We start from the raw sequence: 144,179 nt of genomic DNA on the forward strand, positions 1-144,179 counted from the left end.
AGAGTTTGCTTAACAGAAAAACTGGGTCTGTATTCTTTAAGTTTTAATTTGTAGTTCTACCATCCGTGACCAAGAGTCTCTTTTCCTAAGATGAAAGGCACACTAACAGAACAGCCACCAAAACTTACAGAGAAAATAGATGCTTTTTGCAGACCTTTTGTACCATTCTTTCTTCTTTTTAAGATCTCTCATTCCTCTTTCCAGACCTATGTTTCAGTTGTTTCCAGGCAGCCTCTTTCATCTCATTGGAACCGCCTTGGTTTACCATCACAGCTTCCAATTCTCCTCCTCACATTAGACCCACCCTAGGACCATTGGTGCATATGGAACTACAAAATAGCAGATTTCTGAGGAAAATCTGGGATTTCCAAGGCAAAGCTGGAAACTATACCCAGCATCTAATCCATGAGCTGGCTTCCATTGAATTCTATTGAAACCAAACAAATGTTTCTTATTACACATTATACATTCATATTGCATTCACACTTCCTGGTTTCTTTGAGAGTGATAATGTTTACAAAAATTAAATTAGAGTGATCTGAAAATGTCTATAATTGATAGAGGAGTAGAAAAATCAGAACATAAACAGAGAGGAAACAAGAGCAGGCATGTAAGTTAAAGAAAGGCTAAAACTGTATCTTGTGGACACCAACTGAAAATAATAGTTTACCATAGTGCAAGATCTCTGTTAGAAATACAGTCCACTGTTAAAACCAGAAACCATGGTATTTCCTGTGACAACTAGAATGCCAAACAGCTTATAATAATTTAAATTTAACTGCTGGGTATAATAAACACACAGTTTGAATACATATGTAATATTCCCACCACGGTATCACAGTTTCTCCAAAATATCTTGGTAAATAGCAATTGATGTTCTTAGGTAACTGCTGTTCTGTTTCTTCACCAGTTGAAAATTATATACTTTATTATTTATGTCACATTCTTAGCTTTAAAAATTGTAAAAACAAAAAATAATCAGCCTGTCATCTTTCACATTTTAAATATTCAACAGTTTATTAGAACCATGATGCTCTGAAAAAAAATGTAAATTTTAAACATATAATTTTAAATTTTAAAAAATAAATTTTAAACATAGAAATCAAGGGAGGTAGCAGCACTCATGACTTTACTGTTTGTTGTTGGTGTGATACCAAGAAACAGAACTTGCTGCCACTTCTTAAATGGAGGGTTCTGAAGAGCCTTAAATCTACTTTGACATTGCAATGTGACATTTTTCTCTTGAAACAGATTGAGAGAAGAGAAGGACTTTTGTGATCCCAAAAACATGGCAATTTGCATCTCATCCTACACTGGAAGAGAACTCCTACACTGTCCTGCTTGTTGAAGCCTTGCAAAAAAGACAAGTTGACTGCTCAGTGAACTGAGATCTGGAAAGTCATAGCCACTGCTTTTGATTCCTTACAAGTCTAACTTCACACTTTTATTTATAGCAACTAGCCTTATAGCAACTTGCTCTCTTCAGGCCTTATTTACTAAAGCATTATTTTAAAAACTTTTATTTCTCCAGCTCCTCTATATCCCCTTCCCACTGTCGTCAAACATATAGACAGCCCTTCAACTTGGCCTGTCAACTGCCAGCACCTCCAATCTCTCCCAGGAAAGAGCAGCTTCTTACAAATTCTATTACTGCCTCCCTTCTCACATCCCCTTTGCTTCTTGAAATTCACTCCCTCGTCTGTTTTCTCAGACTTTCCTCCTTCATTCTAAAGACTGTCAAACAAGATTTCTGATTTTTCTACAGATTCCCAATGATCAAGTTGTATTTTGCATCTCCACAGCAGTCACCAACACCTATGATTCAACACACACTTCTCTGTTTCCTGCCAAGTGTAAAAAACTGCCTAAAAAGGTCCCAGATTTATGGAGTGCAATTTGCATTAAACAGTTTTAAAAAAACTTGATCATATAACTACAGTTTTATTTTTGTTTCCTTGAGATGAAGTATTGCCTTAAAAATTTATAAACTTTATTGCTGATAATTTTATATACCTTTTAAATTTTTGTTAAATGTTTCTGACTGCCATTTTCAAACCAAATTGTTTTGTGTTGGTTTGTTTGTTTGTTTAGCAAATACTCCTATTTGCTGTTAGGACAATCACTCAGTAAAGAATCTCCTATATTGTGTAAGATTTCAATTAAATGTCTTTTGCATCCAAAGGCTGTATTTCCTTTATATCTGCCTAGAATTGTTATTTTTAAATTACGTGACTGAGCAAATATAAACATTTCAAAATACTTCCAATACTGTATGTATTTCTTTGTGTTCTGTCAGTCATCACTGCATCATGGGACTCTAATGAGGAGATTTAAAGTAGTTTTTTTCCTACACTGCCTATATTTGTCTTGTCTGTAATTTGGAGACCAGTGGTCAGTTGCTGACCCTAAACTGTTGTGGGATTTTAAATTTCCTACAGACCATAAGATCAGCTCTGATGTCTCTCAGAGTATTCCATTCTTGGCCCAGTACTGCTCCTAATCTACATGCTGACACTTAAAAGACAAAGTAGTAAGCAGTGTTTATGTGCCCCTGCATGGATGCTGATACTCCACTTATCTTTCTTTAACACTTTCTTCCCTCAGGCATTTTTATTGTTCTTAGATAATTTGTCTGATCTCCACTACCGATATGTTGTAACATTTTCCATCTAAATTCAACCAAAAAAATAAAAGCAGATTATTCTTACTGGCAAAGGTTGGTAAGATGATATTTTTCTCTTTAGTACCTAACTAATCCTGTATCAAACATTCAGACCAAATATGAAAAAGAGAAGAGAGCTGCTAGTCTGGTGATTGATATTTAAAGCTTATGTCCATTCTGTTAACTAATCTTTATTTCAGCCAAGAAAGACAGACTGCACTTTAATTATCTTGATATTGATATCTTGGGCTATGCTTTTATTTGTTACAGTAAGATAGCTGTGAACCTGCCCATATTTCCAAATCTACTTTTTGACAAATTGGAGCTTATTAAAAAAAAATGTTGCCTGTGTCTTCTCCGGAACTTTTAAAACTATTTATATTCAACAGTACAGTTAATCTCTGGTTGTACAGAGGAGACCTGAAAAACATATCTGCACCCCTATCTTTTAAAACAGAGTACAGAATAGACCACAAGTTCCAGAAGAGATTGACAGAAGGAAAACTTGAAGCTAGGTCTACTAAAAACATATGGCTTACTCTTATCACATATGATAAGTTAAAATCAGGTACTCTTGCTATAGCACTGGTTGTACAGCTGGGGAAACCATATGCAGCAAAGAGTTTAGTTCACACATTGATCCCTTTTGGTGTTTTGACTATAAATACACATGATATTTTTCTTGCAATGTAGCAATAAGAACTGCTACATCTACCCTTTTTTAGTGCTTATTTTTGCAAAGATTTTTCACTAAGTGTTGGGTCAGCAGGTTCTGTTGCAGGTGACTAAATGTGCTACCTAACACTAATAAAAAGATTTGTGAGGCTCACTTCAGTTACCCTTCTTCAGGATAAAAAGCTCTCTGATAATGAATATATGGAGTGAAGAGTACCACAGGTATTAGCAGTATCACAAAGACTGATGAGTTAAAACATGTTTTGTCTACAGCATTCTTCCATTGCTATCTGTGGCCTGAAAATGAATGAGGCCACGCTGGAAAACTGAAGAAAAGAAACAAAGAGATGCAAGGACAGCACTGGAGCAAAAAGCTAAAGAGCTGTTTGAAAGCAATGTGGAGACCAACAATCAATGTTCTTGCAGAATAGAATTACAAAAACCCAAGTCTTCTCGAGCAAGGGTTCCTATTCTTCTGGATTACTCCAAAATGGAGAAACACCAGCATTGTGAATACCACAGAAGAGCTTATATTCTGTTGTGAATAAACATTGCATTTTAAGATGCTTTAACAAACAGAACCTGCCAACTATCACTAGCACAAACATTAGTTTGACTTGTTTAACAACAGATGGTGATAAAATCCTTCTCACAATGTGGAGGGGAGGAAAAAAGGTTTAAACCGAAATAAAAATCCTGGCATTTTGGTAGGTTTTCTGCCTTTTTAGATATATGTTCAAATATGCATTTCTGCATACTTAACAGTTCGTTAAATATGTGAAAAGCTCTTTGTGCTTTCCATAAGCTGACAAGAAATGAATAGAGAGTTCTCAAGGAAATTTCTGCAGTATTATTGGTGCTATCCTTTTCTATGACAGCATATGGATGCAGAACAGTGCCATTCTCAGACTTTTACCTCTGCCTCAGCTATTGCATTCAGCTGTGACCAGAAAAAGAATGTCTTTGTCTAATTGCTTAAAATGTATTGAAAAAATTAATCAGGGAAAAAAACAAAACACATTAGCTTTTACATGGGCTAGATTTTATAAGATTAGATTAGATTTTATAAGGGCTAGCATGGCCCTTAGAATTATAAAAACAGTGCCAATTTTCCATTTTTATATCAGTGCAGCACATTAAAAATTATAAATAGCATCAACACAAGAATGTAACTATATTTTCAAAGATGCGACAATCTTTTTTATCATTCGTACATGTGAATACACATTTTTCATGTTCATGATTTTCATCCTAGAAGCCAGAAAACATAGCCAAATCCAACAATGTCACAAATTGCAGTGTCATCACCATCATGAAAGTTCAAGCACAGAAACTTCTACTGTAGAGAAGTATATTCATCTATGTCCATGCTGTTTTAAAGCATCTCATAACTGTTGATGATGATTGCAGCAGCCTGTCAGTGACTGGCTTCAGCAAAAGCCATCTGGATGGGACATGGCACAATAATTTCTTCCATTTCAAAACATACTTGCAGCTGAGCTCTTCCTCTTTTCAAGACAAGAAAGTAGTTGAATGCTTCTAACATAATATATTGTCAATGTCCAATTTATTTATTCCAGACAGTATCCGAACATATTGCATACCACATAAGCTCCACAGTTTACATTTACCGACAGATGTTTTTCTTTCTGGAGCAGATGGTATATTGAGTGTACTGTGATATAATTCACATTTGCATTATCAGTGATGAATGCTAATGCATTCCATAAATTGACTTTTGTGGTTTGATATTTTTAATAACCATACCATCTTTGTAAAAATCAGTTAGTTTGATAATACAATCAGGGAGCCAAATTTCTTTTCTCAGTTGCACAGAAGGGTAAGATTTTTCTTATATAAAGGTAAGATTTCTTAAAAAAACCCCACAAATAAAGTTGCAAGAGAGGTTAACAGTTTGTTATTATCCTTGTTTGGTCTGTGCATACTTACTCTGGGTTTGGTCGCTAAATATTAAACTTCAAAGATGGAACTACTTTTGTAAGAATTCCTAATTTTCTAAGATATGAGCTAATTTTGAGTAATACATTCTCATCAAGAAAACTAGATAAACTTACTTTATGAAGTCCTCACAGGCATTAATAAAGTGAAATAATTGCAAGTTGAAAAATATGTTGCTAGATAATATTAGTAACTTCACTATTCTTAGGCATGGTGATATTTTTAATTTAGTATTCTGCTAAATTTAAAAAAATCCAAATTGTTTTGGATTTTATTCTCAACATAAATTATTTTTTCCGTTATTTTAGGATTCTGGAATCTAGAATGTCACTAAGAAGCATCTGGAATACCCTGTTAAGTAACTTCCTGAAAGGGATTGATCAAATTGTGCAGGTCCCAACAGTATTCTGTTTTTACAGTATCCAAGGTATCTCAGATTCACATAAATGAACTCTCTATTTGGTTACTTTCTATTTTCCTTGAGTCAAACAAACTTCCTATTGTCAGATTACTTTTTCATCCCACATAGCCATTGCAAGCATAAAACAGTTCTTTTACTGGCATAAATGAGCCCAGTCTCCTTTAAAGGCAATAACTTTTCATCAGTTTAAAATCAGCACAATGTAAGCCGAAACAGGTCTCCTGATCCAGAAGCCTAAAGCCCGGTTTGTGCTGGGTGAGAGCAAATATCTCTTAATAGATGTAGGTCAGATGTTGCCCAATACTGTGGTGCTGTTAGGTATCTTATATTTGGGGTTACACAGTTTGCTTGGTTTTGTACAGAAATAACTAATATGTCATAAGGGACTAAGGCAGTATTACAGAAATTGTGAAAAAAACCCCACAGATTAAAGAAAGGACACAGCAGTGAAAGGACCACTGGTTGGATGTGGCATGGCAATTCCTAAAAATACTTTCTTGATCAGCTTTGTATGAAGATCAAAAGATAAAAAATAACTTTTGCATTTTACAATCAGAAATCCATACAACAGCAAGAATATGAATCACACATATAAAAAGCTAAGAATTTTAGGCTTAAAATTCTTACAGAACCCAGTGGCATACTATGATTGGTATATCAGCATAATCATTTGAGATTGCTGTCTTTTTCTGCTTTTAGATAAATTATTTGCAGTGAAATTCAACTAGTACTCAACATCATATGGCTGTTTGTGTGATCTTTTTGAAGAGCTAAAAAGGGAAAATGAACAGTTGTCCTGTTGCAATAAAAATAACTGTCAATCCTATTTGCTGCTTTTAAAAAGAATTGCTGAGATTATAGATTCTGGAAGTTGGATACTTTTGAAGATACTATTCCCCTTTCCTAACAGCAAGAAATTGTTACTCGTAATAATGGGTTTTCACAACTAGGCTATATGATGTTTTCCATACTAAGAGTCATTTGTTTTTCTTAAACTGTATTCATTCACTGTAATATACTTCAGCTCTCAGGTGAACCTCCATTATTGTTTTACAAATATTACAACCTTATCTTAAAATTTGTAACTCATAAGAGCTCATTATTGCTAATTTTTGTTATTCTTTCCCATTTGTCTGTGGTTAATTTGTCCTACCTTGTACATTGAAGTTTGTTTTTCAGGGATTTAGTCTGTACCCACATTATTTGGCATGAAAAATATTTGCTTCTAGGGCGATTTATTACACCTCATTGAGGTTCTTATTTTGATTTTTCAAGGACTGGAATAATTGTAATACTAAGTTCATCACTAATGGCTCTGATAATCTTCATACCTGTTCACCTCTCCCTTGCATCAGAATAATGTTTATTCTCTGTTCAGCCTTTCTCGTTTTTAAAAGCTTGCAACTCTTGATTTGCTACTAATTTTGTATGATCATTAAACTTCAGTTCAAATGTTTCTTGGAGGCATTTTTTGTGTGGTTTGCAAGCTTTAATGAAAAGTCATTTGTCATCCAGTGTAGACTGTCTTAGAAGCCATCTGTCACAAAATTTCATAGTGGAGGGTCCCACTGATCCACAGTTTCTTTCTCACTTGAGTGCTTTTGAAAACCTTTCCCTGTGTACACACAGGTACCAGTGAGGCTTGCAGCACATTTTTTTAAATATTTACTAGGCCCCTTTATTTGCAACTGACAGAAATTTGCTTAAAGATGTTCAGTATCCCCACTTCTGGTCATATGTGGCCAAAGGGAATGGCTGGTGAACAGGCAAAGAAAGGGGTTGTGAGTCCTCCAACAGGGAGGAGGAGAGCACTTGTTCTGAGATTTACAGTGGAGTTCTTCAGATACATGTCCTCTTCCCCTCATAAAGTCAGATCTAATGGGGGGCAAGAGGTGAGACTTAATGGGAGAAAAATATACATATTCCTTCTGTAATTATGATGTCTTGCCCGAAAAGATACTGACACTTGTGGTATTTGGCATCTTTTTTAGTGCTAGTATCATGAAGGATTCAAATTAAATCATCCATCATTTGTCAAGAGCCCTGCAACAGCTACAGCCCTGCAACTTGTCTGTAAGGGTTTCCAAAACAACCACTTCCCACTCACATAACGCCAACACAAAATATACTTTCTAGCAGATTTTAACACATTTAAAAGCATACTGCAAAAGGCCAAAAGGCAGAAAATTATGTCTCTGATACCTTAGTTTAGTTTAAAACATTGAACCCAAATTCATATATCATAAAATAATTTAAAGCAGAACCAAAGGACTTCAGGATCACTGGAAGCAGTAGATCCTAGCTATCCTCTCAACATTGCCTCTTTGATCTTTTGAGTGTCAGGGGAGTGCAAAAGCAAAATTTCCTAGCCACTGTATGCTAAAGTATGGGATTCATAGAGTACAGTTATGAAAGCCACAGGCCCAAATGGTCTTTCAACCTTTCCTTAGGCTACTGAAAATTGAACACTTTCAGACTTGTATCATCAGCAATAGTTTCCAACTGCAGAAACACTCCTACCTAGTCACACAATTAAATAACCTCATCAAGCTCCATATTTGAAGCTATATGTACCCAGTTACGAAGACAATTTCAAATTATCTCTCTTTTAGTGTTTAGAAATATACAAAGATTACGATTTTATTTTCAAAGTGCTGGGATAAGGTTTTTATTATTTACTATTTTTTCCCCCCAGTGTTGCAACCACCAACTTCTGGAATGTAAACTATACAACCCCAGCAGAAAAATCACTTATTCTTTAAAAATTGAGACCTTTCTTTCTATTTTCTATTATATCTTAATGCACAGCTTTCTGAGAGGAAAAAGACACTGAAGCTAACAGAAAACTTAGGATAATTTGGACATACTATGTTTATGTACATAAACAAATACATGAAACAATGCTAACCCTGTTAGAAAAGATTTCTTTATTAAATAAAAATGCTTCTGAGTTGGTTTCAATGCAAATGTTGTTACCTTATAACTTCAAATTGTGACAAAGGATCTGGGAAGATTTGTCATTTCCAAAAATCCCTTTGAATTAGCATTTTGATTTTGGAGAGAATGAAACACAAAAAGAAATATACCACGTAGCATTATTTTTTGCTGCACAGTCACAAAGGAACTAGAATCAAATGCCTTCAACAATAGTAATAAAAAGAAGTAGCTTGTTTTTTAAACAAGTGTGTTTACTTACTAAAACACAGCAAACTAGGAGCCTTTGTACTTACCCTTCCCATGATCTCTCTCCCCACGGTCAGCCACTAGCTGCAGGTATGATTGATTCTCATCAGCCAAGTGATATAACAAGGCACCTGAGCTTGTGGGATATGTAGTTCAGTATCCCCCACCAATGCAACTCATACGGATTGTCTGTATTATCAATAGTATTTGAGAATGCTATTTGTTTGGAGGCATTAGCTGAAAAATAGGTTGGATTTTATGGGTTGCCTATAATACACATTTATTGAAGAAGTCATTAAATACATATTTTTAATTAAGTATTCTGAAGGGGTCTGAACAGCATTCATGGAGCCTTTTCCAGTTATCATTTGACATTGTGTGAACCGATACTTCTGATTGGCTTTAGCAGAGGATCTTAGGTCAGAGTGGCACAACATACAATTTCACCACATTCCACGTAACCTTCAAACAAGGAAATGTGTTGTGGTTTAACCCCAGCCAGCAGCCAAGCCCCACACGGCCACTCACTCATCTCCCCACCAGCAGGAGCAGGGAGAGAAACGGAAGGGTAAAAGCTGGAAAACTCATGGTTTGAGATAAAGAGAGTTTAATAGAAAAGCAAAAGCCATACACAGAGGCAAAGCAAAGCAAGGGATTAATTTCACTGCTTCCCATGGGCAGACAGGTGTTCAACCATCTCCAGGAGAGCAGGGCCCGACCATGTGTAATGGTGACTTGAGAACACAAACACCATCAGTCCAAATGTCATCCCTTCCTCCTTCTTCCCCCCACTTTATATTCTGAGCATGATGCCATGTGCTCTAGAATATCCTTTTGGTCAGTTGGGGTCATCTGTCTCAGCTGTGTCTCCTCTCAACCTCCCACGCACCTCCAACCTCCTCATCGACGTGGCAGCACGAAAAGGCCTCAGCTCTGTGTGTGCCCTGCTCAGCAATAGCAAAACCTCCATATTATCAGTGCTGTGTTCAGCACAAATCCACACAGCCCCATAACAGCCACTGTGAAGAAAACTTACTCCACCCCAGTCCAAACCAGCACATCATGCAAACCAAAAAATGCAAAGACCAGGGAGATGAGGGTCAAACAGAAGTTGACAAATAGTTTGTGAGGTTTATGTTTTTAATGTTTAATGCTCAGGCTGACATTCTAGGTGAAAATCTCTGTAATGTCAAATACAGGAAAGAAGAGCTGAAATGGTGGAGTGAAATGGAAATGTGAAATAAATGATAGATGTAGACTAATTTGGGAATCTAAATATCAAGAGCAGGCACTTCTAGAGCAATCCTCTTGTAGACGCCTAAGCATGATGTGAGGCAAAACATGTACAGTAAAATTATGGCAGAGATATAGTACACCTGAAGATACTTCATTTCCTCATTCAAAGATCTAAATTTTTAGTTAAAAATAAATGGACCAAATCCGAAGCTAGAATTTGACAGACCTAATGTATAATACCACAAATCATACAAAAGAAGCTTTAAACAAGCACCAGACTATTCATCCTAAATAAATTAATTACTAAAAAGGGAACTCCAACCATGTGTGTCAATAGACCGTTTTTCCTAAGGAGTGTCATCAGCTAAACCAAGTTACATCTGATGCATCCTGATTAAAATAAAAGACACTTAGTGCACCCACACAGCAGGGGTAAAGAGAGCTTGGTTCTTCTCTTAAGGAGGAAGGTTTTCAGAGCTCTGTGTCTCCATTTGTTTATGTGGCTTCAATTAACCTTTCAGACCAAGAACTTGGTTATTTTAACCGCAGTTTCCAAAGAGAACTGTATAATAGAAAGAAATAGTTGTTCAAAAAGTGAAAGAATGCATTTCATATTAAGGAAAAAAAATGGTCTCACCTAAGAAAGCCAAATAATTCTGCCCATAAACTATAGAAAACATATTTCATTTAGGGATTACGAGGCATACAGATCTTTGGGCTTGGTGGGTTTTTTTTAACATTCTGGAGCTTGTTTATGTATAGTAGCAACAGTTCTCAGATTTCCAGTACTTTGCAGAAAGTCCATGTGGCTTCAGCAGTACTGAGTACTTAGGTTGCTTGGATTTCCAATTTTGTAAAGCTGTGTAGATAGAATTAGCTCTTCCTTCAGTATATTAGTCCTTTAGACATTAACTTTATTACTACCCACCAATCTAAATATATCTTATTGCTTTTGCCTTAAGAGATTATTTGACAAATTATAAATTACCATAAACCATGAACAACAAAAAGAAACAACGGTGGCTTTCTTTTTAACTTTTACCTTTTTTCCCAGAGATGGAGTTACTGAAAGTTTTTAGAGTGTTAGTCTGTAGATGCTTATAAAACCAATGATCCTTCTCCACTTGCCTTGCCAAATTGCCTTGGCATAAAGCAGGGGAGGAGGGACAGACAGTTTAAAAAAACAGCCTCCAGGGACTTTATAACTGAATTAGTTTGATATGATTTGTTTCTGATTAACAAGTTACCAATAACCTATCACTTTATTTTCCCCTAGGTGCTTTAAAAATATAGTCTATTAATCATCCTAGCAATTTAGGAGATATTAAGTGCACTGAACTAAAGTTCTCTCTTCCCTTCCTCCTATTACAAATACTGGTCTGTTCTTGTTACAAGTGTTTGCCCTTTTTCAGGCCCTGAGGCCTCACCTGTCCTTCATGAGTTCAGAAGTATTGTTACCATTGACTCCAACAGTTCCATCACACTGTAGGGAGTTTTCACTAGCTGATGGATTCAGATATGCTCAGCTGACAAAGGTTTTATTTCCTTTAACCTGTTTCATCCCAGCTCTCCTATATGACTTTTATCTTTCTTAATTACAGTCTCAGCTGACTAGAACCATCAAGAACCACTGAAATGATTACAGGGCTGAGACTGTTCAGAACTGCAGGACTAGATTTAATTGATGCAAGAAGCATCATGTTATGATTCAGAGTTTATTCACTAAAAATGGAGTTTCTGCTTTTCTGGTTCTGCCAGTCCATGCATGATGAGTTTGGCTGGTGCTATCAAGGATGATCCTGCATATGGTACCTATAATACTGACCAGCTGGGGTACCAGCTTCTTCAGTGAAGGTGTTCAGAACAGAAACTATCTTCTTCATGGTCAAACCATCCTGGTCATTTACTCTGTTCTTCTGTTTAACCCAACCCCTCATTTAACAGTTTCATAGAATTCTTTAATAGTTAATTCAGTGAGTAAGCTGCAAGATGTATTCTAACTAAAGCTCAGAAAAATTGAGGGAAATAAAAGAATAAAGGGATACACTGTTTTCTTTCAATCTTGAAGGAGCTGCCATAAGTTGTGTTGGTATCTTCTCCCTTATACATCGCATAATTTTAAGTGATGTAATAGGCAGACAACATGTGGAATTTATGTGGAATTCAGAATGTTTCATATTTCCTCTGTGGCTTGAAGTATGCAGAAACAGTACAACCGGAATGTATAATTTCTGATAAATGTTGGCCAAATAGAAAGAATATTCAGATAAGGCTTTTGTTCTCTTGCACTAGGACTAAAAAAGGCCACTGCCACTTAAGTGTCAGCACCCTGATGCAAAACACAGAGAAGATACTTCACACATCAGCACCATAATGCAGGAAGCAATGCCAGTGCTTTACAGTTAGAGCAATTTAGAAAGTAGTATTGTATTTTCAGCTCAGTTAGCAAAACTGCACTTAAATAGAATGGTTTTATTGACACAGGCAAAAAGAAAATTCCTGCCATTATCACATTTTTCTACATCCCTGTCTGAGGTTTTAGAATAGTTTATGATGCAGTCTTCTAAAATTCCATTCCCCAGTTGAAAGGAATGAGTAAACAAATTCAGTATACTTTTTCTGAGTATCAAATATTGTTTGAATACGGGAAGCCTTTACTCTAAGCAATAATTGTTGTGCACAGCCCTGTCACTGCTGTTCTTTCCCCATCATTTCAAGAGGTGTAGTCAGCCTCAACTGAGGAAAAAAAAGTTCAGACTTTCAAGAAAGAAAATAATTTGACCATTTTTGGTGTTTTTAATCACCTTTATTCTACAAATGACAAATGACTGGTCAGTGAACAGCTTCATGTCCTAAAGCAGTAAATGCTAACTGTATTACAAATTCTTCATTATCATTACAGTCACAAAAGCTACCTGGACATTTTCTGAAACCAAAATACCTCATAAGATTATTTTTATTTCACATCCCAGGTGAACTTCTGACTAAAAAGAGGGTATACCTTTCTAGAGCAGCCAATAGCCAACAGCTCAGGTAAACTTCCATTCCAATGCATATATATCTACTAATAAATAAATTTCCAGCTATCTAAATTGAGCACAGACAATGAAAAGCTTTCATCTTTGAGGATCACCAGCCTGACAGTTGAAACAGTTGTTTTCATGCAGGTTATGATTCAAATTCCTGATTGAGGACCATTACACCACATAACCTGAATCATCTTTAGTCCAGATCAGTAGTCCAAATTTATAGTATTTTTCTGCACAATTGAAGCTTACTACTGAGTACTTTTCCTTTCAAAATCCCTTTCTTCGTAATGTTTTTTTAACTGTCACTGAATTATCAACTTGTTTACAGCCTTATGTGGAAAAATATTACAGCTGAAGCCTCAAGTTGCTGAGACTGTAAAGTAGGTCCTGCCTAGGTCATTAAGCCTTATATACTGTAGCAGTTTTATATATGGATTCAGTAAAATACTTAAGAAATTCAGTTAATGATAAGCATACCTTTCAGTAATTTCTTGACTCAGCTCAAATGTTTTGAATTATTTAGGTATTGTCACAGCTGACTATTTAAAAAGCAAGTATTGTTCACAGGAATGTTAAATTCCTGTTAGAAGCAAAAATCTCACTAGTTCCAAATTTTCCCCCAAAACAAGCTCTATCTTATCATTTCCACATCGAAACTTCAAAAACTAACACAGGAAAGACTGGAAAAGATTCTGAAAAGCTCGAGCTCTTCTAGGAACATTAGCATGTGCAAATGACTTGTAATATATTTAAATTTTTTAGTTATCATAGAAACACATATTGTATTATATATTGAAATTACACTGAGACGTGGGCAGAAAGACCATTGCTGTCAATTGATGAATGTACTGTGGCAAATCATTTTAAGCATTCCTTTCCCATGGTTCAACATAATCCAAGCCAAGATGTGCAAAGATTTCTTCCTCACTTCCAGCTTTGAGAAAGATCCGCTGTGAAAAAAATTAAAAAGGAAGTCAATAAGGGTGTTAGACAGAAATTTCAATTGATGTTTTTTGCTGTTGAAAAGGAGTTAATTTTTGACAGCTCTACCCATTGTATTCTCTGCAGAATACAGTCTTCATCAGTGTGCTGACCCTGAAATGTGAAAGCAAGTTAAAAAAGAATTTTAATGCTGCTTGATGTTTTCAGTTATAATGACTAGTTTAGAACTTTGTTTTGATTTAGTTTTTCAAGACTCTGTGAACAAGTATCAGGACTAGAACTCAAATCCAACCTTCATTTCCCTTCCATGAGAGTAAATAGATTGACTTTCTTCATAAAATCATTAATGTTTTTTTAAATTAATATAGTAATGTTCTCTATAAGTGCATTCAAGCTGATTTGATGGTTACACTAAATACGTATAGCCAAGCATTAAAAGCATAATTTTTTTTTTACACAAACACTCCTAATGAATGTTTTACAGGAAAATCCAGTTTTGGTTTTTTGTATCTGTACTTCTGATAACACAGGATAGTATTTTTACACAGGAACAATCACAAGCCTACCTTCCCTACAATGACTGGTATAGTAAATTACACAGCCTTATGCCTTCCTTTCATCACTAAAGTACAATAATAATTAAAACATCTGCTAAGATAGGTGAATAGTAAAACAGTGGAACCTCACAATTTAGAGGAGTTTTGAAGCAAGAAAGAATTCATTTCTATTGAAACAGAATACTTAATATTAAGTCTCAACCAGTGTTCAGCTCTGAACAATCTCAAACTCCAGTGTCATAAAAACTTCAGGGTTAAGCTTCATAATATTCTAGATTTGCTTTCTACTGTGAAAGAGGATATGCTGTCTAGAGAACCCACTAAAAAAAACTTTTGAGTCAGGAAAATCTCTGACTGCTGTAAAGTATAGGAACACATGTTCCAGCACCTCTGCTTTCTCTGCTGCCAAGCAGTGCCTCCAGGAGGGCTATGCTGTCCAGCACACCCATGGGAATAGGTCAGGAAAAGGAGTCAAAAACTAGATCAGAGCAGGCCCATAGAAGTGGAACAACTTCTGGCACCAGAGATCCACAACTGTGAAGTGCAGATCAATGTTGTGTCTGCAATAGCAAAGATTGCTTATAAATCATAGACAAATGATATTCATTTTTCCTAAGAAGTTTTTCACATGTCAGATTCTGGAATAAAAGGAACCTACAAATAGCACTGACCAGGAGAAAACTGATACATTTTCCATATAGTAAAGAGCAGAAAAAATGACAGAAAATAAGATATTGAACAGAATAAAATAAAAGGAGAGAAGACATTGATAACTGCCAGTTGGATAACAGTACTGGGGATATTTTGTTCCTCAAATATCTCCTGGGAGGACAGGATTTTAGGGATTTTTTTTCTTTCTCTTTTGTTACAACTAAGAACAAGAGGACAATCATACAGCTACAGTACTGAAAAAAAAAAAGTAAAACAACAAAAAAAAATCTTACACTCATAGATAGATGTTATAGACACTCTAATGAAAGCTCCTCATATCTGTGGGACCCCAAATTGTATTCCATTTCTTTTGTTCTATCCCTTTATGTTTTCCTCCAAGCTAAACTCATTTCATTTACTTGACAGGGAAAATTTTTAATACAAAGTATCTGATGCTCAATACCATTCTCAGTAGCTACAAGCCGTGTTTCTAAGTGAATCTCTAGCTGATATCTGCAAACTGCTTTAGTGATGTGTTATTAACGTTAATCAAAACCTATGATTTTCCTTCTATGTCAATCTATGCAGAGCTTATAATAATGGCCCATCTTCGCGAACGAAGATTTGGGGAAAGGTCTTTTACCTTTCCAGCCTGCGCAATGGATTTTTTAGGTGAGGCACAGCCTGCGCTGAACTGAGCCCACCCTTTAATCCTAAGGTTCATCTGCCGGGGCCAAGCAAGCTTGGACAATGGCAGTGAGGTCCTCAGGACGTAGGTTTGTTTAGAGTGTCCTTCTCATAGATGGATGGCCACACAGGGCTAACGACCTCCATCAGGCCAGGAGACCGGGATTTGAACCCGTGGTCGCAGCAGTGAAAGTCCTGCACGCTAACCACTAGGCCACCAGGGGTCTCGCAGAGCTTATACAGTGATGCAAATATGATTATTGCATTCACTACTGTTCTTTCTTGATTTTTCTTTTCTTTTTGCTCAAGAAAAGTAATGAACTGCTTGCCTAGTTGTGATTCTTTTTCATCTTCTTACTAATATTCTCCAGATCCAAAACATGCCCCATCAACATCAATCAAATTTACAAAAAGCAATGCTCTGGAGCAGCTGGTATCACTCTTCTCTTATCCCATTTAATCAATTCTGTTATTTCAATGGATGTAAATATTACATTTGTGGTTGCAAACATGACCATTAACTACACCTAATGTAGAACAGCTGCCATCCAAATGTTTTCTTATATGAATTGCTACCTCTTATTTTTCATTTTGGCATTAACGATCAATAATACTTTTGATGAAAGGGAAGCAGAGAGTGAGACACAGAAGACACCAGTTTATGATGTCCTAACTCTCATGGCCAAAGTTCAAACAGCTATTATACTGCTATTGTCACTTGGTTTCGTATCACATTTTAATACGATGAAGCCAGCAAAACAAAACCATTACTTAATAAAGTAGAATTCTAGTTTTAGTTATATAAATCAGCAATGGCCAACAGCACAGCCTTCTTGAAAAGCACACATTTAACTGAATTACAAGTAGACTGATATCCTACTGTTTATTACCAAATGACTTGGTAATAACAGTATGTTGCAAATACCAAACTAAGTAATCTATTTTACTTGAATAATACTATAAATAACTTCCAGCCTGTCACTGTAGCATTTCATTACTATTTGTCCCACCTTGAGATGAACTTAAAAAATTGGTTTGAATGCAAATACCTCAAAATAAAAGCTACTACCATACAGTATCCTTGATGAAATGGGATTTGATGGTTCTGAACCAGCAGAATCTGCTGGAGAGTGAAGTACTCCAGGTTGGTATGTACAATGTGTGCATATGTGCAATCCATTGTTCTGAAGATGAGATATGTGGTGGAAATTTGACTAAGTTCTTTCTCTAAATCCTTATAATCCTTGGTATTAGCTGAGAAACAATAATTAAGTATGAAGTTTCCTTACGGATTACTGACAAAGTTCTGCTTTATACACTATTTGAACATTTGTTCTTTAATAAGTCACAGCCAAATTGTGCCCTTTTAAAGACCAAATCATTTCTTTTCATACCCCCTCTTTTCCTACTCTTTTCTTAGTTCAGATTTTTACTTGCTTTACAGCTGTAATTCAGAAAGAATGCAGTCATACTTTAGTGGATTTCATTATCCTTTGGAAAACTATGACATTGTGTAGGAGGCACACCCCCTCCTTTTGCAAAAGACCCTGAAGGGCCATAATCATTAAGGACTGTCTGGACTCCTTCTGACATACTATTACATCAAATAAATTGGGGGAGGGAGGTGGGGAGGGCACAAAGAATATTGCCAACAGTATCTTGTTAACAATTTACAAAAACCTTTGATACAACTTTGCTTCTAGACAAGCATCTGGGATGTCATTAACATACACATTTATTCTAACATTGTCTTTGTTTCCAGGATTATGTCGCATACTTTAAAATGGCAAATTCTTACACAGGGTGTTTAGGGATTTTATAATTTAATTTTTTTGCCTTCTCTTACTGATTTTTATGTTGTTTCACATGTGACACCTATTCACATCAGTTTAATTACCTTAATATTTCCTTTTCTTTTTAAAATCATTAAAATGAAGATATAATGGCAATATGATCATATTTAACTTTGTAGTTCTTCCAGTATACTGAATGACAAATACCAAGCAGTCTAAACCCCCATTACTTTACATGTTTGAAATTATTACAGAGGCTGTAAGCATGACAATGATAAATGAGCAACAGAAAAGAAGAGGACAGACTGTCATTTGCAAGCTTGGAACTTAACTGTCCATTGTGCTTGGACAAAGTCCATTCTAAAAATAAGTTTTGTGGGTAAAGTGAGTTGTAGATGAGTGATGATAATTACAGGACTTGCTTAATCAGCCATGGTAAAAAATACTACAGTGCACCTTAAATTTCTTACACATGTATTTGTCACTTTAGTGACATATTCACCAGTCATCACTTATGCCAAGTCAATTGAAGATTTTTAATTAAAGGTAATTGGGACTAATGAAGAGATGCTGCTGCTTAGATTCCTTGCAATAGCTTACAAGATGCAAAAGCCCTTCTTTAGATATGAAAGGCCATGGCATTCAGTGAAGCAGTGCACCATAACACCAGACCCACAACTGATAGAATGCAGTATGATGGCTTATTAGATTGAAAGTACCATGATGGTTTATTAGATTAATAGTACAAAGCTATTAAATTGTGCACACTCCCTTTTTCTCTAATCCCACTTGCCCAAATAGCATTTGTATCCTTGAAAAAATATCTGTTAATTAAATTAATAAAATGAGATTACAGAAAGAATTGTGAAGGCAGAAACATAAGTAATCCATCAAATAACAAGTATTTTCCATATGATTAGCAACAGGAATGTTCCTGTATGTTTACCTGATCCGAGTGTTATCCTCTCTGGTCTCTGTCCCTGGGCCACTTTTGCTAGAACAAGTGTTGATACACCACCATGGCACACAGGTCACACCAGTACTGCAGAAACTTTTAGGAAGCTGCTATGTTTACTAAAGCAACCTTTTGTAATGTATACCTTGCAATGTAGGTATATGTTTCATTATTTTGTGACTTTCAGTTTATATTGACCTAAACTCCTGCATAACATGCCAAAAGTATTCAACTCTTGAGATTGTCTGATCATTGCATCAAAAATGTCTGCATAATCACACATCCACAAAACAATACACTGAAGTCTTGTTGTTGTAACATTTCCTGCAATCCTTAAATTGACTGCAGCTATCTTCTGTACTCAATGGTCATATTTTATTGAGTCCAGTGCAAGATTCTGACAATAAATGGGTATGGCATTAAATTAATTCTCATCTGTGAAAATGTTAGAAATAACCATATACAGAAATAAAACCAACGAGTTAGAATAGGTGCAAACAACCACCACTTTTATGGGAGAATTTCTATGAATGCTATAACAACCATTGTTGAAATTTTTCTAAACAAGTAGCTGTAGTACATAAAATTGTTTCCTAATATATGGTTATTAAATGTAATATGTGACAATAGCCCTAAGCAACTTCTTCTAACCCACAAAATACTGAGGCAAAAAGAAATAAACAGACATTTGAAAGCTTAAAGTAGTCACATTTTCATTTACTGTATGATCAAATTTGCAAGAAAAATTGAAAATTTGGGGCTTGTACTATGAAATTCTTTAAAAACAGAAATGAGATCTGCCTGAAAGGTAAGAAAAGAAAGAAAGAACAAAGAGATCAGAAAGCAAAAAATATGTTGTTACATCAACTGTTCAAATTTTGAAAAGCTAAAAGTGTGTAGGCACTCACCAGTGGTTTATACCTATACAATTTCAGTTGCTTCCTATTTTTGAGCGTTAAAAGTTCCTGTGACTGACAGCACACAAATTCAGTGAGGAGAAAAGTAAGGTCTCAGTGCAAAATTAAAGATTCCCAATGCTACAGGCTTTTTCATTTGACTACTTTGAGCTGCATGAATTTCTGGTGAACCTTAGCAAACAAGCCTTATGATATCATGCAAATTCACTGCTGCTTTCCACCTGGGAAGCCTGTTCTGCCTCACTAGCCTGAATATCTCCATTAGGTCACAATCAAAAGAAAACTTGAAAACACTGAGGTCACAAAAAAAGTCAACCTCTGGCAAGGAAAGCATAGTTTTCAAACAAAAACTGGAGTTCCAAGGCCAACCACGGAATGTGCTGAATGCAGATGTCTAGGAATCCTTGGATGTGACAAGTACAAGGACCATTGTCAAAGCCCAAGAGAAGACAATACAGACAGGGAGAACATATGTTCTGTTTCAGAAATCTTACATCTTCTCTCAGAAAGGTCAATCATAAGAGAAGCAATCAGATTATACAGACTGATGGATGAAAAATTATCCAAATTCACTCCATGGCACAACTAATTGAAGATTCTATTTATTGACAATTAAGTTATTACAAGCTCTAAAATAAACACTTTGAGTTGTATATATCCTTGATGCCCATCAAATTCAATTAGGTCTATTGTGGACTCATACATATGGACATGCTAGTAATGTTTGCTAAAAATAAGTAAAAAAAAAAAAAAAAGGAGGAGAGAGGACAAAATGGAGAATGGCAGTAACAGCTAGAAAAAGACTAAAACCAAACCAGCATGGAGGAGTTACTGAATTATTAACTTGACATGACCTTCTAATGGTGCCTCCTATGCGAATACTTCTTACAATACTGAACATGCTGATGAGCTTCTGCAGTTCAGCACTTTCACTGGGAGAATAAATGCAACACATATGACAAGATAGGGAGGTAAAACTAAAGAAAATACAGTGAAATTTTCAGTGGAATTTTAGTTCAGAGATTTCTGAATTGATTTTTTTTTCAGGTAGATGTAAATTCAGACTCAAATCTCTAATATAATGAGTCAGAACATTTTACTCAAGCCAAAATTTACAGAACCACACAAATTTACTCCAGCCACCAGCCAACCAAAAAGCAAAAAAGGAAGGGCACCTAGAATAGAAAGCAGTGAAAAGAGAAGGTGGGGGAAAAGCAATAGCCTAGACAAATTTATCTGGGTCTTAATAAAAACCTGCAGCAGATTGAGTGAAAAGCATGAAACTGTTTTTTAGCTTTTGTTTAGTCTGCAAAGTGATACAGCAAAAAAGAACAGCTACAAGGGAGGGTGAAGAAGGATGTTGCAAACTTAAAGTGTTTCAATCACTTCCTGTTCAAAAATTGCTTATTTGCAAAATATTCCCACCTTCCTCATTATCAAAAGAAATCACTTTCTGGAGTGATTTCTTGCAGAAAGATCTTATGGATTAACTGGTGCAGCTACTAGCTCTAAACTGTATAAGCCACAAGGTCTGAAGAAACCTATGAGAAAAATGCACGATAACTCCCCATAACAGTAGTGAGGAATCGATTTCAAAGAAAAGCAGCATCTTTCTGAGATCATTTTTATGTCATTTTGTCTATATTTGAGTTTACTAACCTAAAGACAGGCATCATTACTTGGTTAGTATGATTTATAATAATACAAGAGGTGTGAGTGAAAGGCTAGCCTCTGCCAAGCATATTTCTTTAAAATCTTCCCTAAACACCTAGCTCCATGCTATTTTCTATGCTTACCATGTAGAACTTCAGTCACTGAGCATCACCCTAAATAAGAGTGTGCTGTGATTTATATGCTGCATGTCAAAAAGGAATATGCACAGTAATACATAGAGATTTTTACTAAAATAACTAAGAGGAGCTTAGTTAAGGAGCTAAATCTTGCTGCCGGCAAGACTTAAAAATTACTGACATTAGTAACAGAATTTGGTGACATCAATGTTAAGCCACAGGGACCATGTTTCTCTTTCTTTTCAACAGATGGATTTGCACCACCTCCATCCATCTATAAATGGGTGCAGCCCATGCACCAGGATTTCCATCTGTCATTCAGGTCTGTCATGCTGTGCCTTGCAGCCTATATTCAACATTGCAACCAGCTCCATTCCTTCTTTATTGACTTGTAATGACCAAGATGAAAATATGTTATGGAAACACTGATCAGGAAGCCATGTACTTTCTCTTCCTCCTCCTCTATGCTGCTGTTAACTTCACAAGAATGAATGTTGTACATCTTTGATGGAAAACATAAATCTGCCTCTGAGCTTCAGTGTATCAAATAGCTTTGCAATTTTACACCCATTACAGAACCAGAATTTTGTAAAGCAGCTGTAGAGAAAGCCTTATGGAAGACCCATAAATTCCTGCAGTGCAGTGAGTGATACGAGGTTGAGTGCCTTCAATCTCCAATGAAAGTGTGGGAATACAACATAACACCAATCCATAAAATAGTGGCTACTTCTCTGAAATCTCTAGCTGAACTCATTAGGGTAGACGAAGTGCTAACAAGAATCACTGTAATCAGTAACTTTCACAGTGAGCAAAAATTGTTTTATGGGGAAGGAGGGGAGGGAAGAGAGGTGATAAAAAAGGCTAATTAAAGCAATTTCCAGATAATTATATAAGAGCTTTCAAATAATTGTATTCAGTTATTTTCTTGGGTAGTATGAATGCTGCCAGAAAGTAATATGGAAAAATGAAACTCCTCCATGGTCCTCCATATTCATACTGCTATCCAGCCTGAGAGGGACAGCACCTCATTGTTATCACTATTCAGTCACATAACATTCTCAGCACGAGACATTGCTTGATGAAAAAACCATGACAGAAACAAGCCCTAAGGAACTGTGTAGTAATTACTCATCAGTATTTAATTTCATTATGGTCAACACACATTTTTTACATTTTGTGGATTGCTATAATAACCGGACATCTGTCTTCTAGTACTTTCCTAAACAATATCACTAACAACTTTCAGGTGTTCTTCCTTCCTTGTTTTTCCCAATCTTTTTCATTTGGGTTTTTTTGAGAGGTTTGGTTTTAAGACTGGCTGATGGTGATTTTTGCTTTGCTTGTAATTAGACATTTTACTAAATATTTATGCTATGTTTATGAATGAGACTATCAACAGCACAAACAATTTTATTATAAGAATAATTATAGAACATGAATGCTGAAGTACTAATTGCACTAGAAATGTGAAGTATGTCATCAAGTTCAATAATAATATTCCACAACACTATGTAGATGCTATGCATTTTCCATTTGATAGTATCATAACAATTTTCAGTAGCAAATAACCTGAAGTCCCTCTGACAATACATTATCTCCAAATTTTTCTCTTTAACTGGTATTTTCTGTAGTAATATTCACATCACCATGACTGCTTTAAAATAAAAACTAATATGTTCCTAATCCAGCTACAAATAAGATGATAAAAAAATCAAGAGAGAAAAAATTACTCTTTGAAATGACATTATAACAAACCATGATTGAAAAAGCAGTATTACAAGCATTATCCATTGACTCGATACCCTCCGGCAAAATCATGTGTAATGGTAGTGATGCAAAATAATGCAGTGGAATTTATTCTAATAATTCTGGGCATGAATAATTTTTGAAGGTAATAGAAGCCAGAATCATAAATTCTCATTTCATTTTACCACTGGACATGTCCTGTGCTTTTAATCAGAAATACCAGACTGGAATGTTTATCTTAAACTTGTCTCTAACTCTAGTTATAGGTTTATTGATATCAAATTTCTGAACAGTAAATAATAAATTAATAAAGTAAAATTAAAAAATCAGGCTAATACTAGGATATTCTAGGCACTTATCCTATTAACTATTTCATAACATGGCATAACAAAATATCTTCACATTTTCTTCATGCAATCTACTTATTCCAAGTAGTTTTGATGAAGGAGAAAGAAAAAGACCAGTGCTGAAGCACTAGCACTTAAAAAAATTAAATATTAAAAGACATTATCTGTTGACTTAACAGATAATGATTTAACATTACAAGTTATGTAATTAATTACTTAACATTACAAGCACTTTTGCTACTTGTTAAAATTTACTTTGTAAACAAGACCATGCTGTACATAAAAAGGAACTATTCTCTGTTTAAAATGACAGATATATGGTTACTTTCTTACAAAACACTACATTGTTATGCATCCAAGCTCCAATTACAATTTTAATAATTAAAAACATTCCATAGTAAATAAAGAGTATAATACATTCCCATCCAAACTACAATAACACGTTTTCAGTTAGGGGCACATAAAGTGAAAAGAAACTTGGAACTTCCTATCTGACAACCCAGGGAAAAATTTTAACATATTAAATAGCACACTGTTGTAAACAAAACCAGAACAAAAACTTATTGCCCCCTGCAGTTCTCTGACAATCTCTGCACTATCACAAAGTCCTCAAAAATATTCACAGGGATTATTTCCTTTTTCACAGTAGCTATATTCATGTTTTCCTCTATGCTATTTACAGTATCTTTAGCTTGTCAAATACTGTTAAGTTGGTTTGTTGTATTTTGCTTTATAAAGCTTCACATGACTGAATAAAACAAGAAAAATGCAGAATCCTGGTTTTTATGAAACTCAGTTGAGAATAATTCATAAAGGATTATTATAAACAAACCAGTCCAGAAGAACATTACTGAGATTGCAAAATCAAAGACATGCAATCTAAGAAATCCCAGAATGTGGTTGATTGAATTTTAACCTTAATTCAATTTTCCTATGTATATGCATAGACTTCTTTTTCTTCAAAGAAAAACTGCTTATTTCAAATCCTGTAAGATTCTTAAGTTTTGTTCACTAGGCAGGAAATATATTGTGCTACAGGGCTAACAAATATTTGCTGACAGCACTGACACAATCCTGAGTTGCAGGCCAATGTGGGATCAATCAGTCTTAGGAAAATGAGCTTTTATAATCTGTATCTGTTCTAGCTCCCTGTCTTCACTACTTCCCTATACAAAGTTGTTGATCTCTCCCCTCTGATTTCTAATGTTAACTCCAGGCTCTACTCATGCCATATTCAGAGTTAACTCAGTTATTTGGGGCAATTGAAAGTTTACCCATTTCTTGTTGCCAGCTTAGAGCATTAGCCTGATGAATTTAATTTATTTTTCAGTCCATCAAACTTCCATTTATATCTCTTTCCTGTAATTCTTTTTTCATGCCCCTTTTCAGTTTCTTCAACCAACCCAGATGCCTTTCCACAATGCAGCTGCTAATTAAATATATCCTTTCCATTCCTCATAGCTTTTTCCAGCCACTCTGCATTTCCTTGTCAAATCTGTACATCCACCACAGACTTCCCATTCTGACTCCCACTCCATGTGCCTTTTTCCTCTCCGGCCCTTGGCTCTTTCCTTTTCCAGTTTCCTCTCTACCTAGCCTCTTCTCAATTAACTTCATTTTTCTTTTAACAGAAAATATGAGATTATGTTACCTACCCCACATTTGATACCTTACCCCCTGCACACTGATTGAATAATTGAATTAAAACAATTGAAAATTATTGGGTCCGTACTGCTCTAGAGATTAAAATTAATAAAAAAGTATAGTCGAAATATTCAGGATCTACATCTACTTATGCATTTTGAGAGAGCTCTTTTCATTAGTAATAAAGGTTTCATTGAACTGCTCAAAAAACACACCAAACAAAGGAAACAACAATTAGGTATATTTATCTTTGTGTTAGATGTACAGCTTGCTATTACAAAGATATTAAAGGTAGTTAAATATATATATAAAAAAATATATATATGAATTACATCCACATTTTGTAAAAGCAAACAATCATAAGCTGTATGTGAAACATTTAAAATGCTAAGAGAACACTGAGGAGAAGCACGGTTTTGAAGAAAATGCATAATAATTTTTTAATTTAATTTAATAATTTTATAATTTTTTAATTTAAGGAATAGAGTAGATTATTTTGATTCTTAATTTTTAAAAATAGACCAGGTGCTAAAAGAACAAATCACCCAAATCACATATGCAATTTCCACTTTCCTGAGAGAGAGAAGAATTGGAACATGAATGAAGGTATGTGCAACTGTTTACAGTGACTCAGTGTTTAATTATAGTAATCACAGAACCAATTAGGTTGGAAAACACCTATGAGATCACTGAGTCAAAACTATGACCAAACATCACCATGTCAACTAGACCATGGCAGCAAGTGCCATGTTCAGTCTTTTCTTAAACACCTCCAGGGGTGGTAACTCCACCATCACCTTGGGTAGCCCAGTCCAATATCTAACTGCACTTTTGGTGAAGAATTTCTTCCTAATGTCCAACCTAAACTTCCCCAGAGCAGCTTAAGACTGTGTCTTCTCAACCTATCGCTATTTGCCTGGGAGAAGAGGCCAACCCTCACCTTGCTATAACACACTCTCAGGTAGTTGTAGAGAACACACTGGAAATCAATATTATAAACTTTGGATCTTTATGTTTACTGTACCTTTAATCCAGTCATTGTTGCAGACATCTAAAGCAAACTCTGCAGCTGCAGAATGTTTAATTCATCAAGATGTTCCCAAGGCTGACTATATCACCATTATAACTTTATAATTTTAGAGCAGCATCTGACAAAATAAGACTATAACATCCAAGTTTTAAAGAATCATAAAAAATGTTTCTTTAACTGTGCAAGTACTTTTGCAAGCATCTTTTTTCAATGAAAGATAGTGTGGAGTAAATGTGCTTGGATGACACAAACCAACTTAAAAAGAGTAACTATTGAATACACGGTTAAACACGTGAATATTACACAACTTTATGTAATAAAATGAGGTTATAGAACAATAGACAGCTCTTCTTCCTGGTGATACGTGTTTTTGAGAATTATCGTATTGGGTAGTGAAAGAAAAGAATCCCTGCTTGGAAAACAAAGCTGGCTTTTTATCTGGAAAGTTCTGGAAAGTCCGGATAACTGCCCAGCCATCTGCAATCAGTCTGGCTTCCTCAGAGCTGTTTCCATCCTCTAAGCCAAGTCACCACATGGACGTATGAACATAACTTTTCGCACCAACATGGTCACTGTCAGGTAAGCCATGTTTCACAATAAAAGCCACTGGCTTGTAACTGTAGAAGCCACAACACGGACTTAGACTAAGCCAGAGAAAAAATTGAATATCATGAGGGATGCTAGAAGATCGAGTATGTTGCCAGGCATGACTGGATGGGCTACCTCCTGCAAACACTGTGGTTGTCTGTGAAGCAGCTATTCTGGCAAAAGATGGGCAGTAGCAGAACTCAGCATCCTTACAGACACTCTGAAGCCAGCTCACCAGAGCACTACAGCCATAAAATACTAATTTACTGAGACTGTAATCACCACTGTAATTTGGCTTTAGAGATATATGCAAAGGGAGACAGGGTAAGCCCTGTCTGAAAAGTTAGTTAGGTTTTTCCTAAATAGGAATTCATTCTTCAGGCAACTGGTAAAAACTGTGCAATAGTGATGATGACTATTGAATGCATGTAAGCTTCACAGTGTGGAAGAAATCCAAAGATAAATTACCCCTTTCATGCTTATAATGGTTTCAGGAAGAAAAGTAAATATTCTCAAGAAAAAAGTAAATATTCTCTTAAAAAAGTTGGGATCACAGAATTTTACTATATTCAGTGTAACTGCACAGCAGTTAATAGCTTGCAAAGCTGGGTCCCATTACAAAGTTTTTGGTGCCCCTTGTGAGTTTGTTATTCAGAGCAGTTATATAAACCACCTCTCCTGTTATTCAACAACTAAATAACATTTAATGACATTCAAATTCACACAAGGTTTTTTAAATACAAAATTGTCATCAATCATCAATCAGTCATCTGTATAATGTCATATTTTTTCCAATATTTCTCTAGTAGAAAACATTAAGGGAGCTATTTTCCATCTTAAATTTACATAGGACATAAAATTAATAACTGCTTTCTGCTCCAATGACTCTTCAAAATAACACTGAGCTCATGACCCTTCTCTTACAAAAAAACATCAACCTACAATGTCAGTGCAAGAACATTCATATGCTAATAATTCAATTAATCTATTATACCCTAGGAAACCCACCTATTCTTTTGCAAAAAAGCAATGTTAATTATTTACATCATTTCATTTTGCTGCCACAAACTGCATAAAATAATAATTGGACTTAAAGGTGATTTTCTGGAATATTGTGGAAATATATGGGTTTATGTAAGATAAAAATCAGAATTTACAAGACAAACTCAATCCTCAGAACCCACAACAAGTTTGAGGATCTCCAAGGTGAGGGAGAGAGATACTTTCTACATGGCCATGATCTAGCCATGAAGCTGTCCCACATGCCAACCCTAGAAATCTCCTGCCACGAAACAGAAATTGAGAAAAGTACCTGAAGCAATTTAATGCATCCAGCCCCCCCACCCCATGACTCATTCAGCTTAACTTGCATGCTCAAAAGATAACAATTTAAGGAAATATATCACTCAGAACTTCTGGAAAAATTGAAATAGTTCCTGATTTATGCAAAGCTGGCTCTTAGTAACTGCTGAACAGTAAATGGCATCAAGAAAAATAAATATACTCTGAATGAAAGGAAAGAGCAATTGGGAATCCCACTGCACCTGAAACTCTATGAAGTGAGGAAGTTTTAAACCACTTCCTTTACTCTGAGGAATAGTTTCTAAATAGTTACCAAAATGTAAAAACAACAACAAAAACAGAAGCTTATTTTCATAGAGGTTCTGAAGTATTTGGAAATGGTACTAATTTTTAATTAATTCAGATAGAGAGTTCAGTTAGGAAGCAGTAGTAAAAAAGGTTGATAAATCCTGCATTTTAAAAAGTCAAATTTATCCAGGGTGTGAGTGGTAGGGCTGGGTTTTGCATCAAACAGTAGATCTTTCAGAAGCATCTTCTGTAGTTAAGTTTGGGGCATCCTCACAGCAAGCTGTACTGAGAAACATGATATATGGATTTTGCTGGCTGAGAACCACTAGAATGCAACTTCCCAGGATTGCCAGAGAAAAACAGTTGTAGGAAACAGTATTTCTACTTAATACATGTATAGTCACACAAGCATAATATCCTATTCCCTTTTGAACAGATCTAATCAGGACAACACTAATGAATTTCAGTTTGTTGGAATTTTCCTACTCACCTAAACCTGGGCGTGCCATAAAAATGATGTAATTATAAAACTATTGCCCTGAAAAAAATTCCACAATCCAATAGCATCTAGTTTACCAAGCACTTGAAAAAATCTAAGCGTATTTGAACTCTTGCCAGCTTGCATATCTTCTCAATAACTTACTTGACAGGCTACTGGGAGCCTGAGTTCAAATAAGTCATTTTAAATACTTCAGAGCCAGGATCCCCAGAGTTTATTGGCTTCATGAGCCTGGATCAGCCAGCCAAGTGAGCACCTCAGAGCTTGCAGCCCCAAGAGCTGTCTAATCTTTGGATGTTTGCAACAGTCTGATCTTTGGATTGTTTCCAAAGCTGAGATTTAGAAAGCAAATCCTTTTGCAGAAAGCGCCAACATTTTGACTTTCCCTCTGATTAAGAGAACAAGCAAATTTTCAAAAATTGAAATTCTTCATTAAACATTTGTTCTTTCTCCAAGTTATAGGGAGAGGTAAAATGCTGAGTGATCAGAATCTTTCATCAGGTTGAACTAGTTTATGCTGCAATGGTCAACTACTTATTCTTACTGCCTCTTTCCATCTTGGGAATCAAGTTTTACTGTCAGGAAATGAGATCAAGGAAGGCTAAACGATCTGCTTAAAACTACAGAGAAAATTTGGCTACACTGTGACAAAGTTGCAAGCTAGTAGTCAAACTTCTGAACCATCCTTGTTCCTTAGGCCATATCACAACAATATGTACGCTCTCTTAAGCTCACACAGTCATCACTTCATGCCAAATGTCAAAATCCCTTCTCGTGTTGCCTTTTGACAAGCCAAATTAGGATTAAAAGAGGGATCAGAAATCATTCAGAGAACAGAGAACATGAAAGCCTGAAAGTTGTTTGAATATGCCCTCTGATGTCACACATCTGAACTGGTACGTGATCCTTTGATTGACTGTAATCTTGTCAGTTTACCAGCCTGACACAACACCCAGTTACAAAGTGGTTCAAGAAAAGACAACCTTTCCCTTAAGCACTAACAGTTATCTAGGCTGTGTTTCCTCAGTGGGAGTGGAAGTTTGTGGGATAGCTGTTTCCACAATCATCAGTGTAAACATTCAGGTTCCAGTGACAGGCAGAGTATCCTTATAACCATGTATGTCAGGTTTTTTGGAAGCTGAAGAGTAACATTTTGTACCAGTGACTACACACAGACAACCAGAGGGAGCAGAAAGAGCTTCCAGCAGCCAAACTGCAGCAAATCTACAGCTGTTTATAACAAAGATTTGGTATTTGAATTGTATCTTCAAATGAATTAGCCATGAGGATTAAGAGGATCACAACGATCTGGTGTTTACGAAATGCAAGCTGCAACCTTAGACAACATCCAGGGATATGGAGTCAGAAAGAAAAAAAATCCAACATATTCATATTCCTGTGGAATTTTAAGAGCAACAAGCAATAGAACTGTTTTGCAGCAATGTCAAAGAGAAGCTAACAAATTTCAGAATAGCAAAAGTTAAAACAAAATCTGCTTAAATTAACAACACAGCTTCTCTTGGTGATGAAATTTTTGGAATATGAGTTTCAATGTATCACTTAGTCTGGAATCTAAACTACATTTAAAACTTAAATTTCAAATTCAGCAAAAAGACATAGCTTATGCCTTTCACAGCTATAGAACCTCTCTAGGTCACTCAGAATAGCTGACTGGGTCCTTTCAATACTGAGATAAGGAAGCAACTTCTCAAACTGACATTTTACACCACTAAGATGTAGCCCCCCTTTTTTTACAGACACGCCCTGGGTTTTGAAGTGGTATTCATACTACCTAGGAGGAAGTAGGCAACAGCATTCGAGTTTCAAAACTGAATGAAATAATGTCAAATTAAGAAGAAATGAAGACTTGGATGAGATTAATCATACAGATGAAGTAAAGGCACGAGGAATACAGACAGATAATAAGATGTTATATTTCTGATGCAGCAAACTTCAAAATTAAAGATGATGCTAAATTTAAAAGCTAACTGGACTGTAGCATTTCATATGCTGGTGAAGAAGGAAGTTTTTCCTTAAGTAATATTCTTATTGAAGAAAAGCACACACCTCAGTCTGAGAGCCATTTCACGGGAGAACAGTAATTTCACATTAAATCTTACCCATCCCCTTGACAAACAGTGCAAAAATCCAGTATCATAGAGTCCAGCTTCAGATACTCCCTTCTGTGTGACAAAGATACTCTGCTCTAGCTAACAGCACCAGAGTTGGTAAAGGAGCAACCAACAACCTTTGTGGTTCCTGAATCTTATTCCGGGTTGCTGATACTGTGAGAGGGGAGATGCACTCATAATTCAAGGACAGCTCCTTTAAGAATAGAAAGTCTGTGGTTTGCCAGCCACTTTAAAAATCACTTTAAAGATAATAAAACATTTAGTGAACGTAAATCACACATTTCTTGCATTTTCTTGTAAACAGATGATAGTTACTCAGATTAAAGACAGATATTTAAAAATAAAACAGTGTTAAGAGCTGTTATCTTCTTTAGTTAGATCCACTAGATCTCTCACCTCTCAAGATTTCACCCAGTTTAAAAGTTGTCAAGATATTGTCAAAACTTGCTAATGACTTCCCTAAACACCACAAACTTTTAATCATTTAAAGAATCGTGTAAAGAAAATGCCCTTCAAATCTCAGTATGTGGCAAACTGTATGTATGCACACACACTGAAAACTGCAGTTCAGACAGGGTACTGATGGACACATTACATAAAAAAATGAGATCAGCATTTGCACTCTTATTAGCTCCTGATTAGGTCTAGACACAATGCACATTGTAAGCAAAAATTCTTTATAGTGGGTTAAGGGATAATTGACCCTCAAGCCAACATGGAGGACTGTCAAAACAACCAGTGATCCCATAGTTTCCAGGTTAAGGACCTTAATTTTTCTGAGGAAGAAGCTACAGTTCAGCTGACTTGAATTATGGTTTACATAGAAAAATTAAATTCCTTTTTCCAAAAGCACTTCTACTTGACTTAGAGAGCATATTGTTCATTCATGAACCAGGAAAGTTTTACAATGAGAATTTTATTGGCATGTTCATAAAAGTGTCATGCCACTTGTAACAGCAATAATATTATAAGACATTGGGAACACACAATTTCTCTTTCTTCTTCATGACTGACCAACAAACTCCATTCTATAAGAGTGGGGATCATAGTAAGGTTTGACCCCCAGTTGATGTAAATCACAGAAACTACATACTTCAGGTTGGTATATACAAGCGCTGATTTCCACAGCTTTAGTACACACTTCTAAAGAGACACTGATTTGGACATCCACTCATCTTTTTATGTAAGAGAGGCTGACAGATAATTGGTAGCAAATTTTCAATTTTTTTGCCATAATTTTCCTACCAAAGAAAGATCTACAAAATGCCCTTTTTACTACAGAACTGAAAAAATCATTAGTTTGATAATTGCACACTGTCTTCCAAAACCAACAAATATATAAAAACAGTCACACTAGAAAGAAAAAAATAAATCAAGGCCGAGGAATAATTTCACAGTGTAACTTTGTAATGAGTCCCAGGAGAAAATATCTGTTCCTTTTGTTCCCCTCTGCAAAGCTACGTAATTGATTCCTAACCGTTGTGTTAATGCTCCCTATTCCTGTCAGAATCCCTTTGGAAATACATTAAAGTAACCAGGACTCTCTCCTGATGCAAGTCCCTTTGAATGCTGGAATCTGGGATTCTCTGACACACATCACATTTCAGGCAGTGGGCCAGTGTAAGCTTCAGTGCCAAAGGGCTGATAAATATTAATATAGAAGCATAAAGTATACTGAATTATATATTGGAATGTAGAACAAATCAGGAAACTGTTTTCTTTTATAATGAATGACATTCTTTTACAAGCACTGTTACATTCCGTCCAAAAAAACCCCAACAAAGTATATTTGCTATAGCATGGTTTATTATCTTCTTACACCAGCTTGCGAAATTTTAAACGATGACAGGCAAGTATTTTCAAGGAAAGGATTTGGTCTTCATCAGGATCAAGAATTAGTTTGACTCTCCCTGACCTTTCTATCCCTTTTGCTGTACACACACACAGACTAATAAAAGAAAAATGAAGCAGAAAGGATTTGGCCCAGCTCCCGAATTATAACCCAGTCAATAGCCCAGTGACAGTTAGAGAGTTGTGTGTGAAAGTTTGTCTGCCTGGACAGAGCAGGTGATATAATGTAACCTCCCTTCAGCAAACAAGGAGAGGAATATGGAAAAGATGTGATTCAGTTTTTACCTATGGTGCCTAATTAACCTTAATTAAGATTGTGTTGAGGGATCTTGAGCAGCTTGCACAAGGGATATCTGCTTCCTGATTGTTTTTAGCTTTGAGAAAAGAAGATTTCCTGCCACAAAGAGAAATGTTCTTATGAAAGACATATGCTCATGTTCCAGTCAAATTTTAAAAGATGGTACAGATAAAACATCCATGGTTTTAGTATTTTAATTTTTAAAGAAAAGCACTAGAATTACCATAAAGTAGATTCTCTACTCTTCATGATTAACTATTGAAAAAAACCAAAACCAACCCTAAACATTTCATGATTTGGGCATATGTTCCCTTGTGTAAAATTGCTAATTATTTTTATCCCTTATTTTAAGCTTACTAACCTGCTGATGCTAAAAATGAATCAACCTTGGCAGCCACACAACTTACCGCAAACTTTTCCTCTTCCACTCTGCATCATCATCTCAAATTCCACAGTTATAGACATCATAGCTGTATTCTGCACATTTCTGACTACATTACACACCAAATGGCAGTGGGGAAGGCTTTTTTATTCAAAATGTCATTTCTGGGAATAACTTAATACAAAATTGGAAAGTTTAAAATAATTTTTAAAACTTTTTTAATTTAACACATTAGATTATAAATATTAGAATACTTGCTGGGAAGTTGTCTCCCTGCTTCTTGTTAGAATGACACTACTTGATAAAAGACCCCATGTTAAGGAGATTATAACTTCAAGTGCTGCCTGATCGGAAATTTTGCATATTGCATATGTGGAACTTTCTTTGTGGAAAATTTCAGCTAATGTAATTTAGCTATTTCTGAGACTGCAGCAGAAACAAGAACAGCATTCTGCTGTGTCAACAGATTAACTTGACTTCTTGTTTCAAAATCTGTAGTACATCTGTGGTTTACAGCAAAAAAATAAAATGTGGAAGTAAACTGGCTGCATATGGGATTAAAGGAGAAATGGTAGACTTAGATATTGTGTGTGTGCATGATGACAGATGGACATTCAAAATCAGAGTCCCTCCCAGAAAGGGACAACTGAGCTATTCAAGTACTTCATTTGATATATGGAAATCCTAGATTAAGGATTTTATGGTCAAGATACTTGACGTTTGCCCTGAAGGTTTAGTCTGTTTTTTGTGGGTTTGATTTAGTTTGAGTTTTGGGGTTTTGTTTGTGGGGTTTTTTTTCCTTGCCCTTGTCAAGAACCCCTGTGTTATAATAAGGAATAAGGAAAATCTTTTAAGTTGCAGCGCATTGAGGAAGTGTAAGCTGAGACTCAGACATGTAGAAGGTGTGGAGACTGAGTTACAGCTAGAGCTGATGGTTTTGGGAAAAATGACACGGATACACATATTTCTTTGTATTTTTCAAAGTCACAAGACAGATACTACACAGGAGAAATTTCAGGTCAGGCACTGCAAACAGAGGGCCCTTGAAATCAGTGAATTTTTTGGGCCTTAAATCTTTCTCTGCCTCAGCTCTTTACAAGAAAATTTGGGAAGACAAGAGCATCTTTCTTCCCAGAGGACAATGTGAAGATAAACTCATCATTTGTCTGTGAAACATCCTGGCTAGTCCAGTGAAATACACATGGAAACTCAAATTTTCTTTCCCAGAAGGATTTGAATGGTATCACAGATAGAAAGCCATGATTTATGCTGTTAATGAATGAACGATGTCCATTTTGCATCTCTGAATGCCTCAGGTAAAAGCAGCGCATATGATACATACTCATACACCAAGCAGGAAAATTTTGCTGCACACAAAAAAATAAAACTGGCATTTCTTAAAATTCTCTGGTTTTCCCTAGTGCAGTTATCTGTTACACCCCAAAAGCTACTTAACAGAGCACATAATAACTTGCAGATAATAAATCTGCCATAATATCAAGACAGAGTTTATGTTTTGAATGCTTTCAAAATATATAAGACAGGCACAAATAAACCGACATCATTCTTGAGTTCATGAAGAAACATTCCCCTTGGACATTTGATAGCATATTTATCAATTATGTGATTTTATGTTTTCTTCTGAAGCATCTAGTATTGACAGTTGTTGGAGACAGGATACCTGACTAAATGGATAATTAGCCTGATAATTTCCCCAGATTTCTACATGAAATGAGGATGCCATAGCATTTGAACCTGAAGGCACGTATGGAGACAACTGAAATGGAGTGAGGGTTTAGATCACCACAAACAAGCAATGAGACAATACTGCATGTAAGCAGGGATGCTAAAAGCAGTCTCCATTGTATAAGGAATATATAGGAAAGATTAATGCAAAATCTTGACATGGTACTTTTGCCTTCCTCTATAATGACATCAATAAACATCTTCAATATTGATTTTTGCTTATTATTTAAATGGCCTGACACAGACACTAATACAAGTACAGACATTAAGCCAGATAAAAGCCAGATCAGTATTACTGCAGCCAAGAGCATTAATACCAGAAATTATATCAAATACTACCCAGACTGGCAAGCCTGACTAAACAGAATTCTACAGAGACTTCTGGATGCAGGGCTTTAAAAGCAGGATGATTCCTGATCTCTGCTTAGTGTTATACCCCGCAAAAACTTCCTCAAGACTTCCGGCTCAGCCTGTACCCATCAATATCCCCTCTTCCCTTGAAATATTAGCACAATACTGGTTGAAATTGTTCCTGAGGCACAGGAATGTTTCCTTCTGAAATGGGACAGTAAAGTATTTTTTAAAATACTTATAGATTAACTATCCTCAGTTTTGTGAAGGCTGCATAGTTCTTTCCAATCACCATTGTCTAATGTATGTTTCTTGTTAAATTTCAGAAATTACTTCATCAATGCCAAAAAAAGGCTTCCAGACTTACTTGTTCAGATTTAATCAGGTTCTGTCAGTGCAACTAAATCTTGTGAAGGTGGGACTGTTTTACCACAAAATAGATAATCAAGCTAAAAATATTCTATATACTTGAATATCAAAAATAAACAGGAAATGCAGGCTCAGAAATAAAAATACAACAGCTTTATTTCTGAGAATAAGCAGTACCTTTCTCCTGTCATATAACCCATGGTTATCCAATATCATCTTCCTTTCGTGACTAGCATATCTCCGCAAATCACGTCCAAATTCCTGGGAAAGATACAGCAAATATCAGCCATTCTGACAAACCAAAATCGTTATCCTTTGTATAAGAGTCCTAACACCAAACCATATAATAAATGAACATGTAAAAATTACCTCTATTAAAGGACTGCAGACTGATAAAACTCATCACCTGGAAGGACAATGTTTTGATACAGTCCATCACTTCAGTTGGTTAGTTGGGTACACTATGAGAAAGTAAGCCTGTGATGGGCTCCCACAGACTGTAGGTGAATTAGCTCAACAGGGAGTAGAAGATCAGTGAGGCAGAGAAAGATGAAGTCATCGCCCACTCAACCAAAGGGCCTCACACTGTGCATTTTTAGTATAGACACCCATCTACAGAGTTGAGAAAACGGCTGTTAAGTAGCCAAACACTTCCAGGATAAGAAAGGATCCCAAAGTCTGCAGAACTTAATCCAAGGTCCAAATAAACACATTTTGTTATCTCAGAAAGAAAAGTGACTGAAGTAACTCATAAGCTCAGTAGGAGAACACATCAATTTCAACATTTTGCCTGGTCTAAACCCTCCTGCTTCCAATTAACCTGGGTAGAACAGAGTGGCAATGCACCTGTACTGCTTCCAGCACATCAAAAAGATCATTCAGAGCAGGCTCACGAGCTCTCCACTGTACCATGTAATCACTCCCTAAGAAAATGAACATCAGAAGGCAAGCGTGTAGAACAGATTAAAAAAATAATTCTGTCTGGAGAGAGATTAATCATTTGAGGTTTGAGTTTGCATTTAGATAGAATTTTTTATTTTGAAAATAGTGTACTATTTTATATTATGCCAACTGACTACAGTGCCTATTGTGAAAATAGCTGTCATTTCAAGTTTTCTTAACTTATTAAAACATAAATCAAAATATTCTAGTTCAAAACTAATGTGTAAATTTAAAATTTTTCCAGTGTTTACAATTTAAAACAGTCAAATAAAATGCAACTGAAACAAAACATTTTATCTAATCCGAAAAGAAGGATGTCAAATTGCTTTCAATTTCCTACAAACCAAATTAAGTTCCAACTCAGAACATCTATTCCTCAAATGTTTAATTTCCTGTAAAACTCTATGACACTTTCCAAATCATCTCTCTGCTCGGTAACCATTTAAATTGCTTGTTAACAGAAGTATGATGCAAAAAGACAACACGACTGACTAAAAATCTAGCCCTCCAGTCCATGAACCTAAACACTAAGCTTCAAGGAAAATAAATGTTAACTCCCTTAGAGAGACATCCATAAATGTCAGTGATGAATTCATCAGCTCCCAACCTATGACCAGGGGTTGATGACAACATAAAATGTGATGTTTGGAGATCAGGAACATTTTTTAAAAATCCATGAACTCTGAATGGTCCTGCAACAACAAAAATAGGTTATCAATGCTAGGAAAACTTAGGCTGTTGTGATTACTTACCCTGGAGCCTGTCCAACCTAACAGAGCATATGCATATTGCTCAAAGGGGGTTATGACCAGATCCACACGGATTGCTTTCCAGTCTTTGACTTCTGCCATATCCGATTTTTTTGACATGTTGTAACTGCTGTTGTCAACTCCTGGTTGATATAATTTTAAAATTGTAAAACACTTCTGAAAATTATCCATGGCATCAACTTTTCTGCTTGGTAGTTGTTCTTCTACAAATGTTGATTCAATGATATCACAATATAGGAGTAAGCCCTAAAGAGAAGACATTGCTCACATTGAATTGCTGGACTGGTTTTACCATCATTCCAGAGTTTTTAGACAGTTGTCTCAAAAATTCATGCAAAATGTAATTTCAGTAAACAGAGAACTGTGCCATGCCAAATCTGGGCTAAGCAGAGGCATGAAACAGCAGCAGCTTCTGAAAAAATATTAGCAGATCATTTGAGGGAAATCTGCACTGGGAGACATCTGACAGTAGTGATACCCTACCCTGTACTAAGGAGACAGTATTTGCAATTCTTCCCCCCAACCCTTTTGTCCTATGCCTTTTGTAGTTATGTCAACAGAAATTTCTGAGTAAGGATCAATGTATTCCCACATGGCAGACATCTGGAAAAGCCAATTAGTCCAGAGCACAGTCTTTTTGACAGATTCCAAACTGAGCATTTGGACTGTATTTGTTGCATGAGGTTTCCTTGTGACAAGGTCTGGAGTCTCTAGAGAGATGCAAGGGCCCTGACCATGTCTGTTCCTTGAAGGGAGTGCACATCTCTTTGGGTCCTTAGATCATTTTTTTTGCTTCTGCTTTAAAATTCCTCAAATGTTTACATATTCTCCCTTCTCCAGACTAGAAATTCTTATATTAGTCTCACCATCAAAAAACACGGTCAAGAATGCCTCCTGACTGTTAATTAACACATCCCTTAATATGTAGTAAAGAATCATATTAGTTTTGTGTGTTTTTTTTTAATTGCAACATTGAACTGAGATTGTATAGAAGTGGTTGTATTTGATGGCTGTTGGTGGTTAATTACAGTGGTCTTCAGATCAGACCTTTTATGATCACAAGTAACAATGAACTGATTTTTTGGAAAAATAACTCCATATTAAACACCAGATTTTGATTATTTCTTTTATATAGTGCAAGTGTGGTAACTTTACAGGATAATATGTTAAATGCCTTAGAGAATACTTTACAGCAGTAAAATTACTTTCATCGCTCAGAGCTATAATTCCGACCAAAAAAAAAGCATAACAAAAACACTTAACAAGATATGATTTCCATGAAGAGACACTGATAGGTATTATTACATTTTCAGCCTCCAGGTTTTTGTTGATGATAGTTTCAAATTAACAATCCCATTATTTTACTGGAAATCTGTTACAGGCTGTTTTGTGGGTCACTGGGCTACCTTTTTAGTGATGACTATTTGATTTGAATTGACATTCTTTCACTTTGGGATTTTTCCTGGTTATGAAGATTTATTATAAATCGATATGAGAAAACTCTTTATGTAGCTCCTTCTCTTGGATTACTAGTTTCCAAGTCTGCTGAGTTGAAAATGCTTAATTTTAGCAGGTGCTTGCTCACATCCATCTTTAAAACAGCAATTTTTTCTTAATTTTACCCCAATGTCACAAGGCACTGATGCTTGCAATTTCCAAATATAGGCTCAAAACAGCTGTTGAATGTTAATGCTTATTATCTCATTCTTTTTTGATGAAACTATGCCTGCCTTCAGATTAATTTTGTTGCTTTTAATGCTAACAGAAATTATTTCAATCTCATTGATCACCAGCCATTAATTGATGATTTCAAACTTTGATTAAGCACTGACATTCTTCCCATTCTCTATAAAAATCTTTTACCTACTTAATCAGTACTTTCTTGACTTTTGCTTCATTTTTCTTTTTGCTCTTTGAGATTTGGGGCATTACCTAATATATCCCAGAATGAATCTAAATAATTTATTTCCCTAGACAGAAGCTTAACTAGATTGAGTTTTGGCAAAGTCTTATTTCATAGTTCCAAATACCTACATTTCAAGTACCTGTATGGGGTTTGTAGACTGTGTGCTCAGATTTATACCAGTTTTATACACTTGCCACAGCCTGTATCAGTCTTTGTGTACTCTGTTTACATGAAGTTGAAATCTCCTCAATTCTGGTGCAAGAAATCAGGAATTAAAGCTCATCTTTAGATGGACTACAAAAGGAATGGAATTCCTACTGTAGGTGGGAAGCCTTAGTAGGATTTTTCTGATCACTTGGGAAATCCATCAAGATATTACTGCGTGCAGTGGTATCTCTCTTCATGGACAAGCATGAAAGCACCTAGGGAGTTTTTTTGTCTCAGTGAGATCTGGGGACAGTCACACATGGCCACCAGTACCCCATACTTGGACTTTTAGCCTGCAAGCTCTTGAGGAAATAGTATTGTGTATTACCTTGGCATAAAACAATCAGGCTTTTTAAGACATTCATGTTTAACTTTTACTTATATATTATATCCTCTGCTTCATCAGTATCTTAATTCTATCACTTAGCTATATTATCATGTTATAGACAATGTCTTCTAAGCTTTTTCAGAGTAATTTTTTCCAGCTTTCAACTCATTACAGGAATATGTAGTTGTAAATGAAAACAGGGTAAATTTGACATGTAAGTCTTTGCTATATTGCCCACACCATAAATGAAGGAATTTCCTTTATCTAAAGCCATCCTGGATAGCACACTCACTAAAGATCCTTCCTTTGAGATCTCTCACCTGCTTGAAGAGTACAAATTCTGCTTGTTAAACCAGTGTTTAAAGATGGGTGTCTTCTATATATCTTTTTTTGTTTCTCATCCTATTTTCATATTTAGGAATTTAAAGGCAACACTCCTTGTGGTCCATGAGATTTTACATCAAGCAATCATGAAGACATTACAACAATTCAGAATCAGAACCTTCCTACTGCTGTTTCCCTTTGCTGACCATGTTTTCTACTTGAACATATTTTAAGTATTTGCAGGTGGCCATGGTTGACAAGTGTGACTATAAAGATATTTTATGACTACCTCTCTCTGGATTACACTGTACTGTTTTTTCATAGTTTGTTGTCTGGGCAATTTCTAAAGCTGATAGGAAGAGCAAGAGAGTAATATCTCTCTGTAAATATCTACCTCGACTTAAAACAAATGGTATGAGGCAACAATTACACAAGTGCTGAATTCAACAGGCAATTGAAACCTGACTCAAAGTCAGAGTATCACCTTTAAATAGGAGCCAAAGCCTAGGTCATATCCATTGGGATACTGTTTCAAATTAACCTAATTTGATTAGGCTCCAAACGTCACCATCACTCCAAATTATGCTGAAATGGCACTTCTGTACATTTTGAAAAAGCATTGCCCGAAGGGGCAGTCAGCTATGAAGAGTGTGTGAAGTTCTGGCCACTGCAAGCTGCAGAAAGGGAGCCTTCTCTTTATTCTGTGTCTGGGAATCTGCAGTTCTTTGCAAATATTGGCTTGATCTATACACCATAAAGCGCTGTAGACCTTGTTTACACAATCTAGTTTTAAAATGTGGGCATCTTAATTTCTCAAATTTACGACGCCATAAAAACCAAATGTGTTTTTTTTTTAGGACAATTATGTTAATACTCACAACAATTTTCCATTTTTAGAATGATTATGCACTTTTACTTAAATATGCTGAGTGCTGGCACATCAATAGCATTGATATGGGAGTAAATCCATGATCAAGCTGAGGAAAAGTATGACTTTTTTAGAAAAATATTAAATCAATTGCTGAAAAATCAATCCACATAAAGTCACTAGAATTCTCTGTAATTTTTAGTTAAATGAAATCCTCTTCCACTTTTAAAGTTACATGCTGTCATTGCTCATAATTGTTGGTAAGTGGGATCATTTTACATCATCTGAAAGTGTAATCCAGTATGTTCTTGCAAAATGTATATATGTTCTTGCTCTAAATTTCTTTCTGAGATGGTTTAATGAAGTGAAAATGGGTTTCTTTTTTTTCAGTGAAATGCCTATATCTAATCCAAAATAGAATGTAGCATGTTAATTCAGAAAAATCTCTACCTAGGTGAGGAATTCTATAAAGTGGAACAGCTCAAGAACTGATGTCTGGGAGCAATCTGGCCTGTTAGGGTGAGGATTCACTAGAAAATGCATGAAAGGCTTGATCAGCAATACAAAATTTTGCAGTTGCTGCATAACCACGCAGCTGCCTTGGTCCCTTTTCCATTTTGAAGTTCTCTGTGCATCAGAGTGGTCTATTTCTGAGCATGTCCAGAGCAGTCTGGTTATGAGAGCAATGGACAGATCAGCACTGGAGTCCATGAGTGAACATGTTCACCTCTCTATGCCATAAGCATTTGCACTGGTGAGCAAGAAAGAGACAGACAGACAGATGGGGACTTATACATACTCACCCATACAATACAATACACCCTAGAAAGATCACAGTTCTTAAGAACACCACTATTACTCAGATCTTCACTTAGATCACAGTAGGAAATGGAATGCTTCTGACTACTTTATGCAATAACCTCAAAAGCAGGATATTCAGATTCAGCCCTATACTCCACGTAAAGCAATTTAAGCAAAGTTCTCTCATGTCCAGGGCTCTAACCACCTTGCAATAGTCTATTTTAGATAAGTATTTCCTCAGCTTCTGCTGAAGCTGAGCCAGAACAAAATAAAAAAATTCCTAATGCATCAAGAAGGAAGGTGAAACAATATGTGTTCACATAGAAGCTCTGCATCCTTTTGAATCCTTTTATCTGAAACAAAAAGTTCTTTGCTCTGGCTTCTTAACAATTTCTGTGTCTTGCCTTAGAAACAGGTTTTGCTGCTGCTCAAATCCAGTTGTCACTCAATAATGAATGTGCCGCTGTTCTGTGAAGACTGTTTCCAAAAATCTGTTTCCAGCAATAGAAAAAAATGAGACTCATTACTTGCTCCTTACCATTCTCTTTAAAGGGACATCAAGCCTTCCCCTTCCTGATCACGTCTATTCTAGAGGTCAATTCTAGAGTTTAAATTGGATCACTAATATACTAAGTAAGCATAGGCAGGCATTTACATTCCTCATTTTCCTAAAAGCCAAAAGAAGAATGCAACATTATACTTACATGAATACAAGGGGAAAAACTGAGAGCAGGAATGCCTGTAGTAACAGTATCTCTTCCTTTGTTGAAAGTATGTACATAATAAGAAGAACAGTGCTAAATATAGTTATATGTTTTCAGCAAAAAATTAAAATATTTTTTCACAGTATGTGAATGAAGCTACATCGACACAGATGGCTCAGCCTGCTTGCCCACAGACTTTCAAGCTCTAACCCACAGAGGTAATTTCCTACTTTCTTTATGACACTTTTTGGAACCATTAAAACCATAACCTGTGTACTGCATCACAGCTTTTCCATTTTGCTGCTCTGCTTTGAAGACTTTGTCCTCTCTGTTCCTCAGCCCATTTATTTGTGGTGATGCTGCATCAAAGACCATGATGGTGTTGATTTAGCCACTTTGTTTTCAGCAGCTTTCAATGGAAGGATCCTGTTACATTAAATTTTTCAGCTAAGAAAAAGGCCCTTTAAACTATTTAAATAGGCTGAGGTCCATAATTTAGAAGTTAAACATTATGGAATCCTTCACTAAGAGCTGCCAAAAGCAAGTCAACATCGTGACCTCGGTGATGTACTTTGATGAATTTAGGCTTTGAAGCAGTAGTATGAAAGTAGAAAGCTGTGAAGCAGACAACTGCAAAAAGTATAAAAGTACTTTAGTTTTGGGGGTTTTTTTGTGTCTTCCTCTCCCCCTTAGAAATCAAAGGTAATAAAAAAGGCAAGAGGTGTATAATTCCCCTTTCTTTTTTTGCATTTTAATTTTGCTGGAAGGTTATTTTTTAGTAGAGCCAGTAAAAGCCTGTATATTACAAGTGCCACAGTACAGAGGCAGTAGAGCTAGCAGTATAAACCATAAAAAGTCTGGAGGACAAACAGAACACAGGAAGTATTTGTCCACAGCTTTAAACTATTCCCAGCTTGTTTGGGTTTTGTTTCTATGGCCATTGTGCATCTCTGCTTCTGACATGTTCTTCATCCTGGGATTTCTAGAGGAATCCTAATATTTTTATCAAACTCTTGGCCACCCTTGATGTCCCATACTCTGCCTGCACTCCCTTCTGCCAAATTGTATCCTTAACAAGAAAATGAGAAAGAATTATTCATTTTCTATTTCTTTCCTTTCAATTCCATTTAATGAAAGCAGCTCAGAGTGAACTGAAAGCTTCAGTAGTGGTCAGAATTCTCAGATTTGCTGATCTGAGAATTACTCTTCTCCATATAAGTGGAGAAGAAAGTATGAAAGGCTACACTCAGGGCAGGCTCTAGCCTTGGTCTGTCGTCACGTTCCTTTCCACTGTATTATAATAAACATGATTTCTGGAGGACGCACATATGGCTTCCTAGAGATTCAAGTGTGCTTAATAAGGTAAAAAGACCCCTTCCAAGAAGAAAGGCAACTTTTCTCAGAGTAAAGAGAGTAGAATGACTGCAAAAGAACCTGTACATAAATACTGAAATGATAAAAATAGAGTATCTGCTCAGCATTCATTAATCGCTGTAGCTTCATTGCTTTTATTTGGAGTACTCTAAATTGTACCTGCTAGCAATCTACTACAACACATACACTTTCCATACAGACTTAGGATAGAAATGAGAGAAATATAAAAAATCAATAATAGTCCGTTAACATTTCAAAGACCAAAAATCAACTGGAGGAAGAGGAATTCAGATAATGTATTTTATCAGGAAAAAACAAGTTTGAAGCCCTTCCATTAAAGCCAGCTGAAAGATTTTGACCATCTTGAAACAAAAAAGTTATAAAGTCAGATAAGCTTTTGTCTAGTTGGATGTTTTTAATGTCTTTCATGTGTTAACCTATTATACATTAATTAAAGTACACAGCTCAAAATCAATTCAAAAGCATTCTCTCCAGGCTATCTGCACTGAAAACTGACTTGACTTAGCAGTGAGGCATTTGATGATTCACCTCAAAGTGGTGGCCTTTTACTTGTTGCAGTGTACTCCATTCCTTTGAAAAGGACCAGTAGCAAATGTTGAAAAATATCTTAGCTGGCTAGAAAGGTAAAAGAAAAAACAAAAGTTTATTATTCTCAACATAATATATTTTTCTGACTTGGGAATATTTTTAGCTACCTTCAGCTACTATAATTCAGACATTTCCAACTTTAAAGTTGCTTAAAACTGAAGAGAGCTGAATAGAAAAAATAAATAAATAAAACCAACAACAATCAACTAACCAACCAACAACAACAAAATAAAAAAGCCCCACAGCCTTAGATGAACAATTCCTCTATGAAATCATAGAATCATAAAATCATTTGGGTTCGAAGGGACCTCAAAGATATGTGCACTCTTCCAAACACAAATATCTAGGAAAACTATGTCAATTTTCCAATGCAGGTCAGGAAAATTGCTAATTTATGGTTTGAAAGGAAGCCAGAATTCCAGGGCTTGGTACCCAAGCTTTCAGACTTACTCACTTCACACCACTACACTTAAAACTGCATCTCCATGAAGTAGCTTCCCTTGGGAGAGCCTGTTCCCATCACAAGGAGAAATTAAACAAATACAGTTTTGTTTAAAAGTATAAGAATAGTGTTTCTGTGTCACTCAAAATTCTGCGTAGCTTGATTTCTTACCTCTGACCAATTGTTTATTCTTAGGGTAAGATATAATAGAATGTGTGTAGGGCACTTCTGATATAACCTTCAACTCTAGCATACAGAGCTGGAGGATGCACCTAGATCATCATGATTAATAACCAAATAGAACAATAACTAATTTCAAAATATTGCAGTCAACTGTAAAAAGGACTGTAACGTTCTTTAAGCAGTGTGTAGGCTTAATTCAGTGGAGTTTAAAACATCTCTCCTTGGCCGAATATTCTTTAGTTCATACCTGCTTTTTCCATAAGTCAACAACTTTATGCAGAAGTTCATCATCTTCTCTTGGTCCTGGGTTGGTGATCAAAAAATCAATGTCATGTCCCATCTTCTTACCCCTAGAAGTAATAAATAACAAGAGACTAAAAGAGTTAAGTTCCTGTTGAATTTCACACTGCTTTCAAAGAGAATATTTTTGCTGCATTATAAAAAAAGTTTGCAGAAAAAAAGTGATAGCAGTGCTACTTGGAACATAATCAAAATGGAATCTTCTATTTCTATTATGGGGTCTATCAGTGTTCTTTTTTAAATAATAACTTAAGCTTTTTGATGTATTTCCTCTCTTTTTCAACTACATACTACAGATCCATTTGCAGATGTTAAATCTCTATCTTCCCCTTAAGTCTCAGAAAAGAAGGTTTTAGTCATCTCTGGATAAAAAAAAAGCATAATCAAAATACCATGTTACGTATTATGAATCCAGTGCAGTAACAGTAGATAAATTTGCCAGTCTGACTACCACAGGCTTAAACATTTTTCTTTGCTTTTGATGGACACTTTAATGTACAAAACTGTGATTATGAATAATTTTATTGTTTCTTTTAACAGCAGATATAAATCCTCTGAGTATTTTGCATTTTTTCTCTTTTAAAATATAACAATGCTTTTTGCAGAGACTGAGACTGGTAGGGGGTTTTTTGAGAAAAGTTCATCCTTAATATGAGTAAAGCTTGTTTATTACACAATTAAATCCATGTGCACAAAGTTTAATTGCAAATGTCTTAATGAAAAATTATGTCATGACCTTTTGTTTTTCTCTACTTAAGTCTAAGCATTCAGATTGCCTTTCATCCACTTACCAAATGTTTTAAACTAAATTAAGATGTAGCTATCATTTGAAAACAGGTCAAAAGCATGTTATTGGAATGTTACCCTTCAGAATTATAAAATATTATTATAAAAAATTTATCTTACAGTGCAGTTCATCTGAGGATTGTAGAAGGTTTTCATTTTGGTCTAAATTGTACAACAAGAACTGCATACACATCGATTTATTGACTGTAATCAGGCCAGCCTTGTGAGAAAGGAGCAAAGGAGGTATTTCTGCTACTAGGTGCATTATGGAGGTGGTGGAGTAAGCACACGAAATCTGGAGTAGTATCACCTAAGTGTAGTGCATCTCCAAATGTTTCTCATGTGTTTATGGGAAAATCTGCTCTTGCTGATGTTCACAAGGGTACATGATGTTATAGCTCAGATGTCTTTCAGTCAACACTATGTCAAGTATTCAGAGAACTTGTGAACTGCTATACAAGCAATGAAAACAAAAACTCTGCAAAATAAAAGATTTGCTTTTCTTTTTTTCATGAAATAACTTATTCTCTTAAAATAGCGCCTGAAACTAAACCTGATTTCCTAAACTTGGAAATTTGTAGGAACAGAACTGATAGGCAGACTTGTCAACTGCCATTTGTGTGACAGGAAATCTTCAAACTGATGGAGAGTTGAACGGCATCAGCGGAAAGATGTAAGGAGATGAAAGTCCAGGTTTTGCATTTGACAAGCAGTCTAACTCACTATAATGCAACTATTGTGCCACGTCTGCAGCAAAGTCAAAATTGCTTAAACAGGTGAAAAAGATTTCAAAAGAAGTTTCAAACAAAACATCAGTCTAGGCTTAGAAACTGAACAGCAATTCAAAGTCAAGGAATCAGAAAACATTTAGCATTCCATGTAACACTTCCTAAGTTGTTTTGTAGGATGCCATTCATTATCTCTCAAATTACAATAATAATGCACAGCTCTTACAAAGCACTTTTTACTTGGATGTCTCAAAATGGTTTTTTTTTCAAAAGGAAGGAATTTACTGTTCTTATCTTAGAGATACAGAGTGGCATAGGAAAATTTGCCTAAAATTATCAAAAAGAAAAACAACAAAAAACCCCGAAGAAATTAGAAGATGGTAGAATTGAGAGCTGATTCCCAATGCTTCCTCAACATATACATATTTTAGGTTACCCACATCTAAAAAATCCTGCATCAATCCAGCCATAAAACCTTAGGAAACCCAAGGTATTTCACTGGCCATCTCTTTTCCAAGACAGAGAGCATTTATTTAAATCGTTGTTTTTTGTGAAGGTTGAGAGTTTAAATCTCAAATAAAAGCACACACTATAAAATATTTATTATTGTCAGAGTTATATTTCAGGTTCTTGTTGAACTAATACATATTGGATTAATTTTTGACTGAATCTGTAAGGCTGGAACATTTAGTTACTGGAACATTTAGCCTAATTTCCACTATTATTCTTTAACAAATAAGGTATTTCATCCTAAAAGGATGTATTACTTTCCCTAAAATAGAAAAAATAATGTAGTAAATTAAAAACCTGTATAATATATGGTGCTCACAGCTTGCAAATCATGCAAAAAGGTGCAGTAAAGTGTACATAGATTCAGACCATCCTTCTATTGAAGCTGAAGGGAAGGTGGCCATAAATTTCAGCAGAGTAGGGTTTTTCACACACACACACATATATGTACGTATGCATTTTTGTGTGTAAACATACAAACATGAGTATTTATAAAAATACATAAAGGGCACATAGAAAGGGATAGTACCAAGGTGCTCTGTCCCCAGCTCAGAAAGTATGTAAACACATGTATTTCTAGCTAACTATATACCTAAATATTAGATATGACACAGGACTTGATTATATTCTAGTTAAACACCATGGTCCCAGATATATGGTCTTCAAATGGGTTATGAAATTCCAGAATGGATCTAATGGAGTGCCTCAGAGATGAAACCTCAAGCTTTTGTTCATTCCTGAAGCTCGCCAAGAGAACTCTGGAGGCTGTAGTCTTTTTCAAATCCCCACCACATTCAAAAGAGCAGGCTCCTTGCACAGGGCTACAGACAGGCTCTATCATGATCTAGAGACTGAAGGGACTTAAGTAAGCATCATTTATTTAAAACAAAAACAAACACTTCCTTTGAAAAATAAACACCAAATTGATACTATCACTGCCTGGTTTTGTCTTGCATTTGGTAGCCCAGTATTTAGTACAGGGATTCCTCATCTTTTTATTGCCTTATTTTTCTCAGTTAGGAATATTGGCATTGGTCCTACTTCACAGGAGGCATCTCCCTCAGTCTCTTCTCCTTCTGCCTTGTTCTGGGGTACAGTTCCAGGACCAGAGTTCAGAGATAGCATTTGGGTCCATGCCAGCGTCCACAGGTTATTTACTTGTTATTAGCTATTGAACTAGACCCACTCAGCCAGGAAGGAGAACACCATTTGATGTTTACACAGCCAAGTTATTTGTCATTCACTGGCTGTTAAACACAAAACACCGAGCCAGTGCTTGGTACAGGAAGCAGAGTCTTAAGAGTTTTCCTCTCTAAATAGGCATCCTAGTCAGTACATGACATTGCACACTCTCTTTCAGGATCTACAAAGCTCCCATTTTTCTCTTCAGGGTGGCATAAATCCATTAATGAATTGTGGGAGATGTAGGGATTTGATTCTGGCACACCACTTTTTACATGCTCTAATCACAAGGATTTTATATAAAATTTGAGTAGTATTTTAAAAATAAAAAGAGCTGCAATGGCATTTTAGTAAAAATAATACACACCCTCTTAATGTGCATGAGAATTGCTCAGACTGTGTCTACTTTCTAGGCCTCCTGTGAGATGACAGTGATGATCTGTCCAGTTGCTACATTCTACCTGGTTATAAGCAGGATCTGAGAAATGACTTGCTTATTCCTGGAAATGCTGGGGTTCTGCTGAAACAGGAGCGTAGATGCCCCCAGGAGCAGAGCAATCAGGGACAGGACTGGGCATTTCAGGTTTCTTAGGCTCTGAACCAGAAAAGACACAATCGAGTTTTGGATTTTCTATTCAGATCCACTTACATCATCTTTTTCTTTTCTTTAAATCCAAACCTAAATCCTTGCTAGAGCTATAAGAAAACCAGCACCTTGCAGAACTGAAATTGCAGCTTAGCTTTTGTCCTAATCATTTATTCAAGCTTGAAGAGTATAAAAGACAGTGCACTGTTAATTAACTATGTTCAATTCTTGGCTGACTAGACTTGCATAAAGCTGGTATATGCTTCTCAGTAGTCAATTAATTATCTTTAGGGTTGTCGGAATTTTCTTTTTTTTTGTTGTTATTAGATTCCAAGTCATCAAACATTACAATTAAAACCTAAACATTTGAATGTGTGGCAAAGAATAATCGTATTGTCTGAATCTACAATGACAACATCTGCATGATTAGAGATTTAAGACATTTGCGGCCCAGTGACTGGTGCAGTGATTCCTCATCTTTTTATTGCCTATAAACATTTAAGAGTAGTGTGTGTGTGTGGAGTATTTTGAAATACCAAGATAGTACGTAATGGTTAAGCCGTCCAATGACAATTCTGATAAACTGACTTCAGCTAAGGAAAGATGGACTGACATTTCTCAACTACTCATAAAACTTCACCAATGGAGGAGCTTAAACCAATTTTTGCAGCAATGAGTTATGTGTCAAAACCCTGAAAAACCACTTACTAATCTTTTTGCTTACACAGGGTTCAAGTGGATACAGAAGATGATACTGTATTCCATGTGTGTTTGCATCAGGTAAAACTGTAAGCTGTTCTTAACCTTGCAAATCCTTGAAGTGTGTAAAATACAAAGTAAACATCAACAGCTTATAAGAGTAACTGCATCTCCTGCTCAGGCACATTTCTAGGAAATATAATCATCAAAGTAAAGTCATAGACAGTACAATAACTTTGGATGGCTCTGTCAAAAATGATTTGTTATTACCTTTACTATTGACATTGTATTGTACATAGAAATATTACCCACTTCTCAGTGTTGCCAAAACATGCTGGACTTTGCCTGCTAACCAACGAAAGCTGTTTCTCCTTTTAAAAGTTGCAGTCTAAGTCCTAGATTTGTTCAGCACCGTCTTCCCTACTAGCTCCCTTCAATTGTGAGGGCCTCCAAGAGCAGCCCCTTTCTGCAACTATAGCCAGATGTATCCAAGTCTGCCACTCTTCACAGTACATACACTCCTGAGTGTTTTCACGCTAAGCTTGCTGTACTGTAGTTTTCCTTCTCTGGTTTCCTCTATTTCCAGTTTTCTGTCAGGTCTTTATAATTTTGCCCTACAGCATGATCCCTCCCTTTCTTCACAATATAGATAACTTATTTTTTAAAATATTTTATGCTCTACTACAGTGACATTGTCAGTCTTGTCTGCTTAGCATTTAGAGACCATGGGAATAGTAAGAAGGAAAGCACAGATCTCAAAATTTTTTTATTTCCCTGGCATTCTTTCCTAGCTTGATTTTACAGGCTCTGTATTAGACATTTTTTTCTTCTTGTGCACACCTCACTTTTTCTTTTTCATTGACAGCTCTTTAAAATGTACCTACTAGTTTTCAAGTTCCTAGAATTATATTCCAATGCACATAAAAGCCTTCTCTTATTAGACAATCCAACTGTTACCCTGCTGTGGAATAAACCAGAATGAATAGGATATTTCCTGGATAAAATTCTTCTGTGAAGTCCCTCAAACCATTGAAGTGATTAACTGAAGGGCCTACCTGCAGTACTAGATGATCAGAAAAATGACTTTTGACTTTAAAACCTTAAACACTGTACTAGATTTGTCTTTAGTTTACTTAGGCTATTTGGTAATGGGTCACTGTGATGTTTTGCTTTACAGACTGTATTTTCCTGTTTTTCAGAGGTTCACACTTCATTCAAAGTAGAGATTATAATAGTTTTTACAAATCCTTCTCAAGCAAAACTCTGACTTCGCTTGCGCATGAAAACAGTTTTCAGGTTATACAATTTACCTCAGATCCCTCCTTGTTGGCTAAATAACAAATGGTTTGCCTGACTTCTGATTAAAAATGTAAAGGGAACTTTGCTGTTGGCTAGAAATTTTGGACCAGGGATCCAATTTAGTACCACACTTTCCAGGGCAGTCTAAAGTAATGTTTCTTCACAGCTGCCATACTGTGTAGTTCAACTGATTCTCAGAATCATCTTAGGAAGGGCACGTGAACATTCTTTTTGTGGAAGATAGCACCTAATATTCAGAAGAAGAAAAATATTTTTAATAGCTGCTCTGAAAGATCATCAGAGATGACGGTGGCCCACTGGTCCTGCAGTCTCAGAGTCTGGACAGGACAAGCTGAACAACCTGTATTTCTGTCTCTCAAAAAACACAGATAGAAAATTTCCAAATAATTTGGGGAGGGTTTTTTTGTGTTGTAACCATTGCAGCATAGCCATGACTACATTTATTCAGCAAATACTAACTATTCCATATTCAGAGAAAATTCTTGTTGGCATAAAAGTGTTGAATGAGGTTCCACGTGTGTTAAACCCTTCAGTATTTACACACGTGCATTCTGAACTTTACACATGAGAACACTGCCACTGACACCAGAGCCATTAATCATTTGCATGAAGTCAAGCATATATATTTAAGAACCTGGAAGAATGACAACTAGCAGGTGCTCATTTCCAACGTCTGATCAACCATAAAAAATAATAAAGAAACATAAATTTATGTGGGGTTCCTGGGATTAAGCAAATTATTTGTATATAATTAATTACATAATAAATCTTTAAATAATTCATTTGACTACACAGAATAAAGCACAGTGAAGCAGGGGCAAATAATAGTTAACAGAAACAGATCTGGCATAGATATTCCAAGCTTCTTTTATGTGACTGAACCTTTTATTCCTGTTAAAATTGTGGAAAAATATTAATTGTGGAGGAAGGCATATGAATTCTCAAGCACTGAACACTGGCTAATGTTCTGAATTGGTCTGTTTGATGAAACTGGATTGTATTTACTGAAACAGCACATTTATGATAATATTCAGATGTTAATCAATGTTTTACCCATAACATTTGCAGCCTTTACACTGAATAACAAAAGCTCCGTAACTCAAATAGCTTCCTGAGAATGATTGCTATGAGGAAAGACAGCGAAAAAAATCAGTCCATCAGGAATTGCTATGCAACCAATATTTCCATAAAACTGGAAAGATTTTTTAACTATCACTTGCCCGACCATTTTATTGTATAGTTGTATTTTGATACAGAAAGTTAGGAAAATCAGTAAAAGTAATATCATACCAATACTACATGGAGTTGGCCTTAGCATGTGGAGAGTCTGAACAAAATATCAGAGGATATAGCTCCCTTCCTCCCAAAGAGCTCAGATTAAAATCAATCCAGCTGAAATTCATTTGTATAGCAAGCTGGATACTAGCTAAGATGCTGGAACCTGACATAAAAAAAATGAAAAGTCCTTTATTTGTTGAAAATTCATTATATATTAAATTAAGCATCATCTTCTCTGCATTCTTCTTTTGGGAAATGCAGGGAGGACAGCTTCTAGACAGACATCCCCAAGTGATCTGAAAATATGTGAGGCTATATGAATATTTCCTTGAATATAGATGAGCAATATGCATAAACATCTAAGAAGAACAAACGCAATTGCTGAAGTGACAATTGTGTGGCTATGGAAAAGGAATTAAATGTTGCAGAAGATTACACATAGCTGAAGAAATGGAAAAATTGTGATATATCACAAAGATCTTTTGTTTGAGCAGCAAAGAGAAAGCTTGGATAAGTAGCAGAATCACTTCTTTCAGACATAGCAAACAAATAATTTATAAGTACCATAAATGCATGTTCCTGAGGGAAAACCGTAGTGGCCTCAGTGTGCATTCATAGTCAAACATGCAATTACAGCTCTAATGGAACATGCACACACATGCATACACAGTGCAAACACTTCTTTCTGTCTGTTCTGATATCAATGCCACATTTTTACTCTAGGGAGGTATCCCCTGTGCTGGGTCTGATTTAACTCCCACTGTACCAGCAATGTAGAACTATTATTTGACATCAGTTCAGCATGGTAATTCTGTCTCTAATAACTGCAGTCCTGATTAAGTTACTTCTACTACCTGCCCCCAATCAGCATGTGTTTTCTGAGAGGAAGAGAAACATAAATTTTTATTCCAAATCCCAGGTATTCTTCATGCTTGTGGATTTGCTTACTAAGCAGTCTTTGCTGAGACCTCAAACAAGGGATAGACAATTTCTTACAGCCAGATATTAAAATAATTCTGAGTTACTGTCACTCAAACTATGAAGAACTACACTTTTTTTTTATTATTAACCCCATATAAAGAGAAAAAAAATCTTTAAGCTTGAAGTACTGGAATGTGACAGTGCTACAACTCTTACACTGAAGGTAAAATCCAGGACTGTTTTAACAGACTAGGAAGAAAAAGGCTACGAATAGCAAAGTAGACCCAGATTTCACTCAGCCAAGAATAATTCTTCACTGTGATACTACAGACTTTCAAAACATTGTTCCATCATGTTCCATCTTTGGGTATAAGCTACTAGTGGTTTAATAAAATAGAAATGTGAAATAGACTAATAAGTACAATTCTCAGAATAATTTGCCTAAAGAGAATTTACTGAATTCAGAGTTTCATCAGAAATTAATTATTCCAGCACATTTTTTTCCTGACCTTCTCTCAGGTCTGAAATCTGGACCTAGAGTAAGTGGCTTTATTGACTCCGAAGGACATTGACCTTTGTCAGCTACATGATTAGTACACCGACAGGAAATGAGCAGTCATATCTGTGCTAGAGTTCCTGCAACAGTTATTTCATGTTGAAGGACTTTGTTGAATGAAAGAATTTATGATGTTTGCAACATGGTTGTTTCATTTGCAATAGGAACGGAGTAATAGCTAAAAAAAAAGTTAGAAAATTATATTGTGACAGAAAGTGTCTTCCAAATTACAAAACAATGTTATAACATTTATTTTATTTCCTCAGAAACTCTCAATTACATATTGTGACAAATACTGTAAAGAGTATTAACAGCCTAAGTAGTAGCATAACACTGTACCAACCCATTGCTATCATAAATGACCAGCTAAACCCTGTGCAACACATAAGCTGTTCTTCAAATCACTTTTAGCTTTAGCTCAGGAGTTTTTCTTAATATTCAAGTCAGCTCTGCATTTTCAAAACAACATTTAGATTCACATACATACAGAGTAGGTAGCAAGAAAATAAATGCTCACTGCAGTGCAAAAGCAGCTCAACCAAAGTTAACAATCCAAAAACACTGACACAGAGAAAGCAGAGACAGTAGAATGCAAAATGCAATTGTTCACAAGCCTGACTTGCACTGTGCAGCAACTACTTTGTCAGCAGAGGGAGAGGGGAATAGGGAACATTCAGTCACAATAAACTAGAGGCTCTCAAGCTTGCCAAACTCTACCATCAGCTTCATTTGTTCTCTCTGTGCGTGATCTTTATACCTCCACCTTAAACATGACAAAGACATAAGACTAATAAGGATGCCAGAGGCAAGCTGCCATTTTATACTTCATGAAATTAGATAGAAAGCTCATCTATACAATTTGTCACAAGAAGACATACTAAGCTTCCCAAAGATCACGCTGATTCCAGAACTGAAACTCAGGAAAGCCTTCAATTGCAGGACTGGGGTGGTAAATAGGAAGACAGAGCTGTAGCGATTATCAGTCCTTATGCAAGGACTAATTACAAGTCCTAGATGATAATTTTGACCATGGTTATTAAAAAATAACAACCAAGAAGGATCCTCCCCATCTTAACATCACAAGTATCTATGACAGTTATTCTTCGTGGTATCGCCCAGAATGAGTGAATGCCAACAGAGTCAGTCCCCATGTTTCAAGATAAAGTAATACGTCTGAAGTCATGAGGAAAACAACAAACCCAGATCTGATCAGCGATCTGTAGAAGATAGATACAGGTATGGGAAGAGCTGGCTTCTTGGGATAGTTTCTGCTCTCCTGATTGTTACTTGAATTTGCCTTTGAAGGCAGTTTGACACTACCAGTTCCCAGCCAGTGTCAAAATTAATTCTCCTTTCTTTCTAATGCCACATAACTGGTAACGTATGATAAAATCCCTTCCAAGATGAAAATGTCAGTGTGGGAAGATACTTATACAAACATTTTGTAACTGGACTCTTATTAAGTCACCCTACTGCATTTGGTTTGCACCACCTGATAAAAACTGAGAGTTGAATATTTCTGGAAATCTAAACCCAGACTGACTAAGAGCCTGCATTCCATACCAAAGGAAATTCTGGAATTCCTGTCACTTGAGGACTAATGCTTCCCCAATAGTGCTCTTCTTTAATATCTGTGAGATGGTTTAATAGGATGCTGATTAATGTCTGAAATAGCAGTAATCTAATTAAATTAACTGAAATAAATTCTGCCACCAGCAAAGACAATTAAAATTAAAACTGAAATAATGATATATTTAACTGAACAGATACCATTCAGTTATGAGAGATATTCTGACTCATTTTGAGGCAATTTTTGGGTAAAAAAATTGCCGCTGGAGCTTTGTCTGCAGAATTTAAGAATAAAATAATTTAGGTTACACTGTCTCTGAAATGAAAACATAGTGAAAACTAAGCCAGTGTTCCCCTGGGCAGCTATAAATCAGGCTTCTACAAAGGTTTGAATTGCCTAAGATAGCATAGAGCAGCTTCTTCACCCAACCAAGTAATTCAACATAAACCCAGCTTAACTATGTAAGTATTTGGCAAAGATTCACTCGTGTCTTCTCTGGAAAAGGTGCTTAAGGGTGGATACTTCATTAAAATGTTATTTTTCTTGCCCAGTGTAACAGTAATTCTAATTCACTGGAGGCAGAACCCATTTTCCATGGCTGTGGAAGCTATTTATTTTATTTTTGAAGCTAATCCAAGTCTGCAAGGAAGCAGCATTGGGAAAAATCCCTTTCCCTTTAGGAGTAGAAACTTTGTTTAGATGGCATAAGGGAATGTAACTTTAATACTAGGTACACAAAACAAGCACTTTTGGTTTTTCATTTATTCAGGAGGACACCACTGCTATCGCACATCAGTAGCTGCTGTTCAAGGAGACTTTGAGGGAAACACCTAACAATGCAGAGAATGAATTACTTAAAAGATCTTGTATCAAGTCAGGATAAAGAAGCAGAAGGGACCACGTATCTGGTTATTTCTACATGTTTTGTTCTGAGGGTGAAAATCGCTGAAGTGAAGAGAACCAGTGCAAAACCTGTGCAATACTACTTACATTTACTTGAAACATAATTTCACCCTCAGTGACTACATTGCCTCAAAAAAGTATAGTAATGCATGGTACTCATCGAGTCTCATTAAATGCACCTTCAGAGACCAAGTATGTCATGTTACGCTTGACTGTGTGTGTCTTTTATGACTCAAAAGGAACCCAGACAGTTTCTCAGAGTACAAGACACCTGAGCAGTCCTCTTCTTGTCATGATAATGGGGTTTCTTTAAGCTTTGCTTTAACAGATATTGAATTTAATGCAATAAGAAGAAAACATAAATGAGAAAACAGTTATTCAACTGAAGAACTTAAATGACCAGCAGTACAGCTAAACTTACACTTATTCACTGATCTTAGAAAGCTCTATTAGATTATCTGCATTAAAATTATTTAATGGGTTAAAAATACTATAATGGAAAACCTTGAAAATATTCCCCTGCCTTGTAAAAGCAATGAATGGTGAATGGTGTGTTTATATATTGGCTTCTGTGTACCTTCAGCCAAATGGTTATTTCAAAGCATATTTGGTTTAAAATAGATCTGTGTGAGGATTCTTTTATACACAGACATCTAAGAAAAACATTATATTGTGGAACGTTATGGTAATTTTAAGAGAGGTCAAAATTTGAAGAACAGATGGAAAAAAAATTGATCACAAACAAAAACATTAAAAACAAACTGGTTCACTACTTTTGTACATATTATCTTGAGGAGGACCACTTTTATATTGGAGCTGACATCATATAGTATGGAATATCGCTTTGGTCAGTTTGGGTCAGCTTTGGCCTACTTGGGTCCCCTCCCAGGACCTCGCCCTCGATTGAGGAAGGAATGTTACAGTGTTGATGCTGTGCTCAGCAGTAGCCAAAACACCGGTGTGTTATCAACATCCTTCCAGCTGCCAAGGCAAAGCATGAAGCAGAGCACTGTGAGGGCTTCTATGGGGAAACAAACTCCAGCTCAGCCAGACTCAATATACCCACACAGTAAATAAGTTATTTCACTATAAGAAGAACATATTTGTCTTCTTTCCATGACATAGATGCCTGAATGTGGCTGTCACCAATTATACCCTGATGTTGATAATTTATCCCTTCTTGGCTTGCACAGAAGATGACTTCTTGCTGCTAATAGTTCTAGCCTCTCTGAATCCTCCAGCTGAAGTAAATACACTATTCATCAACCAAAACAAAACTATGCTTAAGCTCTGAATCACTGCAAGCGCTGTCTCAATTTCATATAAATAACGGAACTGTACCTGGAAGCTCTCCATATAATTTCAAGCCTTTAAAGCTTATGAAATGTACCACGCCAATCTGTCACAGTTTTATTTAAAGTCATGAAATACATTGCTGAAGTTTTGCTTTTGCTGTCTCGGCAAATCCTTTAAATTACACTTCATTTCAATCAAACATTTCAAATGACATCATTTAAACTTCCCGCATACACAAATTTTGCATAGTGCCAATCAATGACAAAACAAAACCTCTTTCAACACTGTTTGAAAAAGATATACACTCCAATAAGTACTGATATGGATTTGGGATCTCATATATTCAGCTGAAATGTGAGGTATGCAGACTAATTTAGTCTTAAAACATTTATCTAGTTTTGCATACGTAAACTCCACCGTCAGCATATTCTATGATAGCACGGAACAAGCTTTCTAACTTTCAAAAAACAGTCTGTAAGACAGTAGTACAGCATCTTTGGTTACTAGAAATTGTAAAATTTTAATTATTCTGAAACCTGCAGGAAAAAAGAACATATTCCAATGTGTAGAAAGTACTGAAAAATCAGGCTTGACTGGATAGAAGGTACATTTTTATTATTTATAAGAGCAGCCATCTCAGACTAGACCTGCTCAGACATCCCAAAATACCTAGTCTCTTTTGGCCTAATTAAAAGCCTTAATGAAGATTTTAGAACTATGCAAACTGGGAGACAAGGAAATTCAACTACCTCTAATTATGAGAGACTAAGAGATCAGTGTACTCAAAGATGCCGGATGTTTTAGTGAACATTCAGAGAATATTATGTATTTTGGAAGAACAAACAAACCCAAACAAACAAACAAAACCACAAAGAAATTAAGGTAAGGAAAACTACCTCTCCCTCTATCAAACAATCAATATGAAATGATGAAAGAGAAGATTAAGATTTTTAGGACTGCTGTCTGACTTCTTTGGAGATGGTTGGTGACTGGCACTTTTCAGGACAGACTACCACAAACTGGGAAAGAGCTGGACCCTTCTAGATCTGGATTATTCATTATATATAGATATTGCTTTGTTTCAAGACAAATTCAGGTGCAGTGTCCACATTCTGCTGGTGTTCTGCCAGGGAAGGAAGTTGGCCAGAGTTGGCTGTAGATTAAACATGTATTCCAAATGCCTAAACGTAGAACAGAATGGTTGAAATGCGTTGACATTCTGGATTTATAAGTCAGAAAGCTTTCCAGTTTTTTGTTTCCATCTCAGCTGGTGCATAATCTGCTCAGGTGCTACATTTCAAACAGCAGTAGTTGCAAACCGAAACCTCAGCTAAGCGAGATATATATTGCTAGAACAATAACTTAGTGATCTCTTCAACATCATTAATAATGCAGCAGAGAAAACAGAAAGGTCAGCTAAATTCAAATTATTTACTGAAATAAGTAGACGAAAGTCTGCATTTCTAATTTTGAAAGACGTATATTAAAAAAATGCTACTAGTAATACTTTTTTTTTAACTAGAAAAAAAAGATTTTGTCACTAAGGCAGTTTCCATTTACTAGTTTAGATTTCTTTTTTCCCAAGAGAAAATTGCTTGGTTCAGAATCACATTTCTATTTTACTTACTGAGAATCTGATAAATATATATAAGCTAATATTTAAGATATTTTAAAGAATAAGGGAAAAGGTATTTTTCTATACAGATACTATAAAAAAATTAACAAATAGATTTATAGGATCCATTTTTGATGTATTGAACCTTTCTGGCAGTAGATTGAAAATGTGCACTGAATCCCAGTCCATTTTAATTCACTCTAGCTAATTCTCTCGAGAGTTTCAAAGGGATTTTGTCAGAGAAACTTCCATCAAAAAGTTCTTTTTCATGTATGTCTACTTCGGCATTTCCAAAAATCAAAACATTCACTTTAAACAATTTAAAAGACAATACTAATGTTCATGTGAGGAGGGAAACATGCTTTTTCAAAATGTCTGCACAATATTAAATGTTCAGCCTGGGTTTCACTTACTTGGCAGTGATGGAACAATCTGTAGAATCAACCTACCATAAAAATAAAGGTTTCTATTTGCTTCCTGCTCAGCTGTACTGGAAGTTATATAAACATGACAGTTTTTCTATTAAAATTCCTTGAACTGAGAAATAGATTGCTTGCATCCACTGGGAAAAAAAAAAAAAAGACAACCAAAAAAAGACATCCCCCAGAAATTCTAACATAAAATATGATCAACACTTCTGTTTGAGCTGGTGGTGTGATGGCTGAAGAGTGTAGGTAATTGTTCACACATTTTGGTTAGTGACAAAGACATGAGAAGTCAATTTATGAAGTTGAACTTACTGGCATTTTGTGGCAATAGATGTAATTCTACTATAATTGTGATTACTTTAAGCTATTTTATTAATCTATTCTATCTAATGGTATATAATACACTAATTTCAATTTAAACATTTGCGTGGTTGCTAGCATACAGCTGCAGGATGGCAAGTTTGAGTCTAGCCTTTCTACCGAGATGCGAAAGTTTTACTCAAGTACTTCTGAAAAAAATATGCACAGTTTAAACTTCAGGCATGTGTACAATCTGTTTAGTTATAAGAACATTGCCCTCTCACTTGAATTTTTAGAGTGAACTGCTAAATCTTTCCAGGACTGGGCTGACATACAGATTTTCCATACACTTGCATACCCCTACTGCAAGTAAGGTGGGTAGGAATTTTATAGAAGCATAATCCTAGATTTTGTAATATACTAATTTTGTCTAAGGGAAGAGGACTTTACTCTTAATCTATGGGATACACTGAGAACACTAGATTTTTACAGAGAAAATAACATTTACTAATAAAATGAACAGATTTTACACCACAGTTATGGCATAGAACAACTATGATCAGTTTTCAAACACAAACTGAAATTCAAAACTTGCCTACTTGGTCTACATCAGTGGTTTGCCAAGATAGCTGTATTGTGTGAACACACACACTGTTAGCCAGCAATTCCCTGAAGCTGAAATAGTTACACCCTTTGGTCTAAAACAGGTTATTCCATTTGAGAAAACAACTTAAACTATGCTATCAAAGGAACACTGCATCTCCACAGAGAAAGGCTTCCAATATATTCTACAAATATAAGCACACCAGAAAAGCCTTTTAAAGTATGGACAAGCCCGTCATTAAATCTAACTTCTAACTTAAGTAAATCTCTTCATTGTGAAATCTTGTTACCCTCCTTTACAAAATTCCCTTGCTCTGCTTCAAGATGTGATCCTCCATCAGTCTAAGGAGCTCATGAAGTTGACTTAGTTTATTTAATTCTAAATTGAAAACTTCTCTGATTATTACTAACCAACTTCCTTAATTCCCAAACCATGGCAAGGAAATACTGTTTGAGATTGTAACTTTTTAGAGTTCTCTCTGTGCCCTTTTTCCTATATATATAAAATATTTAGCCATATATTTTCAGAGAGTCTCTCAGAGAACCAGTCATGTTATGTTTCTCTTAACTCTTGTACTGACTTCTTTCTGAATATAATCCTGACTTTTCCAACCTGTACTGTTTTGTGACCTCAAGTAATGGGACATTTGAAGGGCATCTTCAATATGGGTACATAATTTTTTCAGGTGAAACTGTGAAGATACGTTCCCTGGGTCACCATTTCTTGCCAGTTCAATTTCTCAAACCATCAGTTGAAATTGTCCTCCTATTTTGTCATGATTCAGCTGAAATAATAGTCAAAGCTCTCACTAACCTTTTAGTTAGAATGTACCAATACACTGTTCACATTTCATTTATGATATTAGAATGGTGGAGGTATGACCTACATTGACTAAGTCTGGATGTAGTACTATTTATAGCAGCGATACAAATGAGTACTCTAACAACATCAAGATATTTCAAAAGCAACAATGAAATGAGGATATTATATCCAATGAAGATATTATTACTAATGTAAACAAATTAGGTGCAACTGGATACAGAAACCACTGCAACGGGATCAAATAACCAGGAATGTTTGTTGTGTTTACCCACTAGAACTGTGTCTAGGTGTAAGATATTCCAAGATAAAAGGAAAATATTCTGCCTTCATTGATCATTAGCATAACATACAGAGTGTAAGGCTATTAGTTTGTGATTTAGCATGAGTTTATAAAGAAAAAGCAATCCATCCATAAGGCTTTAATGGGTTTGGGGTTTTTTTTGTTGTCCAAGATAGGTCCTAGTAGTATCCTAGAACAGCTATCATAGCTGATGGTTATAAACAAGTCTATCTTATCAGGTTTTGCTGTTCTCTATTTAATGCTGAATTTCCATTCTTCAAAAAGATAGCTCGAAACATTTCTATCCACCTCTCCCACAGTATAGCAACAACTCATAATATATTCCACCATTCCCAAACTGAAAGAAACTACAAATACTATTTCTAACTATATTTTTTAATTTAATAAATATATGATTTATTGTAAACCTTTTTAGGCTTTTCCTTGTTATCCAACATGTAGAAAATTTCCTGTCTGACTCATATTATAACCAAAAAAAAAAAAAAATCAACCAGCAGTTACCTCCTGGTTATCAAGTCCCCACACCACTAGCATGATCATGTCACACTTAATTAAAATGTTATGGCTACATTTGCTCACAGGGATCTGCAAAATGTATCCCCTGGTTGCAAGGTCACTGATGTTTGCAGCTTTTCTCATTATTATCTGCCAGGAAAACATCATTCTTAGCTTGCACTGTCAACCATCCTTACAGCAACTAAGTAGCCTATAATAAACTTTGACTTCTGCTAAAGAATATATCGAAATAAGTAAACTGTGCTATAAATGTCCTGCTTTCAAGCCAGGTTTCCAGAAATAAAGCCATGGAAAAAATTATGCAGTACATTACATAGTATAATCAGAACTGATTTTTGATCTCTTGACTCTAAACAACAGGCATTTGATATTGCGAACCCTGAACTACCTGGTGTCTGAGCCTGCAAAACCTTTTTGGAAACAGTGAACCACAGAATGTTTTCATTCATCTTAGTAATTGTTTACTAATAGAGTGCAAAATAGATGCCCTGACACACTTATGAGTAAAACATATGAAAAAACAAAATTACAGTAAGAAATATAATCAAAAACACTGAGGTACCAGAAACCTCTCAGAGGAAACAACACATATTCAAGAAACACTGCACACAAGACAAAATGTATTATTTCTATTTCACTTAGGCACAGGCATCAGAGTTCATCGGTAAAGAGATGCTTAAGTACAATTGTCTGAAACAAAAAAGAAAGAGACTCTTGTTTTCTGGTGCACTTGGAAGTGTCTGGCAGAAAGCTGGCCAAGCATCATTAGCACTACTCTGTCTTAACATGTTAATTAAGTCTCTTAAGCACAGCCAGGCCTTACCCTTGGCCTATTAATGGTACCTTACATCTGATTTTACTGCTTGGAACTCAGTCTAAAACTGCTGCCAGATTTTTGTTTCAGTTACCCTTTCTGCAGAGTTTTGATTTGATTTTCCTTTAAAAAGAATGCCACTTTCTTCTGAATGTTTCCCAGTGTCACAAAGACAGAGTTACTATCGGTCTCTTCATTCCATTCCCACCTTGAGTGGCCTGGATTTTGTAAGGCATCCTCTTTTTAGCAGGTGAACCGCAATGAAACTATTTTATAGATAAAATGTAAGGAAAAGAACTATCTATCGAACTAGGCATCTCCATCTCATCAAGGACATGTACGTGTCTGATTTGACCTCTTGTCCTTTATGTCTCTCTTTTATCTTACTATTTTATCTCAAGTCTCCTGTCTCTTTTTTTTTAATCTTGCTTCTTCATCATTCCCTGAATATATTCCACTATCTTAATAGTCCTCTTTGTACCTAATGCTCTACAACTTGTAGAAGATTTTTTACTTACCAGTTTTATGTAGTATCATGAATATATTTTCCTCTATAGCTATTTATTTGTGAGAGAGCTTGTAAGACTCTTAGTGCTCATCCATATACAGCAAATACTTTTCAAGTCATATATTTTAAATATTACACTTGAACATACTTCCTGCCTAAGTATTAAAATTGATCCATTTAAATTCACTGGCTGAGCATTTCATAAATCAATGAATGATTAGCTGTATTCATGTCAAATGTTTACGAGAGACACTCCAATTATTGTGACTCTTCAGAGCAGCAATTCAAAATATGATGCCTTCCCACAGTGTCTGTGTAAAAGGCAAAAAACCCCAAACATTAAAATATCACTAATGACTGGAAAATATTTGCTAGTGCTTGATTTTGCTACAAATTCTGAGTGATAATTACAGCTGATAGTTTTATTCTCCCTCTCTCTCTACTCACTCAATCTATTATTTACACAGAGGGTTTAGTAGAGTTTGTCAAAAAAATGAGAGAAAGGAGAAGGATTTATGTGGACAGTTAAATATAAAGGAGACAGAAATGTTTTAATTCAAGTTGTCATTTCAATTTGTTGGCTAAAACCCATATCAAAATATTTCAGTGATCTTGAAAAGGTATTGTGACACTTCACAGAGGTTTTTGTGCCTTTGACTACCTCTTCCATGATGCACATGTCTTTAGGTGAAGTGACACAATATAAGTATGAAATTTCTATAGCCGAGGCTAATCACAGAAGTTCTGACTAAAAAAACTCATTTTGTTAAGGAAATAAAAATCATTGAATTATAGCCCCTACCAGACAAGAGAATTACATTTCTATACAGTTTTTCACTGAGAATTGAAAATTTTCACTGAAAACAAACAATACTTATAAATATTTTTATAGATATATTCCAGATAACCCTAAATATAAACGCATGATCTACCTCATTCAATAACTTTGTTTCTGTGTATAGAGCTATTCTATAACACCACTGGTATGTTTTGGCCTGCAATATTCAAATTGGCAGCATCCACTTCCATCAAACCTCTTTCCCAAACAGCAATATACAAATTCTCTTATCCCCTACTATTAAAAAAAAACCAACAAACCCACAAAAAACCAAACATTGCTGAAAAGCCACTAAAATAAAATTCCAAAGAGAAATAATCAAATATTCACTGAATTTAGACTCTTATGCCTAGTGAAGCATGTGTTAAAATTCAAAATTTACTGAAAATTAGTTATTCATATTCTCCCCTTGTCATATTCCTAATATGTCTAATATCAGTAACATGAAAAAGAATGAGTCTGCAAGTTGCATGAGCCCCCCTTCAAATTAATTGCAGCACATATAACACGACTCCACTACAGAATAGTTCTAAGGTTGCCATCACTGATCTTGCCTGAGTTTTCCATGTAAAGAATTACTTGTCATTCTCTCTCGAGTTTGAAAATGAAGCTCATTCAGTCTATGAATACATCTCTTTACATGTTAATGTTAGGTACCAATTATTGCACAGCTTCCTTTTTAATCAGAACAGCTTTTATTCCCCTATGACATATCATACTAATCTACTCCCAAATTATCAAAACATTCAAAGAGCAACAGTTCAACTTTACTGTAGGAAGCAGGTTTTCCAGCTTATTAAATTATATTGATAAATCAATTTTAGTACATGCTGTGTAACGTGCAAGCTGCCTCCCTGCCTCAGCCCCAGATTATATGTTATAATAATACCTGGAGCAGTTGGACTTGATGTGATTTTTTTTTATTTTGGTGAAATGGTATCCTATTCAAACTGTCTCAGCACCACTGCCTTGCACTCCTGTGCAAGAGACCTTTTGTGAATTTATTTATGTTTTATGCTCACTGAAAAATTATGTCCTTGTATATTGGAAGAATTGTGTTCAAGGAAAGGCAAAGCATTTCCCCTTCCAAAACACCAGAGGAATATTTTCAATATAAGGTCATACCAGAACATAGTAATTAACGTGTTTAGTTTTCATAATGCAAATAGTAACAAGTACTGTGTATGCTGATTGTTCTAAAATGCCAAATGACTGCTTTTCTGTTAACCTAGCATTACCAAAGTCACAAAAATTTTTATTGCAATCCTTTTAAAATGGGAACAGTCAGTAGAATATAGCTTATTAAGTATATTTCATTGATATAGTTGTTATAGTTACATAAATACATTTATATTTATATAATTATAAATAGTTGCATGATAACCCCCTTTTATAACTTTTCAAGACATTCGCTTTGGCAAACTTGTCTAGAAAATCATGTAAATAATGCAAAATCTGTTTTTACATTTTGGAATTCTAATGGTATATTATCTTAAAGAGTGGCACTGCAGAAACCACTGGAGCTTGGAGCTGGGAGTACTGTAATTCATACTGACAGCTGTCACTGCTTCTTTCCACTTAGGTGAGTCTAATGAGCCAACCGTCATGAGAGATTGGTATTTGTTTCAGGGCTAAGACTTCACATCAGGAGAAAGCAAGTTAGTTGTTAGCTATAATCTGGCACTCATACAAGCAACTAACATGGCAAAACTGAAGTCAGTGCTGAAATCCACCCTAGCTAATGACAACACCATTCTCTTGCATTTTGATGACCAAAGCCACTGGAAAAGATACATCTACAGTCCAAACCACTCTCAGCCCAGCTCTTCTACATATCAGACACCCCAGATGGCTTTTGTTGTCGCCCATGCTGAGCAGTAAACCCAGAAGCTTCTTTCCCCATGCCTGCCCTGATACATGGTGAAGGTTTTATCACAGTAGGTCACCTCTGTTATATAGTGAAGGTTTTGAGAAACTGTCATCCAAAAATGAGAACAAACATCAAAGAGAATTATGGAAACATCAAAGATGCTTTTGAACAAACTATGGTAGATTTCTAACAATTTCTATTACTGTATAAGGCAGTTGTAAACACCAAAACAATCCATGAAAAAATTAAATTAGAACAATTTTACATTAATATAGAATGAATCAATTCACAAAACATTGGACATCTACTGTTTAAGGATTAGATTATCTGCAAGGTGTCAGAATAAGCTTATTAGGGGATTCTGTATTGTTAGCTCACTATTTTTCACACCATTTCATAAAGTGTTTTCAGTGTGTGACATCCTGTCAAATAGTTTTCATCATTTCTCAGTCATGCATCCTTCCTAAAGTCTTAAATAGATCGTTTTGAGTTCCTCTTCCTTAATTTCCATTCACTGACAAAACAAAGATCTGTGATTTTTTTTTTGGTCTCATCTGTGCACATTATCACTAGCATTGTACAAAAAACTGTTGTTCTTTTGACATTGCATCTCTATAAGTGGATTAAATGAGCTGTGAATATCATCATTTAACCAATAAAAAGAGATCTTTATTTATTTAGAATGTATCAGATCTGCTTCATCTAAAAGGCTAATTGAAAAGGCTATTCAGGTCAGCTGTGATATTAGAAGACAACTGAATCACATTTAATGCTACTTAAAGGATATGAACGGGCTAAAAGAAAAATTAAACCATGGCCATTAAAATTTAATTTGACTTAGTGAAGCCATTAACATTTTGGTTTTATGCAGTGGCAAGCATTCTAAAAAGTTTTCCATATAATTCCAAAACCTAGAATTGTCAAACAGCTGATCCTTATGAACCAAAAATGATTGAAAGTGACCTTAAAGGGCAAATCAGAAAAAAAAGCAAACCAAGAAAACTTTGAATACCATTATTAGCTGTCATTCTGTTCTTTCTTCATATATACAGCATCTTCTGTATATATGCACGCTTTGTTTTTCATTTTAACATTGAATATCAGATTTGGATATCAAATGAACAAGATCTGAACTGTAAAGAAATAACCCATTTTAAAGAAAATACCCTATCTTACTTTTAGTAGTGTACTTGCAATATGCTACTTTGCCACTAAAAGTTTGCCTTTGCAATTTGAAAATGTTCATGCCAGTACCCCTTATAATCCGTGTAATGACAAATATTGTTAATAGCACAAAGCAGTCATCAGTGCAATAATTTTAAAATTTTTCATCAGTTTCAAACAAAAGCTAGAATTAAAATGGTAACAAATCTGATCACATACATAACTAAGATTTTGGATTGAGTGCCTGACAAGGAAATAGAAACCCTTACTTTTTGTTTTCATTCTCATTTTTTCCAATTCAGTTAGAGGAAAGTTAAAAAAAAAAAAAAACAAAAACAAAAAAGCTAATACAGGAGATTTTACCAGTCCCAAAATAATACAACCCGAGATTTCATATCTTGCTTTATAACATTACTTGTATTGCTCTGGCTTACTTCCTAGTAGTCATCATCAGTCTTGATATGAAACAGAAAATACTAAACACTGTAGAGATTCTCACAAATACATTCCAGGAGATGTAGGGGGTTCATGTAGGTTATCATGAAAACTGTAAGGCTAAGCCAGGGAGATTTCTGGCTCTACATACACAGTGGAAAACTTCTGGCTTCAGAGAAATCATCAGCATTGCCACCTCTACTCTGGACCCATCACTCAAATTAGTTTTAGAGATAAGAGAGGTATATAGCTAAACAGCATCCTTCAAAAGAGCTGAAAAACCCGTGGCAGTGGTAAAGGTAGAGTACTTCTACTCTACTTCTTTGAGTAGAGTAGGGCATGTAAAAAAAATTCTCAAATCAACAAGTTTTCTAAAGGCTTCAAAAGAAAGTACTCAATTATTTCATGGATTCTTACAAAGTTCTTTTTGTCCACAGCTCCCAGATACCTTCTACTTCATGATTCATCAGCTTCTACTTCATGATTCATCAGGGCTAATAATAGATGAAATGAGTGGAAAAATAATCAAAGCTCTAATGACAAAAGGAAGTATCTGAATTACTCCAATAGATTATCTTCTAAATTGACTTGGCTAGCTATTAATTTGATTTTCTCCTTTCCCAACTTAATTTTTAATGGGTTACAGAAAATTAAAAACAGAAACTAGTGATGATCTCTGTTCTTTGCCAGTTGCAGTGCTTCTAACTCCAGTCACAGAATATTTTTACTCACAGCATCCTAATACCTCAAGGTCAAATATTTTTAAATTTAGGGAGTTTGTTAAGGCAAAGCTGTTTTACTAAGCTTTAAAACCAACCAGATCAGATTAAAACATGTCCAGATTAAAAGCCTCATCCAAAATGGACTACAGTTTATCAGATGAAAAGCCATGCTCACAAATGAGAGCCAAGAAGTCTCTTCAATCTATTGCTGGAATAATTGCTAGATTATTCCAGGATCTATTTAAATTAGAGTGTGTGCAAACTACCATATCAGCTCCAACATTCAGTGAGCAGCCTGCCTATACAGATATCTGTTACAGCAGATTTCTCCATGACAAAATGAAATAGCAGCAGAGAAAAACATTTACTTCTCATAACAGCAGTGAAAGAAAGTGAGCAGAAATTACAGTATTTGGACTTGAGTAGCTGGGTACAGCTTATATCTTCCCTTACTACTGTTTGTTTGTTGGAGTAAAAAAACCCATAGAAACAACTACATCTAAGAACAGTGTAAATGCGAAGGCACACTGTAAAAACAAAGTGTAAGCAGAGTAAGCAACCTCTGATTAGGAGTTTGCCTAAAAACTTAATGAAGGAATCTTTTGATATATACTAGTTTAGCAAGCCTGGTACTTTTTAAATCCTAGATCTGCACAGAAAGAAAACAAGTTGCATAATACATTTACTCTGACAACCTAAAAATATTTGGTGACATGTCAGGTGTTCTGGTCTCATTGTAGTACACCTACGGTCTCCTAAAAAAACTCTTATTAGGAGTATCCAATATGAAAAGGTCAAATAAATCCTCTTATCAGGATCAGAACTTATGTTTGAGTGTTCTATGATTTATCCAGATGTTCAGTCAGAGACTACATGACGAGCTCAGTTAAATAAACCACAAAGTCTTGAGTATATAGCAAAAGGTTGGGAAGTATAATACTCTTCATACACTCAAGCTTACATTCTCTCATTTATGAGCATGTGCCCACAGTTGGATAAATTTGATCCTAGGTGCCATATAGAAGTCGCATCTCTGAAACAAAGGTGCCACAATAACACTGGTTGTTTACCAGTGTGAACCTGCAGAATAACCTCTCAAAGTGTTTCTTTATCCCAGCTATTTCATTTTACTTTATCTCCATGACAGAAAGGAGGGATATCTTTAAATTATTATCTTGGTACAGAACAGGAAAGAGAGTTCTGTTCCATGTCATTCCTTTATGCATTCCTTTGCCTTGTAGGAAATGTCACTGCACACAGGAAAGAAGTTTTTGCATTGTAATATACAAAAGCATGGCAGTGGTGCCTGACAAACACACTGACCCTGTCCTTTGCTCTCTTCATTGCTTTTTTATTAACAATTCTTATCTGCAAATGTTACAGAGTGTCAAATCCTGATTCTAAAAGATAATATAAAATTCAAGCAAGGAGATAGTTATCTATCAATCAATTAGGCTCATGTTAGAACAGAATTAATAATGAGAGTCTGAGACAAAACATTCCCTGAAGACTGATGCAGCATAGAGGAATTAGCCTCCCACTGAGACAAATAATAGACAAGAGGCACTAGTTATTCTGCATGATGCGTTGCCCAAGACACTTGGAGAACTTCTTAAGAACTGCAATAAGAAAAATTACCTAAAACAAAGTGTCTCCTTAGTCTGCTTCACTCTATTTAAGGCAAAGATAGGAGAAGCCAACAAAAGTGTGTCTAGGTAAATATAATTTGAGAAACGCAGAAGTGAAATCATAATACCAAGAGGATGGCTGGGTAATTTTCTAAAAAATCAGTGCCTATTGACGATACAGTAACTATGTCCTCACATCATAACAATACATTGCTGCTGCTGCAGAGCTAACCACAACTATTTCAGTGTGCTACATGCAACACAAGAAAATTAAAACATAATTTGTAAATAATTTGGGAATCATATGAACAGGCTATCAGAAAACCATTCTGAAAATGCAGTTTCTCTTTATATTATATATATCTATATAAAATACTCTCATAACTGTATGTAATTCTTATTGCAGATCCTTTTCTGAATTCCTCCAGTGAAATTTGGTTTTTGTGGGTGAATGTATTGACATATGAATAATCAGTAAAGAGATTGAAGTCATAAACCAAATATAGTATATAATCCTCCAAGCATTTTTGCTCTTAGGAAGCCCTCAGCCTAGATCACGTCTTATGGTAAACCCAAATATCAGAAGCTAAATCAAGTTAGCTAAAACTCAGGGTCTTAAAAAACATGGTGATAATGCTTCAGTGCACAACAACTTTCTCTTGAAGATACTCTGAAGCCATATATTAATAGGGAACTACAGGAAAAAGGGGAAAATTCCTCCCGTTTCGCTGCCATGAAACCTACGGTGAAGTTCTTTGTCTACTTGTCATTACTAACAATCCTACAACGATGCCAATATTATTAATAGCATTAACACATTGCTAATAGGAATCAAATTTTCGGTAACATGCAGTGATATACAGAAGATGACATAATGCTATTACTATGGAAAAGTCCTTAATTCTCTTAATAATATAAAATTACTTATTTATTAACCAGGAAAAAAAGTTGTCAGGTCCACAGTTTAATGCACTGAAAAGTGATAACACACTTTAGCCTAAATTACACTCCTGCCTTGGATATAGCAGAGACAAACACAGTAATCAGGGATGTTGCATGCCAGAATAAAGTTTCTTTTCTCCCCATCTCCGGGCTCCTGTTTAACTGAATGTTGGAAGGGAAACTTCACCCTTAGTGGCTTTTGCAACTTGTAATATGAGGTGCTATTCCCCATGTTGGAATTTGTCTTATTAACTTAAATCTCAAAATAAGAAAGGCTGAGCACTGAAAATAATGCCATGCCAATTCAAACAGACTCCATGGCAAATTCAGTCTTTCTGATAACATTGTCCATGGTATGATTTATATTGCATTATCAGCATATTCAATACTTCCTTCTCTGCAGTCAAGCTGACACCCTCCCTAGATAGACAATGAAATACATTCCACACCATGTGGGTGTGATTTATCTATTTCATAACTACAATTGCTCTATTTCTGTATTTCCATGCATTTCGGTGTTGTAATTTCTGTTTCAAAATGACCCAGATAAGTGTTGGAAAAGGATGGAAACACAAGAAAAAAAAAATTCTTGCAACCTCTCATATGAAAATATACTAACTGAAACTCGAGGAGTATGTTTTACAGGCAGTTAGCTAAGGGTTCCTGTAGGAAAGCAACAAGGAAAGCAAACTCATGCAGACTTCAATAATTTATTAATTCCTGCTCCTGAATGATTTCAAATTAGGAAGATATGGAATGGCTGCCATCACGACCCTTTTATTTTTTACAAGATTAATAAAAGAAGCCAGGTAGAAGACTAAAGGTGAAAGACTAAAGGTCTTAATTTAGATTGGACTGAGTCTATGCAAACCTATCTAGGTTCACAATATTAAATCACACAGGTGATACATTAATTATTAGCATTCTTCTCTTTTGCTCTCATACCAGTTTTAGTTGCATAAGAGTTACAGAACTGTGCATTTTGAGTTCTAAGAGAATACTTAAAGTATTTTTGAAAGATATTTTTATTTTTAAAATATAGTCAAAGTTTTACAAAGTAACAAACTAAGCACCAAGAGATCTTGGGTGCTGAGTAGGGCTTTTAGCTTTATGAGCATCACATGTACTGCAAGAAGGACATAATGGGGGCCTGAGCATAGAGCAAGTAAACCAGAACTCCTGAAGACTATTCCCAGTCTCAATACTTTGCTGTGTGACTTTAGGAGAGCTCTCAAGTAAGTGCTGAAAGAACAAATTATAGATGTTCTGAGCAACAGCTTCAGGCTTGGTTTTACAGAGCAAGACCAAAAGCTTTAGGAACAAAAATCAACCAGGAAAGAAATTCTGCAATCATTCCATCTATACAGAGGTTAGTGTATATTTGGTTTAGTCAGTGCTTTATGGTCATTTTAGTAAGTGTTTACTGTAAAGTATACCTCTAACACTACAAACTGCCTCAGCACATTTCAGCTCATGTGACTTAAGATCTCTTTGAAAAAAAACCCAAAATCAACCCCCTCCCCCCTCAAAAAAACCCAAACAAAACAAAAAATCCAAGACTGCCTTAAGCCTATTGTATCTTTCCTTGAAGCATGGCATTACAATAGTCTCAGCCTTGGGAATTCAGATCCAGTGAAAGAGAAAAAAAGATGCCCAAGTACAGTACATGATCTAAATATCATTTTTCCATCAAGCTATTCTTAGATTTTGCTCTAACAAACCAACCATTCACAGTAACAAAACACAGCAATCTGGGAATGTCATAGAATTGCCCTCTGGTTTGAAAAAAACAAACAAGCAAACAACAAACCCAGGAAAAAAAAAAAAGTTGAAAACAAACTCTCTTTTTCATGTATCTGAATAAAACAGCCAAGTGATCCCATTTGTTTTCACTCACCTCCTGAAACCACCCGTTATGGTAACTAAAGCATCTGGTAGAAAGGTAGATACAGTATTCTTGACAATCAAGGTTACTGCATCTGCTTCTGCCTTAGATACACAGCTAACAAGGTCCTCATAGTAAAGAAACCCTGGAAATCAAAGCAAAAAGTGCAGATCACTCCATGGAATTATCAAAATCCACACTGCATTATGCAAAGCCTGTGTGAATAGCCACCTCTCATCAAGAAGTTAAACCACACATACCATACCATGGGCAAGGGAACCCTATCTAATGGCAAGAACTAAGAAATGTTCCATCATGAACCTGAAATTATAGGTTTGTTTTAGAACATGTTGTGGGAAGAAACAAATTTTGATCCAGCCTCTTCAGGTTTTCCTTCCTCCCCACCATTTCTGAAATCAGTCTCTGTGACCTCTCTTGGGTGTGAGAGATCACAGGCCAGAGACAGCCTCTTCCTTTCCTCATCTTTCCCTTAGAGTTCACATATATTTTTGTCATTATTATTTGTCAGGTCATTTGTCAATATAGCAGTCGCAATAATTGCTCCCCTTTCTGAGAACCTGAATATTTATAAGTTATTTCGGACTTCCCTACCAGCTCCCACCAATGGCATTTTTGGAGGTACTGCTTTAAAAGGCAGCCTTCCCAAAATTAAGGTGTTTTACCCAAGTACAGGGCTCAGAAGTATGTGAAATATCCCACCTATCTTATTTTTGATCACAGAGCTTGTGTTGAAATAGCCCGGCCCTGCTGCTTGTTTCACGTTTGGATACGACACACAAAAGAAAAAAGGACAAAGGAACATGAATATAGGAAAGTTGATACAAGGGATTATGAAGTGATGTAAACCACATGAATTTAATGCAAAAATAAAGTTACATTATTATAATTTCATGTTATATAATATTTTTTCTTAGTTTAACTAATTTCTTTGTTTAAATGAGTTCCTTTATTTAGGGAAACAGCACACATACAAAAAAATCTATGGGGAAGCAACACTATTCATGTGATCATTTTTAGCATTTTAAAGCTCAGGTGTGCTAGGATCATGGGAAGAATTTTATAAGTACTTTATTACAAATCTTGATTTATCACTAAGGTAGAGCTGCCTTGAAGGAGACAGATCTCCTCTGAAAAGTAGTTCTGGGCTTTCCCAATTTTCACAACCTGTGCAATAATGAACCATTAATAGTTTTGTGTATGAGAGATTTCATTTGGTATCTATGCAAGCAATTTAAAAGTATGCATATTCCTATGTTTTGAATGACACCATTTTTAATTAGCAGCTCTGTTAATCCAAATATTATTTTTACCTAATAATTCAGTATTCACAAGACCCTGCAGCAAGCAAACAGATGTATAAATGACCTTTGCCTCCTCCTGTGATTCTGTTATCAAGTTCTTAGAGCACTGACATAGAAGTTTTTGTGACACTTTCACCTTACCTGCTTTCTGCATTTTTGACAGCTTGAGGGTCTTGTCGGCTTTTAACTCTTCCACTGTTCGCAAACCCATTCTGTACCATTTCTCAGATGTCTTCACTCCCACTCCAAAGACCGAAGTAAATTGCTAAGGTCAGTAATAAAACACACATTTCAGTATTGTTTTCTAAAGGGGCAGTGAATTAATAATAAGTAGGTAACAACAAGGTTTCACAAGGAAAATAATGGGCAGAGTTAATCCTACATTGAAGATATATAATAGTGTAATGCAAACATACAGATTCAGTTTCCTTTCTTTGCATAGCTACATTGAATGGAGAACTGGTTTTATACATGGACAATTCTCATTAAAGTGAAATCTAAACAAGAATACAGTACTAGTCCAGCACCTTTATGTAATTTACCTAGATGTACACTTTCCACTAAGGTTTGAAATAAGGGTAGTATTTATTTTTACTCCATTTCTTAACAGAAATGCAAACAGTAACATTAAGTAGCTGTATCCCTCTACAGTCCCTTCATAGAATAAGAGGCCTCACAAGACCATCCATAATTTGACTGACATTATGATTTTGTGTTATATACACTACCAGCTCTCAGTTGTACAGATGGTGTTGTAGCACTACTGAGAGATGGGGTCAGTGGGAACCCTGGCGATCCTGGAATTCTGCACGGAGGAAAATTGGGTCTCAGTGCTACAAGGAGAAAGATCATAAGAACACAAAGACAACTAATCTATTCTTGCCCCATCCCTGGAAGTGTTCAAGGCCAGGTTCAATGGAGCTCTGAGCTACCTGGCCTAGTAAAAGGTGTCCCTGCCCATGGCAGGGGGGGTGGAATGAGATGGTCTTTCAGGTCCCTTCCGGCCCAAACCATTCTGTAATTCTTATACTCCATTCTATAAGACATATGTTGAAAGTCACTAACAATATTGTTTTCCAAAATGGGATTCCATTTCAAGTAAAAACTGTAACTTTTGTTTTCTTGCATATTGCAAACAGCCTTATGATTTTCAGTCTTCACATGAGTCAAGCGAAATTCCTCTACATCTTATTTGGAGTACATATTTCACTATTTTGCCTATTGGGAAAAAGAAAAAACAAACAAACAAACAAACAAAAGAAATGCCCAAATCTACCAGTCTCTGAAGTTTCTGTGTGGTTGTATTCCATTTATTCCAAAGTAATTTTGTATACTAACTTATTCCCCACAAAAGGATGTAAAGCAAAAATGTCACAGTTGTAAGCATTATTCAGTGGATCAATATTGCGGATGAACAATAAATAGTGATATAAAAGCAAGAGGGAAAACTTTCATGCTTGCCTGAAAGCACATTTTTTACATTCAGTTTGTCAATACTGAAGCTCTCCATAGTTTCTTTGTACTTTTATGGAATTCAATGATTTGCTGTGTAAGACACAAATAACTGCTGTTTTGCATTGAATCTATAACCTCTGAATTCCAACCACGCTAGCTTTACTTTGTGTTTTTCTAAAGAAATTAATTCATTGGAAATAATTAAGATAAAGCAAAGAGAAAAATTAAAATCATGGATAATATTAAATAGGAATAATTCTACAATTTGTATATAATGGATGAAACTACCTCTTCTTTGTCTGAATCATGGGTGTTTATGAAAGAATGTGCTTTTTTTAAATACTTAGATTGCTATCTTTTAATGTTTTTGCTAGTGCTAAAAGATTTTCAAAAGGGTCTATTACTGGGTTTTAAATGATTCTAAGAGACTTAATTAATGTTGGGATAGAGAACTAAAGAAAATGGATTCTGCGCCACTGTTCAAATTTTTAGGAAAAAAAACCCCCACTGCATTTTTTTTCTTTCCATACAAAGATCCATTATTATTTGGTATATTTACAGATGTCAATTGAGAGATGCTGCCAGCAGTGCAGCACAAGGAGCTGGTAGCCCGTTTCTTCGATTGTGTGTGCAGCCACTGCTTTTCTTCAGCTCGTGAAATAAATTACATGAACCCATTTTCTGGAGCATCCAATTCTACAAGGAGCCAAACTGACCATGTCAATTCAAGTATCCTACATCTAAAACACAGACTATAATTTAATTCAGTCATTTGATAACTATGGTCCTGGGGCCAGCAGTGACCTTTTAAGTCATGATGAGTGATGCAGCAGTCACCATGACCATGCTAAACAGTAAAATCTAGGAATTCACTAATATGGGATTCTTCTTGGCTTTTTCAGAAACTCATAAAAATTGGTGGAAACAACTGGTTACAACCAAATTAGCCAAAATGTCAAGACGTGCTTGGCCAATAAGTTTGTTGTAATTTTGCATATGAAACAACACATAGAGAGTATTTGAGATAATTTTTCCCCTGATAGGTTTTATTCTAATCTCCAAGATACTTTCTTAAACCCCAAAATATCAGATTTAATGGCTGATCCTCAATCATGAATTAATAAGCAAGTCTGGTTCGTGAATCCTGCTATACACATGAATCTACACCTCTTTTCTGAATATTGCTAGAGATACATTAGCAACTTTCACTGGACATCAGTTCATATCTGTGTCACAGGTCAGAGAGAATGGAAGAGCCTTTTGACAGCTGAAGTAAAAGTGAGTAATGCAGGGGAGAATTAAACAGTTGCATTTGATTTACTCTCTGTTTTAATTTTTTCTGAAGACAGAAACAGTGTAGTCATAGAGACTAAAACTGCAGATAAAAATATATTTGTTCGTATATATACATACAGTTTATATATTTCCAATGGAGAATTCAATGAACATTTCAGAAATGGGAACTGCAATATTTACATGGTTTAGATTCCCTGCAAGTATGAAGTAGTGTGACTATGACTCTACAATCTGCCTAACAAAGAAATATCTCCAGCCCTCTTCCTTCTGCCTCACACCAAAGAGAATTATAATAGATTTGAGTCATCTTCTTCACCTGGATTTTTCTTAATACAAGAATAAGATGGTGTAGTGTCAAAATGATAATCAACTGAGGTAGAAATAAACCCAACATTCAATTAAACTTACAGCAAAGAGTATGCATTACATTAGTTTTCAGCAACTACATATGCATCACATTAATTAAAAATAGAAAATGATTTCACCGTTATTCTTTATCAGTTTCTCGATCTCCTTTTTATTTAAGACCTTTCTTTCTTTGCACTTGATATCAGTTGTTCCTTTATAATAAAATCAATGGTTATGTCTAAGTTCTACTAAAGGGAGAGAAATTTGAAACTACAGCAACAAAACTCAAAGGATTTACCTTAAATGCCTTGTATCGCTCATCATTTAACACTTCTTTAACTCTAGAACTCTCTCCTTCTTCAATAATCCCCTAAACAAGAAAAACGTTACTTATAAAAAATAAATTTAAAAAACAATTGTAAAATTTTACCCCAGTGATAAGATTTAGACAAATAATCTTAAAGAAAGTTTTATCAATCTGTACAAACATGAAAAGAATCCTTAGCAAACATATTGTTTTACTTCATCAGGATCAAACTCTGGAATCTTTTTAAAGACAGAAAATTACTGAAGAATAAAGGAGAAACTGGAACCACAGAATAAATTTCACAGTACTTATTTACTCATAAATTTACTCAAGGATGAAGTAGAAACCGAGACCATGGAATACATTTCACAGTACTTATTTACTCATAAATTCACAGCTAGAAAGCAGTTATTTATCATAAACTATCAATGACTTGTCCTGAAAATTAGATTTCATTATTTGGTTTAGTTTACTTCTCCTAAAAGTAAAAGCATTGTAAGAACAAACATATTTTTTCTTGAGTGTAGAGTTCTTCTAGTCTTTCCGATAAAAACTAAAACCAAAACAAACATAAAACCCCATCAATATAACCCCAATAAATCACTCTATTTTCTGTGGGATCATAACTGAATTCCCAGCTCCCAGGTAGTAGGTACAAAAAGCACTTCAGAGGCTACATTCTTAACTGATGAAATGAGGCAAACAAGGAGCATAACACTCAGCAATGACCCCTCCAGGCAGCTGAGACCCTCTCATCAGCTGCCTGCTGGAATAACAGCACCTAAGACATAGGGTCCTGAAAAGGCTAGGAAGTAAAGAAAAATGTAGGGAATACTCAAAGTTCCAAGACGAATGTAAAGTTCATCCATCACTTGGATAAAAGGCTCTGCTACAACTATATATAACTGGCTATAGCAAGGTAGGATTTAACATTAAAGTACTAAAATATTTAGCAGTTTTGCAAAAATAGTATTTCTAATAAAGCATTCAGGCGAGCAGAGTAGTCACATGAGTAAAACTATTAACAGTTAACCTGTTGCATCCAAATCAGTGTGAGCCTTTAAAAATTACATGCAAAGTTGATACTGCACTATTTAACTCTTTGTATTTATTCACTAGTTACCTTCATTCCTAAGGGTGGAGATGCCATGGCAGAACCTCATGTTACTACAAAAGATTTCCAGAAATCATTCCATTCTTAGTAACAAGGATAATATATCCTTATTACAGGAAATACAGAAGGCTGTGTACATACACACAGATACCTATGCTGCTCTCTGTGACCTCTAAATGTAGATCTGTAAAAGAATCAATTGACAGATAATTCAGAAGTACATTACCTCAATGACATCTCTGACTTGGTCTCCTATGCAGGGCAACCCTTGTATATCTTTCATTCTAGTTACTGGAAATGGAAGATATTTCAGCAAAGAAGCTGCCCTCAGAAATTCCAGACAGAATATTTCATTTTCTTTGAACTCATAATTTTCAGCCATTATCTCAAAGGCATCCTGGGGTGGGGGGAGGTATAGAAAGAAAAATTAAAGTTTAATAAAAGCTTAAAATATTCAGTATAGTCCTTAGAAAGGTTACTTTGAATTCCAATTCAATAATTACTTCTTTACACTAGCATGAAAAGAGAAAGTTCATTTAAAAAATAAAAAACCAGCCTAATTTTCTAACCACTTGAAATTTTCCAGGGATCATAAAAATTTCATTTTAGAGACAAATGTAAGAAAATATTTTGATCTGTAACAAATTTGAAAATCTTTTGTGAGATATGCTTTCTGTATTTTGTGAAGATCTTATTAAATCAATGTGAAATAGAGCCATAATTTTTAGAATTATGTAATAATAATAATGGCCAGTCTTCGCGAACGAAGATTTGGGGAAAGGTCTTTTACCTTTCCAGCCTGCGCAATGGATTTTTTAGGTGAGACACAGCATGCGCTGAACTGAGCCCACCCTTTAATCCTAAGGTTCATCTGCCGGGGCCAAGCAAGCTTGGACAATGGCAGTGAGGTCCTCAGGACGTAGGTTTGTTTAGAGTGACCTTCTCATAGATGGATGGCCTCACAGGGCTAACGGGCTCCATCTGCCCGGGGGGACTGGGAATCGAACCTGGGTCGCAGAGGTGAGAGTCCTGCATGCTAACCACTAGGCCACCAGGGGTCCCCAAGAATTATGTTCAACCATAAATAATCCAGTAGGCCAGTATGTGACATCTGCACTTTCAGACACAACCAAACAGGAGTCTGCGGCAACACTGGAAACCACCACCTTCTTTTTAAACATGTAGCCATGCTTCTATTTAGTAATCTAGGAAACAAACAGACTTTTTCCTCATTTTTCAGATGTATAACCCATGTAAATAGAAACATATTTTCTTTATGGTTCTTCAGCTGTCCAAGGTTTGGTTTATTTGACATTGCACTCAAAAATACCTGGAGAATGTCCATATGAATCTTTTATTTTAAACTATCCATATGCAATTTATGCAGCTTTGAGGTCTATATCCCTCCTTATTTATATATATATATATATCCATCTATCTAGTCTTGATAGCAACAATTTTTAGAAATGAAATGCAGGGAACAGATCGCACAGTGGTGTAGAGGTATTTTTTTGTTGTTGTTTCCCCTTATAGGATACGAGGTTTTGAGAGGGAACAAACGCTGCAAAATAAGTTTGTGAATAACCTAAGACATTACAAAGGTTTGTAGCTGATTAGCAGCCGGAAATCCAAGTTCTTAGTGAAACCTTTCAGAAACATAAAAAATTTTCAAGACTGCAAAATTAAGCTGTTTCTTCAGAAATGTTTAAAAGTGTATCATTTCCAGAAGAGACTTTCACTGTTCAGAATATTTACCTAAAATGTATCCCACACCTGGCCATTCAGGATGCTCTTGTGTATGATTCAAACGGCCCAGGGCAGGCTAAGTACAGACCAGGAACCAGCCAGCCTTGCAAAGCGCCCTCACTGTATTGCATCCTGCCCTCCTGCCAGAGACCCCATTTCCTACTCTTCAGGCAGGCTCTCAAGAGCAGCTGGCAAATCCCAGCCTTGTGTTCCACTGCATCAGTTGCTGCATATCCTTCCTGTTTTCCACCTTACTCCTGTTTCCTCTTTGACCCACAAGGCATTACAAAAAAAAACCCCAAAGAAGTGGCTGTCAGTTTGCATCTGCCTGCAATTACCACTTCACGGAGCTGTAGCCCAAGTGCCTGTTCAGAAATGTTTTGGAATGAGTAACACCCTGTGATAAAGATAGCAAGAGACAGCAAATGGCTTACCAGAGCAATGACTACAGTGGATAATAGGAAGGAGAAAGATTAAAATTCTTTTTCCTGCCCTCAGTGTTTATGGGATCACTGTTCATGTTTAGCCTCAAATTTCATTTAATTTGTAATGAATATATAGTTTGTACAAAGCAAAATGATTTTAGATTTTGCTTTGATTTTTATCTTAGCATTACCGTGCTTTACATTCAAAGATAAAGCCAAGTAAAAACCAGCAGGCCTTGTACATCCTAAATGCCACATGTGTAATATCTCCAGGTGAGTCTGTCTCCAGCCCACTAACTGATGTGACAGCAAACCCAGTGAAGTCAACTCTTTATTACATATGTGGAATAGAGAATGGCATCTGTCACCGTGCATCGAAGGAATACTGCCTGATTTAAACAACAACAAGATTTTACTTTAGCTACCATCATGTACATTGTTAAAACAGAACAACTTCAAATTAAATGTACACATATTACATCTCATTGTTTGGTCAGTTCTAGAAAAATAGACCATCTGACATGATGGGTTGTTTAGATTATAAACATTATAGTCTCGTTGAAGTAAAATGAAAGTTTTGATCAAAATCTTCAAGAACACATCATCTTTACTGACCCTAGGATTTGCAAAACTTCCCTCTTAACAAAAAAAAAATATGAGATCTTAATGGTTTTGACGGTATCTCTCTAAAAGAAATAGGTGCCTTAGCTGAACAAAACCACTTTCCTTTTATTTATCTGCACTAATGTGTTAAAGTGTATAAAAATAATCAGGGCTTGCTGCAGATAATTTGCTTTGTCCTATATCACCAACATAACTTTGCTCTTTGATCTAAGAATCAGAAACCTGTTGTCTGTCTCGCTGGAATAATCCTCCCTTTAGCTGCATATTTATTTATCAGCTACCCTGATTAGTAAGGGCTGTGGAATTCCATTTTCATAACATTTCATGAAAGACTTCATGAGAAAGACAGCTGTTTAGCAACATGCTTGATCTGGAGGTTTTGACTACCATTTACATTCAACTAGCCCTTGGGTACAGGGTATCAAAGGGAGAGGAGAAAGTGCTCCTTTGGGGGGAAAAAAACCCAAAAATAAAAACCAAAAAAAACCAACAAACTAAAACAATCCAAAAACCAACCTATTAGAAAAATAATGCACAAACCTTAGCTTCCTAACAGCTGTGTTTAAGCTCTTACAGTGGCTAATTGTTGGATTTATTCAACTGCAGTTCTTTTTTCCACATTTAAGATCTTCATTTATGTTGTATACAATTACATACTTTTTGGTAAAAGACAAGTGCACATTATAGTTTCCATTTAGAACGAGAACTAATGTAGGAAAAAGGTGAAACTACCAATTTGAGGTCAGGAGCAGTAAGGATTCATCCCAGTTTGTATATGGAAGAAAAAACACAGCATAGAAAGTACTGCAAAGCAAATGGGAAAATATATTTTACAAGTGGGGTGACAGGAGTCAGATGTTTCCTCTGCTATGGGTTTTTTTGGATCTTCTCCCAAGTTGTTACTATTTTTGTTCTTTAACAGCTTCAAAAATTCTTTCCTACTATGGAGTAGAAGATGCTAATTCTTGCTTCAAGTGAGATTTACTGTTCCACTCACAAAATTACGATTACTTTTGCTTTCTTTTTCTCTCTTTATGATCTGTACACATGAATACTCAAGAAAGCAGTGTTTGGCAAGAGATTTCCTACTCCTGTTAGCACTAACAGCATTAATCAGAAGCAGAACTAAAAAGATAGAATTGCTACCTTCTTGTTAAAATAGTCTATACCAATAAACATTGCCAGAAAATACTTCTCAAAAGTAACTGCTCATCAGTATGTATTAATGACAGAGACTGGCAAAGTCATGCTCTTGATTAGGATGCTCAAAAAGTCTGGAGATGTCTTTTTTTCTCACTCCCTGCAGGCAGCCTCTCACATGCACATCTAAATAATTGTATTCTACACTGAATCATCAGCCATCGTGACAAATGTGTCTGCATATACCAGCACCACTACTGCTGTAGAGAGGTATTAGTTCCTTTCTACTAGCAGGAGGGCAGTTTTCAGAAAAGCTGTGTCACCATCACTACTGAAAAAGACAATCTCGTGTAGCATTTTACTCAGAGGTTGTTGACAGTCAATGAGAAAATACAATCAAAGCATTTTTATGATTCTAGTTTACATTTTTCAGTGTTTTCCTGCCTTTGTGAAGCTCATTAAGCTCCTTAAAATAAACAATTAAAGATTATTGAATATTCATTATTCCCTGTACAAAAAAAAACCCCATTGCCTGCAAATGCTGCAACTAATTACAGATCTGTCTTTTTAAATAAAACTGCTTCTGACATTCTTTTTGATAAAGTTTTATTTTATTTTTTTTAAGAATGATATAGTTCACAATGAACAATATTCCAGAGGGAAAAGCATATAAAACTCTTATATTAGCTGAGAAAAATCTTTGAAATCTAGTAGATCTCTGGTGAAGTCTACTTATGGTGACATAAAAAGGAAAGATTACTTACCCCTCCTTCATCCTAAACCTACATATTTCTTACATTAAGCACCTTGCCATTACTTTATCAATCAAATTAACATTCAGATTTCCCGTTTAAAAGTACCAGTTAAAAGGAAACTAAATTTCTAGACATTTCCAGGACATGGGATTTTCATAATCTTCAGGGTATTCTGCAGGGTCTGCTCTAATTAAATGTGATAGTCGGGCTATATTTCAGTTCTTCAGTTATTGCAAATTTTACTTCTGTGTCTGAAATTGTGGAATGTATGTTTGTGAGACTTGGATTATGGAAAAATCTGGGGTTTAAAAGGACCTCCAGATCCCAGTAGGTCAGATCCAAAAGTACACAAAGATTTTGCTGAGTGGTGTTAAAAATAAGGAAGATGACGTAGAAATTTTGAAACTCATTTTAAAATGAGATAAAATGTCATTAACAATGCAAAGTTACCATAAGCATCTTACATGTGTAAAAATGCACACTAAAATACCATAACTGCTAAAAATTAAAAAAGTGGAACCAACACAAAGAATAAGATTCTCAACTAATATATGATAATGATTCTCAGAAAAAAATAATAATCCATAAGGCTATGGTGGTTTCTGCCATCTGAACAGTTGACCCAATAACATTCAGTATAAATATCAGAGTAGAAGTCATGCAGAAAAGCAAAAGATAGTCATGGTCCCACGCTATGTTTCATCCTATCCTGCTCATTTCAACAAGACTGTCAGAGCAGTTCCATTGTCATTTGCAAAATAGTCTTCAAAAAGTCAGTTTAAAATTCTACGAACAAAAGTCACCAGTATTACCATACCAAAAAACATATTTTAAATCTAATCTGTTTTTTAAAGAAATCATTACAGCTTCATGGACAGGGCACTTGTCTTATTCCCATGCCTACATTGAACTCCTGTGCTGTGAGACTTTGGAAAGCTGCTTCACACATCCCTGCCATTGTTTCTGTTGTTATCTTTCATTCACTGCCTATTAGAACTGTGAACACTCCAGGGCTTGAACTGTCTTTTACAAAAAGTGCTTGTACAGCATCTCTTATAAAAAAGGCTCCTATTTCACTTGAGCCTGTAAACACTACTGCAGCACAAATTAAAAAAATATGAACATACCATTGTACAGGTAAATTTAATTCACCAAAGAGCTAAACAGCAAAGTGTGATTAAAAAAAAATAAAAATCCTACATGACACCAGTTTGAAAAACTATTATACTCTGAAAAGCAATTTGAGATAAATTGCTTTCCCTCTCACTAACTGCTTTCTAGTTGAAGTTTATTTAGTAAATTATAAATCCAAAGGATGGGTCCTAGTTCTCATAACATCAGTGTCACCAGTGTTTGATGCCCATTCAAAACTGACCAAAGTTTTAGAATGCCCCTTTCATTCAAATAATTTTCTTCTCTCATTCGCCAGCGTAAATCCTTACTTGTGTTTCAGCGGGAAGATATAAACGGCATGTGAACACTTTTTGGACAGACCAAGAGAGAAAATAAATACTTTCAGGTGCTTATTGCAAGAAGACTTAAGCAATTTGAGCCAACCTGTAGCCTTAACTTAAGTGACTTCCAACCAAATGAATTGATTCATTTTTTGTTCAGTCTAATTTTTTTAATCTGAACTGAAAAGCCCAATACTTGCCCAGATGCAAAGATTTTAACATGGTATCTTACACAGCTGGAGAAACAAAGAAGTTGAGAGAATAATGTAATAGCCTAATGTGCATGATCTCAGGGTCCTTGCATTATCAGAAATAAACATGTTAGCTTCAGCTGCTCCTCCTATTAACCAATAATATAAGGTTCATTCCTTAAAATAGAGTGGAACTCATGAGAAGTTTCCATATTTTTCCACATAATGTAAAAGAAAACAATACAATTGTGAAAATTGTGCTGACACAGCATAAAAATGCAGTTAGTTAATCACATAACTGCCCTAGATGAAAAATAGTGTGATAAGAAATATAAAATACAAAATGTCTATTACACATATACACAAGTCCAAGAAAGCAGCACAGACTTGACATATACATAAAAATTTGGATTGTTGAAAGGTACAGCTGTATTTATACTCTGTCTGTATTTTAGGGAGCACACTCCCACTTACCTCAAAAATCAGACGAGAAATTCACTCCTAGGACCAAACCATCAGTTAATTTTGAATAGGTATACACTTTGTATACATTTATAAAATTTGCAGTTTTGAGGTGCAGCCTGGAGAATTTTTACTGAAGTAAGCTATGTCAGTAAGACACTATATGTTATTAAAAGTATCCGTTCAGTTAGTGGTTTTCTACTGTACAGCTCCCAAGTTCATTATAAAACTAAAGTTGAGGTTCTTCTGAGGTCTGTTTTAAAATGGAATAATAATAATTGCTTGAGCCACTGGCATAACTGATACATGTTTCTGTAGATAGAAAAGAAAAAAAATTTAAAAGGAATACTTTTTGTCTGACAGAGTGGAAAAGAAGCCAGGCGTCTTTCCCATGCTAAACATCCGCATTCTCATTACCGTGAGTAACAGCCAAAGCAAAGTAACATTCAGTAGCATTAGCAATAAGCCTCAGAATCACAGAACCATTTGCCTCTGACTTAATTAGTTTCTTCTGTAAGAATTAAATTGTATTTTCCTCACAAAGAATGTCTTTCTGAATTTTATTGCAGTCTGGTATTAATATTCAAATCCAGCAACCCCTCTCAGGCACAGTAGAATGACTCCTTTCATTTTAGCACAAGAAAACACAATGCAGCCCCCAAGTGTAAATTTTCAGTGGGAGAGGGAGGCTAGCTCCAAATGAGCTAGAGCATAATATTGTAATATTATATTCCATAATAACATTAATGTTTAAGACAAACATAAAGGAAACATGCTAAGGTACAGACTCCACTGAAAGGATTTGCTCTTTTGCTTTGCAGCTTTACCCGTCTGAACAGCTACAGTTCACCTGTGGAGTCAGGTTTATGCATTCAGGTGCATTCCTGGAACACCCAAATCAATAAAGCCTGTGGTAGTGGTTCTCATCCTACACACCATGAGGCCACAGCACGTGATGCACAGTGACCCAAAGACTGCACGAAGCCCAAGTCTGAAGCAGTTGGGTTTCCACTCCGTGCTGACACACAATGCCGCTGTCTCCTTCTTGGCACACAATTTGCCATACTTATTCTGTTCCTCACACAACAAGCCTTACCACTCAACAGCCCATAAAAAAATAATCCGGTTAGGATTTGCCCCATACTGAAGATAATAACGAAATCTTGACATCTGCACAGTTTTTGCCAACCCTTCTTAACTTCTTCCATGATATAAAACCAGTTTGTTGCAACTTTCTGCAAGTTATTTTCTGGCTATTACAACAGAAAGGAAACATGAGACAGTTGAACATAGACATTGCATCTAGTGTATTAATCCACCACATTTTCCTCACGAGCTCTCACCAAATCTCTGCTATTTTGTTTTAATAAGTGGTTTTTCATGGGGAAACATATGCAGGACTCCAGACTAAAATTATCACTAATTATCAATTTCTACAGAAATCAAGTCCCCAAAAGTGCCTCTTCCAAGAAATAAGCACATCCAAATCCTTGTACGCATGTCATTGCCTATTAGTGACTGTTCCAATGTAACAACTCCACTTTCTCAAACACAACTACTACTTATTAGAAAGAGGAATTTGATACAGCATATCAGGGCAAAGTCTAGCAAAAAGAAGAATCTAAGAGCTCATCCAAGAATGCATAACAAATAATAGCTTTGTACCCCTATTACAGTCAAGATCAGAAAGCAATTTTGTCAAGCTAACAAAAGAAAACAGAAAATCTGTAAGAAAAGGGAACAACCCTGGCTCATGAAATAAAGTTGTTATAATAAAATACTACCATCAACACATATCAAGATGGTTAGGACCCAATTTTCAGGATGTATGGTATTGAGCCAGGGAAAATCTGTCATTTAATGGTTGGCTGCCCACAGCATGCACAAGTGAATTATGCCAATGCTTCAGTGCATTTGCTAAGTGCTTGCACTGAAAATCTGTTGGAACACTTTTATTTGAGAACGTGAATTACAAGTTTAATATAAGACCAACAAAACAACAGCAATCTAAAAATCAGGCTCCTATGACATTAGGCAGACTAACTGGCAGGCCTGCAGGGAATGGGCCAGCACTGGCAGTCCATAAACACCCAAGTCCTTCAGTTGTCATTGCAAGCTTTGGTTGTGAGGGACAAGAGCAACAGCCCTAAGGAGTTCCACTACAACTCTCAAGATGCAGATGTTAGGCAGACTCACAGACATTAGCAAGTTGCACCTCTAGAAATAAAATTCAGCATGAACTCAGAATGATTGCTGTCAAAGTATGAAGATGAAAAACTGACACCTTTATTGCTACAAAACCTAATTTCTACCCAGAAATGTTTGATATATAGGAAAACAGAAGGGAGTCTCAGTGCTCCAGTCATCAAACAGCCCTGCTTCTAATGTGTTCAGCTAAATTAATTTATAAAATCCAAGTTGTACTCTGACATTAAGACTGCTGCAATGATAAACCTAGAAGTAATTTAGGGATTGCCTCTGTGAAACACATGTGTAACAGAAACCATTCAAAATGCATGTGCTCAAAATGTTAATGATAATTAAAAATCAACAACAATTTTGTGCGTTCTAGGGCAACCATTTTACTTTGCCATTAACCATCCTAATTACTTTTAATTTTTTTACCTTCAGAATGTCTGACAAAATGTTGTAATACAGAAAATTCAATAAAGAGCCAGACTCCCACATTCCACCGTTTTCAGGAAGTGTAGAACTAAGACACTTAATTCCTTTTTCTCCAAGAAGGCTAGTATTTTACATCATCTTTCAGTCCTACAATGTTTGGTCTGACATTTTCCCCTACAGAAGCTTGTATTTGATTTTTGTAAATAGTGAAAAAGAATGACTGCTTTGAAGAGGTTAAATGGTAACATTCGCAAACTTGTTTTTCTAACAGGAGGTGAGGCACAACAGCCATTCAAAAGAAGCAGTTTGGGGAATGTTAGAATCACTGGGGTTGGAAGGGATCTCAAGACGTCTCTAGTCCAACCTCAGGCTCAAAACAGGGTCAAAACCTCAATCATGTTGCTCAAAAAGGGACTTTTATTAAATAAGCAAACAGTTTAACATATTTGAGTACCATAAACAATACTATATAATTGATATAATTGATGATTCTTTCAAAGTATCACTACAAGGCAAATTTTAAGTTGTTTAGTTTTTAACTGTACATTCTCAGGTAATTGTGGAGTTGCTTGTAGGTTTATCTTTAGTTCTGAATTCTCAGAGGTTTTAGTATTTACCTTGTATATGTTTTTTATTCACAAATAACTGGTATCCATTGCTATTCTTTTCATATGGATCTTACAAATAATATTTACTTGAAAGATTTGTGTATTTATAGTCAGACACATAGCAGAATCATAAAAATTATAAATAATAAAAAAACGAATAATAAAGCTTTAGAAAAAATGAGCGTTTAATGTTATAATCAAAACATATGCATACGAATATGCCAGATGTATTCAGACTACACTACATTAGAGTTTCTGACAAATGTTTCCTATTGCTTAGTGGTCACTGAGTACCTGGAGCCAGCCAAGAGGAGATATTAGGTACAATAAAACTTAAGTGGAATTTAGACCAGAGGACTCAGGCTCTTCATACCCGCTAAAATGTGTAATGTTATGAGCATTAACCAGGATATAAGACAGTCTCCAAGATTTTTATTTAACTAGACAATTCAAGAGGGGGTTTTGTCATGTTAAAGTAATTAATGTGCAATCTGTTTTCAGAACTACAGAACTGAAAATCTAAAATTTAGAATCATACTTTGAAGCAAACACCTGAACAAACTGGAAGACAGCACAGCAATTGTGAAGTACCCTGGACTGACCTAAACCAAGCTTTTGTTTATCATCACTTTTAACTTGTCAAATAAGACTGTGATGAAAGGCTAAAAGAAATTTTCAGATTACTGTTCTATCATTTATTTTAAAAATTCATGTGTTTACAAGCTATTAGTGTATTTAAAGATCCACTGTGTTAAGCTTTCAGCAGTACTTAGAGGATGCAATTAAGATTGCACTCAATTTTAATTTAAGAATGGCAGATTTATAACTTTTTTTAATTGTTATTGTGCTGCCTGTTTACTAACAAATTTGCTGAGGGCATCATAGAAAATACTGATGCAAGTACTATATTAATTATTTTACTTATACTAGTTTTTATTTCATGGATGGAATTAGTATTACCGTGAATTTCTTGTTGTAGTTATTTAAAGTTGTCTTCCTCTGGCACGAATACTGAGACACTTTTCTTGCAATAAATGATGGCACTTCTGATTCAGGTGTATTCAAAGGAGATTGACATTGCTCCTAAAAAGAAAAAAGAAGGATTGATGACACACCTGTCAAATAGCTAAAAAATACAAAAAATACATTTCATGGGCCCAAAATATGTACTTTTAAAGAGAAGGCAAGAGAATAATAATGCTCCTACCATCCTCCTAGGAAAAACATTTGATTTCACATTGCCTACACTGACAGTACCAGTTTATCTGGTGGTTACTGGGATTTTTGATTTTCTGCAGTAAGTTCTTACAGAGAGTTTTCAACCACACTGCCATTTAAAAAAAAATAAAAGCCCATCTAAGTGGTGCGTGTCTCTACTACTCCTACTATTGCAGTAAGACTGAGCAGATAAGCTCAAAAGAACAGAAAATTTTCCTAGAAAACATTAGATTATTCAATATAAGATCGGGAATATTAGACCAAAGAGGAAAAAAAAATTAAAAAAAGATAAATTCTCAAATAACTGACTTTTTCAGTCTGTAGCTAAATTCAGTGGTGGATGAAAAATATTTGTATGACTTGAAAATAGGGTTTTCTCCCCTCTTGCAGGTAAAATGATAGAAAACTTTTTTATTTGGATTTAATTCACTAAGATAAATGTTCTATTTTGGGGTCATTTTAGAGTGAAGGAAACATTTATAAACAGCTACAGAAGAGTAATGTCCATCCTTTTCTTATTCAACAGAGTGTTCACTTTACAATGTGGTTTTTCACTCAGTCAATTCCCATACATGCTGATCCAATTCAGACATCATTTTTAGATGTTCGCTGAATCAAGGAAAAAGAGCCAGATGCCAGATCTCTAACAGGCATTACCTAATCACCAGGCAACCCACCTTTGAAGGATGGAAAGGGAATTCTCCTGAAAGACAGGATACAGAGACACATCCCCACTGGCAAAAGAGTCCTGAGCATGAGTCCTCAATATGTGAGTGTCCTGACCAGTGAGGACCAGGAAAAAGACAATTTTGCACTGATTTTTCTGCTGCTTTATGTACCCAATTCCTTAGCTTTCATTAAATGTGCCAAATCTGAAATACTTCAGAAACACATGGTTCCTCAGCATTTCTGTGTATTTTTTGCTATTTGTCATTTTGTCTGAAAACTTTGGGCAGATCTGTCAAAAACATATTGCAGTGCATTATCCAAAGCCACAGGGAAAGGGTTCAACAACAACGATAAAAAAATCACAAACACATAGAAGAAATTTTTGCCCCAATTATGGTATGATGAGCCCTTTCTCCCCTGTATTCAAAGACACAGGCAAAAGGCTAGCAAACCCAGAAACATGTGCCTTCACAACCACACCCACGCACATAATTTCATGCTAAATTGCCTTTGTATTTGATACAGAGTAGTTAAATATCAGCATTCACACACACACAAAATGCATTGCACAACTGAAGGAGCAGTGAATTATATGGTAGTTTTCATAATATACAATGAAAGGAAGAAAGCCATTTTAGGTGTAAGACCACTCTTGGGAATAACCAAAATGGGTTTCAGTCAGGATCAACAACACAACTCATCCACTTTTGCACGTGTTCGTGAATTATATTTTTCAATTGATTTTAAATCACATAAACTATGATTGATAAGTGCTAATATACTGCTTGAAAATATAGTGTCAGCTGCAAAGACAGTGAACAAACAGAATGTTACTGAATAGAATACATAATAAGTTGCTGTCTTCATTAGGACACAGACATACAAAGCACAGAGACCTACATGCAGCATTACCTGACATTGTGGATGAAAGCAAAATTAATGCAGAAAATGTATGCATTTAAGAGGGTGACAGACTGGGCATAAAGATCTTCTTCCTGCCTTGGCAAAGATATTTGAGCATTCTTTTTAATCAGTAAGAGTTTTGTGTTTAACTAGAGGGACTTGATTACATATAACAGAAGAAACTTTGGAGAGAAAACAGCAAAAACATCTATCAAACAGTAAGTACTATAGTCTGATTTTTAGGGAATGTTATGATGCCTGCATGAGAACTATAGAGATGATCTATCAGCAGTAGAACATGAGCAGGATTGATATCGCTTTTTGGTGGGAAAACCAGATGGGAAAAAATTGTTTGTACAGATTATGGGACAAACCTAAAGTTCCATCAATAGCAATTACAGTGTAGAACAGTGTGGGGAATCCTGAAAACTCACTACATCAAAAATAATTTCTAGTACTGAGAAGAAACAACTACAGGGATGAGAAAAATATAAGCATTAAAATTCCTTTTTTTTTTTTTTTTGCAGATTACTACATGAAAATGAAATTATGGTACACTGCACAGGGGCAACCATTGAAAAATTTCCAAATATGGGCTACTTAATCACTAGAGTTAGTCCAAGTTTGTACCCCATATCCAGGCTGCAGTAACGGTGAATGTCACTTGCTACTCCTTCACAGTGACATTTTACTCATGGCATAAGCAGAAAAATCAGCCTGTACCACTAACATTGGTTTGTACAGCAGAGAGACTTCATTACAGAATTAATCTTGTGGAGGACTACTTTGCCCTTTGTCAAATTATTTTTTTTACGCACAAAGAAGTATAATGACACAGGGAAATAACAGAGAGAAAATGAAGCAGCAGTGAATAAGATGCACAGATACAACCAGCTCGCAGCTTTGTGAAGTCCAGACAGCATTGATCAAATAATAAAGTCCGCTGATACCCAGCATTTTATGAAGAGGTGGCAGCCAGTTTATAAGTTTCGTTTTATTTTCTGGGAAACTCTGACTGGCAGTATGAAGGATCTCTTCCATTAGTTGCAGCCTCTTTCAGAAGAAAACAGAGTGAAAGGCTTCAGAAAATGTTAAATACGAGTCGCCTGACACACGATAAGGCAAGGGATCAAAAGATGGCACTTCCTTTTCCTAATGTGGAGGAAAATCCTTTGTTCAAAGAAATAAATCTCTTTTGCTTTCTAGGAGAAAAAAAAACAAAACAAAAAAGCAAAACAAACAAAAAACCAAACCCAACCAAAACAACAACAACAAAAGAAAAACAACAAACAAAAAACCAACTAAAAGTACACACAAACTAAATAACTACAAACTTTTGTTGTTGGAGTCACAGCACAGTTCTTAAGGCTGCTGAATGTGCCAAGCCCATTATGGTTCTCTTCCTTTCTTTTTGTCCCTCTGAAAGCTTCCCCTCTGCCTCTTTCTTTTCCATTACCCAGCTGTACTTTCTAGCACATGGGGATGCCTTTGTATACATCTAAACGTCCATGTCCTGCTATTGGCAAGAAGACCCATCTGCTTGTGGTGGTAAAGGTGCCTCTGGACAAAGACATACATTTGCCAGAGAAATATTATGAATTCCCTTTAAAGCGGATGTTCAGCTACCACATTTCCAAAAACTATTAAAATAAATGACGGCTATTAACTATAGAAGTCAACTGTTATCAAATGAATCAATAATAATTCAGACCATCTTAGATCTGGTCAACCAGTCTTTTATACTCTATAAATCATTAACATCAGAGCATCTCTCGGATCATTCGCAACCACAGAAAGATGTACTTTAATGACAATTGCAATTAGTATGTTAGCTAATGGTCTGTAACTCTGACTTTATTCCCCTTGTTTTGCACGGAGAAGGGCATTTCTTTCCAGTAATGCATTAAAACAAATGTTCTGAATGAAGAATGACCTTCCAAATAGGCTTCTTTAAGATCTGAAAGATGAAATCTTACTGCTATTGATATTAATGGGAATTTTACCACTAACTATATATGGATGAGATTTCACCCAAAACATCCCCCCACTGCAATCCATTCCTTTTACCTCAAAACCTTCATGATGTAGCCCAAGTTCAAGGTTTGTTAATTCACTTTCATTTCACATTTTACAAGTCTGACATAATGGACCAAATTTGTCTTCAGTGAAACTCCAATTAAATTGCATTATGTATGAGTTCAGTCTAGTACTTAAAAAGAAAATTAACCTTTAGTTCACACCTTCCTCGTTTCTCAAGGAAGAAAAAAAAAAACTAGCATGGTGACTCTGCAGCAATAAAATTTTTTTTAAATTTGCTGCACTTCCAGAATCTTTCTGGTTTTTTTCCTTCTTTGCTTTACAAAAATGTTTATTACTTTAAAGCAAATATATAATTAGGACTGGTCTCAACTATAAGCTTTAAAGTTAATGGTATAGCTGTCACTGGCTTCTGTATTGTATTCTACATTTATTAGCATGAAATCTTTATGTTGCAATAAAAAGAGAAGCTCTTACTTGCAGAGCCAGTCTCAAAGTATAATAATCATCTTCTGATAGTTCTAGTACCTTTTCCAGAAGTTTATGTTTCAGGAGTACTCCAAAAGGACTTTTATATAAAAAGAAAACTAAGGCAGCAAACTTCTCATTAATTAAAAAAAAACAAAAAAACAAAAAAAAAGCACATTGAGGAATTTTTGAGAATGACGAAGACATTTCTTCCTTTGAAAAAAAAAAAAATTATGAAAAGACATTTCCTGAATTTATATTTTTATGGCCTGTGAGATAACATAATGCAGTAATTACAAGGCTTCCTTTTTTTTTCTTTTTATATTAATTTCTTTAGTCTATTCTCCCTACAGCACATTCACTGAAAATATTATAAACATACTGCAAAAATATTTCATTGGAAGGATTTCAAATATAAACACATATTCTGTCATGGAATCATGCTGAGTCTGAGAGTGACAGCTGCATCTGGTGTATTCACTCCCCCCCACACACACTCCAACCCACAGTGTTATTAAACAGTAATTCTTTTATGTAAAAACCTGGAAAATAATTTCTGGCAATGAAAATGAAAGATGACTGAAAAAGATAATCAGGAGCTACAGTTTTTCTTGGGGAAGGGTGGCATTTAGGAATCATCCTTCCTAATCTAAACATCAGGATGAAGAAGCAGCCAACAGTGCAATATTGCTGTTGAATATTCAGGCATTCTCTGCCTCACAGGAAGCACACGCTGCAGATCCTGCCACGGTTCCAGTGTTTGCAGTCACCATTTTGCAGTGGGGTCACAGTTCACACAGACCCTAATCCAGATCCTCAGAAATCAGCAGGAATCCCTCATTTTGCTTCACAGAGCTTTAGATCAGACTTGTAGCTCTCTTGCCATGTAAATTAATTTCTTCACCAGTGCAAGTCCATCACTGTGAGGCTCAAGTGTGTGCAGAACAAGGGCACAGGTTCATCCTGCTGCCACACATGGTCTATTTCATGGCCGAGTGGGACGTGCTGTCACCGTGCTGGGCACAGCATGCCCAGGCATCCCTACCAAACCCTCATCATTTACTGTTTGTACTGGGGGTATTGAATACCACTGGTTCTCACTATGCTCCAATCCAAGAAATTAGGGATGATTTTGTCAGATATAGATCAGAGGAAAACTTATCATCCATTGCTCCAAGGTCAAACACCATTCATCAAATCACCAATGTAATAAAACTTCCTTTCTCTTAGCACAATTTTATTTGATGGTGCCAAGTTTGTAAATGCATGTCCACAGACTACAGCAGCCTTCATTTCACAGGTCCTTCAAGGACCCAGCTGTCAGCTGATCATCTCACAACAGCAAAAGTTTTAGTACTTTTGCATTGTTTTGAGGAGGCAAAGTATTCCATCAAAAGCCCATTAAAATACATTTCTCTCAAAATACATTTCTCTCAGTGGGATATCTACCATAATATTGAAGTATTTGAACAAATACCACAAGTACCAAAACCGCAACAAGAGACTCATTGATGGATATTTTGCCTTTAATAGCACTCTTTTTCTTTTTTAATACAAGAATGGTGCATGTTTTATGATAACATTTACAGGCTGAGAAAGTTGGGGTTGTTCAGCCTCTTCAGGCTCTGGAAAGACTGAACAGCAGCCTTCCAGTACCTAAAAGGTGTTACAAGAGAGCTGGAGAGAGAATTTTGACAAGGGCATGTAGTGACAGGACAAGGGGTAATGGCTTTAAACTGACAGAGGAGAGATTTGAATTAGATATAAAGAAGGAATTCTTTATGTGACAGTGGTGAGATAGTGTAAAAAGTTCCCCAGAGAAGTTGTGGATGCCCCATCCCTGGAAGTGTTCAAGGCCAGGTTGGGTGGGACTTTAAGTGACCTAGTCTAATGGAAGATGACCCTGCCCATGGCAAGGCAGTGGGAGTTAGATGATCTTTCAGCCCAAACCATTCTGTGATTGTGTATTACCAGTTTGTAACACATGCTGACATAGTAACTTCACATTACCAGACACTGATAGAGAAGGTATGGAAGATGTTTTCAATCTCTTAAAACTGTGTGAATTGCTCATGTAAACTTCAGGGAAAAAAGTTCAAATTCAAAAAAATTCAGAAATTATATCACAAGTATATATGGTTTAGGTTAAATTAAAAAAGAAAATTACAGCAGTTCATTTTGAATGTTACTGTATTCACACTGCAGGATCTGTCTTACCATGAGACGATACTTCATTTCGGAATCAACTGGTCTTCCTGCTTCCATGCAGGCTGTAAACCAGGAGATATCCAGTAGTTCAAACCTGGAGCTGTCATGCACAGCCTGTCCTTTCAGCCAGTCCAGCACCTCCAAGTAAGAGTTGTTCTCAGCCACAATATGAGTGACAGAGTCACTGTCAGGAAGCACACAAAAATATTTCTTTTTTTTTTCTGAATCCCACTGTACACAGATACAGAGCTGTTATTTCCATATTTACTTACCATCTACTTCCTGAAAATTGTAGTATATGTTGTATGTTAGGATGTGGGAAGCAGTTATGTTTTCATATCACCATAAATCTATTCCAGTCACTGACTCTGTTTTGAGGAAAGACTATAGTCTGACAGCTCCTGTAAGTGCAACATTTTCTTTCTTTCAGCATCATTTACCTTCCATAAGGCACTATCCTAATACACATCCTTTGTAACTCTGAAAATGTTTAGCTTGCACAAGCAGTACCATAATGAAAAGGCTGCTAGATGATACCTGACAGCCCCTCCCCAACACTTCTCATTAATGAGTGAAAGCTTTGCAATATTAAGATTGTTACTGGTAATTATTTAAAGCTTTAAAGCTAGTAATATATTTTTGAATATTTAAGTTTTCTGTACTTACATGAAGCCCTTTATATATGGCACTGTCAAATGTTCATGAATTAAATCTTATGAATAACATGCTCCATCTAAACATCACTTCCTTGCTGCCAAGTCTCTTACAAAACTGATAGTTCAGTAAATATAAAATTTGCAACTTCAGTTGTTGTTCAATAGACTATATGGTGTACATTGCCTAAAAGTATGGTAGCACAAAGGTTATTGAAGTAAATATGGGTTGGTGTACTAGAATAACACTGGAAAGGATCACATGATTAAAAAGACACACTTCTGTACCTGTCACAGGAAAATAATGGACAGGGACAAAATTATGTTTCAGAAAAAGATTACATACATACTTGGCATGATCTGTAATCTTCTATCTGGCCTGCTGATATTTCTCAGCAATTTTAGAAAACTACTAACTTGACAGGAAATTTTGAATGATTCTGAATGTTCCCTCGCCCCACACATCCCATGAGGGTGCTGCCACACAGAAAACCAGCAGAGATAATGTAGAAAATTCTTCATTTTCAAGGAATTTGTAGGACATCAGTATCTCTGAAGTATATGTCAACATTAACTTCTATCATTCAACAGATTCCTAAACTTCTTGGGGGAAAGGTACAGACAGACAGTGTCACTACTGGACGCTATTTTTACAGAAGTAAAGTTAGAATTGTAACATAAACTATTTTGATGGCAGCCACCTCCATTTGCAAGCCTCTGTGGCCTCCTGCTAGCCCATGTTGGTGACAACCTTGTGCATATACAATAAATTTCAAACAGAGCTGACAGATTGCTTTGCAACCCCTCTGTAACACCTGGAGAAGTTAAGCCATCAACCTGTCCAAGCAGACAGGACACCACTGGTAGAGACAGCTGGTTAGCATGGACTTCAAAAATTATGTGTGCTGTGAAAGGCAGACTGCACAACCTTTCAAAGCAAAGCACTTTCCAGAAGACCAATAAAAGCCCCTGGCCTATCCCTGTGACCCTTGTTCGAACAAATAATCACTGAATTCATCAAGTCATGAAAGCAAAATGAAAAGTACTGGAATCACTCCACAGAAAACTGTTATCAAATAACTCTTTGATGCAATAAACATACTATTTTTCGGAAATATAAGAAAGGTACTGAATGTACTATACTTCAGAAACATGAAAACTGTCATGATATAGCACAGATTTTTCTCTCCACATAGTGGAACATGAATAGCAGAGTCCATTGAAAAAGAATAAATCCCAATTTATTTTATTCTAAAAGATTCCAAATGTAAATAAAGTGAATCTCCATTAAATACTGCTTGGTTTATTATTATTTAACTCTGCTAAGTCCTACTTTAATTAAACTGTCACATCTTTACTTGAGTAAAAAAAAAAAAAACAACAGTTAGAGACATAGAACTTCTGCTTCCTGTGGTTTATTTCACTTCATATAAAATATTCATATGTAATGTATTTGTAGCAAGCTGCAGATCTGGGAACTTTGCCATCACTATCCTCACAGCAGCAGTTTAGATGCTGTGCACCAGTTTCCTCTGGTACCTGTACAGCTGTGCTTTTTTCTTGGCACAGAACATAACAAATTTAGCATTTCCTCTGGCATTTTCAAAACCAAAAATCAACAGTTAAATAGTTCTGTTTTATCCAGTAGCAGCTAAACTGAAATTAAATATAACACCTGCTCATGCAACTTACAGTAGTCTGAAATATTGACAATAAATATCTGTGTGTCAAAGCAGCTCAGATAAAGCCTCTGTTCAGTCCTCAACAGATTGTTAATGTGGGATTCAGAACAGCACACTTTATTTTTTTCCCCAAGAATCCAATTAGTTTTGTATCAGATGCTAATTGCCTGCTTCTGTTCAATACCTACTTGAATCTTGCTTTACAAATTATTTTATCCTCCCTTCTTTCTCAGGCTTTCAAAGTTGATGGGATTGAAAAAATCAGTGGAAATCAGCTTTTATAGGGAGGATCCAGTGGTATACTATCTTTATACAGATACATGATCAATATTTGGTTTTCCTTCAGCTACATAGTAATGTAGCTTTTGGAAAACTGTATAATGATATAACTAGCACTCGTGTAAAGCTCTGTTTGGATGAAGGCTTCCTTCAGAATGACTTGGCTTATTGAAACACCACCAGACAATTCTGCAGCTGGAGTATATTTTCACTCTAAAATGCCCCATCTGACATATTTTACTCCTAAGCTTTTTTTCTCCAGTGCTCTTCCAGATTGTACCAAAGTGTAAGCTAGTAACTTTGAGACTCACGTCAGGGTACTACAAAAAGATTAAATACTATAATACCAGTCAATGATGTAAAGAAATACCCACCTCAACCCATCACATTTTCCATTCCTGTATATTTAATTTTTTTTGTTTTGTTTTAGAAATTGACCATGAAGTTTAGATTAATTTTAACCTGATTTCAAGGGAGACATAAACAATGGCTGATTTAGATGAGCTTAAGACGTGGTTCATATGCAGAAGCATTAAAATTGACAGACTTAAGACAAATTAGAACCACAGATTTTAAAAGCGAAAAATCAGAAATTTTGCTAAGGTTTGTGCTCTCCCTGCTCTCTGCTCAGAAGACAACAGAAATGAACCACACACTAGGAACAGCCATTGAAATCCTAAAGCATCTTTATAGTGGGAAGAGCAAAGCATATCCACCAAATACAAAGGCAAATATTTCAATTACAGTCACTTGTATGACTGCATTTATTAAATTAGAATGCTCCAAACAGCATTGTTATTTCAAAACACACAAACATTTTCCTACCTTAGTTCACTTTCTACTCTGAAACCTTTTCTTCTTGCCAGCTCTGTCAAAAACATCCTTCTGGTTATCCCCATCTTCCTTTGCATAATAAAAATTACAAACTTAGTAAATTTTATTTCATAACTGCAGGAAACTTTTGGGGAATGTAACCCCTTCTGTCTCTTCCTATGGGAGATTACACCTGAAGCTTTGATTTTATCCATGATGCAAAGGTAGAAGTGCTTTCACTTGGGTAAAATGGAGATAACACAGCTTCTGCCAGGCAGCAGCTGTATTTAATGTCACCACCCATTGAAGTAATTTTCTTGTCTTCCTTCTGAAATCAAAAACAGGTGCTACACAAGCAGAAACATCACTTGATCTCTACCAGCTGGGACATCTTTCACAGAAATACTCCAGACAGGTGCAAAAAATGCTTTCATTCCTTTAAACAGCCATTGCCTATAAAGACTTTATCCAAATAATATTGATCATAGTAAAATTATCTCAAAACATCAACCAGGTCTTCAGCTATTTTAATGATCCAGTTCCATCAATTTCTATTTTCAAATCTTTTCCAAATCTCCCTTTTCCATATCACAGAGCACATTAATTCACTAAATTACATTCCATTTACTAGGAAAAAAATTTGCCTATTTTTAGCCAGGAACTATATTTTAGAATACAACCAAATAACAGTATACAAATATGTTGTAGAATAGCCCATACACCAGCTACTTCTGTGTAATTAACTGGATTAAAAAGGAATCTTATGAGAGCAAAGAAAAAATAACTTTTGAAATTAAATTTACAATAAACCAAGTCCTTTTCTGTTTTGTTATTAAAGCAATAAAAGAAAAATCATTAGAGATGTGTTTAAATGTACCTTTGCCACACATTGCCAATATTGCTCTCTGCTTTTACCCTGCAATGCCCTATCTGTGGCAGTTACAGAAGTGAAACATAACTACCTTTTTGCTTTTAAGCACCCAGTGACCTAAAAACAGCTACAGAGGAGATGATGGAGGCCATGTACCATCCTTGCCTAGGTTATGGGGTATTGCTCACCACAGGATTACATTAAAGTTTATTGCCAACGTTATGTTGGATCCAGTTAGGTATGTCCCCGAATTTCTGTTAGAGCAAGGTGAGCACAAACAACCAGGTTTACAGCATGTGCATCTATTTCAGCACAAATCTACTTCAGTGGTAAATATCCCCCTTCCCATGTCAAGATTGATTTTTATTTTTAGTGCAGCAGAGAATTTGGATTTTACCAGTCCTTCAGAACACGTCAGAAATGTTATATCTTACAATTCTCACTGCTCATGTCCAGGAAGCAAGGTGGAAAAATCCCTGCCTAAGTCAGATCTATCAATTTTATTTTCAGTCATTTTATCACAGATGGATATAGAACCTGAGTTTCAGGAAAATGAGTCAAAACCTGTTTCCTGCAATTATGGCCATGAGTTTAAAATTAAATTATAAAAGTATTACTGACATTTTCCAAGCCCTATAGCTCTTACTGCTTCAACTGTATTATTGCAGATATAAAGAAACATGTTTCATCAAAATAGAAACTAACCATCAAAAATTAATATAGAGCTTTCAGTTCTGGGGTCTTCCTGAGGGCATGAAGAAAATATATACACAGTGCAGTCTATAGATTAGACTCCATTCATTTCTTCCCTTGCCTAAGGATAACCCAGAAGCCAATATATCTATTCCTCTTTCAAATTCATAACATTAAAATTGTCAAAATAAATCATTTCAAGGTTATTTTGAAATTATATGAGATATTTTCATAGGAACTGGAAAATGGACAAGCAGACTTTAAGAGGCTTAAGCAAAAGAATAGCAGCAAGAAAGAAAAAAAATTAATAGTGATGGATCTAGCATTAAGGCTGAGCAATCTGTTTTGGTTGTTCCATGTCTTTTTTCCAGACTTCTTATCAACTACTGAATACTGGTCATTTCCCTGTTTAGAGCTTTCCTAGTCTTGGTAAAACACTTTATCTCAAGCCCTTCAAGGAATAATGCATTTGAGAACAGATTCTTTACATATGTTAAACAAAGTTTTATTTTATGTTATAATTAATTCAATGCTCTAAAACATGTAAATATAATTTTCCCCTGTGTAACATCAATACACTCAGTGCCAGGAAAATCCTTCTGGCATGAATAACAAGTTATTATTCCTCTGTGTTACTGTTATAAGTCTTAAACCAGATTTCTAAGAGTATTTAGGTGCCAAAAAGCTGCAAACAGAGACCTAGTGGGATTTTCAAAATATCTAAGCAACCTAGGCACTCAGCTCCTTTGGAAATCAATTTCTGGCTTTGAACATAATGCAAAGAGATTTTCTCTAATAAACACAGTATAATATCATGAAAAAGTCTCTGCCAATGATGCAATTTTATTAAGTGTACCTTCTAAAATTAACAGTATTTCCATATCCCAGGTGAGTGAATATCCTACTCTCCTACATTACATTATAATATTTTTGACACCAAAGAAAGTAGAATATGCATCAGGGAGAGAGCAAATACAGCAGAGAAAAAGCATATCTCTTATTTATGACAAAGGAAAAGCATCCTCTTGTCTGAGTCATGACACCACATATGATTAGTGGCCTAAAACCACAGAAACTTGCAGAAATTTTTCTATCTCATTACAGTCTCCTGGAGTTCAGAGTATTTCACATCCCTCAAGAGGAATACAGAACAAAGTTTCATGTTCTTGCTGTGGATCAGTTTTGCACACTATCAAAGGCAAAGATTAAGAATGAGATGCACACAAATATTGATGGCCATTTAAGTAGACATCTTTCATCACTTGTGATGTTGATGCCAACAACAGCATCCCCAACCATCCTCAAACAGTGTCTTGTACCTCAGCCTGAAGCCAGAGTACTGATCCAGCTTCAAAGGGGGTTCTATGGGAACAAAAGTGCAGGAACACACAATTTCTGGAAAGCACAGTTCAGATCGACTGAATTTTGGCATTCACATATGCTTTCACTGCACCTTCTTGATTACTGTCAGACAGTCTTTTAGTGCCCTGCTTTCAAGTGAACTCCATTGTAAATATTTTATAAAATGTTACTTGACCATTTTATGTAGCTTTCATGTGAGGAATGGTGAAAGGTGCTTTTAATACACAGCTGCAGTCTGCTAACCTTCAGAGAAAGCATCTCTCAGGTACCACCAATAAAAATCAGAGAAGTGATTGCTTGGATACTTTTTTATTTCACATAAATAACAGCCTCTCATACAGAGTTGTTTCACAATGATTACTTTTTCTTAGCCTTTTCATTTTAAAGATTTACTATTTTAGCACTTTCCAATTAACAATTTTATGGAAATTTTTTAATCCTTCTGACATTTGTTTTTGTCCAGATATTACCATTACTTTTGTTTAAATTCTGGATTTCTTGGATGCTAAGCATTCCCTTTGCTGTTTATACCTGTCCTAACAATCTCTCAATGCCTAAAAATCCTATGGAAAGTGTTTTTCCTGATTTAAAAAACTAATTCTCCCACATCTCCTTTTATAGTTTCAAGCTGCGGTAGGGAAGGTTCAATTTGGACATTAGGAGGAATTTCATCACAGAAAGGGTGATTAAAGGACTGCCCAGGGAGGTGCTGGAGTCACTGTCCCTGGAGGTGTTTAAAAAAGACTGGACCTGACACTTAGTACCATGGTCTGGTTGACCAGGTGGTGTTCAGTCAAAGATTGGGCTCAATCTCCGAGGTCTTTTCCAATCTAATTGATTCTGTGGTATTTATATTCTTTGAACTACTAGAACATTTTCAGGGGACAACTCTGAGGTATGCATGCTTGAATTATTCACATCAAAGATGATAAAATCCATAAGATGGCCAGATGACCAAGAATTTTGAAAAGCTGATTAAATGATAATATGCTTATGATGGTATTTGGCATGTAAGATAAAGCAGACTTAGAGAGGACACAAAACTTTTCATTTGCTGTCATCAATGTACAATATTTCTCATGTATATGGTCAGAATAGCTGCTTATTATCTTTTCCTTTTTTTTAGTCCCTAATTGGAGATGAAAACCTGAATAAAAATAATTTATTTAGCAACATCTCTCAAATCAGACCAAGAGCTGACAGCTTGTTTAATTTACTGTATACACAGATATTCTAGAAGGAGTTTGTTCTTCTAAGCCCTTTCTGAGGAAACTTGGGAAGAGCAATATCACAGTGCTGAATAATTAAGTAGAGCAAAAGGGTTCTCCCATACAGCATGGGGAAAAGTAATTGGTAACAAATCCTGGCAGCAGCTACTTCCTCACATCAATATGCCTATATTCCCTAGAACCTATTATTTTCACTCTTCCTTCAGTCTCCCTGTTCAGTAACAAGGTTTACAATTGCTCTCTTTAGTTACTCTGCTTATGGTAGCTGCTGCTCCTTGTTGTGATTGTTATTGGAATATTCTTTGATTTTTTTTGTGCCGGTACATCAATGGTTTTCTTTATACTGTAGTCTCATGAGAGCCCCGTGAACCTTTCAGCAACAAGCAGAGACATATCTGCATAATGCCATCAATAAACATGGTCCAGCAGGTCATTTGACAGTTATGCATCTCTCCCAAACATAGTTTACAAAGGTAAATCTGTCTGGATATTGAGCACCATTTATTTAGACAGTCACGTTTATCTCATTGCTAGTATTAAAGACATTTCCATGAATTAAGAAATACCAAACAACCTTCCAGAGAGGAGAAGCTACACAAATGGGGTTGCATGGTTCATAATGAGGCAGTTGTAAAGATTATTTATCTCAACAAGGACCCAGTAAAGTTTCTGTGAGCATTTCAGAAACTTCTTATATAACCATATAATACTAAAAATTAATACAATTATAATAAAAATTCTTATATTTCATTATCTTATAAAGAAACCTTATGTCCTCCCCTGCTTCTCTAGTAGGACACTGCAAATGTAACATCTAAATTGTCTGTGTCTTTTTTAATTAGTTATGAAAGTTACCAGGTGGTAGAATTGATGTACCTTGCAGTAACACTGCAGCATTTCTAGACCTATTTACACCACAGAACATACAAACAATAGAATGTGTGAGATTTATGCCTTATATATTTAGAGATAGTAAAGCATGATGCATTTAATAAAGACAGATGTAATTAAACCAAAACATTGGAAACTGGGAAAAGGCTATTGCTGTCATTCACAATAAGGCTACTGCCACGATTCACAAAAAGCTTTTGACTATACATTCAATTTTAAGTACTAAGGAAAGCTTCTTTGGCTTGCAGTTCCCACATCATCAAGCTGAGGAGATAATTAGACCGGGTAATATAAAAGAGAGAAGTAAATAAGAGTAAGTACCATAGATAGTGTTGTTGCAGAGGGAAGAAAAACTTATGGATAATATTATGCGATATGTTGCCTTCTCAAAAATTTTTGCAAATCACACCAAGGTAAGAGGGTTTGAGCAAAATCAACATGTAACAACTAACAGCATGCTGAATCCTGACAGAGCTCTTCCTGCACACTCCACTGAAGTAAGCTGTAGAAAAAAGTCAGAGCCAGCATCAGAGAAGCTGAAGGAATTGCTGATGAGGATTAGACATTTCTTTGTGTTATCTACAAAGAGAAAACAAAACAGATGTTCATCCGAGTGATGTGTTGAGAATTTTGCCGGTGAAGGAAAAATCAATTAGAAGCCTTTTTTTATCCTAGAAATTTGAACTGAAGGCAGCTGAAAAGCAGAGTGGAATGAAGCAGAATTCTCACCTTTTTGATTTATTGAGGTTCACAGTTCCACTAATGCAGAACTAATTACAGCAGAAGTAACATAACTGGGTAATTAATTCATAGCAGAAAACTTAGCATTATCCAGCAGAAGTTTTTTAACCCAAAACCACTCTTGACAGTGTTTACACAAAAGCATTCTTTCCATTTCTTATTGACTTCACCTAATAATTTGGCAGCTGCCTGGAGTACCACAAAATATTTGCACATTTTTTATTTTGCAGTGTGCATTTCATGGCTCTACCTTTAGCTACAATGAAGGGGTTTTTTTCAACTTCATAGAAATTTATTTCTCCAAGCCACCAGCAATGCTTTTTCCAGGTTATCTCAAGATTTGCTTCCCTTGTTTCATCTTGCAGAAAGTTCAATATTACTAAATCAATTCAAAGTTGCAATAGCCCCTAGAAACCCTGTCCCAGTGTAGCACTGCATGTTTACTTAGCTGTGAACATATGTTGATCTACTTTATTAAAAAAATACACTGTAGCTAGACATTTTTAAGAAAACAACCTTCAGAGTCACTGACTCTTTAAATGACAGATGCAAGACTCATGCCATTATTTTATGATCATCATCATCATGGCTAGGCTTCGCGAACGAAGATTTGGGAAGGGCTCTACCCACTTTTCTTGCAAGCGCGTTGGTGGCTAAAAAGGCCAATACGAGAGAGGCAAGTCCGGTTGCAAAAGACACAGCAGAAAGACTCCTTAGATGGTATATTCTGCAAGGCACGATTCTTTCTGCGTTGTCTTTTCTCCTCAAGGGTGATCCTGCGTGCTTTCTCAAAAGCATCAGCAGCGTTATAAATGGTGTGTCTCCAGGCCTCCCGATTGGAGGCCAGAGTGGACCAGTTATGGTGGTCAATATGCCCGAGGCTGAGTTGTTGCTTCAGGGAGTCCTTGTATCTTTTCTTCGGAGCTCCTCTCTTGCGGCAGCCGGTGGCAAGTTCACCATAAAGCAGGATCTTAGGGAGGCGGTGGTCCTTCATCCTGGAGACGTGCCCTGCCCAACGCAGTTGCGTTCTCAGTAACATGGCCTCAATACTTGTAATTGCTGCCTGTTCAAGAACAGATGTATTGGTCACATAATCTGACCAGTGGATGTTTAGGATTGTACGGAGGCAGCGTTGATGGAAGCGTTCTAGGAGACGCAGGTGGTGGCGGTAGATGACCCATGATTCGGAACCATATAAAAGAGTAGACAGCACAATGGCTCTGTAAACACTGATCTTGGTACTTTTCTTCAAGTGTTTATTACGCCATACTCTTTTATGGAGTTTTCCAAAAGCACTATATGCCTTCGCTAACCTATTGTCTATCTCCCCGTCAATCTTACCATCCGAGGAGATGAGGCTGCCTAGGTAATTAAACTGTTGGGCTGATTTGAGTTCTGACTGGCCAATGGTGATGTGGGGATGATGGAAGACTTCCTGAGGTGCAGGCTGATGGAGAACTTCTGTCTTCTTTAAGCTGACTTCCAGCCCAAAGAGCTCAGCAGCATCTGCAAAGCAGGATGTTAAACGCTGCAGAGCTGCTTCTGTGTGGGCAACAAGGGCGGCGTCATCAGCGTAAAGCAGCTCCCGGACAAGATGGTTCAGGGTCTTAGTATGGGCCTTCAGTCGCCTTAGGTTGAATAGGCTTCCATCAGTACGATATCGAATGTAGATACCGTCCTGATCATCGAGGTCTGCCGTGGCCCTTTGGAGCATCATACTGAAAAAGACTGTGAATAGGGTAGGAGCGAGAACGCAGCCTTGTTTCACACCGTTCTTTATTAGAAAGGGCTCAGAAAGTGAGTTGCCATATCTGACTTGGCCGTGCTGATCCTCATGAAGTGAGATGATCATTTTAAGGAACTTGGGGGGACAACCTAAACGTTCCAAAATCTGCCACAGACCTTTTCTGCTCACAGTATCGAAAGCCTTGGTGAGGTCGACAAAGGTTACATAGAGACCTTTGTTCTGTTCCCTACACTTCTCTTGCAGTTGTCTGAGAACAAATATCATGTCTGTGGTGCTCCTGTTGGCTCTGAAGCCACACTGACTTTCAGGTAGAATATCTTCTGCTATAGCAGGTATTAGTCTGTTCAGGAGTATTCTTGCCAAGATTTTGCCAGCAATGGAGAGCAGAGTAATACCACGGTAATTTGAGCAATCTGATTTAGTACCTTTCTTCTTATACAAGGTGATGATGACTGCATCACGAAGGTCTGATGGTAGTTCGCCTAGTTCCCAACAGCGCACCACAAGCTCATGAAATTTAGCATGGAGTGCAAGGCCCCCATGTTTCCAGACTTCAGGTGGAATTCCATCAACCCCAGCTGCCTTGCCGATTTTCACCTGCTGTATGGCCTTGAGGGTTTCTCCTAAAGTGGGAGCAGTATCCAATTCATACTTCACTGGTTGTTGTGTGATGGACTGAATTGCTGAGTCTTGGACTACACGGTTGGTACTGAAAAGAGTCTGAAAGTGTTCAGACCATCGATTCAGAATGGAGGTTTTATCTGTCAGAAGCATTTGACCATCTGCACTGAGTAGTGGGCTTTGGACTTGGTATGTAGGCCCGTATGCTGTTTTCAGGGCCTCATAGAATCCTTTGTGATCCCCTGTATCTGCACATAGTTGAGTTTTTGCAGCTAGATCGATCCACCACTTGTTCTGGATGTCACGGAGTTTCTGTTGGAGCTTGCTGCAAGCAAGACGAAAGGCTGTTTTTCTTGCGTGACAGGATGGCAGTGCAAGGTGTGCTTGGTGGGCAGTTCTCTTCTTCCTCAACAATTCCTGGATTTCTTGATTATCATCATCAAACCAGTCCTTGTTCTTCTTGAGGGAGAACCCCTGCTTATTAGAAAATTCCATCCAAAGTTTTGACACATTTTTATACTATTCAAAGAGATAGGACAATTCCACCTAATTGAACTAGTTGTATTATGAGCTTTACTCCTCTTTCCTATGTTTATTGCTGCAGAGAGGATTCAGTTTTAAGAAATGAAAGTTAATTTCTGTCTATGGGAAAAGTCAGACTCAACATAGTATCACAAAACTATTAATCAAGCTGGTAATTCAGTATTGAAGTGACAAATCACAAGACCACATCATACTGAAGGACTTTACTAGAAAGCTTCAATGTCTTCTTCCCATAAGGCTTCCTATATCCTTCTGGTTTTCTGTTCCTATGCTAAGGTAATTATTAGCATATATTGTGAAGCATGACAGCAGGAAGGACATAAAGCAGGTAAATATATTTGTAAATGCTAATCTGTTACAACAATTTACTCAAAATTTTATTAAAAATACATGCTATTTTTAGTCACTGCATTTCTTGATGTTATTAAGAACACAATTCAATAGTTTTTCTTTGCTGCTGGCAAATCATTATGAGGTTTACAATGCATTAGATGTCATCAATACAAGCACAATAAACAAAATAGATGCTAAATTTGTCTGTGAAATGGTGTTATATGTGGAATTAGAGTTGTAAAATCAGGTCACATTGGAGGAGATAAAGGCCTAAATGATGAAACTGCACTAATGGTTATGAAAACCAGGTACTAGTAGGTGCCAAAATTACCATATAGCCCAGAAAAAATATTTTGACAACATTACTATGTACATGTTTTCAAAATTCAGTCAGTTGATTCCCTGATACTCTGGGCTGCTCTTCTACAAGCTTGAGTCAAGCACCATAGAAGTGACAACCTATCACTCAAGCTTTCACTGTCCAAAGCAAATAAGAGAATTTGGAGAAAATCCCTGTATACACTTAGGCCAGACCACTGATTTACTTACATGAGGTGCTGGGGAAAATACTGCTTTTTCTCTCTTACAGCCTTACCCATCAGTCTGTGCTCTACAGACTCATCACACAGAGCACCTCAATATCTCAACATAACACACACAGCAACTGCACAATAACCTTCAAAGAATGAGGAAGGCATGGGTATAACAACATACACAGACTACAGCTTTGACAGCTGTAAATGAATGTGTATCAAAACCTTGTCAACAAGTAAAGGTACGTGGAGGAAGATACTCCAGTACTAGTGAACTACATAGATTAAAATAACGATATAAGATGTAGTCATGCTTTTTAAAGTATGGAAAAGTAACATAAGATGTCTCTTGTAAGCATAACAAAATCTTATGCAAGCAAAATGGGACATGATATAGAAACTGTATACATGGAGGGGTGTATATAAGAGTCAAAAATCACTGAACCATGCATTTAACATTGATAAAATTATATTTTGCTAGCAATATGCGTCAGCAGAAAATATGGTGATTCCATTATCATGTGTAGGCATCTAATAAGGTACAAAATGTGTCATATTGCACAACCCACACACAGAAAAGTCCATGTATATTTTCATACATCAGTAAATCCAGAAAATTCTCTGTCACAATTATATGTATAGTATATCTTTCTTTTTATACAGATGCAATGGCTTCCTGGTTCCTTATTTCACTTGTATATAGGTTGTGTGAGTTAAAATGTTTTCTTTATCCTTTTCTGCACATTCTACAGGTGTTGAAAAGAAGGAAAGAGGTTGGGATAGGGACACACAGACGTGACAGGGGACAGAGGGGGGACAGAACTCTGGGCAATTATGCTCAGCTTAGAGGGCTGAAAGAAAAGGGTCAGACCAACTTTTCAAGAGCCCTTACTGTTCTGGTTGTAAACAGCATAGTGAAAGGAAAATGAACATAAATATTTCTTGATGAATACTGACAGAGGGAGGTTAAAGAAACTACCTAAATAAAACTGTAAGAGTGGATGTTTCTGAGAGGGAATTAAAAAAAAAAATCACATTTAAGGGAGAAAATATTAGAGGAAGTAATATTCTTCATTTTGATGCAGTGAGTGGAAAAAGATGGCTCTGTCCAGGAGAACAGTTTCTGAGTAGAAAGGATTTGATGATGTAAGCATATATCAAGGGCATATGATACAGGGCATTAACAAACACCCTAAAGAACTATTCCCTGGTAGATCTTGTCAAATAAAAGTTGAAAGGTATCAAAAATATCTTCAGAGCATTTACATGTAATTGTAAATTGTGTAGGTGTATGTACATACTATATACTTACACAATTTTGTCTCTTTAGTTCCATATAAAATGATTTTGACCAAGTATTAAAGATACACTTCTAACAGTTACATTTAGTAATTGCTGGGGAAAACACTCTTTAGCAACCATTTATACATATTCTCTTCACTATTCATGGTCAAACCCAACAGACAACAAAACACAAACCCACCAACCTTTGTGGTGAGATGCACATGCTCCCTCCTGCTTAAGAGCAAACCACAACAGGATCACCTCATCCTACCTCCACAGCTGCACTACCCACAAGCAGGTTACAGCACAAATACCAGGGCAAACTAGCAGCAGTACAATGCAGAAAGGTAAAGCTGAGGGGCAGAAACCTGGTCACTCACAACCCAGTACAGTACATTTAACATCAAAGCTCACAACTCAGCCTCTCTCTGAAATGTCTGAGCCAAAAGAAGTCAACTGCTGCACCTGACTCTGTGACCACCAAGGAAAACTAGACAAACCTTGCTCTTGCAAAGCCTGCAAACTGGGGTTAGAAGAATCAGCTGAGAAGGCATTTGATGGGATAGTAGAGCCAGCTGCTTTATGACTTACTTTCTAAAAAGGCTGTAGAGCCTCTTCAATCATCTCCAGAGCAAGTAAGAAAGATTTTAGCAATACCTTAAAACAGTGATTGCTTAGGTTTTCTTTTTCTTGTTAAGTTTGAGACCATTCTCTCATTACAGCAGTGGCTGAAGGTCTGTCCTGTTGTTGTATTTCCCAAGAAGCCACATTTAATAGACATCTATTTAAATTAATACATTTAAAACACTCAACCTTATTAAGATTGCTCCAGTACTACAAATAAACTGGACACACCTGAATCGTGATACATCACTTTTCACACTAATTCATGCTGAATATGCCTGAAAAGCAGTCCATGCTTTTCCCATTCCTCACACTTCAAAATAGGCACATATGTAAATTTAAGCAGCATACTTGGTGCTCTTCAGGCTTTTATTTTCACAAGTGACTAGAAGCTCCAAACTCATTCACCTTCTATTTAAATCACTGCTTTTTAATCTTTTTCAGGTGTGACAACACACAATGGTTTTCCAGTGAAGTCCTAAGACTCAAATACAGCAAGCTTAAACCCTACATATTTCAGAAAGCCTCTGTTGCAAATTATTAAGCAGCAATCCTGTTATATGTATCTGGTCCCACAATCTTTTGAGATACTGCCTTAGCTCTGTGCCTGGAACATAAACATCAGCCCATCTGTATACAAACCTTGAACTGAGGAACCACTTTTATTCCCACTCTAAATATGGCAAAATGACCAAAGCAGCGTTGACCCAAAATCAAGGGCAATGGCTTCTGTACGATCTGATAAGGTAAGGTTAGGACTACATTTAGGACAAATTTAGTGTTCTTAACATAATTTTACCTCCTTGGCCATGATGTTTTGGATAATAAATATTGCTTTACACAGTAACAAAATAGGATATCTTGAATAAAGACTACAGCTATAGATGAAAGACACAAGAGGGAAACAAAAGGGACTAAGGCAGGTTCAGAAATATATATTAGGATTTAAGTTTGGCTTGTGCTTACTCAGAAGAGGTATTAAGTATGGATACAAACAAGAGTAGTAAGAATAACCTTGGACTTAGAGTAGCTAAGATAAGAAAGCCTAAATATGGGATAAGGGTCAGATAAGGGTCCAGATCAACAAAGTCAAATAATGTATACTTAGCTATCAGTATCAAAGGGGCCAGCAGCCTCCAGTTATTATAAGTGATGCAATATATCCATATCAACAATCAGGTTAGGATAATGATTAGGGTTTGGGGAAAACAGAGCTCATTTGCCTGTCTTGTCAACTAAGCCTAGAAATAAGAAAATTGATTGAGCACTGATGTGAGCAAGGGTCTGAAACTTGTGCTTGGATTTTGGCTAAAAGGAATTATTTTTGAACATTCTGAACAAGTTAAATCTTTAGTTTAGAGTTCAGCAGAGCTAAGCATTGAATTCAATGTGATCCCATGTCCTAAAAGTACTATAGGCCAACAATTCTGGGCATATGGACACTGTTAGGGTAGCAGGGGTCCAAACAGATTTATGGTTAATTAATTCCTGTGCAAATAAAGAAACTTTCCTGTTTGTATAAGGCTGTTATGTGTGGGGAGGCAACAGCTGTGTTTGGGCTAACAGCATCCAACAGACAGGAGTCAGACCTGACTCAGAAGAAGCCACCAGGCTTGTTTTTGTTGTCATACAAGCAATAATTTCCCTCTGCAGAACTCTTAGCCAAGCTTTTGCATCTCTTCTCTACTTAATCTACTCTAACTCTATTCATCATCCTGTAAAGAGATCATATTAGGCCCCAAATTAAATACAGTTATTGGGCAAATTAGTGCATTGATGTGGGCAGGTGTTTTTTACTGAGTGGAGAGAAGCACTCATGGTATAGTAGTGCAAGCAGGTAAAGAAAGTGGTTTTGGTTCATTTGCTGAACAATTATTGAAAGAAATATTTGTTTGATTGGAAAAGGCAAAACATTGCCCACAAAATGAAACCAAAATGTTTCTCTGTGAGTAAAAGTGTTCATTCAACCAAAAAATGAAAGTCCTTGTATCAATTGTCCAAAAATAACCCACATTCAGTTTAGGTTGAACAATGTGTTTCACTTGATGTGAAGCTAAATGATACTGCATAAAGCAATTTCAAAATAATTACTCTCCTAATTCCTTATTTTATTTTTAAATTTAGGGCTATTTTTATTATAAAATATCTTTTTTGAATGAGAAGTAAAAAGAAAAAAAAAATCACTTTATTCTGCTGATTACATTTACTGGTTTATCTAAGTTCTAGAAACACTAAGTCCTAAATAAACATGAATCCCAGAACAATCAGTTACATATATTATGTGTTGGATCTCTGGCTTTTGTTAGATTTTGGTAACAGCACTGAACAGTGTTTGGGGTGGAGGTTGTTTATGGCTGGAGTTTTTTTCAACATATGTAATTGTTTAAACAAGTTGCAAGCATTCCTTGAACTATGATCTTGATTTTTAACAGCCATATTTTGACATATGAGGACTAGCCCTAATGGGATATACTCAGATGTACTTAGACTGATATGAAGCAATATGTAGTTATCTTGATAAATTCAAGCTCTCACCAGAAATACACAGCAAATGTGATCTATTCACCTTCATCAACTTCTGTGCAGGTGGATTGGTGGCAAATTTTCAAACACTGGAAACTCTTTATCAAAGCTGGATATTTTTATGAAGTATATGCTTTAGTTCAATCACAGTCATAAGATATGAAACGGGATTTTTTTTTACATAAATCAATTTCTGTGATGCAAAACTCTATATATAACTCTACATTCTATAACGACTGTTAGTCATTTGCAACCTTAACACCTATAAATTTACGTATCTATTCGAAGGCTTCATGCTAAAGAACAAGATGAGTGCTGTGATTTCTACATGAAGTAGTTTCCAATTTCATTCCATTTTCATTTTAAGGCCAGCTTCTGGATTATTTCTGCCTCAGCTAGTATAACTGAAACTTGAATAGATGGCAAGAAAAAGCTTGTGTTTCAGTAAGAGATTCATCTAAGGTTTTCAGCAGCCTAAATAAGTAAACAACAGTTCAGTAAGAGCTAAGGAAGAATGGTGCCCTTTACTCTACAACTGGTGCAGAAAAAATGTGCTTTTAACTTGTGGTGCGTACACACGTGTATACACATCTCACTTCTATCAATGTTAAAAACATTTTGTCTGTATTGGGTAGTTCAATGCTCAAAGCTGGAAACATTTATCATTCCGTTGGTACTACTTTAGTGGAGACAGCAGTCATATATCAGCAAAGATTCAGGACAGTGTCTTTTTCCCAAGAGATTGAGAGACTGAGGGAGTACATTAACCAGGAGCACATTTTCTTTCCATCCAACTATTTATTACTACACCATGGAGGAAAGAATATTATACCATAATATTTTGCATAATGGCTGAACATGTTACATGCTTTTTTAACACATGAAATGTAATGTCCAGTCTGATTACGCTTATGACCCATTACAGAAACTTTAGTACTATCCACAGATATTTCTTCATGGGATTTGTTGTACATATAAATTCTTATGGACCTAATCCCATAATTTTAATTGAAAATTGTAAGCCATCAATACTGTCCATAAAATGGAAATAAATGACTTTTTTTTTTAAAGCTAGAATCCAGTGTTAGATCTAGCAATATTTTATCTAGCAAATATTTGACTGAAATGGAGAAAGAACTGTTCAGTGAAAAGTTTTGATCAATTACTTCAACACAAAAGGATGATATCCTTACATGAAGACAATTCTGTGCTAAGAACAGCTCAGCTAAAATCCCACGTTCTTGTGATCACTGGTTTTGGTGGGAAAGGGAAGGAATGTCTGAAATAGTCTCAAATACTCAAATAGCTCACCTGAGAAAGGAGGAGGAACTACTGCTCCAGTCTGAGAACACACTCCCTCTTTCCTCTAAAATCAAACTTATTTCAATAAAATAATCCTTTCAAAAATGCAACAATTGTCTTTGGCTCATTGTTAAGACAAAAATTTCAAAATTTTTCAAAGACGGTTTGATAGAGATAAAGGTATTGTTTTCAATATTCTGTTGACGGACTTCTTGAATTTGACTTACTGAAGCATAAAAACATACATGGAACGTCTGTGTTCAATATCACTTATTCACAAATGTCTAACTCAGAAATCACTGCTTAATCAATCCAAAAGTGGAGAGAAAAATCCATTAGGCTTACAATCAATGGCTGTAGATCATCTTCAAATAAAGCCTTCACTAAAGACCTCATTTCAAACTGAACAAACATTAAATCCTGAAATTATATAACCAGCAAACATCTATTCACCAGAAAGTGTATCAAAGTCAGTACTTGGCATGTCATAATACAGCTCCTATTTACAATTTGATGTATGCACATTGGGAACATCAGCCCTGGCAGACAAATGAGAAGGTTAAACTGAGCACTTTAACACTTATTTCCCTTTCATACATTGGTTGCAATAAAAAGTAAATTTTGAAAATGTTTTCTAGAGTTAGCATAATATTTTGCTTATAATGGTACAGCGAGAGGCTCACACCTGCACAGAGGAAAATTTTGTATTTGTTGTATTTTCACTGCTGACAAATACGAGAACATTAGAATTCTGTCTAACTTCAGTAATTCTGACTTGCTTAAACTGTGTGAAATAGCATTTAACAAGAACATGAAGATTTCCAAATAAAAGGCAAAGTATATAATTTTCTTTCAAAAGCACGGCATAACTCCACTATAGTCTTCCACACAGAATTTGCCAGGATAAACTAATAGTCAACTGTCATGTTTAGCCCCCTTGATACCAAGTGTCAGTTATCAAAAAAAACCCCAATCCTATATCTTGTCATTAATCTGCACTGGGTTTTATCCACAGATCTCAAAACAAGCCAATGAGCTGCCAACTACGTGACAGCTGCAAATGTCTCCTGCATGAACGTATACTGTGGGCTAGATTCTTATCTCAGTTACAGCAGTACAATAAAAGGTCTTTTTGTAAACACCATCAACATAAAAGAAGTGCATCAACTATTATGGTAAAATTACAGGTAGAACCTGTATAAATACGAGAAAGAAAACAAAACAATTTTGTATGTGTAAATGTTCCAAATTATACTTTAATTAGCCATCCAATAGACACTATTACACTCCTTTTCAAGTGACAAAAAAACACCACTCCATTTTTTGAAACTAATTATACTGGTTCTGGTTCAGTAAGACATTTACTATTTGATTTTATATATACATGGGGTTACAATTATTTTGAGTCTAAAGATCTACCAAACTTGTCTTTCAGGCTATTACTTTCCATTGTCAACAGCAGTTGATGAGATCACCTATGTTCAACTGCCTTGCATTAGAGCTCCTGCTTTCAGTCTCTCTTCCCGAGCTCTAACCATTCAATGCAGTTAAATACTCCCCCTTACGGTCTGTTACAACATGACATAGTGTTTTGTATTCCTCTTTAAATGCCAGCATATCGTAGATGCACTGTATATATATCATCAGAGTTAAGACAGGCCTATAGCAGTACAACCCATCTCAGAAACCGTTTCACTGAATAAATCTGTGATATCAGATCTTTGCAACTGCAGATTGTCATTCATTGTTGTGCCTTGACATGTGGTTTTGAGCATCATTATTAAATTTCAGAATAAATATATAGAACAAATATATAGGAAAAGAATGTATTAAATCAGGATTGGCTGACTAGTGTTTTGCTCTTATTGGGATTTACTCTGGACAATAAATACATCTATGCATTGTTGATAGGAGATTTGCCACTGAATTCAATTATTTGAAATTGCATTACTTAATCCTGTAAGAAACAAATGTAGCACATTGAAATGAAATATCATTAAAATGGCATTCAATAAGTTTTCCTGAAGAAGTGGAAAAAACTGTACAGTATGTGTATGTGGTCACTGACACCAACTCTCTGAGTCTATCTGGTGAGAACAACTTTCACCTCCTAGTTCACTCTTTCTTCAATTCAAGCAATCTATTTCAAAACGGATTTGCAACTTCATTGTGCTACTCTTTTAGAAGAAAGCTTTATTAGTTAGACATCATATAAGATCAGCTGGACTAGATTAAGAGCTATTCAACTTAAAATGCCTTTCACCATTCGATGTCTTCCATTGTTTTTATTTTCACTCTAGTGTTGACTGAAAGCACACAGGATATCTCACCTGCGATAACTGACTGTAATATCTTATTCCTCAGTGCAGCTTGTGCTAGCACACATTCCCTGTTCTACTATGTCCTCATCATGCTTGGGGAGGGAGCTGCAGGCAGGGGGGAAGTATATTGATGTCCTTATCTGAAACATTATTCAAACACTAAAATGCATAGTTACCATCGATCCTCTTCACTTCTTTTTAACACCAGCTCATCTTCTCCAAATGTGCTGAAAAACATTCATTAACAGCGATGTGATTTTACCTCCTTTGTGCTATGTCAGTCCAGCAAAGTGCTCTGTTCTCTTACAAAGTCTTCAGAATTCAGCTGGTAACTTCAAAGAGCAGCAAGTGCTAACTTCTCCCAGAAGATCCTGTAATGTTAAGCAAAGTACATTAAGCATTAAGATCCTCTCTGGAAATAAACAGCACTTCATTTGATTCAAGTTGCTCTGCCTGAACTTTAACCAAATAGTTCTGGGGTCATTTTCATAAAACTGTTCACTAAAAGGCATCCTTTCTGAAAGTGCTTTTATCTTTGCTTACTCAGTTTATAAAAATGAGTGGGTTTATCTGTGATGGATTTGTGGTTTAGATCTCTAAACAAAATAATCAGATTAGCAATTTTCTGCAGCATATTTTTTGAGAGCAAATGTTAAAAAAATTATTTAGAAAATTTATTAAAACACTGAAAAGTGCGTGATTAGTGCACACACAATCAACTGGAGAATTAGGCAAAAACCTACTAAAATATCCTCACCAAAAAGTAAGCCTCCATACTGAAATCCCCATAGAACATTTAATCAATAGTTCCCAGTACTGTTTTTATCTCCTCTGTGAGCATAAGGGGGTGGTGTCAGCTCCATTCAAAAAGTTCACTTGATTTTGCTTTCGAAGTTTCCATACAATGTCATACAAAAAAAAAAAATTCTTCTATTAGGCAAATATTTTACAACCAAGTCTTAAGGAAGCTGGCTGCCTTTTGAAACAGGGAAGGTTACTCAACATTTCTCTTAAATTCTACTGTTACAAAGCTATGAAATATCACTGAGGAATTTCATATGAAATGCTAAATTTCAACTTAGCTCTTTCTGAGACTGACTATATTCACAGTCTACTTTTGTATGACAGATTCTTCATATGCAGATGCACAGAAATACTTTTAAGAGTTTTTAAAACTGGAGTTAATAGTGGAAACTAGTTGTAAAGGTATTTTCCTACTATTTATAGGAAGTACAGACAGGGATGTTTGTATCAGAGGATTAAAAGCCATAAACACAAAAGCTCTGATTTTCAGACAGGGTGTGCAACCAGAAAGCAGCTTTTTCACCTTAGAATCACCTTATTGTTGACATGTTTTTAATCTTTCAAGAGGGGGACAACACCCAATTCCCACAGGCAGTGTTTAATCTAAAGGCAGACAAATTGACAGAAACTCAGAAAAAAAAGGCAGAAAGGCAACCTTTATGAATATATTGCCTCATGTCAAATAGAGGGGTCTGGTTCTTTTTTTTCAGTGAGCTTTCCATCAGTAGCAGGGTGAAAGCCATTCTTTCAGAGAGGCAAAGTTGGGCACCACATGCCTCCTAGGATGTTTCTTGCCCTCTCAAAGATTCATAACCACACTTTGTTCAGGAGTGATGTGTTTCAGCCTGCTTTGTTTGACAAGCAAGTATCTGAGCTCTCAAGTTTCCTGGGATACAAATAAGAAATCTGAAGGAGACTAATCTAAGAAAACCCTCACAAATATATTGCATTCTTTCTGGCCTTTCTTCCCTGCTGTTCTGCTCTTACAGAGAGTGTTGACTCACATGGGTTTGCATGCTGTGAGAAACAGCAAGAGGTAAGAGCTGAGTGCAATTCATTTGTTATGAGAATGAAAAGGAAAATGAAAAGAATTATTTATAGTATCATGAAGTTCCTGAGCTCAGTCCATCCAGAGCAGAACCTCAGTTTCCAGCACTTAAGTCTTTCAATACCTCAATTTAAGCTTTTGCTTGGACCTGCAATTATTTCTGAAGTCCTGGTAGATAAAGTTATGGGGAAAAAAAATTGAGGAAGATGCCCAGAAAAGAAAGAAATTAGTTAGTGAGTGATTGTGGGGCTTTTCAAATGTAATCTCAAAATTACTTGGGAGTTATTGTCCCTTACATATTATCAAGCTTTCTTTGAAACCAGAAACAAAAACATGACTTTAGAAGCTGATGTAAGCACTTGGCAAACTATCAATAGAAATCCAAAAGCTGGCCTAGCCTGTTAAACAACATTGATGGCATCATCTCAGGGACACTGGATCACAATGCCTGCAGCACACACTTATCTAAGTTATGGGCCATTCCATCTCATTTTGCTGATACAGGTATATCAGGGGCAGTGTGTGCTCCCATACCTTTTGCACTGCATGCCAGTCGTACATACAGCACATGAAGTGCTTTGGCTATGAACTGGGGCACAGTTGACCAAGAGGAGAGAATTGCTAGGGAGTTCAATTGTCTGCTGTAGTCCACCAATAATGGAGAGATGCAAAATTGCAAGCAGAAATAATAGATCATGCTCTAACCAGTGGAAAAGAGGTGACAAATGAGGCATGGGATGTTATGCAGAGTGTGTAGGTTCCAGAGCATGAAAGTCATCACTGCATCATCTGATTTGTAACTTCTAACCTCAGAGGATAACCATATCATAGTCAAATCCCACTGCTTTGAAGGTCAGTGGTGAGGTTTTTATCAGCCTGACATTTGTTGTTGACTTTTCTTTTAAGTTCTCATTTCATTTTAATAATAAAGGAATGAGGACATGAAGGCTATGTGTAAAAAATTTCATAAAATACTTGAATCAAAAGAGATTTCATTTTTTCAGGAATACAGGTAACATTATAATGGTCTTATTCACATCACACATCCAATCAACTTCTGAAAACAAGCATGGAATTCTAAGGTAGGGCTGCTTTTGAGGTGTTCAAAAACATAAAAGAAGCATATAAAAAACCTTACACTGCAGTGCAAATTTTTGTGTTCATTTCTTCTGTTTCTCACTTCATATGGTTTATGGTTCACTTCTCTAGAAATGAAGTTAATTTTTACTGGTTCTACAGAAGAGAACATTTCTAGAGAAGCAAAGCATTCATTACTGAGGGAAAACAGGAAGCTTCTATTTCCACTGTTCAGTTTATTGTCTCACAAATGCAAGTTTGCCCAATGCAGTGCATAGGAAAACAAAAGCAAGGGGAAATCCAACTAAAACCATAATTACAACACTAATTATCCGGCCAAATAGTAGCTTATCCTCCTTTATACTATATTATAAATCGCCGGTGTTCTTAAATACATCCATGTTATTTAAATCATTTATACTGGACACTGAAGTAGACATTTTGCAATGAAAGTCTTGTTGCAAATGAAGTTTATTCCCCACATTGCTTCAAAGTATATTCATCATTTCAGATATGTCATTCCCATGACAATGGGATCACAAGGAATCATGGTATAACAATGCTAGACCAAACAGACAGAATGTCAGCGGTGTCAAACTGGCAAATACATCATTTAACCAGAGATCAAGAGAGAAAATCTGAAGGTCAGAAATGCAATATTTATAATGCTGTCAGTAGATGGATGCATACCAAACACCTCATATCTAGACCCCTAAAAAGCTTATCCAAGCTTATAACACACAAAAGCAGTGTCACTGGGATATCCTCCATTAGTTTCCAAAATGCATGGATACTGTGCCCAATATTTCCTAGTACTTTCCCTAGAAACAGAAAAAAATCTTGAGATATATTTTAATGGTACCAACATAAGCAGCAGTCAACTACTACCCTCATTGCCACTAATTCCCACAAACTCCCCCCAGCATTTTTCCAATAGGACACACGTATTTCCTTGGAAATAAAACAACATGATTAGGATGGCTTCTGGCTTTGGAACAGAGAAGAGAATAAACTAAAACAACTCTGTATTGTCAGTGATTCATGCAAGGCACTTGGGTACTGTGCAAAGAAAATACCTGTGAGAATATTCACAGTTTTTCTTGAGTATCTCTGACAATTGGAGATGCTAAAGCTATAAGGAAAAGGTTGGCAACAGCAAAAGTTAGTTCACAAGAAAAGTGGAAGAAGAATTAACATAAGCACACTAAACTCTGACTTTGTTCAGTATATAACAATAGAACACTCCTCCACATTTGGTGTAGAGAAGAATCTGTCACTGACTGTTTATTCCTTTCATACCTTCCCTGTAACCATAACACCATTTTACCCAGATCTAATTTCACTTAACACCATGGTGATAAAGATGTTCAACGACATTACCATTACCTAATTGATAAACAAAACCAAACTAACAAAAAGGATCTAGAATAAAAGGTTATGAAATAAAGTTTTGTGACTCAAATGAGAAAAATTCAAAAGCACTTTTCGTCCTTTTCTTCTTGATAGTTCTTTCCTTTACAATTTATTATCATAAACATAATATCTCTTTGATATCTCCCCAAACACATTCAGAATTAAAAAAAAACCAAAACCCAAAACAAACCCAATAGATCTCTCAGCTTTTACAGTCCTTTTTATTTATTGAGATTTTATCATATTTTCTGATGACTGTCAAATAAACTCTGTTCATTAAATTTTATCTATGTCAACAGTCTAAGGACAAAAGACATATTTATGAGTCCAAAAACCTTGACAAACATTCTAGGGATGGGGCATTCATAACTTCTCTGGGCAACTGTTTCAGTGCCTCACCACCCTCACAGTAAAGAATTTCTTCCTAATATCTAATCCAAATCTACTCTGTTTCAGTTTAAAGCCATCATCCTTGTCCTGTCACTACATGTCCTTGTAAGTTGTCCCTCTCCAGCCTTCTTGTAGGTCCCCTTTAGATACTGCAAGGTCACCCTGGAGCCTTCTCTTCTCCAGACTGAACAACACCAGCTCTCAGCCTGTCTTTATAGGAGAGGTGCTCCAGCCCTCTGATCATCTTTCACAGCCCATCTCCTTATGTTGGGGGCCCAAGAACTGAGTGCAGCACTGCAGGAGGGGTCTCACAAGAGCAGAGGGGCAGAATCCCCTCCCGTGATCCGCTGGCCACTCCGCTTTTGATGCAGCCCAGGACACAGTTGGCTTTCTGGGCTGCAAGTGCACATTGCTGAGTCACATCAAGCTTCTCATCCACCAGCATCCCCAAGTCCTTCTCCACAGGGCTACTCTGAATCCATTCTCCTCCTAGCCTGTATTTGGGCTTGGGATTGCCACAGCCCCGATGCACGACCTTGGCCTTCATTAAGTTGGCACAGGCTCACTTCTCAAGCCTGTCAAGGTTCCTCTGGACAGCACCCCTTCTCCTCATTGTGTCAACTACACCACAGCTTGAAAGAAATACCTCTTCAAAACAGAAGCAACTCTGTTTTCCATCATATACCTTACATTTCCTCTTAACTGTGCATCCCAACAACAAATACTTCAGTTATAACTCCAAAGTCTGTTGTGACTGAAGCTTTTCTGGTTCAAGCCACTGTCAATTCAGTGAACTCCAGTATTACTAGTTCACTGTGGAAATCAAAAGAACTGCTGCTTGGTAGCTGGATGCACTGAAATATCAAAGGCTCTTCCAAAGCTTACAAGGACTGTAAGGAGCACAGTAGAAGTATGGGGCAAATGGGGAATGGAGATGTACCTCTCTGCCTATACCTCAGAGAAATGAGTGGTATCCATAACACTTGCAGTAAATGCACATCTTTGTGTATTTTTATTTAAATTTAGCCCTCTTTAGGAAGTCATACTGAGGCAGATTTTCTAGAAACATTATTTAGAATTTTCTCTTACTACAGCTGGAGTTGGCCAAGTTCATTGCAGTGACAGACAACTCTGGACCCGGGAAGCAGATGCAGCAAAAACCACCACCACTGTGGTTTTTAATCTAAACTTCATGGCACGCTTCAACACCAACAGGGTCAACTTTTGCTGAGATCTTCCCCTGTAAAATACCATGCAATGATGCCCACTGGGAGTTGAAGTATTATTTTGACATTTTTCCATTTATCTCAAGAGTCATGTGCATGGTGAAATGCTTTCTAGACATATCAATATTCAAGCCTCAAAAAAACAATAGTGGTTGAACTAACTAACTAACAAAATGCAACAAAAGAATAAAAAAAATTAAAACAAGCATCAGCCACAGCATTTCAAATTTAAACTGCCTAGGAATTTATTTAAATAAGGTAAGACACTGAAATAAGACTAGTTTTCTGGTTTAAAATTTACTCACTAGGTTTTAATGCATATAAATGTTGCCAGATGGAAATCTGTTCATACACATTTTTCTATATTTTATCAGAAGAGTCAACACAGATGAATTTCAAAGGAGAGGTTCTTTAAAGAAACTATATGAAGTCTAAGTGCAAACTATACAAGTCAGCATATGAATCTAGAGGAATAGAAAGCAAGGTGTTCAAAAGAACACCAAGGTGTTCAAAAGAATAAAAATCAAAAAAGTGGCTCAGTTAAACAGCAAAGAATACTGAGCACTTGCAAAGAATATCACAACCAAGCACTACAACATCAATTCCAGCCTTCAAAAAAAAAAATCAAAGAGAGTTTCTAATGAACAATGTCACTTTTGTAGCAGGTTGTGTTTTTATTATTGTTATATTTTATTGTACTAGTTAAAAACATGAATTTTTGAAAAGATAAAAAAAACTAGGTGCAAAATCCAGGTTACAAACAAACAGCTATGAGAATAAGTACATTTGTAATGCATGGTTATTTTGGCAAAGCTCTCTAGAACAAAGGCTAAATCTGTTGCTAGTTTCAAAGAGAAGGTCAAACTAACAATCAAAAGCTACATAAAAAGATTTCAGAAAGTTGAATGATAACACAAAGAGCAATTTTCCTTAAGAGAATGGATTGTGTTATGTATCCAGCCTCCATGACAAAACATGCAAACAAAACACCTTAGCACATTTGGCAATAGTTGAAATTCAGTTGAAACTACATGTTCCAGGAATGGGTTGAAGAATGAGTGAAATAAAGAAATAGGGTATATTTATGCAGCAAAATGGATATAGTGGAAGTGATTTAAAGGTGATAGGTTTCAAATTAGCCTTGATGTAGCAATGGTGCTAACCATTCTTAGCAAGTTTTTGGGTGTCTGGGGTTTGGTTTTTGTGGTTTTTGTGCCCTCCTATTTGAGACTTCTTTGGATCTGGGTCTTTTGTGATCACAAAGAAGAAATGCTTTTTAGTGTTACTGTTTAGAGCTACCTATTACTTCAATTAAGTATCCAAATTGATGTTATTCATTCTTTATCATGAACAATTAATTATTTTTCAGTAACACAGGTTCCAGAATCCTCCAACAATTTTTATGTTTATTTGTAATATAACTGCTCAGATAATTTCTACATATTATTGCTCTGTATTACAACTTATAATAAACAGTGCACAAAACCAGTGAGTACAACATGCAGCTAGTAGAATTGAAAAGACACTCTTAATTAAAAAAAAAAGAAAACACAAAACACACCAACCAAACAACACCGCCACCACCACCACCCCCCACATCCTAAAACCAGAAGAAAAGACACATAAAAAACTCACGTGCTCATTTTACAACACAAAAGTTTTCATAACTTTTGGACAAACATTGATGTATTAAGGCTTCCTAAAATTCTCCCTGCTACAGTACTAAACGCTCTCATAGAAACAGGGATGGAGGAAAACACTAGGACAGAAAACAAGGAGATTTGCAAAGATCCATGAAGCATTTAGGCAGGCATAGTTCCCTCTGGCCTCTGAAAAACTCCATAATTGTCTTATTAAAGTCATAAAAATAATCTAGTTCAGTCACAAAGGGAACCCAAGACTCTTGAACTACATTTTCATACCTCATAACTGGCTGGCATAGTAGGAGGGAAAAAACCCAAAACCCGTTGCTGCTGTTGGAGTATGTTGTCATATGGAAAGAGATACAACTCTGTAAGAAGAAATTATTTTGAATACTTTCTTTTTAGAATTTCAACAAGCCCTTTCAGAAAACAAATAGTGAAAACCAAAAAGCAATCTAATGATAAAGGCACACATCAGAATGTAATTAAGCTAAACCACTCGAAGTACACAATTACTTTCTGCAGAAACATTTATATAAGAAACTCTTGCCCTTATTACTCATCTGTGGCACCATTGGAAAAGCCTGTGACACTTCCTTCACCCACAAGTTCATCCAAAGTCCACTCAAGTCACTGTGATTTCTGAAATATTAGTAAGAAAAATCCCAGGAGGTATTTCCAGATCCATACCTTAGCAGGAAAAAAAAGAATAAATAAATATGAGAGAAAACTGAAGCATTTAAATAATTTTCACGAAAGAAGTTGTGACCAGATGCTTAATTTTGATAGCAGCCACAGCAGGATCAGAATATTTATTACTGATATTAAAGTGAATTAGAAGTTTAAGTAAGAATGGCATATTGAAATTATCAACACATGTTATGTAAAGAACTGGTCAAAGAATTATCCCCAAACTTTCAGTGCTATGAGTTCAGCACATACTGTAGGTCAGTAAAATGACAGTAGCTAAACAAAAGCAGACATCCATCCTTTAAGATGAGGGGAGAAGAAGGACAGAACAGTCAGCCCAACTTCAATTCTCACAAATGATGGGCCTCAACGCACTGACTTGTCAGGAACAAACAGTGTCAGACTTGTCTCATTCCTTCCTCAGTATCACAGCTGACTAGATAATGGGCACAAAGCACATATCACTGAGGCTTTCAATGAGATTCCATATACAAATCATCACATACAAACTAGAGAAATGGGATTAAAACACTATGTTTTAAGTGCTCATCTGACTCACATTGAGAAGATATCTGTGAATCACTTCCAAACTCAATGGGTATTTCAAGTAGAGTCCCACAGGAGTTTATTCTGGACTTAAGGACATTCAATATTTTGTATATAACAGATGCTGCATAACAAGCATACTCAAGTACATCAAGACAGCACTGAGACAGAAGCAGTTTCCAAGGGATAAAGAACAGTATACTGGGACCAACTTGAACACCTCGTTTTTCAGTTAAGACTGAATCAAATTGGAGAGTGAAAAGACTAAACAAAAGTTTACCAAATCACTACCTATGAACAAACGCTAATGAAACAGGGTTTGCTTCTCCAGAAACAAGATGATGTGGTGGTTGAGCCCATCTGGTGCTTAGACCGTAATTATCCTTACAAACAGGCACTTTCTCTCACTCCCTCCAGCAGTATAACACAGAACTTATTACAGTTCTTTCTCCTGCTGTTCCACTCAAGGATGTGATGAACCTTACGCTTCCACTAGAACTAAGTTAGAAAAATGGGTTAGCAAACTGATTTACAAGACTGACCCAATTTCCACTAGATCCTGCCTCTCTGCTGAAGTCCTGTCAAGATCTCCCAAGGTTTCTTTCACAGACTATGATTTCTGTTGATTATGTTGCTATTTTTATCTCCTGGTAAGTGAAACAAACAAACAAACAAAAAAGACAAAACCAATTAGCAAAATTCTTATCAAACTTCTAGACAGCTGTAAGCAAAACTTCATTTTCCAACATTCCTTGTAGACTTACTCAGACTCAGAATATTTCAGCTTTTTTACTTTAAGAATGTTTTTCTCCCACCCACTATGAATGCCAAGCCTGTCAATCACACTAACAACAACAAAATACATATGGGATAGTTTAAGGAGGAAGAGCAGACATGAGAAACTGCTTCTTTAACTTACTTGGAAACAACTCCAATGCGTGCCTGGGAGAAGAAAAATGAGTATGCGGTAAGTCATGTTACTTTCGTTATTTTTATATAAAACAGGAAAAAACAAACAGTGACAATAGTTCATATTTTATAGAGAGTAAGATTTCATTGAGCTATTTTGCTCAAGTATATGTTCCTGAGAGCAGTATTCTAGTGTTACATACAGTAAAACAAATTGTTTGCAGCAAATATGGGTTTTTGCAAAGCAGAACTTGACTTTGAAAGTTTGGAACTAAGTTTAACACATTTAGTTCTTATGTCCATGAAAATTTATGAATCAAAATTAAAAATTACTTATATTTAGTAAGAAATGCCAGTGGTATGATCTAGGAACCTGTTTTTATACTGCTTTTTAACTATCTCTATGAAATCACAAATTGAGAACCCACTTCACAAAAAGCCTGTAAAAACTTGTCTGTTACCTGGCTCGCACATTTCAGACTCTAGGAAACAAACTTATTGAAATATACACTGTAATGATGTGATAACTCTGCTTTACATACAGGTTATATATGAGAATTAAATTCTGTTTAGAGGTCAAATTACCTGGTGTATAAAATGCACACATGAAGAGACCCATGAAATTTGGTAGTTCTGAAGTATTGGATGTCTTTTTTGATTAGGAAAAAAAAAACTTAATATGGAAAATCATATTGCTACCTCCTTTGGAGGAGAGAAATTTTAAAGAGTACAGATTAAAAGTGTTAGTGTCTCCAGTAAGATACAAGTTTGAAATAACAGATTACACGCTGCACGTGTACCCAAACACATTTTTAAGTCTGCCAGTGTCCATGCCAGATCAAGAGGCTCCAGGGAATATTTGGTAGTAAGTGAACTTGACCTGCCCAAGGCTAGTGCTGTTTCACACTGAAGTATCTACAATTTGCTTCAAAGCTTTATATAAGCACCTGTATGTTTGGAAAGAAACAGTATCTGTAGCCTCTCTTTGTCTGGGGGACTCTGGAAGCCTCAGTATTCTGTTCAAGGATTCCCCCTCCACAGTCCTCACAGCCAACATGTGTTCAAGTGCATGTATTTATTTGAATTGCCATGAAAGGGGATACACTACATAGAGTAACTAGAAGTATTTGGGTACTAAGTAGAATTGGTAACCTAAGATGGGGTTCTCCAGCCAGCAATTCTTGAAATAATCCCCTTGAGGGTAGTTAAAAGCAAGTGGAAGCACATGATAATATTCTCCATTTCTGTTGCACACACTTGAAGAAAGAAAACTACAGTATTGATCAAGCCAAAGACAATATCATCATCAAGAGACAAGGTGCAGGATCCCACATGAGCATCCCCATGTCCCTGTTTTGTTGTTGTTGTTTTTCTCTTTTTACTATTGTCATCATGTTTAGTCAGATTAAAACACAAATGGAAAAATATTTCTTGCAAGCTACAGTCCCTTTGGTTCAACCACCTATGCTACAGCCCCTTTGGAAATAGAAAAATGAATACAACCTTCCCAAATAGATCTCCATCTCAGTGGAGAGAGGTGAACTGCATAAACACTGGTTTCTTGAGAATACTCTCCCAAGAATCTAGAATACAAATTAAATTGATGTCATCATAGGCAATGACAGAAGAATTAGCCAGAAGATAGTGTTGGGAGAGAGCAGTCAGAGAGAAACCAGGTGCAAGAAGGAGGCCTGGGCAGGGCACTATGGGTGAACTGGCAGGGCAGAGCCTCAGCTCACACTGCGGACTACCAGGCAGTGTAGGAACACGACAGCGGAGGGCAGCAGGCAGCCAGGAGCAGCTCCTCACATGTCAGGATTTCTGGAAACGCTCATGGGCTCATAGGCAATGTAAGAAGAGGGGCAGGTAAGGCTGGCAGCATGCACTGAATTGCAAAATTCTTAAAGCACTATTTTTGATTTGCCTTTGAGACATTCTGAACTAGAACTGGCTTACACCTACTCAGTAACCAAACAGCCTGTACTGCATAAATAACAGCATTGCTGTGCTTCACGCTATTCATGTTTCACACCTGATGGCATCTGTTATTTTGTTGTTTCCCATAAGCAGCCATTAAACCTGTAAACTCACACATCTCCCACTCGGCTGCTTCCCACCTCCCCACACAACAACTGACAAAATCACTCCTGCATGCAAACTAGACAAGCAAAATTTCTTAAGGAATACATGCACCTCTCTTCTGGTCCTGCACACAGTGGGAAGACAGTATTGATGCCTACTGTCGTCCAGGGAGATGGTGTGCTCCCCTTGGAAAAACTCACAGCCAACACTATGAAATATTAAACACTACAAAACACTATGAAATTCAACATAATTTTTTAATAATATACCAGCCAGGCACCTGGAGATTATACTGAGGAGGCCAAATTTGAGCTGCAAGGGCTTCTATCTCATTTCTGAAACTCCAGGAATTGAGTTTTGCCAGATTCACTGTTCTGCAAAATCACAAGATAGCAAAAAGAGTATTCACTGTCAACAACTGATCTGTCAGTCACTCTAACAGTAAAAATACATTCAGAGAAATCTGAAGGACAGCAGACGAGACATTTCAACTTATCTGAAATCCATTTTAATCATTGAACATATGCCCCAAATCCATTTTGCACTGGGAAATAAAACAGGAAGAGTAATTGGAAAGCAGAATATAACATTCCTTGGTCTCTGGCCTTTTATGGAAGCTTTCATATTTGTCTTGTTGTGGTGACTCAGAATTGCTGAGCAAAATAATCTGGGTTTGTTTCAACAGCTGCAGCTGCATCTTGGCAATTTTATTGCCCATTTTACAGAGCAATGGCTCTCAAACATTTCCCCCCTTATATTAGAATACGAACCCTGAGCCATTCTCCAATTTAAAAAAATCATGTCCTGTTTTCTCCAACTGGAAGTGTATTCTGTGTTTGTATGAGAGGTGAAAAGGAAGAGAAGGACTGAGTGGGGCAGGAATGCAGCTCAGAAGAGATGTCTGGACAGGGGTAGAAAAGGACCAGAAGTTCCCATCCTGAGCCTTGATGGCACTGCTCCCTTGACTCCACCCGAGCCTCAACCTCCACTAAAAACAGCTGTCTTACTCCTCCTGCAACCCAGGAGAAATGCCTGGCTGTGTCTGCCCAGTTTGTTGATCCTCCTTGAACAGCAGTCATGGCTCCAAATTTGGGAATCATGGGTGTAACATATAGGCATGCAGCGTAAGAAGAAGCCACACTCAGACCAGTAAGTCCTCAAATTCAAAATAGCTGGAGAGTGGGATAAGATTGTGGAAGTCTTATATGCTTGCCCTCTTTCTATACAGTTTCCTAGGCAGCTCACTTCTGACCACAGTCAGAAAAGAAGATGCTGGGCTGGGTGAGCTTATGGTTTGACTCAGTACAAGCATTTTTGAAAAGGTAATGTAGCACTAGAATGAATTGATTGACAATTTGTTCTTTAGAATAATGACAAGGTGGAGGGAACAAAAACAAACCCAAGAAAACCCCAAAAACTTTAGATCATACATCATTTTAGAATAACTTAGTGATTTATCTAAGTCCAAATGTATGATGTCGAAACTTGACAAAAAATGAGATTGTCATATCATATAATCTGGAAGTGAAAGTTCTGCAATTGAGCTACTTTTTTCTATCTAAACACCACAGCACAATATGTCAAAACCCACAAGCAAGTCAAATGCAATCTGAAGGCAGAACCAAGCAGCTGAGTCAAGGAGTTCAAGGTAAGCAACTGACAGCTATCACTAATTCTTTTTGTAATAGATATGAAAAATAGTTTCCATATTTAAACCTGTAAGATGCTGGTGACTCAGATGTTTTATATACTGATTTCAGCAAAACTTAACTGATTTCAGTGATGACAGATACGTGCATATGTTGATATAATAACTTATAGTTTCCTTATACTGGAGTTACTCACACAAGAACATTGGTACTTCCTAAATCACTCTTTATGGGTGTTCACTTTAAGTGAGCAAACAGGAAAAAAGTTGCAAAACGGACTTCCTCCTAGGATTTCTACATCAGTTCAGTAAAAACCAATAAAGCAACAGTTCAGTGTTACTCATATAGATTAAGTCTTTCTCCCTGGATAGAAACATGGCCACAAAACTACCATCTCAAGACGAATTTCAGAACTGGACAACTTTCAAGTTGCAGATCTCCTAAGACAGGTACTGAATGTATATGTAACACTTTAGACAGCTCAGTCTACATTCAGCTAGTAGAAACTCTTACTGGATTGACCTTTGAAAACCAGAAATATTATCCTAAATCTAGCACAAATATTCACTAGTATTGAAAATAGATTAGTCACCAATTGTCACCCCCAAGAACTTATTAATATTACTTGAGTTTTTTGGTACTTTCCTGTTTCCTATAGAAATCTAATTCATGGTAGAAGCTGCTAGCTAAGATCTCCTACATGACAAATCATACAAAAAAATGTTTGTTCACAGGGATATTTCTTATAAGAGAAAGGTATTTCATGCCTAAATTTATTTCCTGATGGGAAGAAATAACCATTTCACAGAAAATAGGTCTAGGTTTTATATTTGAATATCACTTGAAAATTTACAGTCTTTCAATAAGAATTTACTGTTAATCTTTTCTTCTCAATGCATATATACCCACAGTAGTTGCTAGATGTTGCTTAAGTTTAAGGTACTTGAGCTTTTTTTGGTTTTTGAATCATTCCTTTATTGGCTTGTACATTACTTAGCTCTACAGTGCCCTTTCTGGTATATGTAAAATAACCTGAATTGCACAAAGTATTCCAAGCTCATTTTTAGACATCTTTCACTACTTTAATAATCTCCTCACAGAGATATATAAAATATATCCTCCATGATATCGCCTTTTTTTGATATCATATTTTTCCTTACAACTTACTGAATACTATGAAAAGTTTTAGACTTCTACCTTTAACTGATAAAGTCCATTCACTGCAGTTGCAAATACAGTCTCACTTTACATTCTTTTTGTTTTTAGGCAAGTTTCTCTCTGTAATTTTTTATGTAAGATTTTTTTGTCTTGTGTTTATCCTAATTCTAACTGTAGAAGCACCAATCTTTTGCAGTACCTTCTTTACACTAAAAGTGAGAATTTATTGTTATTAAGGTTTCTCATCCTTTTCTATTGAAGGAGCATACAATTTTTGTCAAAGAAAATAATAGTGCCATGAAGTCTTTCCACAAGAGTTCCATTTGCAGCCATGCAAAAAGTAGCCATGCAAAGTTTGAGATGTTCATTTTGTATTATTTTTCCATTTTGCCTGTGTGCTCAGTCCTGTACAATTAAAGAAAAAAACCAACACAACAAAACTAAAAACAAATTCCTAATGGAGATATATCACAGGTGGAACATTGTCCCCACATTGAGAAAGCTAACCTGTTCTGTGGAATTAATTCATACCATAATGATAACATATCAGCTAACCAGTGAACTTATTACTTGGAGCAGCTACTCAGAGGATTAATTAGCTGAAAGCCTTTCAGCTGAAAGGAAATCAGACTAATTTATAGAAGTTATAATGGTTTTAAAGTTCTGCAATTCTACAGCAGAATACAAGACAAAGTTTATAACAATTGTTCAACAACTCAGAGGCTTTCAGGGAAATTCCAGGCACACCATAACTCCTGGCTTCATACTTGTTAAGAGAGAATCTTCCAACTTCATAAAAAGCTGTTAATGCCTATGCTTACACTCTCATCACTGATTAAAGCAGCTAAATAATCCAATTACTGTAGGATAACCCACATTATGGGGACCCCTGGTGGCCTAGTGGTTAGCATGCAGGACTCTCACTGCTGCGACCCCGGTTCGAATCCCCGGTCCCCCGGGCAGATGGAGCCCGTTAGCCCTGTAAGGCCATCCATCTATGAGAAGGTCACTCTAAACAAACCTACGTCCTGAGGACCTCACTGCCATTGTCCAAGCTTGCTTGGCCCCGGCAGATGAACCTTAGGATTAAAGGGTGGGCTCAGTTCAGCGCAAGCTGTGTCTCACCTAAAAAATCCATTGCGCAGGCTGGAAAGGTAAAAAGACCTTTCCCCAAAATCTTCGTTCGCGAAGACTGGCCATTATATATATATATATATATATTAACCCACATTAAGTGCTTGGCCGTTCTACACTGGAAGCAGCAGCCATTTGCTTGCAGCCACCGTGAACAGAGCTGTCAGCTCCCACTGCCAGCACTCCAGAGAGCCTCAGCACCACATGCTACCATCATGTCTGTAGTCAGACAACACACTGGAGGCTGTGCTGGATCTCCCCACCCTGAGACGGGCAGTACATATGCAAGAAGCCTAAAATAAGGTTAAGGTTACAGAAACAAGCACTGAAATGTGCCGGAACTGGGATTATCTCTATAACCTGAATTTCTCACCTTTGAATTTCTCACCCACAATAGCCTCTAATTGCTTCTTCACATATTACCTTTTCCATTCACAAACACCTGCCTTTGGTAGTGCAAAAAAACCAGTAGGTTTATGCACTACTCTTGGTCGTTACAGAAATTGTAAGGTGCACAAGGCCAGGGTTTGGTGAAAAAGAGAAAATGAATACATAGTAATGTAGTAATGTTGATTTAATTCTACCTTGAAATACCAGATTCTGTCACTGCCCCAGCTCAATATTTTTACCTGAAGACATGCAAGTCACTCAGAAAAAACATGATATTGCCCAAGGGCTTGACCTGTGGCAGTGAGAGGTAAGAGTTGCAACCACATTGGCAGCTCCTCTCAGAAGCAAAAATACTGAATATACAAATATACCTGTATATTTCATAGATCTAAACAGTTGTAGTTAGGCATCCAAAAACACTGGATGCTGTACAAGGTTTTTTTCTTCAGGCACCTCAACATCCCTTACTAATGGAGTTTTCATCTCACAGGGTGGTCTCAGAGAAAGCAGTTATTAGCCTTTCTGAAGCACTTGGACAATAAAGAGTGCTGTAGAACAGCTCAAATAAAAAAAAAAATCATTCTGAGTTCAGAGAAAGCTTTGAATAGTTCACTACAGGTATGCAAGATAGCAGACAAGCACTGAACAGAACATAATATATCAAACAGCAGTTCAGGAAAGTAACATCAGCTTTTATGTGCTGTGACTGAGGCTGGGTTCTCTAGAAGAGGTATACTGATGCTGCTGCCATAATATATATGTAAAATGGGTATATACGTATGTACAGTGCAATTTTAGCATTTTTTTTACTTTGAAAGTCTTAATTATATAGATATCCGTGTGTCATAAGTACAGAAATTAACTAGCCATTCTGCAAAGTGTTTCCAGTCTCATAAAAGGCATTTTGTATAAAACAAATAACTCGACTACTAAATAATAAGTAACCATATTGATTTTTCTTTTGGATGTACTTCCCTGGTATCTTGTATCTATGCTATAATTGCAACAACTCTGTGATATTCCAAGTTGTGTTCAGGGTTTGCCTACTTGGCCTCCATTCGCCATGTAGTCTAGTCGTCTCCTCAATACTGATCTTAACGTTTTTGTAAGGAAAGTTAATGTATTTGTAACAAAATGAAAAATTCCATAGTCATCACAAAACACCAGTAGCAAAACATCCATTTGTCTCATGAGCTAGCCACGTAAAGGGAACAAATTTTCCCTTACACAAAAGTTAGATGCTTGATTAATAGCATAAGGCAAGGCTCAAAAGCAGCTCGTCAGAGCTAGTAACTACAAACAGATGGGCAAAAGCTGAGAGCAGAAAGCGTGCATAGCTTTGATTCTTTCTCTCTGCACCAAAATCAGTGAAACTGATGGCAAATTAAGACAATTCACAACCACTCATTGGTCCAACACCCACAGCAACCCTCTCGGTTGAATTGTGATCTATTCTGTATTGCAATCAAGCAGCACTCTCCCAATCATAGTATAAAAAAATTATAAACTCAGTCATGTCAGCTAGTGGGCCAAAAACCAGTCTGAATGTATGTCTGAACCTGAAATTTCCATATCAAAAAGTAGATAAACACACTTTGAATGTTTAAGCGTGATCAGTTTTAAGTGGTCTAGAAATAAAGAATTATCCTGGAAAAGCCACATAAATATGAGAAGAGTTTATTTTCACTAATATTTCTCTGTTACTGTTGGAGTTGGTCATTACTGCTACAAACATTTACCTGAATTCAGAATGCCCATCATCATGGTAAGTGCAAGACACACTTAGTCCAAATATCTGGTGCTGAAGCCAAGCAGCCACCAGTGCATACAAAGGTTGTTAAACAGGCCTATGGGATGATGACATGGCTACATGAACTTTTGCTTCAAAATACCTTTTAACCTGTGTCTAATCCTGGCCTCCTCTTATCCTATAGCAGTTGAAGTTCCACAGTGTATTTCTGCTGGGATCCTTGCTCCATTTATATTACATTTGCTGCTTCATAATTTCATCTCATCTACTCCATTCACTGTTTTATCAGCCCTTATCTCCTGTAATCTTTCTTCCTAAGAAAGAGATAGTACCCTGTCTTATCTCTCATGCAAAAGTCACTGCCAAAGCATTAGTTATTCTGTCCAATATTCTTCTTCTAAATATCCTTGTCAACTAGTATAACTATTTCCACAACCCTGAGTATTTGAGTATGGAAATATTAATTAGTTTGTTTACAAATGGCAAGTTTCATACTATTGTAATATCTTATTCTCACCTCAGTTTGGAATGCCTGAATCTGCTGTGGTTGTAGAAAAACTACGTGTGAATGGATCTCATTTCTTGGTAAGCAAATATTCTGTAAGAGCTATCATTAAACCATATCTCAACATGAGGATTGTATTCCTTACAGTGCCAGGAAATAGTCTGAAATTTTCCTTCTGTATATACACTTCATCAGTTGCTCTGGTTTTGATTTTTGGTGGATTGGTTTACACTTCTGACTCAAGTAATGCCCCTACACAAAAGAAATCCCAGCCAGCCCTTCCCCTGCTCCAGAGAAAGGGCAGATATGTAGTATCAGCCACTAGCACACAGGTGTGTGAGGGAAACGTTTCATGAAATACGACTTGGAGGAGGCTGGCAGCTTTTTTAACAATATACATGTTTTAAAGCCATTGTTTATATAAAAGCTTTTTCATAAAACTTGCATGATTAAGAACATTTACCAGAATTCTACATAAATTTTACAATAAAAGTTTAGAGATATTGGAAAAAATGTCTGAAAAAATCAGGTAACTTTCTTGATCTATGTAGAATTTTTTGCATAACAGTGTGTTTAATTGATTGCAATTCATTAGAAGACACGAATAGAATAACTCCTTGAACTGCAGCAATTCCACTACCACTAATTCCAGTTACTGAAGTAAAAGTTCCTTAAGATCTATTTTAAAGGTAAAATTGTTGTTATGGTATATTTATGCAATGCAGAGATACTATGTTTGCTTGGCAAATCATTGCTCAACAAAGTTGTTTCTTGGGTGCATGAGGAGTTTTACCTGCTGTTTATGCTAACAAGGGCTTCAGTCCTGCAGAGGGATTCATTAGACCAGAGATGCATGCATGGCCACAGTAAAATTGGGTTTTACTAACAATTCATACTAGCACAGTAGGGTTGACAAAGCTGTAAAATACAGATTGATTCCTGCCCCATTCATCCATTCTAAACTGAGTCACTAAAGGTGCTGTAGTCTCCATTGCTGGATGAGAGGCACCTAAGGGTGGCTGTGTTGTCTTCTTGTGCCTGCTGCAAATAAAGCTGTACAGCAGCAGTGGACAAGGATCTGAGAAGTAATTTCAGATGTTACTGGTAACCTATTCAAAACACAAGTGAAAAAAGCAAGGAGAACAATGGATGATCTTTGGTGACAGTCCGCAATACCAAAAGCAGTATGATTAAAAGTGAAAGCATTTGCTAGTATGTTCTCCAAACTATGTAGGTTCTTCAACATGTCTTTAAAGATTATTTTGCACTGCAGAAAACATGACATTATGCATGTGATACAATGAGCAACATCCATTTTTTATGTCATTATAGAGAAAATAAGACAGGTCTCACACACTGTCAGAAACCTTACTACAAATTTCACTGAATTGTTCAGTAGCATTGTCAACATGATAAATCTGTACGCTTGAAACAGAATTATTTATGACAATACTAAAAAAAATTATTCAAGAACCTATATTTTGCTATCATTAATAGCATTATTTGAGTAACTCTAAGATACTGTTCTATGTACAAGCTAATATGTATGCTAACTTGTAACTGAAATCAACTGCCAAAGTTTCTATTCCAAGCTCCTAGCCAAATACACAAGAAATCTATATTATGCTAGGAATTAAATGTTCCTTCTCTGTTACAAGTTGTGGTTTAGAAATCACACGCTTAGTAGATCCACCTTAACATATGATGGAGTAACCAGATGGCTAAGGTACACATTTCCACTCAGAAAATCTGAGTTTCTGTCTCCGTCACTTACCGTGTGATTCCTTAACTGGATTTACTGGTTTGTGTAGAGGTGTCCAGAACTCCAAAATTCAAAAAATCCTCATGCTGTTATTTTGTTGATTTATTGCCTTTTGCAAGTACCCGAGGTTTGGCACTTCAGTTTATCATTCAGTTATAAGATTTCCTTCTACTGCTGTCTGCAAAGTCTAAACAGAAGCTCAATATCACCTTCAGACATTGAGCTCAGAGTCCCTAGAGAAAAGTTGGCTATCTATTGCTAGACAGCAGTGAACAAAAAAAAAAAAACCAAAAAAACCAAAACCAAAAACCCATAAAACAAAACACTCGAGCAAGCCTGATGCCATCTACGAAATAGGAGTGGCAAGTTTACCTTCACATATTAATAATTTTTAAAAAGCAAATACACTATCTGCACGTGCATAGAGACACCGTGAACACATGTAGATCTCTTGACACACGTGCAGTGTTTCTATATGTCTACCCAATGCTAGATTCATATTTAGATAAAGATCTGTTTTGCTATAGGACCTGTTAGGAGTCAGCGGACAGAAAATTCCTTCTAGTCTGATAAAGAAGAAAGCAACTCTGTGGTATCTGCCATAAGAACACAGTGAACTTTCCCCTACCACACATTCAGAGAGGCACAAGTTACTGTTTTACCTTTCCACAGGCTGAAAAGCTGTCTTCCATCATGGGTGTTGCTGCAGAAGGCACACCAGAGTGCCTCTAAAGGCTGGCAGGACATCCCAAGGGGAGACATCCTGACACCTACCAGCAGCTCTTCACAATTCTCAGACAAACTCTTCTCACTGTAAAACTCCTGCCCCAAACCTCCACTATGGAAATAACACATGAAGCATATGCAGCACAGGTATTTTGTACCAGTCAGATATGTCAAAATCCAGAGGCAGTGCCCTTTGGGGCAGGTGGCATGCTGGCCCACTGGTGCACAGCACTGGAAGGAACCCTTCCTGGAAAGAAACACGTGCAGCCTGTGTGCTGCACTTTAACCATGGGATATAAACACCTACTAGATGTGCCTCTGCTTCCCGTGTGGCTTCAGCAAGGACACTCATCTTTTTAATCTTTCCAAAGAGGAATGTTGTCAAATGTTTGGGAAATGCTGCAGAAAGAATTATTCTTAAAGCCTACCACTGAACTAATGAAAAACTTCTTAAGGGGCCATCCTGCATATGTCCTTTGCGTAAAATGCAAACGACATTGTATTTGAAAGTGAATCAGATGAACTTATCAATACTAAGGTCTTTTTGAAGTTTAGAGTGTTCGAAGTCAAGTCATGCAGACATTATAGCCACAAAATCTGTGATAAGTTAGCCACAACATCTTAAATTGATTTGACTGCTTTCAGAATAGAAATAATCAACATTTATATGGTCATTTCTTTGAATATTTCTTGTCTTTGAGTGGCTAAAAGACAATCACTTTTATGGTAATATTATATTCTGTTTTATAAACATAGTGAGTATCAGACTGAACTTTTATAGGAAACTAAATTACATGCATTTTATAAAAATTTAGAAGTAATAGCTCTTCCTTTACACTTCTGTAGAATCTAAAAACACAGAAGGGTGGTATATTAGATCTGAATTGTACCATGCAGTTTCATTTTTCATCAATAGTACCACACTTGTGATAGTTACTCAATATGCAGATCACATCTGAGTGATGCTAATCTAGTCCTAATGTGCAAATCAGCATTTAGCCACAGCTGCATTGCACAGAGTATATTATATTCTCTCTTGATTTTTAATGTCTGAACTTGCTACACTGTACTCCTGCTTTTCAGTTCCCTATAAGAGTAGGTTGCTTGTTTGATGTTTTTTTCAAATCCTGTTTTGAATTCCCAGTGACAGATTAAAAAAGATACAAAAAAAATAGTGAAGTCTTACTTGAACTTTAGAACTGAAAAAAGGTAGACTTTCTCATTGGATTTGTATATAGAAATTTACTAAAAGAAACCTCAAACATAGCAAAATGGTCAGACATTGCTTCTAAACAGCTTTCATGTATTTCTCCTCTTTCTTGCTACTTCAAAACGCATTTTGAATTGCATGGCTGGAATAGGAATGCCTTGGAGAAAACCAGACCCATGTTCTTCACCAATACTCTGCCGGGGATTTTTGAATAACATTTAGAGAACAGAACTTGTGTCTTCCTGTGGGAGATTCCTGACTCCCTGTCAGGGCAAAACACTGCCAGAGCTTGCCAAGTTCAACTCACTGAGCCTGTCGTTTGACATCCATTTTTGTCAGCATTGCTACTGAGAAAAAGCAACTATTGTCCCACTTGGATGCTCATTTCCATCCCTGCAAGGCAGAAGCAGCAGACAGGAAAGGACAGATACCACATCTGCTTTCTCCAGTGACCACAGCAACCACACACACCACACCTAGAGTTCTTCTGCTGCTATTTGAAAGCTGCAGAGTCCCCACACCACCTTCCCCAGTTTCAGCTGAAAGTTTTTCCCAATGCTGAGAGTGGTAATTTCACAGCACAGGGTCAGGGAGTAGGTGGAAGGACAGATTAAAATTAGTTTGGGCTGCCTGTTAGGAAAAAAGCTAACCAACATCAAGTTCTTTTCAACTTGATCTGACATCCACCCCTGTACACTTAGTTTTACAAATAAAATTCAGACCATCAATGCCTTGAGTTTCCAGAGGACAGAAGAAGGGAATCTTTTCTAGGTCTTACATAAACAACAGAAATTAGAGACTTACTAAGTACATCTTTATAACTTCATTCTTCTGGGAAGAAGACAAAAAACTCCTGCAGTGTTTTCCCTGGGTATCAAGTAAGCATAGAAAGCTTGCATACAGGGAAGGTCAGAGAAATATGGTGCAAGTTGCAGGTACTGCTAAGTCCTACTCTTAGGTTGACTGTTGATAGCTTAATGCCACAAGTTCATAGCGAGGCTTTAATAGTATACTGCTTATCTCAGAAAGCCATAAAATAAGCTTTTTACAATCCACAAAACCTTAATATTACTGTTTTGAGGTATGTTGTGGTATGATATGTTGTGTGAGTGGAAGTCATGTAGGCATTATTTGTCCTGCCTTTGGCAAGCACGCAAGGTCACCATAGCAAAAAACTAACAATTGTTCACCACAGAAAAGCGATGTTACAAAAATACACATTTTCAGTTGCAAAATATGACTAGGCCATGTAGCTGTATTTAATTGCATTCTTACACAATTTCTGTTCCTCTGACATCGCTTTCTCCTATTCACATTTATCTACCATTTGACACACATACCCTCACCTTTCCCCAATGCACTTTGTAAGGGCTGAGCCCTTCTTTGCCCCCTCCCCTTTACATCTCCTTGCCTTAGGTGCCTTCCAACATTTAGTGCTTTGTTTCTGTTCTTCTTTTAGCCAGGCTCTTCCTTCCCTTTGCTCCTTAATTAGGTTCTATTGGTCATGGACAGAAACTGCTTCTGCTGATATTTCTCATGGATTCACAGTCCTACAGTCCTTATTTCCATTCTTCTCAGATGTAGAGGTTTCCTGTCAAAGGCAGCAGAGGTGGCCTCAGATATGAAAAATACTTTTTCAGAAACATCTAAATTTTCAGGTATTTCTACAAGCTCTTTCCAAATGAAGAGCCTGGATAATGGTAGGAGCTGTGCACCTTAAGAGCTTGATCTCTTTTATGCAAAGACAAGTGATCTCGGCACCTACCCCTATAGCAAGTGCTTCACAGACTTCGAAAACACGGTTAAAATAAAGCTGTTTAAAATGAAAGTTTTTCAGGGCAGGTGGAAACCAAAAATAGTTTCTCCTCCAGGGAGATGGATGCAAAGCATTAAAACAGAAGGCAGAAAATGTAACAGAGCTGAGAAGTGCAAGCTTTGCCCCCGAGCAGTTCTTGCAGAGCGATGCAGTGAGGGGCTGAGGAAAGGGACAGGTAATAACAGCTTCCTAAGTGGCCCTGAACATTATCAGCTGCCAAGTACAAAAGGCTTTGGTTCTGTTTCTAACCAAAGAGGAAACTGTTTCTGAAAGCAGAATTACAGTTACTCAATAGTCATTTCAAGAAGAGGAAAATGATAAGAACATACCTTAGAAAGGAGGCAAATGTTATTTAGCATATAAAGTAACAAGAAGCAAATAGTGACCTTAAAGAGACCAGGGCTAAAAGGGAGATATTTTACAGCTTAGCACCTCTGCTGCTTATCAATCATCTTCAATTAAGTAGTAAGGTACAACGGCATTACATATTCATGTATCATCAACAAAGCATAAGGCAACTGTAAAGTAAAAGCAAAATTTGCATATTTATACTTATTCTTCAAAAAAATCCACAAAAGATAAATATGAAGATAGGTTACTGAATGTAGATATAATTTTTGAAATCTAGGGCACCATTATCTGGTGCACAAAAACACAAATTATTTTAGCTATTAATTTATTAGTTAAAAATACATAAATATTATAAAGAAAACACTCAGAAGAAATTATTAGACTAAGATACCACGTCAAACACCATTATCACCAGATTACCGTAAATGTTAGCTTGGAAACTGAATTTTTATCCAATCATTTTGAATTATTTTCCTGCCAAGCATTTTCAAATATCTCAAAAGCAATTTAATAAAAATATTTAATGTCATAATCTAGAAATGTAATCCTCCAGTCAGAAATCTTGAGTCAGTGCAAAAGTATTTATTGCAGGAGTGGTCCCTTAATTTTTTCTGTAACAAAAGAGCATGTCTATTCATATTCAAATTTTGCTGCCAGAAATTATTTGAACCTTTTTTTTATTTTGTTTTATGCAGTAGCTGTGAATGATGGGAAGTGCTCGTCTGCTTTGCAGTCTTTAAGCTCCAGCACACAACAATCCAATCAAATTCTAAATGTCATGTTAGTCATAATTACATTAAATATGGATTAAAGAACTATCTTTTGACACAGAATTCTTTCTTCTTAGAGTTTACTGATAATTTTAAATGTTATTAAGTTCTGTGTACCTTTCAAGTTCAAGAAACATGAAAAAGTACGGAGGAGTTGTGGAAATTTTTAAGCTGTTGTGTCACTGTTTCTTTCTAACATGGACTTTGAAAGGCCTTAGCTGAAAAGTAGGAAAACTCCACCGTCTCAGGCTTCGTAATTTTTAATTTCCTCCTTTTTCTACTTTGTCTAAATATCCTATTTATATAAGTGCACCCCCTCTTTTGAGACAATTTGTGATTTGAAGAATCTTCATTTTGGTTGCTTTTGTATTCTTTCCTTCCCGAATAATCAGAACCTTTCACAATGCATGTAAGTTGCAACTTCACAACACTAACACCCAAAATTATTAGTAATGTTTAAAAATCCAGCCAGAAACTATAATCATTCTCCCATTGTTAAATACCAGCTGCTAACCATTTCAGAAATCTTCTAGCATCCCTAATCAGAAATTTTGTCCTTATGCTTTCACACTATCTGTTTCCAATACAAAGCTATAAACTCCTAATTCTCCACTCTTTATTTTATCCTTAAAGAGGCAGGTGAATATGGGAAACTAAAATGCCAAGTACACTTTATCACTGTTTATTTTCTGTACAAGATTGATCCTACAAAAAAATAAAGGGCAGAAAAATAATCAGTAGCATATTGTAAGTATCATAAGGATTATTTAATGTAGTTATTATAAGTTTCAGTGAGCGAGTCCAACAGGAAGTCTGCAAAATATCTCAGTAGATAGCAGGTTTTCTCTTCTCCCAGTACATACTTATTAAAATTAGTTTTATATATATAAGCACATGTAAGGGTGAACCAAGTTTGTCACTACATACTGGTAGCTGCAGCTCCAGCAATGCAAAGCTACCAGACAATTACAGACAGCTTTCTCTATGTTTGACTAAATGCCGCTGCAGGCACACAGCAGTTGGAAAGCATTAACCAACTGTGGCTCAAAGAAGCATTTGAGGAAGTTATACTTCATGCTTTTGTATTGACAGAGAACTACACTGAAGCAGTCAGTGAGAATTTCCCAGAGATACAGATTTAGACAAGGTCACATTTGTAAGATGGGTACTGTACCTTCCTGGCAGAGTGGAAGAA

The 144,179-nt window shown here is 36.2% G+C and overlaps 2 protein-coding genes across 4 annotated transcripts in view; one reads left to right on the forward strand and one right to left on the reverse strand.

Annotated features, from left to right (window-relative positions):
- Positions 1-12,946: 12,946 nt before the first annotated feature.
- DNTT (DNA nucleotidylexotransferase) lies at positions 12,947-100,532 on the reverse strand. Of its 2 annotated transcripts, XM_027672087.1 has the most exons (11): positions 100,330-100,532; positions 96,900-97,074; positions 90,348-90,470; positions 79,584-79,754; positions 78,235-78,306; positions 74,979-75,102; positions 73,528-73,660; positions 45,736-45,838; positions 37,725-37,988; positions 36,208-36,291; positions 12,948-14,115 (listed from the first exon to the last, which is right to left on the reverse strand). In XM_027672087.1, the coding sequence occupies exons 1-11, from the start codon at positions 100,530-100,532 to the stop codon at positions 14,029-14,031; spliced, it is 1,539 nt and encodes a 512-aa protein (XP_027527888.1). In that variant the 3' UTR covers positions 12,948-14,028. The 2 variants fall into 2 exon arrangements, with proteins under 2 accessions (XP_027527889.1, XP_027527888.1); XM_027672088.1 differs by lacking the exon at positions 37,725-37,988 and having other exon boundaries at positions 12,947-14,115.
- A 27,159-nt stretch (positions 100,533-127,691) lies between these two features.
- BLNK (B cell linker) overlaps positions 127,692-144,179 on the forward strand; it is a 100,433-nt gene continuing 83,945 nt past the window's right edge. For both annotated transcript variants that reach the window (XM_027672083.1, XM_027672084.1), the window contains exons 1-2: positions 127,692-127,739; positions 136,367-136,429. In XM_027672083.1, the coding sequence (XP_027527884.1) occupies positions 127,707-127,739; positions 136,367-136,429 (96 nt within the window). In that variant the 5' untranslated portion in view covers positions 127,692-127,706. The remainder of the gene's footprint in view (positions 127,740-136,366; positions 136,430-144,179) is intronic.

The sequence above is a fragment of the Neopelma chrysocephalum genome, unplaced genomic scaffold, assembly GCF_003984885.1.
Source record: "Neopelma chrysocephalum unplaced genomic scaffold, ASM398488v2 Primary Assembly neopelma1_97390, whole genome shotgun sequence".
Classification (NCBI taxonomy): Eukaryota; Metazoa; Chordata; class Aves; order Passeriformes; family Pipridae; genus Neopelma; species Neopelma chrysocephalum.

Excerpts from the sequence above, each read along its gene's own strand:
- DNTT (XM_027672087.1), bottom strand. The coding sequence starts at position 100,532 with ATGGATAAAATCAAAGCTTCAGGTGTAATCTCCCATAGGAAGAGACAG. Across the intron at positions 97,075-100,329 it reads AGAGTAGAAAGTGAACTAAG|TGACTCTGTCACTCATATTG; the intron begins GTAGGAAAATGT and ends GCTTCCTGACAG. Across the intron at positions 73,661-74,978 it reads GTCAAAAATGCAGAAAGCAG|GGTTTCTTTACTATGAGGAC; the intron begins GTAAGGTGAAAG and ends TTTGATTTCCAG.